Here is a 144,179-nt window from a genome sequence, read left to right on the forward strand (position 1 = left end):
TTTAGAGGAAAATATACAAAAGGTTAGATTAATTGTTTTACAGTGGCCTTCTTAAAATGAGAGCCCAAGGAGAGCTATGCATATTACTCCATTGACCAAGTGTAAAAGATTGGGTTGAAAGACTGTATTTACAAAAATTACCTAGAGTCGGTGGCACGGGCCCGTAATCCCAGCTACTTGGGAGGCTGAGGCTGGAGAATTGCTTGAACCCAGGAGGTGGAGGTTGCAGTGAGCTGAGATCGTGCCAGTGCACCCCAGCCTGGGTGACAGAGCAAGACTCTGTCTCAAAAAAACAAACAAACAAACAAAAAGGACTGTATTTAGTAGGTTAAATTAAAAAAAAAGTCTGTACAGGACCCCCACTTAGTTCTAGAATACATTACCTAAAGCTTTGTGCTCAGCTAGCTTATAATCTAGCAGAATGACAGACATATTAATTTAATTATAATTTAATATGACAAAGAATATAATAAATTTAGCCAGATAGTTGCTTGAGATGCAAAAGCTAGTAGTCACCAAGTTTTAGAACCAAAATGCAAGTGAGATTGCTCTACGTCTATAAATTACTTTCTTTCAGACATGGCCTTTATGTAAACAGAATTATAGGCAAAGTAAAACATAGCCAAAAGAAATCTTTTACCCACTTCCTCTCAATCAATGATTTCTCCTGCTACTTCCAATTCAAAGTTGTTGCCATGTCTCTTGAGGCAAACATAATCTGGCCCTGGCTATGGGCCCAGCTTCCCCTTCCTCCACTCTCGTTATGCTGTGTTCTGGCCACACTGGCCTCCGGCTGTTTCTCAGATATTCCGACACTTTGTTATGACAGGTATTTTCAGGTGCTGCTCCCCCTGCTTAGAATATTCCTCACCCAGCTGTGCGCATCACTTATTTCTTCACTGCAGCAGCTTCTTGCTCAAAGTTACCTCCTCAGAATGCCTTCCAGAAGCATCCTAAAGAATAGCAAGCTTCCCTTGCATTTCTCATTAGTCGTCTTCCCATGCTACACTTTTCTTTACACTTATAATTTGTTTTCGATTAAAAAAATTCTATTTATTATTACATCATTAGTGCAGAAATGTTAATAGAAAAATGGAAAAAATTATCAAACGTACACTTACATACACTTGATATATTATCTGTTTATATGCCTGTTTATTAATGATCTCCTCACTAAAATGCCAGTTCCTGTGTGCAAGAGCTTTTCACATTTTATTAAGTGTTTATTAATTAATATGGTTGCATTTAATATTTTATTTAAAATAGGGTCTGGACTTTAGTAGAAATGTAATAAATATATAATTAAGTAAAGATTGAGATGCATCACCTTGTCATCTTTCCTCATGGTAAATCATTAGGGGTTATCTTAGACTAGTGCCTCAAAAGACAAGAGTCAGAAAGACTTGTGTATATATCCCTCTTCTATGTCCCAGATATCTATTATAATTTAATGCTTCCACTGGGATACTGATTCGTTGTCAGCAGCCTTAGATATGTGAAGTTCTAAGTCTTGGTAGCACTGACATCATCTGGAATTACCAACTAATTTGGCTTTGTTTTGACATCATTTCTGGTAACGTATTCCATTTCCTTCTCATATAAAGTATTCTTCACTGTCTTCATGTCAAATCTTCCTACAAATTTAGGCCAAAAAAAGAAACTCTTAAATGCTAATTAAGAGATAAATTGACATAGTGCAGCAACATGTGGAAAATGTGAATGCTCAAGCCCAAGAATGTAACTTATGACAGTTAAGGACAAAAAGGAGGGAAAAAAAGGAGCACCTGAAGAGAACTGCCCAGTTCAGGATTAACTAGAAATGAACAGTGCACAAATCAACAATGTATAATTTTCCCTGTACTGAGAAAAGAAGTTAAATTACATCCACAGTAATAGGTTGAAGCAAAGATCTGGAACTGACCCTTAAAAGCAGACTACAAAATATTTCAATTAGTTTCTAATGTCACCAAAGCAATAAACATTTTGCACTGAATTATGCAAGATGACAACTCATTAACAGTTGACTGCTTGAATCATTGGCAATAATTTCCACTCTATTTTTGTATAAAATAATTGTGAGTGATTATAAAATCTATAATGAGTTTGAGAGTGAGGTTGGCTAAAACTTATTTCTCATTATGTTTAAAGTGATGGGGGAGAGTTGATCAACAAAGCTGGTTCCATTATATAGGGGATGTTTGTAAACTCACATTTAATCCTAATAGGCTGATCATAATATTTTTTAAATCATTCAGCTTCAAAATTAGGAATCTGCTTAGAGCACAGCATATATATATATATATATATATATTATATTTGTGTCATATATATAAATACGTCTATAAATCTCTCATATATATATGAGATATGTATATATATATAGGAGATATATATATATATATGTAGGCTGTGCTCTAAGCAGATATCTAAGCAGAGATATATATATATGAGATATATATGTAGGAAATATATATATAGGAGATATATATATAGAGATATATATATAGGAGATATATATAGGATATATCTATAGATATATATATAGGAGATATATATAGGATATATCTATAGATATATATAGGATATATCTATAGATATATATAGGATACATATATAGATATATATAGGATATATCTATAGATATATATAGGATACATATATAGATATATATAGGATATATATATATCTTCTACCTTTATAGATGTAGTACAATGATTCTATCAAGTCAAATTGAAAAGTTGATGAAGAAAAATAAACTCAAAATTATCGACAAGTTGTGTAACATCTAAAAAACTGAAAAGTTTTTTTTTACAGTAATATAAAACTAAATATTTACAAAGAGTTTCAATTGTCAATGTACTAGGCCATGACATATGTTAACACCATAGAAGCAGTGTGGTGTAACAAATATAATTTACATTTGATCTGGGATCAAATTAAGAAATCTTCTCTCTGGCATTTACTGTCTCTGGCAAGTTCAAATGCTTTTGGAAACTTAGTTTGCTTATATGTAAAACAGGGGTGTGTATATGTGTGTGTGTGTGTGTATGTGTATATATATATGATATACATATATCATATTTTTGCATATATATGGATATCAATCTACTATGATATATTTTTCGAGAATAGGATGTGGAAAGTACCTGGCAATGAGTAGAACCTGAATTAAAGAAAGCTAATATCACCACAGTACTAATAGTTCAAGTATTCTAAATGAAAGCAAAAAGATACTGGAGTATCCATCGAACTAGCTAGTTCCTGTGTTTCCCTTTTTTTTTTTTTTTTTTAAAGAAACAAAAGTGTAAATCTTTCTCCTTAAAAGAGATATCTTCATTATTTTCAAGGTATTTTTAAAAATAAAATGTACTGAGATATAGTTACATCCAAAATATGCATTCATTTTGAATGTACTTTTTGATGTGTTTTAACAAATTTATATACATTTATGTAGACAACTACCACAATCAAAATACAGAATATATGCATGACATAAAAAAGTTCTCTTGTACCCTCTCCAATCAATCTTTCTTCTATTTCCCCATCTCCCAGAACAGCTAACCACTGATCTACTATATCTACTATACATTAAATTCTTATTTTCTAGAATTTCATATAAATGAAATCATATAATATATACTCTTATGACTGGCTTCTTTCACTTAACATATTTTTGAGATTACTCAGAGTTCTTTTTCTTACCTTATCCCACTGGTTACAACCTCCAGCGAGGTGCTTAATTGAAGTGGCAAGAACCTGCCTTCCCTTATTTGCAATATTAGGAGTAAAGAATCCTGTCTTTAATCATTAAGTGATATTAAATGTAGGTTTTTGATAGATAGCTGTTTTCAAGTTGAGGAAGTTCCCTTCCTTTTCTCATTTATGGGCAGAATTTATTATAAGTGTGTTTTGAATTTTGTCAAGTTTTTTTTCAGCATCTATTAAGATAGTGAAATTGATTTTCCTTTTAGTTTGTTAATATGATGTAACACTGATTCTAATTCTTGGGAAACTCACAAGCAATGAATTAATGTTCTATCTTTAATTTATCAGTTTTTAGAAAAATAACTTTAGCTATTTGTGTGTGTGTGTGTATCTATGTACATAGTGTGTTTGTGTGTTTAGAGGTATCTCACTGTGATTTTAATTTACTTGTTTCTCGTTTGCTTAAAAAATAAGCAATTTTTTTGAGGAGTATACTGGCCATTCCTATATCTTCCTTTACGAGGTGACTGTTGAGTCTTTACCTTTTAAAAAATTGGGTTGCCTTTTTACTGCAGTTGTAGGAGTTAATTATTATCCTGAATGCTAGTCCACTGTTGAATACATATGTTACAAATATATTCTTCCAGTTCATGGCTTTTCTGTTAATGTTCTTTTTCTTTTTTCTTTTAAAGAGGTTTATTCTGAGTGACCACGGGCTGGGGAACAGTCTCAGGAGGTCCTGAGTAAGTAGTCCTGAAGTAGTTGGGTTAGTTTGGTTTTATACATTTTAGGGAGACAAGAGTTAAAGCAACGACATAAATCAATACATTGAAGGTGTACATTGGTTCAGCCAAAAAGGTGGGGCATCTCAAAGTGAAGGTGAGTTATAAGTCATAGGTGGATTTTAGGGATTCTTTACTTGATAGTTGGTTGAGATAGTTTGTTTAAAGATGTGAAGTCAAAAAAGCAGAAACGCTTGAGTCAAGATAAGGGGGCTGTGGGGGCCAAGGCCCTTATTACCTGTGGATGAAGCCTCATCTGCAGATGAGCAGGCAGCAGCCCTCAGAGGGAATGAATGGCAAATCTCTTTTCAGATCTTAAAGGTGTCAGACTCTCAGTTAAGCTCTCATAGATCTGGGTAAGGCCTAGAAAAGAAAAGCTCAGCTGCATTAATAGAGGTTCTCTACAGATGCAAATTTCCCCTGCAAAAGACAGTTTTGCAGGGCCATTTCAAAATATGTCAAAGAAATACATGAATATTTTGGGGTAAAATATGTTGGTTTCCTTCAGGGTCTACTATCGGTCATGTGATGCTATACCAGAGTCAGGTCAGAAAGTAGACCTTATTATACTGCATTTATTAAAAAACCCATTTCAGGAGATTTTACGGTTTGCAGGGAATGACTTAACCCTTTCCTTGCATGGCCTTGGGTCTTGTATATAATTTGATATCCGATAGCACAAAGTCTGTTTTGTCAGTCTTAGGATCTCTATTTTAACCTAATGCTGGTCAGTGATGCCTACACTCCAAAACGGAGAGGGTATAAATAGGTATATCTTCTTCCCTTCTGTCTTGGAGAGGAACTCAGTTTTTCAGGTTTCTCTAGGTTCCCTGTGGGGCCAAGAGGGGGTCTGTTCACTCAGCTGGGGAGGTTAGGTTTAGGATTTTATTTTTGGTTTGCAACAGCCAGAACTTCAGAAATAGTTTAGAACATTTACACTATCTTCAGCATTTTACTTTTATATGCCAAGGAAAAACATAACTTCAGATTTAATTTACCAAAAAGAGTGGTCCAGGTGGTAGACTAGGTATTAAAGACAGTTTTGCAGCAAAATCTTTTATAGGATTGTCAACTTCAAAATACAGAGCTTCAGACGAGTCAATAAACAGGAGAGGAAGTCATTGAGAGAATTATAATAGGGGAAACTGGAGACCACCACACTGCAAAGGGCACAATGCAGGCAGCGCGCTCAGGGACGGTTGGGATGACTCCCAGTGTGCTTTGCCATTGTAGAAACCGTACTTGTGCAGGGGCCCATAGTACTGCGCCACCATGTGGTAGGACCTGGTCCCACAGACATCGGTCAGCACCAGGGAATGGACATAATCCTTCAGGTCAGAGGCTGTGCACATGCCCCCAGGGAAGAACAGCTAGGGCAAAGCAAGGAGTTCCATGCCTCCTGGGACAGTGACATCTTCAGGATCTAGCACTCTGGGGACCCTGGGAAGGGCTTCTTCTGCTCTGGTTTTGGGCTTCTCTTTTTTCTTTCTGAAGGAGTGGCTTCTTGATTTTACCAAGAGTGGTGCCATTTGCACTGGCATTTGACTATGTGTGTGTCTTTATTTCTTCAGTTTTTGAGACAGGGTCTTTCTCTGTTCCCCAGACTGGAGTGCAGTGGCACAATCTCAGTTCACTGCTGCAGCCTCCACCTCCTGGGGTCAAGCAATCCTCCCGTCTCAGACGCTCAGCTAACTTTTAAATTTTTTGTAGAAACAGGGTCTTGCCAGATTACCGAGGCTCGTTTCAAACTCCTCAGTTCAAGCAATCCTTTCGCCTTGGCATCTCAAAATGTTGGGATCACCGGTGTGAGCCACAGCACCTTATCCTGTCCTCTTTACTGATAAAAGGGGCCACAAAAACAGACAGGACCTCTGGATCAAGGGGAGAAATAGTTTTGACTCTCTTTTTCTGAGAAACCTGCTGGAGGCCGTGGAGGCTGTTCCCAGGGTGTCCAGCAGCACCCAGGGCTCCAGCAGCCCCCAGGATAGCAATAGGTGCTGGGGTACAGTCTCTTCCTCAACTGCCCCATGGCCTACTGGGGTACCGCCCTTGGGTGCCTCGGGCCATGGCTCCAACTATTATTATTTTTTTGAGATGGAGTCTCACTCTGTCACCCAAGCTGGAGTGCAGTGGCGTGATCTTGGCTCACTGCAAACTCCTCCTTCCTGGTTCAAGCAATTCTCCTGCCTCAGCCTCCCTAAGTAGTTGGGATTACAGGCATGGCCATCACAACTGGCTAATTTTTGTATTTTTAGTAGAAATGGGGTTTCACCATGTTGGCTAGGTTGGTCTTGAACTCCTGACCTCAAGTGATCCACCCACCTTGGCCTCCCAAAGTGCTGGGATTACAGATGTGAGCCACTGCGCCTGGCCACATTATAGTAAGTCTTTGAATCAGGTAAGTCCTCCGATTTCGTTATTTTTCAAGATTGTTTTATCTATTGTAGCTCCTTTCATTTTCATATACAATTTAGAATCATCTTGTTAGTTTCTAAAAAAAGGCTTGTTCAAATTGTGATTGAGATTACATTCAATCCCAAATTTGGAGAGAATTCATATCTTAATATTTTGACTCTTTCAATCCTTGCACGTTATTCCCATTTTAAAAGTTTCATTTCCATTATTTCAATAATGTTTGTAATTTTCAGTGTAAAGACCATACACGTTTATTCCTAAGAATTATTTGTGTCCAATTGCAAACTTCTAAAATTGTATTTTATTGTGAATTGATGGTACATTGGAATATAATTAATTTTATTTATTAACTTTGAATCTTACAACATTGGGATTATTGACATGATTTCTATATTTGTTTTGTAGATTCCTTAAGGGTTTTGCACATACAAATTATGTCATCTGCAAACATTGTTTTATTTCTTTCTCTAATCTTTATGTCTATATTTTTTTTCCTGCTCAATCACCTGGGCTAGATTTTCTAATGCACAGATGAATAGAAATGATGATGACTGAAATCCTTGCCTTGCTCATGATTGTAGTAGGAAAGTGTTTATTATTTCATTATTGGGTGTATTGTTAGGTACTGTGGGGCATTGGGATTTGTTAACCTGCAGGATACAAGTAAGTTGTAGAAAATGTTTTAAAAATAACAATGCTGAATTAAAGTTACTTAGAGATTTTATTATCATAATACAAAAGAGATTCTAAACCAGGACAGTGTGATGGGCTGAACTGTGTCCCTCTGAAAAAAATATGTTGAATCTCCAACTTCAACTTCCATGGAATATGACCATATTTGGATATAGGGCCTTTAAAGAAATGATTAGAGTAGACTCTAACCCAATGTGCCTGGTGTTCCTATAAAGGACGAAATTTGGACGCAAACAGAGACATCGGGGGTGCACATGCACCTAGAAAAGGCCGTTGTGGGCACAAGCCAAGAATATGGCCTCAGAAGAAATCAAACCTGCCTACACATTGATCTTGAACTTTAGCTTCCAGAGCTGTGAGAAAATAAATTCCTGTTGTTTAAGCTATCTAGTCTGTGGTTGTTTGTAAAGGCAGCCCTTGCAAACATATACAGCCTGTGATAAAATTCTCTTTTTAGAATGAAAGTTTTTTGCTTGTTTAGTTGCTAAAGAATTTCTGTGGTTAAACAGTCAAATTAGCACATTTTTATTACTTATCCTTTAATAAACAGTCTAGCAAACTGTTAATTTAACGAACTCCTAGTTATAGAGGACGTCCCTAACGAACTAGACTCAGCTACACAGATTCACTTCAGTAATGAGCTTTAATGTTCAAGATTGTTTGAATTCACTTCAGCTATAATTAGTGTTTCCAAAGCCTGTGAGGTTACATATTTCTGGACTTCAACAGGGATTCAAAACAATGACAGCACAATTGTCGCAAAGTCAAACAAAATTTGAGTCACTTAAATGCCCTTATGTGAACTTTTATTTTATTTTGTCATGTTTAACCTTTTATTAGGACATTGAAAAAAAATTATTCATTCTCTATAGTCTCACCTTATCATGGAAAATGCTGCAGAATTATGTTTATATAAAAGTGAAAAGATTTTCCAGGTAAGATAGGGTGATCATTATATCATTATAGAGTAACTCCCTCATGAACATTAATATAACCATGCTTTAAATTAATAGTTTTTATTTTTATTTTGAAAGGACTTTTTTTGGTTATACAATTCTAGGTTGACGGTTTCACCCTTCAGTACTACAAAGAAATTGTCCATTTTTTTCGGGCCTCCATAATTTCTATTGACTTCAATAATCATTTTTATCTGTTTTATGACATGCAAAATTTTTTGTTCTCTGATTTTGAGATTTAATCTTTATTCTTGGATATCAGCAGTTTGACTACAATGTTTCTGACTGATTTGTTTATTCTGCTTAGTGTTTTACTGAATTTTAATATGTGGTTTGATATATTTTATCAATCTTGAAAACTTACTGGCCATTATCTCCTTGTGTATTTCCTTTGCCTCATTTTCTATCTCCTCTCTTTCTGAGTCCAATTATACATAAGGTAGTTTATTTGATATTGTTCCACAGATACAGCATGTTTTATTGTTTTTCTACCGTTTTTTCTCCTTGTATTTCAGTTTAGATAATTTCCATTGACCCAATAACAGTTATCTGCTTTTTTTCCGTAATGCGCCAGACTACTGATAAGCCTCTTGAAAGATTTTCTCATCTCTAAAATCCCATTTTCATTTCTATCATTTCCAGTGGATTCTATTATACAGTTTCCATTTCTCTACTGAAATTCTCCATGTATTCATGCATATTGTCCACATTCACAATATATCCTTTAACATATTTATCATAACTCTAAAGACTGAGTCTGGTTCTATAATTTATTTCATCTCCTTTTGATTGGCCATATTGTTTTGATTCTTTTCATGACTTATTTTTAATTGTATAATGCATTATGCATTAAAAATCAGAAAAGACTTAAGTAAATGATTATGCCCAGAAATATACATAAATGAGCCCTTTTTGTTGGAGTGCTTGTGTGGAAAGTGGAATCCATCTAATTTGTAGCTAAGATGGGTTTAAGTTTTCTTGGTGTTTCAGGTAGAGTTGTACACCGTTGTCTTTAAATAATATGAAGACATGCTGAAGACCTCTTCAGCAGAGTTTGAGATGAGAATGCCTGGTGGTTCTATGCCAGTCTTATTTCCCTACCCTCAAAACTTCTACAGATGTAGTGTCTATGCCTTGGAAGGGGTCTCTTAGTTCTCCTGCCAGACACATGTATCCTCTATTATTCAATGGAGTTGCTTCTAAGCTTTTCCATCATATTTTCTCTGTCTTCCATCTTTAGTAAATATATTTTAGAAATGTGTTTGTATTCTGAGCAATTCAATGAGTTTAAAATATGATCTTATAGGCCAGACACGGTGACTCACACCCGTAATGCCAGCACTATGGGAGGCCAAGGTGGGCGGATCACCAGGTCAGGAGCTCAAGACCAGCTTGGCTAACATGGTGAAACTCCACAGCTGGGCATGATGGCAGACGCCTGTACTCCCAGCTCCTCAGGAGGCTGAAGCTGGAGAATTGCTTGAACCCGGGAGGCGGAGGTTGCAGTGAGCTGAGATCACACCATTGCACTCTAGCCTGGCTGACAAAGTGAGACTCTGTCTCAAAAAAAAAAAAAATATATATATATATGTATGTGTGTTACTTGCCAGATTTGGCTCTCTCTCTCTCTCTCTCTCTCTCTCTATATATATATATATATATGAATTTACAGTTATCAAGCCTGATCTTAATGTTAGGCTAGGGACAAGTTTCTCTTGTGGCTTTCTGTGTTCTAAGTGGATATGAAAGTCTCAGTATAATTTTTTTTCATGAAAAGAAATCCTTGATTTTAAAAGGATTCATTTATCCTCATTTATCTTTTTAAATAACTACTTTATGATTAGTGTTTTGTGTTATGTTTAATAAATCTTTGTTTTGAGTACACAAAAATATTCATGTCTCTTTTTTTCTAAGAGCTTATTTACTAACAACGACTTTACTCAAATCTGAATTGCAGATGACCCTTGAACAATGTGGGGGTTAGGGGAGCTGACTCCCCCATGCAGTAAAAATTGGTGTAATTTTTGACTCCTCAAAAACTTAACTACTAATAGCTTACTGTTGACTAGAAGGCTTCTCAATAACATGAACAGTTGATTAACACATAATTTATATGTTACATGTATTATATGCTGTATTCTTGAACTAGAGAAAATATAATTAAAAATCATAAAAAATATATTTGCTACTTATTAAGTGGAAGTGGATCATCACAAATGTTTCATTTTCATTGTCTTCATGTTGAGTAGGCTGAGGAGGAGGGAGCAAAGGAGACAGCATTGAGGAAGGAGTAAAGGGAACAAAGGAGACAGCATTGTTTTGCTGTCTCAGGGATGGCAAAGGCAGAAGAAAACGTGCATATAAGTGGATCCATGCAGTTGAAACCCATGTTGCTCAAGGGTCAACTATATACTTAAAATTTGAGAAGAAATGTGTCAGTTTGATGGTTTAGATATTTTGTGTTTAATGGAGGATGGAGCATCTTCCCCATGTATGTATTTGTTGCTTTCATTGGATTTGTGGAAAGGAACAAGCAATGCTTTTACTTTCCTTCTTTTAATCAGGATCTCTCTTATTGCTAAATATTTTTAAATTGTAATAATTCTTTAATCACTTTAGAATTACATACAATCATCAGTATTAATGAAGATATTAGCATCACTATTCCATTTTTCAGCAGCAAAAGAATTTAAAATAGAATATTGAATCCCAGTATAAATGTAGTCAGAAAGGAATAAAGTTTGAAAACTTAATACAACTATACGGCTCAAGGGACTTTATTGATTTTCCCTCTCGAATCAGTCAAATTCCAATTACAGAGCTCAGTCTGAAATCATATAAAGCAATCCATCTAACTTTGGTGTTACTTGCCAGATCTGGCTATTAAAAGAAAAAATAAGTCATTAGGCTATTCAGAATATTAGTCCCAGTTAAAGACCAATTTCTCTTGGTGTATAGGCCTATGTAAAGCTATGTTTATAGGAGATTAATATTTTAGAGGGAAAATCTCTGTGGTAATTCATTTTAATCTTTTCCAGCATTTGGGAGATATAGTAAGTGGCATACACTAGATGTGATTTTTTATGCTGTTTAAAGGTGATTGGTTTAAATATTGTTTTCAGTAAATACACACACGGGAGTGAAGAAAAAATGTAAAGAACTAAATCCTTATAATTATAAAATAACTTAAAAATTTTTAGAAGTAATTTCTCCTTTGCTTCCTTGTTCTTATAATTAAAATACGGTGACTTTCAGCTAAAGTCACATAATCTTTTAATAGAAAACATTATATTGTGTCAGAAAGGAAGAGAATATAGGGCAGTTTGTTTCTGTACTAATAAAATTAAATGTAGCATTTTTATACACAAAGAAATGTTTTTCTCTTTGAGATTTGAATATCTGTCATGAGAGTATATTAATATTCTATCATCTAAATTGTTTATCTGTGAGAAATAATATTTACTCTTTCAACCAGCATTTATATAATGTGCCATCAGTACTAAGCTTTCCCAGAGAGATAGAACACATGGCAAGGTATAATATAGTTGAAAATAACACACACATGCAAACACACACACACACAATTTTATATTGTATCAAAAACTTTAAATCAAACTACTAATGCTTTCAGAATTCTAAGAGTACAAGACTAGTCAAAATTGAAAATTAGAAATTAATCTTTAATTTTCAAACTATTATCATAGAGGTTTATAGCAACTGAGTAGTCAGAGTGGTTTGAAAGTGACATGTTATGGTAGGCAGCTTCCAAAAATGATCCTCAATGGTCACCTCTGTTATTCCCATCCCCTTTTCTTGAGAGTGAGTTGGACCCACTGCTTTGCTTTTAAGAAGCAGAATAAGATAAAAAATGATAAAATGTCACTACCATAATTAGTTTACAAAGAACTGATTTGATCTGGTTGGCATTCTCTATTTCTTCTCAGTCTGCACACTTTGATTAAAAAAAAGAAGCATGCTCATGGTACCAAGGCACTGACAGTGGCATCTGGCCAAAAGCCAGCGTGCAATTAATGCTTTCACATCAACAGTTCATGAGGGACTGAATCCTATGAACAACCATGTGAGTGAGCCTGGAAGTAGAATCTTCTTCATTTGAGCCTTCAGCTAAGACTACAACCCTGGCAACATCTTGATTGTAGCACTATGAGAGACCCTGAGGCAGAGTATTCACTTAAACCATGCCCAAATTCTGGACCAACAGAAACTGAGATAATAAGTGTTTGTTTTTCAAAGTCTTGGGTTATTAATTCATTGTGTAACACTGGATCAGTAATACAGATTAAAAGAGCTGGGATTTAGACAAATGAGATAATGGGAATGGGCAGGATGAAGAAGAACATTTTAATCATGGAACAGTATGAACAAAGGCAAGGAAGTAGAATAATCATTAGGCTAAAATGAGAGAGTGTGCCATGGAATACTGAGGAAGACAAACACAGATATAACAGAATTTTGCAAGCCAAGACTATGAGGACATATTAGGAATAATATAAATAGCAATAATAGCTGACTTAGCTGATTGATATTATGTACTATATAATTTGTTAAGCATTTCATGAGCATTTCCTTATTTGCTCCTTACACTACCTCTATGAGAAAAAGATATTTATTATTTTACTTATAGATGAGCAAACGGGGGCTCAGTTCATTTATTATGAGCAGTTTTCATCTGGAAAGATCATGAACATGGTGCTATTTCTAGTACTGGTACAAATATCTTGGTTTTAATATCTGTTCAACTGTTTGAAAAACATTTTAATTATCTTAATACAGTTTTGTGGTCATGTAAATATCTCTTCTGTAAAATACTAGCTACTTATAATTATTAATGCTTTAGTAATTAAGACACGAGCATTTTAGAGATTTTAAACTGACTCAGTTAGGTGGAATCAATAGGAATTAAGTAGTTGCTCACATTAATTTTCCATTAAGTTGCTCTTTCTACTTCTATATATTTATCTCTAGGAAGCATACATAATTTTTAAAAAGATAATATGTGGGGGGCATCTTATCAATTGGTTGTTTATCCTTGAGTTTTCATCTTTCATTTGTCATAGTGACTCACTGACTGCCAAACAAAATTAATATTTTTTAATATGATAGAAACAAATGTTAAGAAGCAAATGTGTATGAAGTTTTATAAGAAAGCAGAGAGGAAAAGTGTCTCTAGGCTTCCAATTTAGGAATTCCATGTCACGCTGAGGGCAAAATTAAGGTTTTGAATTGTGGGAGAATTACAGACAGAAGAAACTTTTCTTTGCAAAATGTAAATTCAGAGTTTTGAGATTAGGGAAATAGAACTCTTCTAAGTGATAGAGTAAACAAATTGAGTTTATGGGTAGCTTAAATATAGGTAGATAAAAATAACTACTTGATTTGAATTGTAAATTTAGGAATTAAGGTGTTTAAAAATTTTATTTTTACTTTTTAAAAGCTGATAATAAAGTTGCTTTAAATTATGGCTAAACATGGATGTAGAGGAAGATTTTTTGAAAACTCAAATTCCAACAAGGGCATTCTCTGTTGAATTTATAAAACAAATCCTTGCTATCATCTTCTTATCAATGCATCTATAATGGTAACTTGACTCAAGAGAGTTGCTCAGAGTTTCAGAAATATAGAATACATCTTATTACTGTAGAATCTAGTTAGGATTAGCTTATGCATTATTCATGAAATGATAGGGACATTAAAAGGTAAGTAAGTTGGATTATTTATCTTAGAGGTATTGGAAGGTAATCTTTTAAGACTATGAAATACTCAGCAATATCTTATCATTTTACTATAAACTGTTGCAAATACATTTTGTCTTTGTTATGGAGATAGACTTGCATGAGAAAAAAGAAGCTATGGAAAAAAAGAATGTTAAGTTTTCAAAGTAAAATGTCAACATTTTATTCAATCTTTTCATCCTGAATATTGCACTTGTTTCCCAACGGTCACTCATTACTTTTCCATTCATGTAACTAATCAGTCAGTGTGAGAAATTGAAGAGATACATTTAAACCTTTCTTCACATGTGAAGAGAGCTGAAAGCAGCAGGAATATTAAATAAAATCATAGGATTTAGAATAAATATGTTTCATTGCTTTAAAAATGGCAGAGAGGTCCTGATTGTGCTCTGCCAAGTGAAAAATGCAAGTAAAATTTCTACTCTTGAGAGCAGATTTATCTTGTGCAAGGCCTATACCAATCTGTAGGAATGTTATTTTTGCCTATTTCTGATAAGCTCAGTGCTGCAGTTTTGAAATTTGATGACTAAGTTTTATTAGTGAAGATGTGTTGCATTGGCATTCTGTGAGAATTTTCTGTATACATACATATGCAGCACAGCATGATAAGGTTTGTCCTGTACACAGGAGATGGCTCTTTTAGATTGGGACACTGGGTGTATCCTCCCAATGACTACAATCTTTCTCTGGTAGTCAGCATTTAATACCAGGTGGTTTCCTAAGACACCTTTGGAAGAATCTCTAACTCTTTGCAAAATGGGGAGTGAGAATTGCTGAGTTGAGATTGTTTTCTCCAGGAACCTAAACTCCTGTCTACCATGCCTAGCCCCTTAGGCAGGATAAAGCTTGTATTATAAAATAACTTTTTGTAAACTACAAGTTGGACACTATACAGTCCCAAGGTAGCATTTGGGGATTCCTTTCCCTATAGCCTTCTTAAGGGGTGTCTGTTTTCCCACTGACAATCCTCCCTGAACTGTTCCTAAAGGTAGGACAGGTGCCATACTGCGTTTCCTTGCCACTTCCAGGGCATTCTTTCCCTCCTCTCCCAAACTCCCAGCACTGAGTATCTTGTCATTAGATTTTGCAATCTAGTGTCCTAATTATGATTACCATCTACTGATCCCAGGTTATTTTGCATTATTTTCTTACACTTTTAATTTCTGGATCATTGTCATTCTTTCCAGTACAACTTCAGGCTTAATTCTGGGTGACTTTGAAATACATGTAGAAGATTTTTCCAACAACCTTGCTGGTCAGTCTTTTCAATGCCTCTTCTCCAACTGTCCTTGTCTTGTCTTCTTCAGTCCTGCATTCCTATGATCATATAGCAGACCTATGTCATTACTAATAACTGCAATCCATTCACGGTCTAAATTTTATCCCTCCTCCTAAGTTTTCAATTTGTTCCCTCTATTATTCTGATCTTGATAATATTTTGACTCCACGAAGACCTCTAATTCATTGCTTCTACAAGCTTTCTATTGTTCTTCAGCCCCTTCATGTTCTCTCTTCTTACTGATCATACATCCCATGGGTAATCAATCTAACCACTCCCTTGCATTCTCCCACAAGCCCATTGTCTTATCATACTCAATTGGCAAAACCACAGTCCTTGGCTACTCTGTGGCATCACTCACGTTGCTGATGGTGGCTGAAGAAAAACATGCAGATATGTTGGGTATTCCCACTGTGAGACTCAAACAGGCTATGAATGCTGCCTGGCAGTCATAAGCCATTTCCCTAGGCTGTTTGTTTTCTTTCCTAGATTGATATTTTCTACCTTCCACCCCGACTTCAGACTCGAGTTCTCCTTCCTTTTATTTTCTCTCAACTGATTACTTTCTTCACATTTTCACTGAGAAAATTAAAGCAATGAGAAAAGAACTTACACAGATTGCCACCATCACATCTATTACTTCATAGCACCTGCAACCAGATGCTCTGCTTCCACACCTGGGATTGAAATGAATGGTTCCTATTGCCATCTAACAGGACTTTTCCAACTGTGGCAGTTTTTCTTTCTCTCTTTACTCGCTTCTGTTGTGCAACTATCACCTTTGAAATAATAACTACAGAAATGGTGCTCTTTAAAATTCTAAATTGCCTCCCCATGCTGGCAACTGATCTTATTTGCTCTATTTTCATAGTATTTGTCACCTTCTAACACACTATGTAACTCACTCATTTATTATAATTATTTTTATAAAATATGTTCTCCTGCTAGAAAGCAAGCTCTCTTGAAGGCAGGGAATTTTATGTTTTATTCGTTATTGCATCTCAAATGTCTCGAACTGTGCCTGTAGGAAGTAGGCAGTAAATACTTTCCACTGAGTCAATAAAGTATGGTTCCAAATGATGTAAGCCATTCAAGATGGGAATTATTGTAATATAAGAACATATCGGTCATGTTGCTGATTTTTTAAAAAATCCTTCCTATCTTGCAGTTTTTCACCTAGTTTGGAAAATTTTTTAAAGTTAGATTTTTATCTTTTACGGGGTTGTAAACAGGGTCTTGCTATATTTCTGGCTGTATATATTCTATGCAGTAGGCCTGCCTTGAACTCCTGGCCTCAAGTGATACTCCTGCTGTTGCCTCCCAAAGTGCTGAGATTCCAAGTGTAAACCAAGACTATTTCCAGCCAAAATTAGATTTCTTATGCATCCACTTTATATATAAAATACATAATTTACACTTATAAAAATTATTTGATCAGAGACCTCTCCTATGACACACTTAAAGCATCCTTCAACAACCACCTAAGAGCAAACCACTTAAGAGCGCCTGCATCCTTTGCTCCTGTACTTGACTCCCTCCATATTTTTTCTTTTAGAATGTATTGTGTTTTAGAACAGTCTCACTTTGTACTGGTCAGCATCTTATCCTTATCTATATTATTCTAGGTTATTTGATTCAGAAATTGATGAGATATTCTAGGCTGATATGAGATTGTGTTTTACATACACCTAGATGATAAACTAGACTGCTTACTCCAGTACTCCAGTACTTGGACACTAGAAAAACTGCTAGACTTCCCAAAGGTGTGATGTCCCCTTCACTCATTCAAAATTTATGATTCAACATCATTGAGGCTAGTGATGCTTTTTTCTTCTTGAACTAATGTGACTAAATTTAGGGGAAATTTTATCCTTCTCACCATTTCCTTGAGTTTATAAAAACCAAAAATATAAAAAAAACACATCATTATCTTGACTGACACAGAAAAGACCTTTGGTAAAATTTAACAATGCTTCATGTTAAAAACTCTCGATAAACTAGGTAATGATGGAACATACCTCAGTATAATAAGAGCAATTTATGACAAACCCACAGCCAATATCATACTGAATGGGCAAAAGCTGGAAGAATTCCTTGTGAAAACCAGCACAAGACAAGGATTCCCTCTCTCACCACTCCTATTCAACACACTATTGGAAGTTCTGGCCAGAGCAATAGGCAAGAGAAAGATATAAAGAGTATTCAAATAGGAAGAGAGGAAGTCAAGTTGTCTCTGTTTGCCAATGACATGATTCTATATCTAGAAAACCCCACTATATCAGCCGAAAAGCTTCTTAAGCTGATAAGCAACTTCAGCAAAGTCTCAGGATACAAAACCAATGTGAAAAAAATCAAAAGCATTCCTATTGACCAACAATAGACAAGCAGAGAGCTAAATCATGAATGAACTCCCATTCACAATTGCTACAAAGAAAATAAAATACCTAGGAATACAGCTAAGAAGAGAAGTGAAGGACCTCTTTAAGGAGAACTACAAACCACATCTCAAGGAAATCAGAGGACACAAACAAATGGAGAAACATTCCATGCTCATGGATAGGAAGAATCAACATTGTGAAAATGGCCATACTGCCCAAAGTAATTAATGGATTCAATGGTATTCCCATTAAACTACCATTGACATCCTTCACAGAATTAGAAAAAAAAAAAACTACTTTAAAATTCATATGGAAGCAAGAAAGAGCCCGTAAAGCCAAGACAATCCTAAGCAAAAAAGAACAAAGCTGGAGGTATCATGCTACCTGACTTTAAACTATACTACAAAGCTACAATAGGCAAAATAGCATGGTACTGGTACAAAAACAGACACATAGACCAATGGAGGAGAACAGAGACCTCAGAAAAAAGACCACACATCTACAACCATCTGATCTTCAACAAATCTGACAAAAGCAAGCAATGGGGAAAGGATTATCTATTTAATAAATGGTGCTGGGAGAACTGGCTGGCCATATTCAGAAAATTGAAACTAGACCCTTTCTTTACACCTTGTACAAAAATTACATCAAGATGAATTAAAGACTTAAATGTAAAATCCAAAACTATAGAAAGCCTAGAAGAAAATCTAGGCAATGCCATTCAGGACATAGTCACGGGGCAAAGATTTCATGACAAAAACATTAAAAACAATTGCAAAAAAAGCAAAAATTGACAAATAGGATCTAATTAAAATAAAGTTTCTGCACAGCGAAAGAAACTGTCATCAGAGTGAACAAACCACAGAATGTGAGAAAATTTTTTTTTGGAATCTAGACATCTGATAAAGGTCTAATATCCACAATCTACAAGGAACTTCAACAAATTTACAAGAAAAAAAAACAAGAACCCCATTAAAAAGTGGGCAAAGGACATGAACAGACACTTTTCAAAAGAAGACATTTATGTGGCCAACAAACATGAAAAAAAGCTCAACATCACTGATCACTAGATAAATGCAAATCAAAACCATAATGAGATACCATCTAATGCCAGTCAGAATGATTATTAAAAAGTTAAGAAACAACAGATGCTGGTGAGGCTGTGGAGAAATAGGAACATTTTTACACTGTTGGTGAGAGTGTAAATTAGTTCAACGATTGTGGAAGACAGTGAGGCAATTCCTCAAAGACCTAGAATCAGAAATGACATTTGACCCAGCAATCCCATCACTGGGTACATATCCAAAGGAATATAAATCATTCTTTTATAAAGATACCTGCATGTGTATGTTCATTGCAGCACTATTGAGCAAAGACTTGGAATTAACCCAAATGCCCATCAATGATAGACTGAATAAAGAAAATATGGTACATATACACCATGGAATACTATGCATCCATAAAGGGGAATGAGATCATATCTTTTGCAGGGACATGGATGGAGCTGGAAGCTATTATCCTCGGCAAACTAATGCAGAAACAGAAAACCAAACACTGCATGTTCTCACTTATAAGTGGGAGCTGAACAATGAGAACACATGGACACAGGGAGGGGAACAACACACACCGGAGCCTGTCAGAGGGTAGGGTTGGGGGAGGGAGAGCATCAGGAAGAATAGCTAATGGATGCTGGGCTTAATACCTAGGTGATGTGTTGGTAGGTACAGCAAAGTGCCATGGCACATGTTTACCTATGTAACAAAACCATCCTTCATTATCCCAGAACTTAAAAATATGTGTCTTAATAGAATAGAATAGGTCTGATTATTAAAAATATTTTTAAGTGTTGCCATCACTATCTTTTTAACTTTTAAGATTCAGGAAGTACATTTGCAGGTTTGTTACATGAATATATAGCATGACACTCAGATTTGGGGTATGATTGAACTCATCACCTAGGAAGTGGTCATAGCACCCAATAGGTAACTTCAACACTTGTCCCCCTCCCTTTCTCCTCTTGTATTATCCAGGGTCTGTTGTTCCATCATTATGTCCACGTGTGCCCAGTGTTTAGCTCCCACTTATAAGTAAAACATGTGGTACTTGGGTCTCCATTTCTGTTAGTTTGCTTAGGATAATGGCCTCAAACTGATTCCATGTTGCTGCAGATGACATGATTTCATTCTTTTTAATGGCTGCATAGTATTCCATGGTGTCTACATACCACATTTTTTTTTTTAGTCTATCCACCATTGATGGGCATTTGGGTTGATTCCATCTTTTTGTTATTGTGAATAGTCCCTTCACATTTTCTTTTAGGAGAAAAGAGTTGATCCTAAAAGGCGGATTTATTCTTTCATAGATAAAAATTGTGTGCTGTTAGCCATATTCTTTAGATGAACAATAACTTGTAGAATATATATCTTAAAATGTGTAGATGTTCTTGTTTTTAAACAAAGATTTGTTGATATACTTTAATTTCAGTCACTAAGTCCACGTTTTAGTTTAACCATAATTTTAAAAGAGCTATTTTATACTGCCATTTACAACACTTGCATATCACTTCTCTTATTCTTTCCTCATTCTCAGCTATGTAAAATGTTTTGCAAACAGTTTTAAAAAAAGTCTTTAATAATAACCAATATTACCTAATAAACACTTTATTATAATAATCAGAAAGATCATCTCTTAAAAAAATATTCCTTAAGTCTATCATTTCATTCACTCAAATCAGTTCAAAATGTTGCCCCCCCCCCCATGGGTACATTTACTACTTAATAGTGTTTTCCAAAGTACTATTAATATTTTCTGATTATGCAGCAGAAATCTACAATGTCCCTGGAGTCACCAAACCTGCCTTAATTGATGAGGGTGCAAGGTAAGCTAAAATCAGACATGCATTTATCACAGCTGAAGTATTTTCTTCTATTTTAGGCTGAAGTGTGCGGGAGAGGACAAGTGCCGCTCCAACTCCCTCACATTTGCAGGCAGTCTGCATGCGTGGGAGTCTCCATCACTCACAAGGTCACGGCATCAGGAGAAAAAGGGACCAGAGCTGTGTGTGCCCGCTCCAGCCTCCCTACCCTTGCTTCTCGTCAGTGTTCTTTCCTCTCTTCTGGTCACAGAGTGCCCCCAACTGTCCTCCTGATGGCTTCCTGGATTTCTGTGAACTGATCTAAGCCTCACTTTCACTTTGTTCTACGGAGGGCTTTTTCAGTCGATCTCCTCTGATTCTTCCCTGCTCACCTCCTCACCAGAAAAAAACATAAGTGACGGGTGAGAGAATGGTAACACAATATTATTTTCTGTCTTTTTCAAAGGCAAGGTAGTAGATTCACAAGGTCAGAGTTCTACATTTTTTTCCTAAAGGACTTCAATTCCAAGTTCCTTGAGGTGTCTGCAGTGAAATAAGTAACAGCTGAAAGCTTTGTTGTTTTTGAAACTTTACATTACTTTTTCTCCTACAGCAGCTTCATTAAGCCTGCTTGCTATTTACCTCTGACTTGCCACCCTATAGGGCTGTGGAAAGGAATTAAATTAGACCTAATTAGATACTGGAAGCTGCTTCATATTCCATTAATAAAAGGCTTCCTACTTGGAGAAAATGGGATTTAAAATGTGTGAAATAAGCATATTATAGAGCTGTTCACTCACTGGCTCAATGCCACATCAGCTTTTTAGTGCTACTGTTTCTAGATAGGAAATAGGGAACTGCACAAAAGTACAGGCAACTGCCTATATTGGTATAATATGAAACATGTTCCAAACTTCTTTGTCAATAAATCTCTTTCCCAAGGACTCTAAAATTCTCTCCTTTCTTAATTTGCATGATTGAGACAGTGAAGTCAACTCTTACTACAGTGATATTATTTGGGCACATTTAAAGTACATATGATCAGTCATTTAGCTTAAATGTGCTGATGAGAATAACCGGTCTTGAGGGAAAAAGACAAAATACCATAAATTTTATGAGATTAGACCAAGCATGGAATCAGAAAGTGTTAGTTTTGAAAAGACTCTGGAAAAGGGTAGCCTGGTAACAAAGAAGCTGACGACCTTGAATGTTTTTGAGAAGAGAATACTCAAAATGAGTTGGAGAGGAAGCAGCTGCTACCTCTACATATTCCACTGGGCAGTTATTCAATCTAGTTATTTTCATGTGCATTTAAAAAGTATCTTTATGGTCAATTTTGTCTGAGTTTTTTTTTTTTTGTTACCAATAATGGGGGTGAATTTGACACTGCTTCCAAAATTTGGGAAGTTACCCAGGAGAGGAACCTGGAAGTTGTTTGAGTTCAGAAAAAGATCAAGAAGGAAGAACAAAAACATTGCTTAGCATCAGGCATTCAATGAATGCTTGTTGAGGAAAAAACAGAAGAAAGGCAGAAAAAGGAAAGAAGGGAAGAAGGAAGGAAGAGAGGAAGGAAGGAAGGAAAGGAAGAAACAAGGAAGGAAAGAAAGGAGAGAAGAGAAAAGAGGAGAAGAAAAGAGAAGAGAAGAGAGAAGAGGGAAGAGAAGGGAAACAATTCAAACTCCAAGGGCAGTGTTAGTGGCCACAGCAGAAATGAAGGTGAATTCAGCGAGAGTTAGAGGCCAGATCATGTAAACCTAGTATAAAAAAGGCAAAGTAAGCCTTTTCTTTCCCAAATGAAATCTGGCAGTAAACCGTCCAAAGTGAGGCTCAGCTGGTGGAGGCTGAGGGGCTGTGTGGGGGACCTGGAACTATGACTTACTGCGTTCTCCTTGACAGCTCCCTGAGGCAGAACCCAGAAATCCCAGAGCTCTGTGAAACTCCATTAAAATTCATTGAATAAGTTTTTTTTCCCTAAGATTATTTGAGACCAGTCTTGCTTTCCTTTAGGATTCAGTAAACACTTGTTTCTATGGCAAAGAGTGCTGTGTCTCAAGTTCATAAACATATTTCTATCATTATTTGAAAGGGTTAGATCCCTAAAAGAGGGATTGTGATGGCATATAATTAACATTAGTTTATCCCTAATTGTTAGCTTATATTTAGACAACTAAAATCCCAAAGCCTTTTTATATACTGTACTGCCAAATCAGCTCTCCCTCAGTTGGTGTTTGCATAATGAATACTTTGATCATAAATGGAAGTTTTGCGACTAATGGAGCTACTGGACAATGTGGCTTGAGTATTTGAAAACAATAACCCTTCTAATAGTTTCCTCCCAAATCAGGCATAGTGTTACCCCAGATCAGGTAATGTGGAAAACTACATGACTTTCTGGTTAGGGTGGCCCCACATCACTCCCTGCAGAGAGCAGAGCTGTATACGTGTTCTCTGCAGGCACAGAAATCCTGAAGAGCAACAGGATAAGAAGGGTCAGGGCTATAGATGCCTCATTCTTCCTTCAGTTCCACCCGTCAGGTAAATCACTTCCTTTCCTTTCAGAACTGACTTAAGTGGAAAAGAGAGGCTGGAGTAGAATTCTGATGGGGTCTTTCCACACATAGAGACATAATGCCATGATAAAGGAAGTTCTCCCTGATAGATTGATCTTGAATAGGAGCTCAGACATGAGACTGGTGGTGGGGAGCGGAAGTGGAGTCAGCCCAGAGAAGGAGGCATTTTGTTACCTAGGGGGAGGAGAGACAGTACACTGACAAATATGAGGGTCTTTATTTAGGATTGTGTCACTCATGTACATCTCCAGAATAATATTCTACTAGCTGTAGTCTCACGTTGAGGTCCCCATAGTTGCCCAACTGTGTCCTTATCTGGGCCTGGCTTTCTAGGTATTGCCAGTCCTGTAGTTATCCAATCTTGAGTATAATGGATCTATTTCTTTTGAAATACCCCCAAGGTTACATACAATAACATATTCCTGAGTGCTTCTAGGGATGCAGACTTCACAAATCTTTATTTTTGGAAATTATCATATATGTTTTTTCCCTTGGATTTTTGACATTTCTGTTTTCCACTGTTGTTTTTTAGAGGCTGCTAAAGTATCACTTTCTTACTCCATTGCCTAAATGAATTTGATATAGAATGGAACACTTAAATGCTTTTAAGGCTGAACTTCCATAACGTTAATTGACTTTATATGGGCAATATTTACATGTTATTACTTTAAATCAAAATAATGTGAGCACTTGACAAAATATCCACTACTACAGCATGAATGGCTTTTGATAAAAGGACCACTCTCCTGCTTTATACCTCCTAATCTCCTTCCCACTCCCCAGAGGCAAGAACTTTTTATCATTTATGTTTTCAGCTTCTTTGTGGCTGCCTCCATAACTCTAGATAATGTTTACACCACTGTTTCTGAACTTAATCTCTTTAAACAGAATCCCATGCCTTAATGCCTTCCTACTTTGAAAGATGAAAATTTAGCTCATCTCTTCTTGGCCCACATTCTTCTCCATGTTCTTGCTACTTTTACTGTTACTTTCGTTTCTGGTTTACTTACGTAACTGCAACTAGCTGTATTTCTTGTTCCCATCATTTTAATCAACAAATGATGCCATTTTATAGGAGATGATGATGACTTCCTTCCCTATTGCCTATTTCCTATTACTTTTTACATTGTCAGGGATGTTAACACTTTCTATAAATCTGTAATTCTTTGTATTATGTTTATGAGTTGACTATGAATGTTAAAAATCAATAGCTTTTATATGATTTTTGCTTACACAAGATAATGTAGTTCATATTTTCAATATCTTTGGTTTTAGTTTTATAATCATAGGTTTTTGTAAAGTTTTTCATCTAGTTCATTTCATAAGCATATTTTTAACCTTTTAGTGTTTGTTCCCTGTTCTCTGCCTATTCCTTTTGATAGTATTTGATTCTTATTTTATGAATTAAATACATTCTTACATCTCTTGTGTACACTGATTAGATTTTTAAACTTTTCTCTTTCTTGAATTATCTCTACTTTCTCATAAATTTTTAAAAAATGATTACTTATCTAGTTATTTCTTCTTCATGGTTTTTGTTCCATTTGTGTTCATCTTTGGTTATTCACGCATTTTGAAAAATGAAGGCTTGCATAAACCACATACATTTGTTTACGTATCTCCTTGAGTATAATCCTTTATTAGCTAGGTCATTTGGCTGTAAGAATTAATAGGTTGCTGGCTTCTAAAATGTAAGGATCGGTAGGATTTTGTCCCGTTATTCCACCCTCCTCACAAGAAATCCTAGGTCTTCTCAGCTTATTTGTTCCTTTCCTTAGAGATGAGTCCTCGATGTCTTGCTTGTAGTTAAACCTCGTTGCTTGCATTTGAATTGGGAATAAGAAAGAGCAATGAAGTATTCACATTCAAATCTTCTATTACGCCCCCTGTTTTAAGCTTTCCCTTTCCCTCCCAGCCTCCGGCATGCTCACTGAGTCTCAGCCCAGAGTTTCTCTGTAATCAAGGAGTGGGCTGCTCCTGCCTGGTCTGCTGCTCTCTCAACCTATGTGCTGGTCTATGACTTCCTCAGGCCTGTTTCTTTTGGTCAGAGCTATCCCACCACCTTCCTAGCTCTCAGCAGTTTATGAAACAGGCTTAACACTGATGGGGGGTCTTTGCCTCTCTTCCCTCTTTCATTCTTATTCCAAATTTATATTTTTTCCATCATCTCAATCACATTTGGGAAGGGGAAGAAGGGGGAAAATATGTGCTCATTCTGCCATCTTGAAATGACTGTTAATTTGTTCTAAATGTTATCAGAAGCTTGGAAGCACAATCATTTTAAATGCGTGTGTGTGTGTTTAAATTCTCATTTTATTGTGGGTAAGTCTAGACATGTCTATTTCTGATATGGACAGTGGGAATTATTATTTATAGCTTGTTTTACTGACAACTTGTGCATTTGGAAGGTGGGAGGCAGGAGAAGTGTTTTTTTTTTAATCACAAATTACACTGTGGTTAAGCTTCTCTTATGGGGAGAACTTGCTTAAACCTCTTGGTTTACCAACTTGTCTGTATATCTCGTTCTCTAACCAGAGATGTTAGAAATATTATTTTCCCAGAGGTTATTCATACCAGGCCAAATTGAATCCTGGTTTAAATTAAACACAAGAAATATCACCATTTTTATATTAAATCCAATAAAGATCACCATTTTAAAAAACCTGGAACCCGTAACAAATTGCTCTCAGTTGTAGCAAGCTATTAATGTGAGTTTGAGGGGTGCAAGGTACATGCCTATATCCGTGTGGGTATATTTCATATATATTCATATTTCAGCCTGCCTGAAAGGGTACAGCTGATCTTCAAACATGAGGAGGTTCTAGTAGTGTTTATATTCCTGGTTCTAGTGGTTCTAGTTGTCTGTGAGGTTGATCTTCACCCACAATATTCTCTCTATACTTTAGCTTCCTAGCCAAGAACATCTCACTAGAGATATGTTTCTGTCACATGTATCCAAAAGTTTTCTAATTTTAACTCACAGCCCCAACCACCATCTCAGCCTCTCAGAAACATGCAAACTGACTCAGATTATTTATTTATAAAGAATTTCAACTCTGCCTTCCATATCCATTCGTTTAAGTCCTGGGTATAGAGGAAATTTCACGAAATCACTGAGTGGTTGTAGTCTTATGAGTGACATACAGGCATGGGAATATATGGTTCTTCTTTATTTATTTATTTATTTTTTTTGGAGACAGAGTCTCACCCTGTTATCCAGGCTGAAGTGCAGTGGGGCTATCTTGGCTCACTACAATCTCCACCTCCCAGGTTCAAGCGATTCTTCTGCCTCAGCCTCCTGAGTAGCTGAGATTACAGCCATGTGCCACCATGCCTGGATAATTTTTGTATTTTTAGTAGAGACAGGGTTTTGCCATGTTGGCCAGGCTAGTCTCGAACACCTGACTTCAGGTGATACGCCTGCCTTGGCCTCCCAAAGTGCTGGGATTACAGGCATGAGTCTCTGCTCCCAGCTGGTTCTTCTCTTAAATTATCTTTTTATTAAGGTGATAACAATTTTCAAGTTATTCAGAATAGTTGGGATGTAGTTACTAAAGATGGTATATTGGTCTGTTCTCATGCTGCTAATAATGACATACCTGAGACTGGGTAATTTATAAAGAGAAAGAGGTTTAATGGACTCACAGTTCCACATGGCTGAGGAGGCCTCACAATCATGGCAGAAGACAAATGAGGAACAAAGAGACTTCTTAAACGGCAGCAGGGAAAAGAGAGAAGACTTATGCAGGGGAACTCCTCTTTATAAACCTATCAGATCTCGTGAGACTTTTTCACTATCACAAGAACAGCACCAGAAAGACCTGCCCCCTTGATCCAATTACCTCCCACCAGGTTTCTCCCACAACAGGTGAGAATTGTGGGAGCTACAATTGAAGGTGAGATTTGGGTGAGGATACAGCCAAATCATATCAGATGGTAAATAGATAATAATTACCAAAAAAAACCCTATTCTTGCACATAGTTAATAGACTAGTATTTTCTGTGATTTTTCTGGACTTTTAATGGAGAAGGTGGTTGCAATTGTTTGCACTTTTCTTCAAAACTGAGCTACTCTGTTAAATCTCCTCTAAAATAATGGAATCAATTAGCTGGGTTGTCGCGTAGGTTTTAAGCCTGTATTCTCTAAAAATAAATTATGTCAGGCTAATCTAAATTTTTTGATGAAGTAACTAAGTTAATTTGTGAAAAGGCATAATTTATCTTGATTTTTGCAATGCTTTTGATAAAGCATCTTTCAAAAAGCTTGTGAATAAGTCCCAATATATTGGCATTAGCATAGGATTGCTAAAATAGATGAGTAACTGGCAAACTAGAGAAGGTAATAATACACAGACAATAATTCTTTAGGGCAGAGTTGACAAGCAGGGTTCCCAGCGGCTCAGAATTCGGGAATACTTTAAATAAGATTTATATCACTAATTTAGCAATAGGCTTACAGTTCGCCAGCAATGCAATCGGCTGATGACTTGTAGATAGTAGTCTGAGATTCAGAGGAAGATGGGGCAACAGGCATGAGTAAACAAGAAGGTCCTCAAAACAAAATCATAATCTGAATTTGGAGTTTCAGGCTAAAGGAGCAGCTCAGTGGTAATGATAGAACTGAGTCAGAGGCAGGTGGACTTTATGTAGTGTTTGATTAGCATTTATGTCTCTGTTATTTAATGGGTTGTGCTCTGCAAGTGAAAACCCAAAGGCTGGGGATTTTTTCAGATTTTCTAATATTGGTTTGAGTACTCCTCACCCCATGACAAATTTTTGGACTTCCAACCCTATCAGGCATTTGCTAGAAAATTCTGATCTCCTCTTATTAAGCCCTCTAATAAAAAACTAGCATTCCCCGGTCTACTTTGAGATACACAGAAATAAACTCTTTGTGCTTGAAGGTAAGATAATATATGATAGGAAGAAGTCAATATTTCTGATAAATTAGGCCTCCTCAAACAATACCCTATGTGCTCTTCCTAGCAACTGATCTTTTTGGTGGCTTCCCATATATGATTCCCCAAAGCTTCCCCTATCAAGGGATATTCTCAGTAGCAGTGACAACTTTTCTGTTGGCAGTGGTTTGAAGATTATTTTTCTTTTCATTTTATTTTATTTATTTTATTTTATTATATGTTAAGTTCTAGGGTACATGTGCACAACGTACAGGTTTGTTACATATGTATACATGTGCCATGTTGTTGTGCTGCACCCGTTAACTAGTCATTTACATTAGGTGTATCTCCTAAAGCTATCCCTCCCCCCTTCTCCCACCCCACGACAGGCCCCCGTGTGTGATGTTCCCCACCCTGTGTCCAAGTGTTCTCATTGTTCAATTCCCACCTATGAGTGAGAACATGCGGTGTTTGGTTTTCTGTCCCTGTGATAGTTTGCTCAGAATGATGGTTTCCAGCTTCATCTATGTCCCTACAAAGGACATGAACTCATCCTTTTTTATGGCTGCATAGTATTCCATGGTGTATATGTGCCACATTTTCTTAATCCAGTCTATCATTGATGGACATTTGGGTTGGTTCCAAGTCTTTGCTATTGTGAATAGTGCCGCAATAAATATACGTGTGCATGTGTCTTTATAGTAGTACGATTTATATTCCTTTGGGTGTATACCCAGTAGTGGGATGGCTGGGTCAAATGGTAATTCTAGTTCTAGATCCCTGAAGAATTGCCACACTGTCTTCCACAATGGTTGAACTAGTTTACAGTCCCACCAACAGTGTAAAATGTTCCTATTTCTCCACATCCTCTCCAGCACCTGTTGTTTCCTGATTTTTTAATGATCACCATTCTACCTGGTGTGAGATGGTATCTCATTGTGGTTTTGATTTGCATTTCTCTGATGGCCAGTGATGATGAGCATTTTTTCATGTGTCTGTTGGTCGAATAAATGTCTTCTTTTGGGAAGTGTCTGTTCGTATACTTTGTCCACTTTTTGATGGGGTTGTTTGATTTTTTCTTGTAAATTTGCTTAAGTTCTTTGTAGACTCTGGATATTAGCCCTTTGTCAGATGGGTAGATTGTAAAAATTTTCTCCCAATCTGTATGTTGCCTATTCGTTCTGATGGTAGTTTCTTTTGCTGTGCAGAAGCTCTTGAGTTTAATTAGATCCCATTTGCCAATTTTGGCTTTTGTTGCCATTGCTTTTGGTGTTTTAGACATGAAGTCCTTGCCCATGCCTATGTCCTGAATGGTATTGCCTAGGTTTTCTTCTAGGGTTTTTATGGTTTTAGGTCTAACGTGTAAGTCTTTAATCCATCTTGAATTAATTTTTGTATAAGGTGTAAGGAAGGGATCCAGTTTCAGCATTCTACATATGGCTAGCCAGTTTTTCCAGCACCATTTATGAAATAGGGAATCCTTTCCCCATTTCTTGTTTTTGTCATGTTTGTCAAAGATCAGATGGTTGTAGATGTGTGGTATTATTTCTGCGGACTCTGTTCTGTTCCCTTGGTCTATATCTCTGTTTTGGTACCAGTGCCATGCTGTTTTGATTACTGTAGCCTTGTAGTATAATTTGAAGTCAGGTAGCGTGATGCCTCCAGCTTTGTTCTTTTGGCTTAGGATTGTCTTGTGTGATGAGGGCTCTTTTTTGGTTCCATGTGAACTTTAAAGTAGTTTTTTCCAATTCTGTGAAGAAAGTCATTGGTAGCTTGATGGGGATGGCATTGAATCTATAAATTACCTGGCAGTATGGCCATTTTCATGATATTGATTCTTCCTATCCGTGAGCATGGAATGTTCTTCCATTTGTTTGTGTCTTCTTTTATTTCATTGAGCAGTGGTTCGTAGTTGTCCTTGAAGAGGTCCTTCACATCCCTTGCAAGTTGGATTCCTAGGTATTTTATTCTCTTTGAAGCAATTGTGAATGGGAGTTCACTCATGATTTGACTCTCCATTTGTCTGTTATTCGTGTATAAGAATGCTTGTGATTTTTGCACATTGATTTTGTATCCTGAGACTTTGCTGATGTTGCTTATCAGCTTAAGGAGATTTTGGCCTGAGATGATGGGGTTTTCTACATATACGATAATGTCATCTGCAAACAGGGACAATTTGACTTCTTGTTTTCCTAACTGAATACCCTTTATTTCTTTCTCCTGCCTGATTGCCCTGGCAGAACTTCCAACACTATGTGGAATAGGAGTGGTGAGAGAGGGCATCCCTTTCTTGTGCCAGTTTTCAAAGGGAATGCTTCCAGTTTTTGCCCATTCAGTATGATATTGGCTGTGGGTTTGTCATAAATAGCTCTTAGTATTTTGAGTTACATCCCATCAATACCCAGTTTATTGAGAGTTTTTAGCATGAAGGGCTGTTGAACTTTGTTGAAGCCCTTTTCTGCATCTATTGAGATAATCATGTGGTTTTTGTCTTTGGTTCTGTTTATATGATGGATTACGTTAATTGATTTGCATATGTTGAAACAGCCTTGCATCCCAGGGATGAAGCCCACTTGATCATGGTGGATAAGCTTTTTGATGTGCTGCTGGATTTGGTTTGCCAGTATTTTATTGAGTATTTTTGCATCAATGTTCATCAGGGATATTGGTCCAAAATTCTCTTTTTTTGTTGTGTCTCTGCTAGGCTTTGGTATCAGGATGATGCTGGCCTCATAAAATGAATTAGGGAGGATTCCCTCTTTTTCTATTGATTAGAATAGTTTCAGATGGAATGGTACCAGCTCCTCCTTGTACATCTGGTAGAATTCAGCTGTGAATCCATCTGGTCCTGGACTTTTTTTGGTTGGTAAGCTATGAATTATTGCCTCAATTTCAGAACCTGTTATTGGTTTATTCAGGGATTCAACTTCTTCCTGGTTTAGTCTTGGGAGGGTGTATGTGTCCAGGAATTTATCCATTTCTTCTAGATTTTCTAGTTTATTTGTGTAGAGGTGTTTATAGTATTCTCTGATGGTAGTTTGTGTTTCTGTGGGATTGGTGGTCATATACCCTTTGTCATTTTTTATTGTGTCTATTTGATTCTGCTCTCTTTTCTTCTTTATTAGTCTTGCTAGCGGTCTATCAATTTTGTCGATCTTTTCAAAAAACCAGCTCCTGGATTCATTGATTTTTTTTGAAGGGTTTTGTGTGTCTCTGTCTCCTTCAGTTCTCCTCTGATCTTAGTTATTTCTTGCCTTCTGCTAGCTTTTGAATGTGTTTGCTCTTTCTTCTCTAGTTCTTTTAATTGTGATGTTAGGGTGTCAATTTTAGATCTTTCCTGCTTTCTCTTGTGGGCATTTAGTGCTATAAATTTCCCTCCACACACTGCTTTAAATGTGTCCCAGGGATTCTGGTATGTTGTGTCTTTGTTCTCATTGGTTTCAAAGAACATCTTTATTTCTGCCTTCATTTCGTTATTTACCCAGCAGTCATTCAGGAGCAGGTTGTTCAGTTTCCATGTAGTTGAGTGGTTTTGAGTGAGTTTCTTAATGCTGAGTTCTAGTTTGATTGCACTGTGGTCTGAGAGACAGTTTGTTATAATTTCTGTTCTTTTACCTTTGCTGAGGAGTGCTTTACTTCCAACTATGTGGTCAATTTTGGAATAAGTGCGATGTGGTGCTGGAAAAATTTATATTCTGTTGATTTTGGATGGAGAGTTCTGCAGATGTCTATTAGGTCCGCTTGGTGCAGAGCTGAGTTCAAGTCCTGCATATCCTTGTTAACTTTCTGTCTTGTTGATCTGTCTAATGTTGACAGTGGGGTGTTAAATTCTCCCATTATTATTGTGTGGGAGTCTAAGTCTCTTTGTAGGTCTCTAAGGACTTGCTTTATGAATCTGGGTGCTCCTGTATTGGGTGCATATATATTTAGGATAGTTAGCTCTTCTTGTTGAATTGATCCCTTTACCATTATGTAATGGCCTTCTTTGTCTCTTTTGATCTTTGTTGGTTTAAAGTCTGTTTTATCAGAGACTAGGATTGCAACTGCTGTTTTTTTTCCTTTTCCATTTGCTTGGTAGATCTTCCTCCATCCCTTCATTTTGAGCCTATGTGTGTCTCTGTACATGAGATGGGTTTCCTGAATACAGCACACTGATGGGTCTTGACTTTATACAATTTGCCAGTCTGTGTCTTTTAATTAGAGCATTTAGCCCATTTACATTTAATGGTAATACTGTTATGCATGAATTTGATCCTGTCATTATGATGTTAGCTGGTTATTTTGCCCATTAGTTGATGCAGTTTCTTCCTAGCATTGATGGCCTTTACAATTTGGCATGTTTTTGCAGTGGTTGGTACCGGTTGTTCCTTTCCATGTTTAGTGCTTCCTTCAGGAGCTCTTGTAAGGCAGGCCTGGTGTTGACAAAATCTGTCAGCATTTGCTTGTCTGTAAAGGATTTTATTTGTCCTTCACTTATGAAGCTTAGTTTGGCTGGATATGAAATTCTGGGTTGAAAATTCTTTTCTTTAAGAATGTTGACTATTGGACCCCACTCTCTTCTGGCTCGTAGAGTTTCTGCCAAGAGATCCGCTGTTAGTCTGATGGGCTTCCCTTTGTGGGTAACATGACATTTCTCTCTGGGTACCCTTAACATTTTTTCCTTCACTTCAACTTTGGTGAATCTGACATTATGTGTCTTGGAGTTGCTCTTCTTGAGGAGTATCTTTGTGGCATTCTCTGTATTTCCTGAATTTGAATGTTGGCCTTCCTTTCTAGGTTGGGGAAGTTCTCCTGTATAATATCCTGCAGAGTGTTTTCCAACTTGGTTCCATTCTCCCCATCACTTTCAGGTACACCAATCAGACTTAGATTTGGTCTTTTCACATAGTCCCATATTTCTTGGAGACTTTGTTCATTTCTTTTTACTCTTTTTTTTTTCTCTAAACTTCTCACTTCATTTCATTCATTTGATCTTTAATCACTGATAACCTTTCTTCCACTGATCAAATTGGCTACTGAAGCTTGTATGTGTGTCACGTAGTTCTTGTGCCATGGTTTTTAGCTCCATCAGGTCATTTAAGGTCTTCTCTACACTGCTTATTCTAGTTAGCCATTCGTCTAATCTTTTTTCAGGGTTTTTAGCTTCTTTGCAATGGGTTTGAACATCCTCCTTTAGCTCGGAGGAGTTTGTTATTACCGATTGTCTGAAGCCTTCTTCTCTCAACTTGTCAAAGTCTTTCTCCGCCCAGCTTTGTTCTGTTGCTGGTGAGGAGCTGCATTCCTTTGGAGGAGAAGAGGCACTCTGATTTTTAGAATTTTCAGCTTTTCTGCTCTGTTTTCTCCCTATCTTTGTGGTTTTATCTACCTTTGGTCTTTGATGATGGTGACGTACAGATGGGGTTTTGGTGTGGATGTCCTTTCTGTTTGTTAGTTTTCCTTCTAACAGTCAGGACCCTCAGCTGCAGGTCTGTTGGAGTTTACTGGAGGTCCACTCCAGACCCTGTTTGCCTGGGTATCACCAGCAGAGGCTGCAGAACAGCAGATATTGCAGAATGGTAAATGTTGCTGCCTGATCCTTCCTCTGGAAGCTTCATCTCAGGGGGGCACCCGGCTGTATGTGGTGTCAGTCAGTCCCTACTGGGAGGTGTCTTGCAGTTAGGCTACTTGGGGGTCAGGGACCAACTTGAGGAGGCATTCTGTCCATTCTCAGATCTCAAACTGCATGCTAGGAGAACCACTACTCTCTTCAAAGCTGTCAGATAGGGGCATTTAAGTCTGCAGAAGTTTCTGCTGCCTTTTGTTCAGCTATGCCCTGCCCCCAGAGGTGGAGTCTACAGAGGCAGGTAGGTCTCTTTGGGCTGCGGTCTGCTCCCCCTGTTTCGAGCTTCCAGGCCACTTTGTTTACCTACTCAAGCCTCAGCAGTGGTGGACGCCCCTCCCCCAGCTTTGATGCTGCCTTGCAGTTCGATCTCAGACTGCTGTGCCAGCAGTGAGCGAGGCTCCATGGGCGTGGGACCCTCCAAGCCAGGCGCAGGATATAATCTCCTGGTGTGTTGTTTGCTAAGACTGTTGGAAAAGCGTAGTATTAGGGTGGGAGTGTCCCAATTTTCCAGGCACCATCTGTCATGGCTTCCCTTGGCTAAGAAGGGGAATTCCCCAACCCCTTGCACTTCCCAGGTGAGGTGATGCCCTGCCTGCTCTGTGGGCTGCCCCTACTGTCCGGCAAGCCCCAGTAAGATGAACCTGGTACCTCAGTTGGAAATGCGGAAATCACCTGTCTTCTGCGTCACTCACACTGGGAGCTGTACCTATTCGGCCATCTTGGAACCTTGAAGATTATTTTTCAGTGGTGATTATTCTGTAATAAAAACCCAGTCAATTGTTTTCAATATGTCATTAGCATAATCTCTCACTGATTACATCAGATCTCAAAGGTTACTCACAACCCTTTATGGTCCAAGATCCTTTGGCTGTTAAATTGCTCAACATCAATTTTTCCATTGACTCACCTCCAAGGGTAACTTACAGTAACATCTGAAATGTACCTTCTGGATTCCATTTCATGAGATTTCACAGCTTTTTGAAAGAACTTAAGATTGTTCACAACGAGCCTTTTGTACTTTGTTACTCAGAGTGTGGCTTCAGACCAGCAGCACTGGTACCACTTACCACTTGAGAGTTTGCTAAAATACAGAATACTGGTTTCCTTAGCCATTGAAATAGAATATGGATCCAACATGATTTCCAGATGATTTTATTTTTATTTTTATTTTTTATTATTATTTTTTGAGATGGAGTCTCGCTCTGTCGCCCAGGCTGGAGTGCAGTGTCGCGATCTTGGCTCACTGCAAGCTCCACCTCCTGGGTTCACGCCATTCTCCTGCCTCAGCCTCCCGAGTAGCTGGGACTACATGTGCCTGCCACCATGCCCAGCTAATTTTTTGTAATTTTAGTAGAGACAGGGTTTCACCATGTTAGCCAGGATGGTCTCGATCTCCCGACCTTGTGATCTGCCCGCCTCAGCCTCCAAAAGTGCTGGGATGATAGGCGTGAACCACCATGCCCAGTCATGATTTCTAGATGATTTCTATCTATGCACACTAAAGTTTGAGAAGACAGGCATAGCAATGATCTAGAAACAGGCTTAGAGAGAATACTGAACTTTGGTGGCACATAGTTAGGGATTGACAGAGCTTGTATGAGTTTCGTTACAACTATTTTCCTCTACATGATATTCTACGGATATATGTACAATGAAACTCTAGGATGTTTCAGATGACTACGTTCTCTGAGTCTTAAAAATACCTCCCCAAGTGGCATATCTAACAACAGAAGGATGTGATTTTGCAGCCTAAGAAATATCTAGTAGGGAAGGGGAAACTTCTAGAAATCACAGCAGAGCACTGTGGAAAGTCTTGCAGAATTGTCACGATACCTGAGGGACACAGCTAAGGTGATAGTTTTGTATTAACAAAGATGAGGTTGCTTGTCTATGTGAGTGTCGTGAACTGCCCAACCCTCATTGCTACAGTAATTGAATACATGCTGGCTGAACAAAATTGTCTCGTTTTTTAATGGTTGTTTTGTTTCCTTACGGTCACAGCCTGGAGATTTGGAAGGGCAAAAATTTATAGAATGAAATCAAGGTATTTCTTCATGAACTTTGTTCTGAATCAAAGAAAATCATGCATCTGTTTTACAAATCTTCATACGCAATGCTATATTTGGTTCTAAATATTGAGTGTAATGAAAATGTTACAAATTGGTGAACGATGCTGAAAATGACTGTAAAATTTATTCAGAAATCAGAATAACTATTTTTGTAAGGAAGGATTCAAAAATGAATACATTTATGTCTATAAAATGCATTTTAAAACAGGCTAAAGAGATATGACTGCACCTAACAATTATAAAGGGGTAGTAAATAAAAACTGAATATAAAGAGGAAGGAAGAGCTATTGTGAAAACCTGAGCTGAGCGAAAGTGCCAATTTCAACTGTTTAATTGTGTAGCTGGAGTAAAGCTGAGGTAAACATGGTCAGGTCCAAAATATAAACACGTAAATTAGAAAAATCTTTAAAAACTAATATGAGTTTCTCATCCTAAAAGGAAGAAGCTGAAGCATAAAATATGATTTAAAGAGTTTATTTGAGCCAAACTGAGGACAGCTGCCCAGAAGAATCAGCCTAAGTCCCCTTGGATATGAGCTTTCTTTGACCTTTGTTACAGAGAAGTTTTTAAAGGCAAAAAAAAGGGGCAAAGGGAATGGGCTGATACAAAGATTTTTGTCAGGGATTCTTACTGGTTTATAGAAATAACATTGATTACTGATTGGCTATAAATTATTAAGCTATATTGTGTGGTTATGGTTTCAGTGTGGCATTATTTGGTTAATTATACCAACTTGTGACAACAGCCTGTAGTTTCAAAAGATGAAAACATAGCTCAAAAAGGGGGAGGTATGCGGTGATTGCTGTCTTATTTTAATGCCTTTCTGGGCCTGATAATTTGAAAGAGCTCATATTTCTGAGATAAAAGTTGTTTTCTTTCCTCAAGACCATATATAAATTCCTTAAGGAGCTGTCAGCGTGAAAATTGCATCATTGGGTATTTCAAATTGTCCCAAATTTGCTATTGATCCATTGACAGTTTTCTTTACTCACCTATTTTTTTCTAGAGGTTTTCTCCTAAGGTAACAGTTGCTCCACCAGAATTCTAGGATCTCTTTTTGCCTACTGCCCTCCTGTTAAAAATCTTTAATTTTCATTGTGTGGCATAATTCTTTTTCCCACTTACCTGTACACTTTGAAAAAGTTCTCTAGTGTGTAAATTAATGTAGTTATGGGGTTCAGGACATGCTACCCTGATTTATAACTGCAGGAGACTAGAATATGCCACCCCAAAATATGTCTCTGTAACCAAAATGTAGGTTCAGTCATTCACCACTTACAGAGTCCAATTAACAAGAGCAAAGTCTGGTATGAAGAAAGTGACTTTGATTCCAAAGTTAGCTTAAGGGAAGGATTACAGGCTCCTGCCTTAAGGGTACTGCTTTAGTTTTGGAGCAGAAACTAGGCACTTTAAAAAGGACACTTGGCATGAATCGCACACAAGGAGAAAAATTCAGGTGGGAGTCTGTGTGATGCACTTTAGTGCTTTATCTCCTGGGCAGTAAAGGTGGCACCAATGTGGGCAGAACTATGTTATACTTTTGGTTGTAAACTGATTATCATCTCTTGAGACAATCTCCTAGTAAGACAGCATTCTGCTCTGGAGCTTTTAAGTAAGCACACAGTTAGATAAGCTTGCCTTGTAGGGAGTGTCTCGTGAAGGGAAGGTAAAAGGTTATAATTGCATATCTAAAGAGCTAATTAGGAAGTTGGGATCTGAGAAAGAGAAGATAAGAGAGAAAAAGGCTAAACTATTGCTTGGAAAAATGGGGTACTCCGTTATAATTCCCCACTGTCAAGTTTTATGCCATTTCTATGAGATTTGGGTACCATATTTATTCTGGCTACTTCCTGCTGAAAGGGGGCATAGTTATTGGATATCAGTATGAAACTGATCTATTTGGAGTTGGAAATATTCATAAGTACGAGGACTTAAAAATGATATTTGTTGGACAATGATAGTATGAGGTCTGGAAAGTTTCTGGGAAAGCCTGTTTTGCGTTCCCATATAGAGGGTGCAACAGCAGTAAAATCTACAGCAGGGAAATATGCCTGTTCTTGCAACCAGAGCCAAAGTTACAAGTAGCATTCACCACCAGGATGATCCCGACCCAAACCAGGATTCTAATGATTGATCTAGTGACAATGTGGGGTGAAGACAAAGCTTTGATTTGTTGGCATATGTCTCACAGCGGTATCAAGACATTTCCCAAATTACCTAGGAAGTATACATTGCAGTTAGTCTTAATTATCACGCAGGTTCCCCAATGCCAGTTGTAGCTGGACCTCTTGTGAAGATTTAATGACAGGTTGATTAAATATATATTTAATAGGTTACAGGAGGAGCTATGAATGTTCATGAAGGTGGTCATAACCTCTGTCCACTTCTTAAGTATGAATCAATTTAATTAAATAGCTGTTTCTAATCTAGGAGGTTGTGTTACAGATGGGGTGGGCCTCTGTATGTCATAAACATAAACAGATTTTTAATAGAGGTATTTTTATGGAAATAGAAGAAAAACAAAGTTAATGTTTGGCACAATTTATCTAAATGTTGGACTCAAAGCATCATAGTGCTTTGAGGAAGGCAGTGGTAGTCTGACATGTTTTTCTCACCTGTATTACAAGAAATAAGGCAGTAATAATTTCATTGATTCCAAATTAGAAAAATGGAAGAAAGATTCAAATGCATTAGAGACTTGTACCAAAGAAAGAATTAAAGATTTAGTCCAAATTGCAGAAAATAATAAAAATTTAAATATAATGAACAAGACTAGAATCTAACAACAGGTATATTGTAGTATTTTTCAGAAACATAGGTTTTCTTTCTGTGGCCTGTTTTTACTAAAAACAACTCATAGTAGAACAAATTTATTTGCAAAATAAGTTTTAGTCTTGTGATGCTTAGCCTGATTATTTTCATGAAGTGCAGAAAAAAATAGTTATCTACCATATAGGATCCTTTTAAAATTGGCTTTGCTGGAATTCTTATTTATAAGGAATTATGGATTAGACTTTTTAAAACCTCAAGCCCAGCCATGAATATTTGTGCCTACCAATACCTGTGTGGATTAAGTGAATTCCTCTCCTCTCAAGGTCCCAAGATAACTTGTGGCTCCTAGGTTTGTTGGAAAGTGACATTCTTTACTTACCACAGGTCATGAACCCTGTATAGGGACTGTGTAGATAAGATACAAGGCCAGTTTTTCCAAGGGGCTTTTATTGATCTTGATCCCTTCGAGCAGTCTGTTTGTATCTGAAAGCATGCTATTCCAGTCAAAGCATTGGTAAAAAAAATCCAGTGTTTCTAATTATGTCCTGTTATGAAAAAGAACAGACTAAATTAAGTATATTTACAAATAGTTTTCAAATTTTCGATAAATCAGGTAGAAAGAAAGTAATATGCTCAAAATTTTGCTCACAGAAGTGTACTTTATCCAACTGTTAAAAGCTGTAAATAGGTCAAAACAGAAAAGGTTTCTGGACTCTGAAAAACAAAAAAATTAGCAATGCTAATTATAAAATGGGCTGATTGGCTTTGGGTTGCCCACCAGCCTCAGGAGAATGTCCTTGCTGTAAAATATATGGTAAAAACATTATACTCTCTGGTCCCATGGTCTTCACCTCTTTTGAGAGGTGTAAATATGGGATCCTTAATTTGGGGGATCTGTTTCGCCTTTCAGCTATACCTGCTTATTAGGCCCTAGAAACTGCATACTTTCCTAGTTTTGTTCCTTAAAAGGCTCCACCAGTAATTTAATGCCAGTAATTTAATTAACTTACATCTTTAAGACAATCTGCCTGTGTAAGAGTGTCTGCTTTTTCTGGCCATCTTAACTGAAATGTTATTCACACTATTTTTGCTTGGTTTGGGTAAAATATGAATTCTCTATCTTGTTTCACCTAAGAGTTGGCCTTTTAGTAATAAAAATTTAGAGCTCCCTAGCTGACAATCAGGACAGAGAACAGGTAATTAAGAGACTGATAATCAAAAATGAGAAAGGGAAACTTAAAAACCGACACATGAAAAATCTTAAAACTACCAAATCTGCTTTTGTTTGTATATGTGTGTGTGTGTGTATATATATATATATGGTGTATGATGTTTATATAAAAGAGCTCTAATTATTTGGCTTAAAAATAATAAGCATTTAAATCAAATATATTATCAGAAAATTAGAAACTTTAAAGCCTTTAGCTCACGTGACACCAATAATCTTTGAAAAATAAAGGCAATTAAAGATTATCAGTAAAGTAAAATGAAAATACCATCTCCAAAATTTAGACATTTGGTCTAAATTAGGCAGGACTGATACTGTTTGCTAGATGCTTTAAGGTCATAAACTGCCTTTATGACTTATAATAATTATGTGACTTGCCTGTTTTACAGCCATTAGATTCTAGGTAACTCCTAGTGACATATGAAGTTAGCCAGGTCCCCTGGGTAGGCTGGGAAGAGTCAGATATTGTCCGCAGTTCTGTCTTTGTCATGTGCTCTACAATCAGATACAGGTTAAAATTGCTTACTTACCAGGTTTTCCACCAAAAATAAAAGTTGCTGAGAGTTAACCTTGTAAATGTGTAATTGCTGAAAGTTAACATTGTAAATGTATAATTATAAATGTGTAACATGTTAAATATGTAACTTAGTTAACATTGTAAATGTGTAATTTGTGTATAAGGAAAGTTGAGTGTGTTTTTGGTAAAAGGTTACAAGAAGATATGAAAATATCGTTTTTATTAAAGGCAATGCAATTTTGTCTAGTTCAGAGGTTTTTAAGGATTGTGGTAAGCTAAAAGAATAATAAGACAAAATTAGCAGCATGCTTCCAAATTAGCAGCATGCTTCCAATCAAGGGGCTGGGTGGAGTCCTGAATCCCCTGCCACAGTTTCAAATGGCTCCATATACAGCTGAGTCTGAGCTGAGCAAAGCTCCTATAGTGCCACACATACAAAAAATACAAATGAATAAAATGCTCAAATAGTGTTACTAGTGGCCAAGTCTAAATAGAGCAGGGCCCCAGTGACACCTGAAAAGGAGCACAGGGTGGTCAGATTCACTCCAACCTGTTTATTCAGTACCAAAGGTTGCTGGCTTCTTCAGAGGTCACTTTCTTTGTACCAGTGAAATGCTGGAGGTAGCAGACATTGTGCCAGGAGGGGAAAAGGAGGTTCCCCAAAACAAAAGTGTTTTTGGAAGCTGCTTGGGAGTTCTCTAATGTTCATTTTACAGGGTCCATTAGCCACCAGCAGTTGGTGCTCACAGGTGACCCCACGACTCACCCAATAGTGAAAATTGGCTGTCAGGCTTGGATTCACCCAGAGTGGCCACCAAAACTGTGACCATAATGCAGGTTCAGTTGCTCATCACTTGAAGAGTTCAACTAACAAGAGTGAGGTCTGGTCTAAAGAAAGTGATGTTTTATGTCAAAGTTAGCTTAGGGGAAGAAATATAGGCTCCTGCTTTAAGGGTATCTCTTTGCTTTTGGAGAGAAAGCAGGTGCTTTAAAAGAGGACTTGGCATGAATGGCATGCAGGGGCGGGGGGAAACACAGGTGGGAGTCCCTGTGACTCGCTTTGGTGCCTTATTTACCTGGTGGTTGAGTTGGCACCATTGCAGGCAGAACTAAGTTGTACTTTTGGTTGTACATTGACTATTGTCTCTTGAGGCAATCTCCTGAGAGAGAATTCTGCTCTGGGGCTTTCAAGTAAGCACTCAGTTAGATAAGCTTGCCCTATAGGGAGTGTCTGGTGAAGGGAAGGTAAAATGTTATAATTATATTTCTAAAAAGCTAAGCAGAAGGTGGGGAACAGGCAAAAAGGCAGAAAAAAGAAGAGTGAAAAAAATATATCTTACAAAAATGGGGGTACTCAGTTACATCTCTTTGGCATAAGGATTATTTTGAGCTATTTTGAGAGACTGCAATCCCAGGAGAAGTTTGCGTAGAACAACAGTAGAAGTTATCATTTGGTAAGGGAAATTTACATCTATAAATGAAATCACCACTTGTAAATGTCTCTCTCTCTCTCTTTCTGTACCAGGAAGAAAATAAGATTCTAAATCACTGGAACATCTTATTAATGCAGAAGGCACAGACTTAAATCTGCATAACAAACCTTACCTTTGTTTGTCCTTTTCCTGGTCATCTCAACATCCTTTTTTTCTTTGCTTCAATTGAAGATGGTATTTAGGCCTGAATTCAAAGCCATTACTTTCAGATTTATTCATTTGCCAAGTATCTCCCATACATATATATGATATATGTGTTATTAAACTTGTTTTCTTTAATTTTGTTAATCTGTCTTTTGTTTCAAAGACTTGTTGCAACTAAGAACTATAAAGGGTAGAGAGAAAATTATTTTTCCTCCCCTACAGTTTCTTCTCTCAGTCTAGTTTCAACTTTTCTCTTTCCTTACTGTTCTGATCACCTGCTGCTAGGCAGATCTAGAAAATTCATAAATTTTCTTAAAGCAAGATAAGAAGGGTCAGGGTTGAATAATAAAATAAACTGTGCACGGTGGCTCACTCCTTTAATCCCAGCATTTTGGGATGCCAAAGTGGGTGGATTGCCTGAGGTCAGGAGTTCAAGACCAGCCTGGCCAACATGGTGAAACCCTATCTCTACTAAAAATACAAAAAAAAAAAAAAAAAATTAGCTAGGTGTGGTGGTGTGCACCACCAGCTGTAATCCCTGATATTCAGGAGGCTGAGGCAGGGGAATTGCTTGAACCAGGGAGGTGAGGATGCAGTGAGCCAAGATCATGCCACTGCACTTCAGCCTGGGCGACCGAATGAGACTCCATCTCCAAAAAAAAAAAAACACTTTTGGATCTTGTTGCAATGGTACTTTAATATAGTTATTTGTTTGTACTTCAGGTTTCCTTACTGGGCTCTTATTTCCTCAATAAGTTGGGTGGAATTCTCATTTTTATTTTCTCCACAGTCTGGCAGGGTATACAGATCATGGAAAGTGATTTTAATATTCTATTGAATATATATATTTGGAGAAGAGGCTAGCATGTGATAATATAAAATTATGGCCATGTTTAATATTGGCTGTCAGTCTTAGCAAAAGATATAAAATGCTGTAGACTACAGCTTTCCAACCAGAAGCAAGGCTCAGGGACCAGCAGTCTCCATATCACCAAGCTCATTAGATGTACAATCTCTGTCCTACCATAGAATGAACTAGAATCTAAATTTCAACAGAGAGCACATGGAATTGGTAAGCACATTAAACTTTGCAAAGCATTGTTCTAAACTGAACAAACACAATTTCTCCTTTAGTCAACAATATAAATGGGCCCATCATTTCACCAGGTCATATTTTCTTACAGCACTTTTATTACTGCTCCTTAAGATTCTGTTGTACAAAATCTGCTGTAATATAGAACAAATGCCAGTTGGACAGTGGAAAAAAAAATGAAAATTTGAGGATACATAGGAAAAATTCGAGATACATAGATAGACTCATTAAGAATGAGAACTATATTTCCAATGAATGTCCAGTGCCTAGCAGTGAACTTGGAATCTGGAATGCAATTAGAATTCAGTAAACATTGGTTAACTGAATGAATGGAGAAAGTCCATTGACTCATTATGGTGCTTTTCCTAAAAGAAGTGTGCATTTAAAAAAAATTATTATTTCCCAAATATTATTTATCTGTCATAACGGAGCTTCACTAACGATGGATAGTTGAGTGTCTTCTTTATATCCATCATATTTTGATGGTTTCCTCAATTACGTTTATTAACATGCAGAAAATTGCTCTTGCTTCTTGACTAGAACTTAATGAATTATGTAGGTTCATATGATATCTACCTATTCACTATTCAATAGCAGTGATCTTTTAGACAGAAGTGTACTTGCTTCTATAAACCAAAAATCATAAAGCTTTAGCTTTGTGTTCTAAATTTGGAAAAAAACATTCTTTTTCAGGTTATCTAAGTTTGCCCTGCTACTTTCACTTGAGAATTTTGCCTTTGATACTAGAATGGGGTCTGATAATTGTGGACCCAAAATAGTAGCTGAAATATGAGGTAGAGCTAGGATTGGAGTGGTTAGTGTAATACAGGAGGAGAGCTAGCAGGGACTCTCATTGCATTAATTACTATTCTGCTTGTTTAGATGGGAAATTGTCTACAAGCAGGGGTTGGACATACACAAATATGTGTTGCAGGCTGATTTTTAACTTTTAACTAGTTTAGTCTTTCCATACTCAGATCACTTATTGAAACGTCCTCATCATGTACCGGTCCTCTGATTTCTTCATTTCAACACATGATTTATTTCTTCATATGGGTGTTGCCCAAACTAGCTTCAAGCTTAGAAAGTGTCTGATAGAGCTATTCATAATTCCACGCTGGGAGCTGTAAAGGATTAACTGAAGCAAATAATTACCAGAAATGTTTACATTTTAATTAAGTTCTTAATAATCCAAAGTCAAATATTCTTAATGAAGCTGGTGAGTTAATATAAGAAATTTGAATGTAGGGTCAGGGATGAGAGGAAATAAGATTTCCCTTAGAATTCAAAATGATCCCAGGTGATGGACATCTGGTTGGATGATGTAATGTGAATATATTAAATAAACTGTTTTTTAAACTTAATTCCTCAGTCCAAATATTAAAGAGTAACATCGGTTCAACAGATCTTACCTCTAAATGACTGCTCACTTATAAAACACCATCTAGACAAATATTTCAAACATTAAGTTTTAAAATGAAAATATAAGTTAGGACGTTTTGAAAGTTATGGGAGAGAAAGAAAACTCTAAAACATAATGATGCTTTCAACCTATAATGTTATCTTTCTTTGTGCCTTTAGTGTCCTCTCTCATTTTCTTTTTTACACTAAAACTTATACAAGTGGGATAGTTTATGTTATTAATATTATCTTCTTTCTTCAATTTGTAATAATAGCTCAATGCCATTCAAACACTTTGACTGTTAGCCTAGGAATTTTGTGTTCTCAGGTGGTGACTTTTTATTGATCTACAATAAGCCATTTATAACTTTAGTAAGGCAAACTTGGATCATGTAGGAAGCTTCCTTTATAAAACGGTAGCCTCAAAGTACATCAACAGGCAAGCTACCTGTGAGAATGCAAAACAGGAAGTTCATATATAGCATATATAACCTGTGAGATCACAAAACAACAAGTTTATATATAACGTTGCTTGAATCACATAGTTTATTAAATATTAAAATTTCTTCAACTGTGATGATTAATTTTGTGTGTCAACTTGAGTGGGCCATAGGTGCCCAGATTAAGTGTTGCTTCTGGGTGTGTCTATGAGGGTGTTTTGGAATAAGATTGGCAATTGAATCAGTGGACTAAGTGAAGCAAATTTCCCATTCCAATGTGGTTAGCATCATACAATCGGTTGAGGATCTTAAGAGAATAAAATGTGGAGAAAGGAGAACTTCAGCGTCACTTCCCTTCTTTTTCTACTTCAGTATTGAATTGAGACATTTTATCTCATCGTCTTTTGCCCTTGGTCTAGGATATACATCATCAGCATCCTTGGTTCTCAGGCCTTTCAACTTGGACTAAATTACATCACTGGCTTTCCTGAGTCTCCAGTGTCCAGACAGCAATTTATGGGACTTCTCAGCATATATATACACACGCATATATATACACACACTCATAGAACCAATAGAAAATTATATATATGCACATATACGTATATATGTGTGTGTATATAAGTATATATATAATTTTCTATTGGTTCCATTTCTTTGGAGAACTGTGACAGAACATAAACTTTTATACTATTTTAGTGCTTTTGTTACAAGAACAGAAATCATACAAAACGCTGAAAAAATAAAAGCAAGGAAAAAGAATTGGATAATATAATATATACAGAATAGAGTGCAAGCTGGTAGAAAGCTGAATACCGGAGTATGCAATGTTCACGTATCTCTGCTCCATCAGCCTTCCTTGCTGATGGTGTGGTTAGAAGAACTAGTGTAGACGTTGGAGCAAGTGAGTCCACATATGAAAAATGCCTTGGGCCGATGACCTACATTTGCTTATCAGAGAAAAGCAGAGGCATGAATGCTTGGCAAAGCTTGGCCTGCCAATTAGCCTGCTGAACAGCCACGAGTTTTATTTATGGATCTAGAGTAGGGCACACATACAACTGGAATGTGTCCCTGTTCAGAATAACTAATGTATGACTGTTTTAGAGGAAATTGTCCTCAGCCTAGAGGTCACGTGATCATAGCTCGGTCTTACCATTTCTTCCTGTACGTTAACATTCTTCTTTGTTCCATTCTACTACTTATTCATCCTACCTTTAACATGTTTTATAGGTTACTAACTTACCATGCACATTTAACATAAATGATGAATTTTGCCAGCTACTTTGTTACTCATTCTTTATATTTGACCTATCCTATGAGCTTTATTTGTATTTAATAAGCTTCTAGCTTCTTTACTGTATATTTTTACTATTTCTTATGAATTTTGTTTATCCCATTTCCTTTAATTCCTTAGCAGAAATACATTTTCTTTAAAAATCCAGCAAAGGAAACAATACAATTTGAATATGGCATTTCATCATTAATAAACTAATTTTTTTTAATCTTTGGAGGATATTTATTTAAGAAGACACTGCACAAACTTTTCTACAAAATTAATTATGTTAGTAAATGGTGTCAATATTAACACAATGTTAGTGTTAATGCTATCAGTATTAACATAATGTAAGCATTAATGTGGATGAAAACACGAAGAGAGTTAGGATCGAGAGTGCAAATGCTGTATTGGAATCCCAGTCACTGTTGGATGTGTGCTGAAGAGCAGGAGAAACCATGAAAATCAATTCACACGTGTTTTTCTTTTCACTATGATAGTTTGTTTTAAAAACTTTTCTGTGATTAGCAGCTTTTGTTTGTTACAAAAAATACCAGAACTTTAACAGGATAGTTAAGGGAATTTCAAGAAACAACCATCTCTTGAGCATGTCAGTTGGGAAAACATTTTGTTGTCAAATCCTTCCTTCATGCTGCCTGCTAAAATGTCTCCCTGACGCTGTATGTCTGTTCACAGAAACATTCAGCATGCAAAAATTGGTTCACACGTTTTCAGCTCATCAAGCTAAAGATTGGTGATTAGGTCTTCAATCCATACTCAGTGTAGTGTAGTGCTTGTGAGTGAAGATGCTGGAGTCAAACATCGTCACTTCAAACCTCAGCTCTTCCTCTCACTAGTTGAGTCTGCTTAATTCCTTCTTGGCTCAATTTCCTCACCTCCACAATGTCTTTCCAAGGAAGAGTATAGGTTACATAGAGCAAGATTCCAAAGGGAATTATGAGGGCTAAATTAAATAATGCCTATCTTCATATAAATGTATTTAATTTGTGAGGCTTCAGTAAACCACCCATGCTGAAACTAAGGACTTTAAGACTTCATGTTGACATTTTCTTGGTCAGTATATATGATTTTATATATATTATAGGTAGAAATGAGAAGATAAGTTTTTTCTTTTCCTTATCATTGAAAAATTCACTGAACATTTACATTTTCAGAACTCCTCAGCTCCTAATACTTTCATTTTCTTGATTTATGTAGCTAAATGAGGAAATGGAAGGATTTTGAGTCTATATTTTCTAGAATAATGAAAGACCCTTTTCAGGTCATTTTAAACTTTTTTACTTCATTTTAATTTTGTACTCTTGATATTAAAGTGTCCTTGTGACCATTCATTTAAATAATATTTCAGTCTTCTCTAATCAGTGTAATTATATCCTAATGTTTTATATTACATTTTCCTAAGTATCATTTTTATGTTGCTATTAAAATTTTATTGGTATACTATGTCACTATATTTTTCATTTTCAACCTTATCTAACCAGGTATCATAAAGAAATATTTTAAAATTATACTAACATTTAATTTTTTAACTGTGTAATATTTTTAAACTGTATCATTTGCTTATAATAAACATTGCTAAAAGCAAGTTGATCAACTTGCTGATCACAATAAAACTTAATCATCTTTCTAAGTAAACAGCTCTCATCTAGTGTTAGTTTATCTGATAAAGGGAGATATACCTAATGTGAATGACGATGAGTTAATGGGTGCAGCACACCAACATGGCACATGTACACACATGTAACAAACTTGCACATTGTGCACATGTACCCTAGAACTTAAAGTATAATAAAAAAAATAAATAAATAAATTAGGAGTCAGGTTAAAAAAAAAAAGAAAACTTTCTCCGCAGTATCAGGAATATTTCATAACATGATCTTGTGTATAGAATACTTTAAGGAATATGTAAAATTACTGTTAGAACTAATAAACAATTCAGCAAGTTTGCAGGATGCAAGATCAAGACACGAAAGTCGATCACATATTAATGCACAAATTCTTCTTTCAATACATTAGGAAAAAAATGAAATTCGAATTAAAATGTTCCATTTGTAATAGCATTAAAAAAGAACAAAACGAGCTGGGCATGGTGGCTCGTGCCTATAATCCCAGCACTTTGGGAGGTCGAGGTAGGCAGATCACGAGGTCAAGAAATCGAGACCATCCTGGCCAACATGATGAAACCCCATCTGTACAAAAAATACAAAAATTAGCTGGGCGCAGTGGCACGTGCCTGCAGTCTCAGCTACTTGGGAGGCTGAGGCGGGGAATCACTTAAACCCAGGAGGCAGAGGTTGCAGTGAGCCGAGATCGTGCCACTGCACTCCAGCCTGGCGACAGAGAAAGACTACATCTCAAAAAAAAAAAAAAAAAAAGAAAAAAGAAAAAAAAAAGAAGAAAATGCCTTGGAACAAATTTAACAAAAAAAAAAAAAAAAATAAGACTTTTGTGCTGAAAACTGTGAAACACTGTAGAAAAAAATTAAAGACCAAAACAAATGAAAAGACATTCCATGTTTTTGGAATGGAAGACTTAAGTACATTAATATGGCAGTACTCCTCAAAATGACCTATAGATTGAGCACAATCCCTTCCAAATCACAACTTCATTTTTAAATTTTTTTTGTGGATATTGACAAGCTGAGTCTATAATTCTATAACTCATATAGAAGTGCAAGGAATCTAAAATAGCCAAAACAATTTAAAAAGAAGAACAATATTGGAAGCTCCACACTTCCTGATTTCAAGGAAAAGGTAAAGTAATCAAAACAGTGTGGTACTGGCATAAGGATAGACATATATATCAATGTAATAGACTTGAGAGTCAAGAAATAATCCCATACCTTTATGGCCAATTGATTTTCAACGGGGGTGCCAAGCCCATTCAATTGTGTGAGCAGAGTATCTTCAACAAATAGCACTGAGACTAATTTATATTTACATGAAAAAGAAGGAAGTCAGACCCTTATCTCATACCATAAGCGCACAAAAAACCTCAAAATCAACAAAGGCCTGAGTGTAAGAGTTAAAACTATAAAATTCTTAGAAAGAAACATAGGAATAAATCTTCATGACCTTAGCTTAGGCAGTGATTTCTTAGTTGTATCAAAAGCAAAAACAATGAAATAAGAAATAGATAAATTGGACTCATTCAAAATTAAGACATTTGTGCTTCAAAGGAAGCTATCAAAAAGTTGAAAGACAAACCACAGAAGAATAGAAAATATTTGTAAGTCTTATAATTAATGTGACTTATATTGAGAGTATGGAAAGAACCCTTAAAACTCAACAGTATATAGATGAATAAGCCAATTTAAAGATGGGTGAGGATTTGGATAGATATTTGTTCAAAGATATACAAATGACTACATTAGGGAAATGCAAATTAAACCCACAATGAGATAACACTTCTTACCTATTAGGATTGCTATTAAATAAAATACAGATAATAACAGTTGTTGGCAAGGATATTGAGAAATTGGAGGCCTCATGCATTGCTTGTGAGAATGTAAATTGGTGCAGCTACTTTGAAAAACAGTCTGGAAGTTCCTCTAATGATTAAATATAGGGCTGCCACATGACCCAATAATTCCACCCTTAGTTATATCCCCAATAGAACTAAAAGGATAAGCCCACACAAGCACTTGAACATGAATGTTCGTAGCCGAATTATTCATAATAGTCAAAAAGTGGAAACAACCCAAATGTCTATCAAGTGATGGATGAGTAAAGAAATGTGGTATATTTATACAATGAGATATTATCCAGTTATGAAAATACTGAAGTACTGTAGCATGCTATAATATTGATGAACTTGAAAACATTATGCTAAATAAAATTCCATTTATATAAAATATCCAGCCAAGAAAATCCAGACAGGATGTAGGTTAGGGGTTGCCATGAGCTGGGAGGAGGGGGAAGGGCATGACTAATAATAGATAAGTGGTTTATTTGGGGTTATAAAAATATTCTGGAATTTGATAGTGGTGATAGTTATACAACATTCTGAATATAATAAAGCCCGCTGAATTGTATACTTTAAAATAGTGTAACATGAACCTATCATATGGTCCAACCACTCATAGTACCCAAGAGAAGTTAAGGCACACATTCATACAAAGCTGTTTTGTGCAAATGTTCATAAGAGCTCTAATTGTGATAGATAAATATCAGTAACAACCTAAATATCTATTCCCTTGCCTGTGGTCAATATCCAGTTGCTTAGCCTCTAAAGTGATGGAAGAGATTCTGTAGTTTTCTGGAGACAGTGTGGAGGAACAAGAGGGAGGATCACAAAGCAGCAAGAGCAAACATTTGGGGTGATTAATACGTTCTTTATCTTGATAATGCTGATAGTTTTATGGGTACGCACGTATGATGAAACTTATTAAATTGTATACTTTAAATATGTTTGGTGTATTGTATGCCATTTAAACTCATTGCAGTGTTTTTGAAAGAGAAAATAAAGTGAAAGAACAAAGAAATCTGAGCTCTTAGCTCTCAAATAAGAATGTCACATGCTTGTTTTGAATTTAAATATTCTAACTTGAAATCTTGCTTGATATAAAACCTTAGCTTGAGGTTCACCAAGATGTGTTTTCATTGACTGGCATTGAAACTCCTCCGTGTTTCATCCTTATAGTTACTCAAGTATCCATTGCTGGATGAGTAATTCTCCTCAGCCTTTCATCCACCTGTAATTTTTCACTGGTGGTAATTGGATGCAAATTGGCTAGTGTTAATCATCAGATGTCTCTAATTAAAAACAGAAACTGGAAATGTTGTTATGAATATTGGAAGAAATGAATAAAGCAGATCAGGAAATACTTCTCTACAGGGCCTCATGACTTACTCCTGAGTGTCATTAAACTGTAGCAGGTGAAGGTGCCCTGCTTGTATTGATGGCAGAAAAGAGACAGAAATAACCTAGAAGTCACATATGAAGTCAGTGTTTTCTAAAAATTGGGAAAGTATCCCTATAACTCAAGCACTTTTTTAAATTGAATAAATTAAGAACTTTGAAAAAGAAATTTAATTAGTCAAAAATTGGATTGGTATAATGAAATGCAGGTCAAATGGACAGTTAAAGCCTTTTAAAAAACTTGATTTCTAAAGTAAAATGAAAACATGATGGATTAAAAATTTAATGGATATTTTCTGGAACTAAAGTCTCAAATTTCACAGCTTTTGGGATATAATAGAAAGTACTTGGTAGATTGAATACGATTTCATGCTCTAGGAGGATAATTAATCATAAATATCTTTCTGATTTAATTAAAATTTTTACTTTTTAGGTTGCCTGTGATTGCTGTCATTGATTCGGGCTTCTTTACAAAGGCTTTTTATAAATAGTCTTTAAAAGAAAGGAAAGCAGTTCTTTTATTACTAATCCAAATAAATAGCTGTGTTATTAATGTGATTGATTGATGATACATTTATTTATTGGTTATCAGGTAATCACTTTTAATTAAGATTATAATCTCCCAATATTTGAAAGTTATTTGACATAAGTACTTAATTTTTACTTGTACATTGTCTGCATTTAATGTTTCTATATGGAATATTTTGTGTTAGGATTAATATTTTTAAAGGTTTAAAGATAGTGGCTGGTTTATATATGAACCGTTCTATAATGAGCAACAGCTTCATAAGAGCCTTTCTAGCCAGCGTCCTGCAGCAACATCTTCCTTCTTCCTTGCTACACAGGAGCTGCTACATAGGAGCAATATTTGGTTCCCACTATGCACTTTGGTCCGATATTTGTCTTGGGTAGTATCTAAGTGAGAATGGGACATTGAAAGCAAAACTAGAGTCTTCTTGGTTGCTTTCCTCTTGTCTGCTATGCCTATCTTCCTTATGTTGCCTCTCTTTGCGCCCTATTCTCTTCTGCCTAACTTCCTAGTTAACTAACTTCTATCTATCTTCCTAGCTCTGTGGATCCCAGACTCATTTCCCACTTCTGTGAAGGGTTGTTCAGGATATCTCGGGAGGTAGGGGGCTAAGTTCCTGAGTTAGCTTCCCTGGGTACCCCGGTTCTGTTTCTTGGGAAAACCTCCCTCTCCATTACCTTCCCATGGCCTCTGATGATGCTCTCTGGAAGTTTCTTCCTTGTGACTTTCTCACCATGGAAATACCTGGAATGGACATGAGGGGACTTTTTCAGTCTACTTTTTCCCTGAGAAGGTTTAGGGTCTGAGGAATTGTTTTGAAGTTTGAATAAACACAGGTTTTTGAAAATCACACTTGAGATGGTTTTGTCTGTACAATTTCCTCAAAAAAAAATGTAGGGCCTTTCTGGTCTATTTATTTTGGGCACTTCCATATATGATAACATGGCCAAATTATTGGGAAAATGATTTTTAAGCCTTAGGACTGGTCTCTTGATTATTGGTCGGTTCTCTTGTTATCCAGAGACTGAAACAACAGACTTCTATAGGAAGGCAACATACTTAAGAAAGTGCAAGCAACTATCACAGAAGCCCCAGTGATTTTGAGATTTCCCTACTTGCTTATTTTTAGTCCACGCTACTTATTTTGTAGCTTAAAATGGGTGAAAGCACTTGAGTGAGAAAATGAGGCTGACTTTTAAACAAAGCTTACTTAAATAGATATGACTACTTAAATGTCTCCACAAATTTGCCAAGAGTGTTTTTGCAGCCTTATGAATTATTGTAATGTACTAAAATTTAATGAAATTACCCATTAGATGTTAATTAATATGGTAAGCATATTCCTCAACTCAATATTTGGTTAATCATCTAAGAATGTTTTTGTTTTTGCCACTTCTGAGTTATAATCATACTAGGAAAATAATTTTGGGTGCTAAAATGTTGTATTTTGGAAAGTTTGGATAGTCTTTGAGGGCAATCAAAGAACTGTCAACAAATCTCAGCATATGTGGTATTTTTCCTATAGTATATTATGCAACTAATACTAATGTTTTAAAAGCTAGTCATTGTTATAGAAATATTTTTTCTATCCTATACAAAATAGCTTCCCTTATTGTCTTGGTGAATCATCTGCACATTTGACAGCAAATATTACTCAAGGCAGTAGGAAGAATGTGAATATGATATGGCTGTCTAATAACCTATGTTAAAATACTAGAAATTATGTTAGGGGCCAAAATCACTAGTATCTTCCAAGAAAATAAGTTACTGATAAGCAGATCAGAGAACATGCACAACAGAATCTTTTACTGATAATATGAATGCTGATAAAGTGAAAGTGAAATGGGAGCTAATGTCTTAATTTGTAGACTATCCTTGAGATGACACTGGAGCTGAGTTTTATTCTAATGAAGCATTGACCCTTGGAATGTGTCTAGTACTAACAATTGAATCATTCTATTAACAAGGAAACGGAATACAAGAGAACTGATAGTCATCCACTTCCTCATAAATAACTCTTAAAAATGCCTGAGCAGCAGGGAGTCTGCTTTAATTTGTTTTCACTTCTATCTTATAAAATTGGTACCTCATCACATTTGCATATTAAGTTAGTGCTGCAAATTCTAGGCCAGAAGGGTACTTACTGAATGCAATGCAATGATGATATTTGTGTACTCATTAATGTTGGGGAGCAGTTAGAGCAGCTAGCTGCAGATTTGTGATCAAAACTGTAACAACAGCAGCAGGAGAGTACCCAGGTCATTACTGAATAATAGTTGTTTCTATTCTACAGGGGACCATGGAGAAGACAGGTCAATTAGGACCTGATTTATTTTTTCTCTTTTTTTGTCAAGCATACAAATCAAATAATTTCCGTGTTATTGATGAAGGAATTTTTAACCAAATAATTCTGTGGTCTTCGTAATTATCAGAGATACTAATAACAATCCCACGTTTTTTTCCTGTGTGTCTGAATGGCCTCCACAATCCTGATCTGCTTCATTCATTTCTTCCAATATTCATAACATAATTTACAGTTTTTGTTTTTAATTAGAGACTTCTAATGATTAACACTAGCCAATTTGCATCCAATTACCACCAGTGAAAAATTACAGGTGGATGAAAGGCTGAGTAGAATTACTCACCCAGCAATGGATACCTGAGTAACTATAAGGATGAAACACTGAGTAGCCTCCAGAATCCAAGACAGTTTCTCTTTTTGCCAAAATGAGAGCTTCGTCTTGGAAAATGGCAAAGGATACGTTATTTAAATAAAGTTACCCAAATTTCCTAGGTTGTTAATGAAAAGGAAAGATGTGATTTGGTTTTCCTGTTTTAGTAATGAATTTTTTCTGTTGTAACTGAATGTTACTTGAACTGTTTAACCTTCATCAGATTGTTGAATTTCTCAGGACTGTCTCCCTGTTGAAGAAAGCCAACTATTATTAGATTTAACCTTGTTTATATTTCAAGAAAGATCAGGGGTATATGGCTATTATTAATGACTTTTAAGTTTTCTTAGAGTTGTCTGATATTTTTGGTACTATTTACATTACACCATAGTTACTAGCAATGAAAGTGTGTAGGAAAAAAGACCACCTGAGATGCTAGGGAACATGGTATAAAGGAAGGATTTAAACTATTCTGTAGTAACTCCGGAATGAGAGAATCTTGGATTTTAGTATAGTTCTGAAAATAAAGAAGGGAAGTTCTTCCAAAGTTTGAAGTCCTTGGAAGAAAAATAAAAGATATGAGTTAAGAAACGGTTTTCTGTTCTAGAACTGATGGTAGGATATGTGGACCTAGAGTAGGCCTTCACTGATCCTCAATCATAAATTGCTCTGAGGTTTCTTCTTATATTTCCTCTTTCAATTTTTTCTTCCATAGGAATGATGCAAGATAGCACTAGTTATTTTACAGGGAAGATTTTTTGAACACCTTGAGTATTCTGATAGATATTGTTTAGATATTCTTAGAAATTCAGCCATAAAAGTTATTGCTCTATATTTTACCTTTCTGTGTGTTACATAGGAACATATATATAAAAGAAGGAGTCAATACTATGTAGAAAGGTTTCCCATATTCCTGTCAGGAGCTATAGAGTAGCACATCTTTAGGATTCTCTGTGCAAACCAGCTAGTTAAAAGACAAAACAAAGCAAAACACAATCCTCCTAAATATAGCCACAAATTTATGACCCGCTCTGTGCCAGACACAATACTATTTGATCCTTACGATAATACTATGGGGGAAGATATTATCCCTATCTTGTGGGTGAAGATAAGATATCAAAAATTTAGAGATATGTGTCAAAACTGTAACTGTTGGATCTACCTCTCAAGCATGTTCTTTTTCCATCGCTTTGTACCACCTCTTACAAAATTCTCCCTCAGCATAGAAAAAAGAAAGTATCTTGATTTTCTCTGTGTTTTCTCACTGATGCTGTCTGTATGGTCACTGAATAATATTGGAGTAAATGTAGCTCTTTATCAAGTTCAAAGATTTACCATCATATCACATGAAGTATATGTTTTTGAGCTGTCTGCAAATTGAGACAATATTTTTTTTTCCTGGCACACATCTACAACACCTTCTTCTTTTCTTAACAACAATAGGTTTGGCTTTAATTGCCTCTTAAATACAAAGTTTAATTATAGTTGCAAAACTATTTTAAGCCATCAAACTTTCTACTACATTATAGCGAAATGATCTTAAAAGAAGAAAAAATAATTTAACTTTAGGGAAACTTTAATAGTGATAGTAATATGATAGCATCTGAAACATATACATTATATATAAACATATATTATATATATATTATGTTTAATATATGGTGATAACTGGCATTTAATAAAATATTTTAGGTATATCAAAAGATCGAACTACAGGACTAAAATCTATGATTAAAAACAAACAACAGAGATACCCTAAAGATTAACCAGATACTAAAATTGACAAATACTTTAAAATTTATATGGTAAATGGGATTGTTTGTAACACAAAGGATAAATGCTTGAGGTTATGGATATCCCACTTACCCTGATATGATGATTATACATTGTATACCTGTACCAAAATATTTCATATACCTAATAAATATATATATACCTACCATGTACCCATAAACATTAAAAATCAAAACAATAAAATGTATATGCTAAGTATATTCAAAAATAGAGAAAAATACAGAAATATAGAAAATAGGTAAAAAAGTTTTCACAAGAAAATTGGAAACTATAAAAAGTAGTAAACAGAAGTTCTAAATAAGAAAAACATAATAACTGAAATAACCATTTCAAAGCTGTACAGATGCAGCAGAAGAGGAGATCAGTGAATTGGAAAACAGGTCAATGGAAAACTCCAAACAGAATTTCAGAGAGAACAACTTTGAAAACAGAGAAAATACAAAAGAGATTTGTAAGGCACATTCAAAATGTTCAACATGTTTGCAATGGAAGTCAGGAAGGGAAGAGAGAATATGAAAGAAGCAATAATTGAAAGAATAGTGGCTGATAATTTTCTAAAACTGAGAAAATACAACAACTCACAGATTCAAGAAGCTATGTGAACCCCAATCAAGGTAAGCAGAAAGAGAATAATATCTAGACAGATCATAATAAAAGCACTGGAAATTCAGGACGAAAAACTCTTGAAAGAAGCAAGGACTGGGCTGGGAGAAGTTGGGTGGACATCATATCTTCAAAGGAGTAACAGTAAAGAAAAAAGACTGACAATGGACCTTTCAATAAATATAATAAAAACTAGGTGGCAATGGAATGATGTATTTGAAGTGCTAGAAAGCATAGAGTTGCCAAAGTTGAATCCTATACCTAATGAGAACTTTCTTCAAAAATAGAAGGTGAAATGGAGGCATTTTCAGAAAAAAAAGTTAAAGAATATGTCACCAACTTACCTGAATTGAAATAAAAACTAAAAGGTATAAGGAAAATGATTCCAGATGCAAAAAATTAGAAAATGCAGAAACAATGAAGAACAATAGAAATAATGAATATATAGGTAAATATCAATGAGCAGTGATTGCTCAGAACAACAATAATAATATTTGTGAGATTTAAATGTATTTGAATGTATTACAAATGTATTAAATGTGTTACAAATGTATTACAATCCACAAAAGATGTGATTGGGGCTAATAAAGTTAAAATCTTTTAAAGCTGAAGAAATATTAGCAGTGTGTTTAAGATAATCATTTGCTGTTGGCTGGGTGTGGTGGTTCACACCTATAATCCCAGCACTTTGGGAAACCAAGACTGTAGGGTTGCTTGAGGCCAGGAGCATGAGACCATCCTGGGCAACTTAATGAGACCCTGCCTCTACAAAAAAATTAGCCAGGCATGGTGGTGCATACCTGTAATTCCTGCTACTTGGTGGGGACGCTGAGGTGGAAGGATCACTTAAGCCTGGGATTTCAATGCTGCAGTAAGCTGTTATTGTGCCACTGCACTCCAGCCTGGGTAACAAAGTGAGATCCTGTCTCAAAAAAAGACAATAATGTGCTGTCTACTATAATAAACCAAGGATGTATGTTGTTATATCTTGGATAAAGTAATAGTAAACAAATGAATAACAAATAATTTAAGAGTACTAATTGGATTAACAAAAAATACATGACAAATCCAACATATGTTTAGAAAGAAAATAGAAATATAAATAGGTATATCAAATTGAAAACAAATAACAATATAGTATATGTTACCAGAAATATATCAGTGATTATATAAAATGCAAATGCTGTAAAATCCGCATGTAAAAGTCCAAAATTGCCAGACTGAATACAACACCAAAATCCCACTTCATGCTGCTTAAGAGAGACATGATTTAAATAGTAATGGGATGGTCAAGGTAAGCCTCCTTGAGAAATTATATTTGAGCAAATACTGATTGGATTGAGCAAGTGGATCTCAGGAGAAAGAATGTTTGGGCAGAAGTAACAACCAGAGCCATGACTCTAAGGAGAGAGTATGGCTGGAATGGATAAGGAACAGGAAAGAAGCCAGTAGAGAAGGAGAGTAAAGTGAAAGAGTCAAAGACCAGTTGCAGAGGCAATCAGAACAGTAAGAAGAGTCAGATGAGAAAGAGCCTGGTTGGCTAATGTAGAATTTTGGATTCTAAGTAAATTGGAGAATGGTTGTGGGATTTTGAGTAGGCAAGTGATACAATCCTACTTAAAATGTACAAAGATCATTGTGACTGCTGTGGTGAGAAGTGGAAGCGTGAAGATGTTTTTGGAAATTATTGCCACAACCCAATAAGAGTTAAGGGTGGCTTGAACCAGGATGGTAACAATGAAGGTATTGAGAAGTGGTTGGATTTTGGATATAGTTGAATCCCCAATAAACAGGAAGCAGAGTGGTGCAACTACCTGTCATTAACTGCAGCTAGAAAACGTGTATGAACAACAAACCTGATTTAGGAGACCTTCAAACAGAGACAAGATAGAACATTTAAGAAGTGAAATTTAGCTCATAGCTGACTGAATGGTTGTATTAGTGGACATAAAAAGATCAGATGCGGAAAGTGAAGTGTCGGAGAGTCAAGGATAAACCAGTAAGACAGGAAGCAAAATGTCCACAAATGAGTAATGCTTGCACTTCTATTGCATTTGTTAAGCATCCTTCCTTTTGAAGCTAGGTTTCGAGTTGAGAGTCCTACTGCAAGAAGCTAACATTTCAAGGGTGAACACATTATGAGTGAAATACATTTAAAAAAATAAGAAAAATAAAGAATGTTCTCTTTTCCCAAACTAATAGATTTGTAAATAAATATTAGTTCCCTCCCTCTCTGCTATACATCTTAGCAGCATATTGAGTGACTGTTTAAACATATTTTTAAAAATTATATTGTATAATCAGTATCATCAATGATAAATTGGAAAAGAGCACTTAAAAACACATAAATCACTCTTTTTTCCCCAGGTACATCTGTAACAGAAGATAATTCCTTGTATAATACATAATGGGCTTTCTATTTTTTGGAAAGCAATAATTTATACTTATTTTTTCCTTGTAAAGGGGAGTATCCAATTCTTGCGGGCATCAATTAATGAATCTGATCAGGAGGATTCAATGACACCATAAAGATTAATGGTCCTGTGATTTCTGAGACAAGATGTATTTTAAAGTCTTATTGAGTGAATTGCTCTCAGCATCTTGTCAAGTGATGCAAATATCTACTGTAGGGTATTCCGCACTGGCAAAGGACTAGGATTATGCTTTTTCATTAGTAGATGATTATATACTCTCAGGGTACCCTAAGTAGCTTGCTTTATAAAAAATTAATGCTGAATTATAAAATATTGACTTTTGCAAATTTTAAAATCATATTTTATTTTAGGAATCTCAGATAAAACCATGAAGCAATGACAGGGCTAGTGGGTCTTGTTCATCTTGATATCCAGGAGGCTTGTACATTGACAGGCTTATTAGTTGATGCTGATATCTCTTCATTTAATTCAAAATACAGAGTGCTTGTCACCTTGTTAAAATGCAGAAGGCTTTTTCTTTCTTCTTGCATTTGTTTACAGAATATTATGAAATATGAGGTTAGAAACAAAAGCACTTCCAGATAGAAAGCTCCTGGTCCTTTCCAGTGTAACCATGAAGATGGATATTTTATAGAACTAGTAAGATTGGAGCAATAGTTGTAACACTTCTCATGTTATTGAGATTAAAGAGAAATTCACAGAGTTCAAAACTTTGCATAAAACATTTTGAAAATAAGTTAAGTAAAAATAATAGGCAATTTATTAAATAATGAGAATTTTGAGAGAATAAAGTAAAACTCTATTTGTATAGTAAGATTCTGATATTTAATGAAGCAAATCCTACTGTTCTAAAAATGAGAGGATTTTTACTTGCCTAACTCCTTCCTAACAATTATGATTTTTAAAATAGTTTAAAGGCAGTTTCTTTCTTTATAAAACAAATCTAAAATAAAGAAACTTATACAAATTGCTTTTGTTAATTAATATCAAGTACATCATGCTGAGAAAACTTGTTCTAAAAATCATAGGTCATGAAAAACTTTGGTGTTTGAAATAAGATTTGGGAGAATGCAACATATCATTCTTGTCTGAAGGATCTGAGCCACGTAGGTCACTTTGACATAAAAAAAGCAGCATCAATTTTCAATCCAGCTAAGCTTCAGATAAAGGTTTTTGGACACAGTATTCCACATAAATCGTAGCTTTGCCTTTTTCAAAGGTAATAAGACCCCGAGTACTCTTGTAGCCTGGGTGATAGATTATGATGTTCTTAACATAGTCTAAAGAGAAAAATCCTCACAGCCCATGGCCCAAGTCATGTAAACAATGTTTTCCACATTGTTGAATTGACTTACAATTCGGATTACCATTTTCTTATCAATGATTTCTCAAGCTCCACTTCATTCTTTCTGTCTCCCGAACAAAATTGCTGATGTACCCAGTTTTTAAACAATGGCCACATCCTGAGCTGGTCTCCTATTACCCCTAGTCACTCCTTACGCTTCAGCACCATCCATCCCCTTCAGCCTCCAAACTTCCTGTTTCAGAAACATTCCAGGGTTCCTTTTGTGCCCACTCTCCCTTGCTGCGGCAAGTTAATAAACCATAAACATGGCTTGGTTTGACTATAATGTGTTCCTGGCATTTCTTTTCTTATGCTGTTTTATGACAGCTTTCACTGTTGCATCAAACTGAAAGACAGCAAAAATCATATTCTTCTCTGAGAAATAAACTCAAGAACAGCAATCCTTTTAACTTTAGATATTTATATAAAAATATCATTGCAATCCTTGAAAAAAAAAAGCTAGATAGTTCTGATGGGTCATTAATTCATCAGATTAATTGGTATTGTAATTTTCAAGGTAATATTTAGAACATACACTTATAGAACATCTAGGGTACATCTTTTTAGAAGCAATGGAGAATGTAGAATAGGCCAGAAAGGTGGATATGGGTTAATAGTTAGATTTTCAGAGAAGAGAAAATAAGCTTGTTCTCAGAAGGAAATCTGGGGAACTTGATGTTGATTATTGTGTGTGTGAAGCTGATGAATCGACAGACTTCTGAACATCTACAAGAAAAGCTAAGCAGGTCCTCAAAAGACTACACTAGAGAGTAGGATAAATGAATAAACCAGTAAGTTGGTTACTAGAAGTCCACAGAACAAGGGGACAGACTCAATCCTGTTGTAGAAGTGTTTGTATTAGTGCAGCATGCCAGGGTTTTGCTAGGGCTCCTGGCTCCTCTCTCATGCCCAGCTGCCACGTGGGGAAGGGATGAGGCTGATCTCCAGGCACCGAATGGAAGGAGGAGATCCCCTCAGCAGTGGACATCCACTGCTTACGTTCTGTGGGTGATAGAGCTGATATGGAGACTCATGTCTTCAGATGTTAATGAAAATAAACAAGAAAAATTCCTAACTGTATAAAAGACTTAAAATCTTGATACATAATAAAGGCAAAATTATTCAATTCACAGGCATTCACCTTTATTGGATACAAGATGAACAAGTAAGGAAGACAAGATAAAACTTTTGGTAGATGATAGTTTTTTTTGGGATATTTATTTCTTAACATAAATGTGCCCCAATTTCTTGCTACATTTTACTTGTGTATGTTCACGCATGTGTGTACTTTAACGAGTTCTTTTATAAAGGGCAATTTAGAGCCCAGAGCTAGCTTCTCTGATGATCCTATGCGGTATTGAGTATAAGAATTAAATGGCAAGAAACAAAAAATTTAGAGTGAAATAAACATTTAAAGTGCCTTTTTGAGTCTTTTGACCTTGGTTTTTATAATTTAGCCAAGAGTGTGCTTGCATGAGTCAAACTAACTCCCATCCGTCCCCTGTCTTTCTGTAACTAAAGTTCTTTTCATCTTTATTTTCTTTGCAGTCATTCATTTTCTTCTCTTCCATAGTTTTCTTTTTAAGTAATATTTGATATTTTAACATTAAATTCCCAGACACCTTTCCTCCAGGCGGAAAACACTGTGAAAGGGAATGCAAATTATTTCCAATAAAAATGGTGTGAGTGTGAAAACTTACAGAGAATGACATTTTCTACCTTTCGTCAGGGGGAGTTTTAACTATGTTTGATATTAAGGTGTTAAAAAAACACATTTCCCCAAATTCTGTGACTTCTCAAACCAAATGGCCTTGTTCTGGCTTAGTAGTAGGCAGCTTGCAGTCCCCACAGAAAAACTTGATTAAGAGCAGGAAATGCAAACAAGTGAACAAACAAAACAAACCAAAGCCAAGAACAGCCATGCTCATTTATTCAGCAAATATTCTTTTATATACTTACTGTGTGACAGACACTTTCCTACATTCTGGAGATCAAAAAAAAAAAATGCTCAGCCCTGGCCCATGGACTCAGTTTATAGACATCGGGAGGATAGATATTATAAACATGTTTTTTTTTTCTGTGCTATTGTAGGCACACATGGTTGTATCACAGTGAGTTTTTATCTGAGCAGGAAGGTGGGTCAGGGCTGCTTTCTGAGGTAAATTACATTTAGGATGAGAGGATCTAGAGATGAAGCAAACACCTTTTGAGTCCTTAGTAAATGACCAACATTGTGCTAAGACTTTAGAGATATCATATAATTGAATTATATCAAAATCTAAAGTGGGAAACAGCACAATTAACCCCTTTTTTCGGTGAGGAAATTGAGCCTTGCAGAAATTAAGTGACTTACCCAAGATCACAGAGCCCATTCAGAGCCAACTTGGGTTTGAGTTTATGTTGATTTCGTTGAGGTGCCCAAAGCCACCTTCTTTTACCTTCTCAAGCATTGGAGGCAGTATGCTGAATGTCTTAAAAAATACAGTTAATTTTTTTCCTTCATGGCAGTTCTGGTGGATATGTTGATATAAATATCCTATTATCTATAAAACTCTGAGGCTTATGTTCACAATGTGAATTTAATATTTAATTTAATATTTAAAAAGGCAAAATGTGAATCTTTGATATAGCAGGATAAATGCCTCTTCCAAGTTACTCTTTATCATAACATGTCTCAATATGCATAGATTAAAAAGTACTTTAAACTGAAAATTAAAGTTCTGAGTCTGTTCCACTCTATACATGGACAATGGGGATATTCTGATTGTCCCAAATTAATTCCTGCAATGATATCCACCCACCATCAAAGCATCTGGCACTTTAGTCAGCAACAATATTAAAGATTAATGTGATAAGAAAGAATAAAGCCATTTACGGATAATCACATATGCAAACCAACTAGCTTTATTGACTAGGCAACTATCATTCGAATGAGTCTTTTTGATATTTTCAGCCTGGTATCTTATGCCTTGTGCAGACTTCACACACTCTTCCAGTACATTGGACTATCTGTTCTGACTTACACAATTTATTTACTTTGGTTTCGTTATTTCGCTTCAGGTTTCACTCCTTTTTATTGCATTAACTATTAGTATACTGTGAAAGTTCTACTTGAGGCATTTGGCAAGAATTTCTGTGCTTGAAGACAGCCTATCATTTAGGATGCTTTTGGCTTTAGGAAACAAGCAAACAAACAAAATCAACTCCAAATGGCATAGATAACAAGTAACATAATCTACAAACAGAAAGTTTTAAAGTAGAATAGATTAAGCCATCATTAATTCGTTGGCTAAATAATATTATTAAGGATATGGGTTCCCCAGCCCACTTCTGTGCTATCTTCTGTGTCTTCACTGGCTTTCCAGTGGTGCCAAGTTGTGTGTAGACTTTCTAGGCTCCATATGCAGAATAACAGTGCTCCACAGAAGAAGAAGCCATCTCTTTCTGTGTGCTTCTTTTCTTTTTTTTTTTGACAAAGAAAATATGTTGTAAAAGCTTCTTGGTAGACTTTCTTTCAGACTTTTATTGGCTAGAAGAGGGTCACACATGTCAACTCCAGGCTTATTTGCTCTCAGATTGATTCCTTAATTCTCCCTGACTCAACTCTGCATTCCAGGAGGCCTCAATCTCTGACAGCTGTTTCTCTGGCTCCTGGAACAACTGGTTTCTGGGTGAATTTGGTCACAGGGTGGCACTGCTGGGAGATTAAAGGATAGGTGGGAGAGAGAAGCCAGGGTATTTCTTCTTCTTCCTCTCCCTCGGCTGCTACATCTCCAGCAGCTTCTGTCTTTTCTGTTTTCTAACACCTGCCAAGCTAGTGGACAGTGGGTCCAGATTCTGCAGATAATCCGGGGTTATGGTCTAAATGTGTGTGCCTCTCACAAATGTATGTGTTGAAATCCTAACTCCCAAAGTGACGGTTTAGAAGGTGGAGCCTTGGGGAAGTGATCAGGTCATGGTGGGTGGAAGCCTTCATGAACGGGATTAGTGTCTTTATAAAGGAGGCCTGGAGTGACCCCTTCACCCTTTCTGTCATGTGAAGATGGAATGAAAAGATGGCCATCGATGCAGTGGGCCCTCACCAGATATCCAACCTATCAGGGCCTTGATCTTTGACTTCTCAGCTTCCAGAACTGTAAACAACAAATTTCTATTGTCTGTAAGTTCCCCAGTCTATGGTATGTTGTTATAACAGCACTAGTGGATCGAGACACCAGGCCACTGAGCTTTGGTTCGACTTCCTGTTTGCTTTGCCTTTCCAGCTTATGAATGGTTGTGGCTTGGTATCATTCCTCAACTATTTCATTGCTTATGTAAAAAAATTCCTTGCATTGAATTCTCCTTGCTTCAAACACTTGTAGTGATTATGTTTTCCTGATGAAATCCCAAATAAGATGTATGCCCACTTGTAAACCAGTTACTAGCAAGGAGAATGGGGTCTCCAGATTTTGTTTCTGTTGCAAGGTTGAAGGTAGGCAGTTTGTGTTATACAGATAATGGAGTCACTCTTCTATTTTTCTCTTTAAGATTCTTTGTATGTAACGGACGAAAAGAATACCTTACATATGCCTGGCAGCAGATTGGTGTAAAGATACACGAGGGGTAATTATTGCAAAGTAAGAGGTGATTTAAAAAGGAATTTAAAAGTATGTATTTGGCCTCTGTATTATTTTTTCTTGGGCTGCTGTAATACAACACCATAGACCAGGTGGTTTAAAACACAGAAATTTATGTTCTAACAGTTTGGGAGGATGAGAGTCCAAGATCAAGGTTTTAACTAACCTGGTTCCAGTGAGGGCTCTGTTCCTGGCTTGCATCTGGCTGCTGTCTCCCTACATCCTCATATGACCTTTCCTCAGTGTGTGTGTGTGTGTGTGTGTGTGTGTGTGTGTGTGTGGAGAATGAGAAGGAGAGTGGAAGTCAGCACTCTGGTGTCTCTTCTTATAAAGACACTAATCTTACTGGATTGTGGCCCCACCTTTATGAATTCATTAACCTTCATTACCCTGTTTTAGGCCTTATTTCCAAATACAATCACATTGGGATTTAAGGTCTCTACATGTTATTTTTGTTGGGGGAATACCATTCTGTCCATAGCATTCCCAGTTGGTTTTGCCATATGTGATGATACCTGGTAATTTTCTTTAATCACATTGCATGCCAGCTTTCTGTTCTCTGCAGTAGGGTTGTTGACACATCGGCATTGGGATGAACGGGGCTGTGTAAGGGAAGAATTGTGTACCATTAGGCTATATTGATATGGGTGATTAGATCTTATATACCTTGACTCTAGGAAAAAGGCCTTTTCTTTTATTTTGTCTGGTTCTGTTTTGAAGGGTGTGTTACCTGTGTGAACCTGCCTCCCATCTTGCTTTTGTTATCTTCATTGTATTTGTTGTTTTGCAAAGACATAGTGAGGGTGAGTTTAAGATTTAAAATATAGGTGATTAAATAATACTTAATCTCTGGGATAAAGTTAGGGGAGGAGGGACACTGCTTTTTCCTTTGTGACTAAATCAAAACATGAATTTGATGTAAAACCCAAAACTATAAAAACTGTGAACATAGACATGGACAAAGATTTCATGATGAGGACATTAAAAGTAATGCCACAAAAGCAAAAATTGACAAATGGGAACTAATTAAACTAAAGGGTTTCTGCACAAGAAAAGAAACTATTAACAGAGTAAACAGACAACCTACAGAATGGGGGGAAATGTTTACAAATTATGCATCCTACAAAGGTCTACTATCTAGCCTCTATAAAGAACTTAAATTTACAAGAAAAAACCAAACAACTCCACTAAAAAGTGGGAAAAGGACATAAAAGGACACTTTTCAAGAGAAGACATACATGTGGCCAACAATAATTTGAACAAAAGTTCATCACTTCTCATTAGAGAAATGTAGATCAAAACCACAGTGAGATACTATCTCACATCAGTCAGATACGATCTCATATCAGTCAGAATCGCTATTAGTAAAAAGTAAAAAAAAATAGATGCTGGCAATGTTGCTGAGAAAAAGGAATGCTTATACATTGTTGGTGACAGTGTAAATTAGATCAACTGTTGTGGAAGACAGTGTGGCAGTTCCTCAAAGAACTAAAGACAGAAATACCATTTGACCCAGCAATCCCATCACTGGGTATATACCCAAAGGAATCTAAATCCTTCTGTTATAAAGACACATGAACGCATGTGTTCATTGCAGCACTACTCACAGTAGCAAAGACATGGAATCAACCAAAATGCTCATCAATGATAGATTAGGTAAAGAAAATGTGGTACATGTACACCATGGAATACTATATAGCCATAAAAAATAACAAGATCTTGTCCTTTCCTGGGACATGGACAGAGCTGGAGGCCATTATCATTAGCAAACTAATGCAGGAACAGGAAACCAAACACTACATATTCTCACTTATAACTCACTTATGATGAAAACACATGAACACAGACTGGGGTCTGCTGGGGGGAAGAGGGGGGAGGAGGGAGAGGAGCAGGAAAAATAACTAATGGGTACTAGGCTTAATACCTGGGTGACTAAGTAATCTGTACAACAAACTCCAACAAAAGTTGACCTATGTAACAAACCTACACATATATCCCTCAACTTAAAATAAAAGTTAAAAAAAGAACTGTAAAAAAGGTGGATTTGAAAGATTTAAAAATCAAATTAATTAGTAAGAATAATTAACCCCTTTTTCCCACATGTGAATAATATTCTAATTCCTTAGTCCATGCTCCAGACCAAAAGTATCAGATGGAAAAGAGAGGTATATAAATACTATTTTTATTTTTTGATGTAAGTTAACGTTTATTAATAAAACAACTAGAGATATGAACATATAGACTCAATAAGAAGTAAAAGCAAGATGCAGAAATAAAAGTTAAATGTTCAGAAAGCAGCAGAATTTGATTGAGGGACCAGCATATGCGGGGGAAGTTGGAAATTAGAGTGTGTTCGTTCAAAAGTGTTGCTGAGAATTTTCCAGGAAGACAGAAAGAGATTTTAAAAGATGGGAAATCTTCAAGTTTCAGAAGATACAAAGAAAAAATTATGCTCAGCTTCATGTCCCAGGGATAATGTGTGTGAAGGTGTGTGTGCCGGGACAAGATACATTTAAGAAAGTTCCTGAGGGGAGGTGTAGTGAAAGAGCCCTATCAGGGGGTTAAAGGCACATGCCTTGCTGTGATCTAGAAACAAGACTTTGTATCTGGAACTAAGCCAAAGAATGAGAATCGTCTCTAAGGAGAAAGCTAAGGGATTATGAATGGAGTTCATGAATGGAACACAAGAAACTATAAAAACACACAACATTGATAAGAGCAAATGTAACTAAGTTAATAGTGTTTGTATTTAATTATAATGTCTTTTACCAAAATAACATATTTTTTGGTAGAGTTTTGACCTAGAATATACAGCAGAGGGGGACTCTTGACTTTCCTATCTTCCAAAAGATAACAAAAACTCTGGGGTAGATATAGTCTTTTTTTTGAAGATGAGAAAATTGCCAGGTAATTTATAGGACTCACTCAAAATCACATGATGTGAGCTTTGTAAGACTAGAATTGAATTCTGCATTTTGGGGGCCTCCCCTCTTCCTTTTCCTAGTGGCAAAGGAACATCACAAGCAGTACATTGAGCCCCTGCAGTTAGACACAAACAATGCTGATGCATACATACCACACATTTCTGTTGTTTCAACCCACTGATAATGGGACAATTCCTTTCTTTGCCAATAAAATAAAAATGTGGAAAAGAGAAATCCCTTTCCGTGGTTTACTATATACAGAAACATCTCTATGTAGAAAATGTCTCAATGTAGAGAGACTGTGATAGCATAAACATTTTTATTTTGTAGTAGGTTCATATTTCTCAATCCATAAATCTTCAATATACAAACAAAACCTAATTTCATTGTTTTTTATGTCATCACAAACTCTCATTTAGTCAGACGCCAGAAAACTTAGAGAGGCCATGAGGAAGAGGGGATCTCCTTTAGTCTTCTCGCAGGCTCTAGCAGGTATTCTATCCCATTTCGTCCTTGGGCATGGACATTCTCCATGGGCTTTAACTGGGGCTTCTGTCTTTCCCTCTGTACTGTGGCCTCTTGGACCATGCTACTTTTCCCAGTGTCAGGGCCACTAGACACACCCTGCATTCTCTATCCTTTCTCTGTCTCTCTTTCCCTAATCTTTCTTGATGGACAGGGATGGTTTGGCTGCCACGACATACTTCTCTGGGCTCTGAGAACACTTGGTGGGGCAGCCACAGGTTCTCTCTTGATCAGTTACCATCTATTTCCTACTGTTCCCTCCAAGCTCTGATGATGTGGGACATTTTCAAGTATTTCAGTGAAACCAGCACCAACTACCTTCTACTTTTGTTTTTCAAATGTAACTGGGGGCCTTTTCTTACCGCCAACCCTAGAATCAGTCTTGAGCAGTGAACGACAGGATGTGTGGTGCTTTCAGGGGATTTTTATCTAGTCTGAAGGACAGGGAAGTTGGTACAGGGCAGGACAATTCTGTCTATTCATTTCTTAAAATTCCAGAATTTGATGCTTTTGTTCTCAGGATGCAGAATAGCTTCTCCCTTTAGGACAAGACCAGTATCATATATGGCACCCAAATATAGGAGAATCACAGAGATAAAAAGAGTTTAATCTCACTGCAATTATTTTTATTTCATTTTAAACAAAAACTTTACTTTTTCTCTATATTTCACAACATGCAGCTCTTCTGATCTACACATTTCTGGATAAATTTGTATAACATAAGGCAATGACTGGCTGACCTTTATTTCATATCTTTGGGAATTTTTTTTCCCCAACGTTGTCACTGACCACCTGCAATAAAAAATCATCTGGGATAGTAGTTTAAAATTAAAATGCAGGCCTAACCCAGATTTATTAAATAATGCTCTCTGGGGCTGGGCCTAGGTATCCACATGTTAACAGTTACACCTGAGGGATTCTTATACTAATCAATTTTGTGAAACACTCATGCAGGATTACATTAGGTTGAATTATTTCACTTGCTAGGACGGTTCAAACAGGAATATGTGTAATTGGAGATGTTTCTTTAACAAAATAAGAAAAGATATCTCATATGTAATCATCTGATTAGAATGTCTTAATTGTGTGTCCTACATGTTCCTAAAGAAAACTGTATTACTCCTAATGGTGATTTAATTTAAATGGAGAGTACCCTAGACTTATATCACTTGAATCATACTTAAGGGGATGAAATTTTGACTTGTGATAGTAACTAACACGACAAAGTTGAGCATATTTTGGAAAAATTGTTGCTCATCTACGCTTGTGGAAGGGCCATTTAAAATGCACGTGTACATGCATGTGCACACCCATAAATACACACACACACCCCACCCCACACCACACACCCCACACCACACACCCCACATACGCACACCCCACACCACACACCCCACATACGCACACCCCACACCACACACCCCACATACGCACACCCCACACCACACACCCCACATACGCACACCCCACACCACACACCCCACACCACGCACCCCACACCACACACCCCACACCACGCACCCCACATACACACACCCCACACCACACACCCCACATACGCACACCCCACACCACACACCCCACATACGCACACCCCACACCACACACCCCACATACGCACACCCCACACCACACACCCCACACCACACACCCCACACCACACACCCCACATACGCACACCCCACACCACACACCCCACACCACACACCCCACACCGCACACCCCACATACGCACACCCCACACCACACACCCCACATATGCACACCCCACACTACACACCCCACACCACACACCCCACATACGCACACCCCACACCACACACACAACCTAAAATACTCATCTACTTTCTGTCAGGAAGAAGATTAGTATAAGCATCAAAATCTTTATTTTGTGCCTTGATTTGATGACTCCAAAGTGAAATATACTGTATTACTTTCCTAGGGCTGCCATGAAAAATGACCACAAAGTCAATGACTTAAAATACAGAAATGTACTATCTCAGGGCTCTGGAGGCCAGAGATCCAATCATGGTGCTCACAAGGCTGCACTCTGAAAACTTTAGGAGAGCCTTGGTCCTTGTCTCTTCTAGTTTCTGGTGGCTCCAGGTGTGACTTGGCTTGTGGCTACATGATGCTCATCTCTGCTCCCACCTTAACATCTCCTGCTCTGGCTCCTTTTCTGTCTGTGTCTCCTCCTCTGCTGTCTCTTATAAGGACATTCATCATTAGACTTAAGGCTCATGCAGATAATCCAGGGTAAGCTTATTTTGAGATCCTTAATTTATATGTCTGACAAGACAATCTTTCCAAATAAGTTCTGATGCATGGGAGCCTGGGGTTAGGATGTGAACATGTCTTTTAGGAGCCACCATTGAACCCACTACAAACATTGTGGCCATATTTCAATTTTTATATTTGTAAATTTCTTCAGAATGGTGGTGGATACCAATTTTATGCCTCCCCTCCTGGCTTGAGGCAGAATGCCTAATGAGGAACTAATGGCCCAAAAAAGAGAGCAAGTCGCAGAAGAAGGAGGAATTAGATCATCCTGTCTGCAACCATAAGGGCTGCCTTTCATCTTTTTCCTAAACCTCTTTCAAAACTTGGCATCTGGGGAATGAAAATCTATTTCTTTAACTTAGAATGTGGAGTAAACTTAGCTTGAGCCTAGGGGAATAAATTTTGTTCAGTTTGTGGAAATCCGACTTATGTCGGATTTTAAATGAATTTTTTGCCTTCTTCCTTAATGAAGGCGTCACGAGTGAATAACCATTCATCTGCCAGCCTGCAGGAGCCATTGCAATGTTGCATCTGTAGACTGCCTGTCACATAGTTAACTTTAATCATTTCTTAGTATTTAAAGGAGAAAAATGAAAGGGAAAGAAAAACTAATTAATTTAAAAGATAGATGGTACATTCTTTTGAGTAGAATTTAATTTAAAATAAAAGTGTGAAATAGCTTTTACGAAAAAAGCCAGCACAGGAGGAAAAGAAAAAGAAATGTGGAAGAAATATAGATGAAGATCTTGAATGCTGGCTGATGGTGTCAGACATATTTTCCATACTTGAGCATCAGTTGTTAGTATGGGCTAAAGATTGATTAAAATGGTTTAATAACACACACATTCTAAAAAATCTGCCAGAAACATATCGTTCACCGTAAGAGTGTAATGACAAGAACTTTAGGTCTTAAACTCTTAAATGATTTCTAAAGGGTCTTGTTGAATATTATGTCATAGGGTCCACAGTGAATATGTGTGGAGAAAACAGACTGAGCAATCTAGAAAGCTAAATCTATAAGATCATGAGGCATGTCAAAGGACTTAACTTACCTCGCTTTCAAGAAAAAATACACCACAACAGAGAGGAAGTAAATCATGCATTTTTTCACTCTCTCTAGGTTTCAATATTCTTACTTTACTAGCTTTTGAACTCTAAAATTTGAGCTTTGATGTCTAACGTTAGTGACCATGGTTAAAAAATTCACTGAAAGCTGCCTTATTAGTCTGGCCAGATAAATGTAAAATGTGCATACAACAGGTTAGATATTGAGAAAGACATATCTGGGATGTTTTGATATCATTTTTAAGGGGTGTAGTCAAACCTCAATTTAGAAAAGTTTTGGTCTTTACATAAAAGCATGATGCTGGAACAGTTTTTAAAGAGCTTCAATATCAAAGAAAAGGAAAGCTGTACATAAGCTTTATACTTTAGAATGATACCTTAGAAGAATTATCTTGTGAAATATGGTATTACTTTTTAGGTGCAATATTGAGATATTTTTAACCTCTAAGTATTAATTACAAATCCCTAAAATAGCTCCTGTATCTCCAAAATGCTTCCATTAGAATGAAGTGGCATTGTTAGAATTAGGACAACCTACAACTTGGCCCAAATTTTCTTTGTGTAGTTGTTTTTCTATAGGAAGATGGAACCAAAAGCATCCTAACTGATTAGTTTGCATACAATTCTGAATTCTACCCTGTAATTCGTATGAAAAGATTATGAAACTGAACTGAGTGACCTAAGAGGACAGTATCAACTTTATATCATTTATTATCTTTGTAGTTTCTGACTGAACAAAAGTGCCATTTATAATTATCTCCTTCTAATTGTTATAGTTCAAAAACCAAAAACGGAAAATCTATATATGACAAATGGAAACTATCCTATAGGCATGAGTCTATCTAATAATTTATGTGTTCATTTTTCAATCATCTTTGCTGCCTCTTTACAAAAAAAAACATTTCATACCTCCATAATGAATATTTCATCTTGAATATTTACCATGGAATGTGTTCTTTTAAGTTTTTAACATCACACTTTTTATTGGAGCTCTTAAATGTGGATGTAGTGTATCAAGTACTCCAGGAAAGCAATGTATTGTTTTCTGTCCTTAATTTTCATACATTATTATCTGAAAGACTGAATTATTTCATTAGTTTTGAATAATCTGAAAAAAATAGTTCATAGACTTCTAAAATTTAAACCTTTTAATTTTTCATAAATAGTTTTCTCCTGGCAAGCATGTCTGATCAGAAACCTTAATCTGTAGGAAACCTGCAGGGAATGTTTCTTCCTCAAGAGAAGCATCATATCTTTTGGTCATCAAAATATAACAGTTTTGCAAAGAAATTTATGTAGGGGCAACAGAAAGAGAGCAAAAATCCATTTTGATAAGCGTATAGTATGAAAACTATCATCAATATTCTAAATACCTCAGATTTGATGATAATATTGGTTAGATATTTTGAAATTGGTTTATTAGTTGAGATAGTATTGGACAACTCTCTCAAGACATTCTTTCCTGTTTTCAGATCTCTTTAGCTCAGGTGTTTTAAATGATTCTTTTTCTTTTTAACTCATGGTTAAAGAGACAACATCTGCAAAAAGAAAAAGAGAAAATTAGAATATGGAAAAAAAGCCTTAAGTTCAAGGCAAAAAGATGGAGATGGTTCATTGAAGAAAAATGAATACTGTGAAGTTCCTTATTTCTTTCTTTATCTCCTGTGCTTTATTTTTGCAAACCAATGCCAGTAATTCCAAATCAACAAATCGAGGTATGGTTCCTTACGGATGCAAACTGTCATATTTCACTTATCATTCTTAGATTTCACTTTGTCCCCAAAAACTCTTTCAGAGTAAGAGGCTGGGCATAGTGGCTCATACACTTTGGTAGGCTGAAGTGGGAGGATCACTTGAGGCCAGGAGTTTGAGACAACCCTTAGCAACATAGCAAGACCCCATCTCTACAAAAAATTTAAAAATTAGCTGGGCATGGTGGCTTATGCTTGTGGTTCCAACAACTCAGGAGGCTGAGACAGGAGAATAGCTTGAGCTCAGGAAGTCAAGGCTGCAGGGAACCCTGATCGTGCCACCACACTTCAGCCTAGGTGACAGAACAAGACCTGGTCTCTAAAAATAAATAAATAAATAAACTATAAAAGCTATAATAGATTGGGAAGGGTTGGTATTTTTGTTGTTATTTATAAACAATGTATTCTATATTCTTATGCATCTGGTCACAGATTGGATTGTCTGGTATAGAAGTTATTTGGGTTTTTATTCACCAGTAGACTCCATTGAAACAATAAAAACGTCCATTGTATCTTACTACAGTATTTCATTTACCTGTTGAAGATCATTAGTACAACATACAGACAGGCTATTTTACCTAAATCCCAATCTCTACAAATTCTCTTGTGAATGATATCTCACTATTATTAGTACTCAAAGTCTCAGACTTAAACACTATTTCTTACCTTATCTAAGAGTCAACTTGCACTGGTGTTAAATTTAAAAATACAATTACTTTATCCAGGAGATTGCCTACCATTAAAATGTCCCAAAGCATTTCTGACAGTAACCCATAGAACCTGGTGCCAAAGTGATTATGCACAGTACTGAAATAAGCTAATGACCCTGCCTGTGGCTATGAAACTCTCTGTAGACGAAATTAGCCCAACATGTTATGTAGATATATTAAGACAAGGAGAGCAACAGAAGCTTAAAACTTTGATCCTTCTGGGCAGACTGAAATTTTTGGCTGATGAGGTTAACCCAATGATTTGGGAAAGAAGGAGATGCCAAGTTGTTAAGGCAGTACAATCATACGTCTTAAATGTTGGCTTTGTGGAGCATCTAATTCTCATTTCATTAACACAGCAAGCAAGTTCCAGAGACACTGAAACTCCAAATATGTTACATGTAAGTATGTGTATTTATGTGTACCGCAGAGTCATAAATAGGAGACTTTATCTGAAGGACTGAGATTTAATTGATATCATCGACTAAGGAGAGCTATGGTCTTTCATTGTAATCATGAAAAGCTAGTTATATTATTCTTAAGTCCCTTACCCATGTAAGAAAGATGGGTTGAGTAGATTGCAGAAATTAGTTCTGGAAGGGATTTTGGGGAGTGCAGTGTTATATCTCTGATACAGGGGAGAAGAATGGAGGTATCTACCCTTTCTTCAAGCATAAGAGAAAGAAGCTTCAATAGTATCATTTTTAAAGTTTGATGTGTATCACTTGAAGCTGAAGCAAACACAACAAACTTGTGTTTCATTCCTGCCTGAGAACGATGGAGCATAAGAGAAAAAGCCAGTTAGGTTCCTCTTGTAATGAGTGTGAAATGAAAGTTTCTGCTTTTGGACCATTGTGTATTTCCAGATTGGTCAGAAGAAAGGATGCAGTGGTGTTTCTCGTGCATGAGATATAGGCCACATATGTGATACATCATAGGGCTCAAAATAAGTTATCTTTAATAGAGCCAGTAAGATGGCCCACAAAACCACAGCAGGTAAAAAATGGAAGTAGCATTAGATCTCTTGGATCTAAAGTACCATTAGTTCTCATACAGAATTTAAGTGAACCTACTGGATGTTCTTGCCCTACTTAGGGAAACAACAACAATAACAACAACAAAAACAAAAAACAAAACACTCCCAGTAATTGGGCAGAGCTTCAAAGAATTTATGAAAATATCCACAAGAGATCTGCCAGCCCCAAAAGCATTAAGCTGTGTTATAACAATGATGCAGGGTATTTTCTTGACCCCTTCACAGGACCCATGACCAGGGTGCCTTGTTTACTCAGACTGCCCACTCGACCCCTTGCAGGAGGGAGCATACTAGCAAATGAGTGCAGGTGCTGGCTGCCCTGGTGCTGGCAGGAGTGAATTCTGTGCGTGTCCCTCAGCACCGTCCAGGTGGGGGTGCCTGCCACCCGCAAGGCCCCAGAGGGCATGTTACAGTGCTGTCTTATTTCTGCCGTCCGCAGACAGCAGTGTGTTAACAGCTCAGTGGGCACTTCGCCTGATTGTGTGGGGCAGCTGCCCTCTGCCAGTGAGGGCAAAGGGTCAGTTTGACACTTTTTGGGCACCCACACCTGGTGCAGCCCAAATTCTTGTCTGGTGCCCAAGAGGAATGAGGTCACACAAATGAATTGAAGGATGCTGAATATGGAGAATTTTATTGAATGATGAAAGTGGCTCTCAGCAGAGAGGGGACTGGAAAGGGGATGGGAAGGGCAGCTTGCTGTCCCTTGAAGTCAAGTGGCCTCTCTGCCTTCTCCAGCCATGTCGCTGAAGTCAAGCTGCCCCTCTCCAACGTCTAGGTGCTTCTTACTCACATCCAGCCACTTCTTCTCTCTTACGGCTGAGTCTGGGATCTTTATAAGCACAGGATATGGGTTGAGGTGGGCCATAGGTAGCTTTGGAAAAGGCAACATTTGATTGGTAAAAAGACATTATTCAGAAAGAACCAATCTGGAGAGAGCGGGCACACAGGAATGGAAGTTCTCACTTTGAGCCACGGTTTCAGGTTTTTTGGCTCGAAGGTGGGGTTTTGCCAGGGACCTGCCCCTTTCTGCCTAGAATTTCTCTGCTTCTTGTCACTATCAACAACTCCACTTGACTAGAAGCTTTCTTGCTCCCCATCTTTTTTTTCTCTGCTCCAACACTGAAGGGGTCTAAGAGAATAGGTGGCAACTGTGAGAAAGTGAAAAAGAAAGAGCCAACTACATCCCTCTTTCAACATAATAAGCAATCTAGTAAACACATGCTTTCCCAGGAGAGGAGAAGCAATTACACCTGATTTAGGTTGAAAGCTTTATTACCTGAGACTACATGCTAATTTCTGAGTCTGTGTTTAGTGATTTTGAAAAGAATACTGAGTTAAGAGTTATCCAAAATGTCTAAGAACAACTGCCCATGTTTTCATCTAGTGACAGGGAAAGTTCTCTACCTAATGAATACATTTGAAGTAAGCACTGGGCAAAGGATTAAGCTATTTTCTTATTACATCTCATAAAATATATGAGTCTTTTTTTCTCTTTTAACTTTTTTATTTGGGCATAATTTTATAGAGAGTTGAAAGAATAAGACAAATAAATTCCATATATTCTTCATCCAGATTCCCAAATGGTAACAGTTTCCTACCTCAGCTTTACCAAATAGCTTCCCCAACCCCTGAAAACTACACACAAGCACACACACACACACACACACACACACACGCAGAAATAATACTGTTTTATTCTTCTATGTGCATTTTCTAAAATGAGGACATTGTTTCATAGAACCTGAATACACCTACAAAATAAGGAAATTAACATTGATAACAGAGTATTTTCTAATCTATAGAGCTTATGTAGATTTTGCTAATTGTTCCAGTAACTCCTTTCACAGAAAAAGAAAATCCCAGATCATATGTTGCATTTAGTGGTCTCATCCTTTTAACCCCTTTTTGTATGAAAAAATTGCTTAGACTTTCTTTGTATTTAATGATGTTTGTATCTTTCAAGAAAATAGGCAGGATATTTTGTAGAGTTCACTCAATTTTTATTTTCCTGATATTATGTTACAATTAAATTTGGATTATAAACTTAGAACAAAAATACCACCCAGGAAATGTTGTGTTCTTCTCAGTGCATACGATCAGGGAATACAAGATGCCTTGCCCTATTTTTGGTGGCAAATTTGTCATATGGTTAAGGTGTTTTTCAAATTTCTCCATTATCATTTTACATTTTTCCCTTTATAGTTAATAACATTTTCTGGAGAGATACTTTGAAACTGTAAAAATATCTTACTACTCCCTGAATTTTTGCTCACTAACTTTAGCATCCATTGAGGATTCTTTTCTCAATCAATTTTATTATAATTTTTTTTCTTATTCCTTGTATGTTTATCAGGTGGCTGTATACTATAAAGAATCAATTTCTCCTATCATTAATTAATTAATTAATTAATTAATTAATTAGTATGTCTAGACTGAAAGATTCTTATTTTATTCCTGGAATTGCCCATATTTGGTTACTAGGAGCCTCAAGTCCAGATGACTCTTGATTTCTTTTGATACTTTTACGCTATAATAAGATGTTCTAGGTTTATCTTATACTTTCCTTAATTCAGCCCTGGAATTAGGCCTTTCTCCAATGATATTTAGTGGAGAATGCTATTTAGAAACCAAGATATGCTACTAGAGTGTCATTTCTTCTAGGCCTTCTCAGCCTTCAAAAATAGGATATGTTTATGTAGATCCATGCACATTTATAAGTATTTCTAGATCTACTCATGTGTATTTAAAAAGCATGAATTTATACTGATACTGTTTATTTCAGGTCAACACCACACAGTTTCCTTCTCTATATCCATATTTGCAACTTCTCCAATAGTGAGAAACTACCTCCCATTATGCAGTATATATTTACTTTATTTTCCAAAACTGGAATACACAAAACAGAAGAATGGAGTATTAATTTTCAAACTGCCTTCGTAGAAGAATGGATTAGTAATTTGAAAATTCAGTAGTCATTCTTTTATGAAAAGTTAGCCTTCTAACTTGAGTTTAAAATTTGTTTAGAATTATATTGCTTTCCTATCTTGAGGATACATAGCTTAAATACTATATTCAAAAGCTGTCAGAAATACTTCTCTCTCTTCCCCTGTGTACTGCTCTTTAGTGTGGTCAGATTAGGAATTTGAAATACAGTTCCAGTTTATTTTTATTTTAGAATCTCACCCTTTAAATTGTACTCATTGTCTTTGAAGGGTCTTGAGCATTTACATGATTTTGAAAGTTATACCTGTACAAAAAGCTGTAGTTGGAGATATGTTATTCCCCACAGATTCCATCTATACTCTACCCTATCCCCATCTACCCTGGAAGGTAATCAATATCATTAGTTTCTGATTTGTTCTCTTTTGTGTCCAAATGAGCAGATACATAAATTTTCTGATTTTTCTACTTTTCTTTTTCTTTTTTTTTTTGAGACAGGGTTTTGCTCTGTCACCCAGGCTGGTATGCAGTGGCACAATCACAGCTCATTGCAGCCTCAACCTCCCAGGGTCAAGTGATCCTCCCACCTCAGCCTCCTGTATAGCTGGGACAATAGGCGTGTGACACCATGCCCAACTAATTTTTGTATTTTTGGTGGAGACAGGGTTTCTCCATATTTCCCAGGCTGGTCTCGAACTCCTGTGCTTAAGTGATCTATCTGCCTCAGCCTCTTAAAGTGCTGGGATTTCAGGTACGGGCCACTTTGTCTGGCCTGATTTTTGTATTTTGCTTACATGAAAATGACATATGATAGGATCAAAGGCTAGTGATTAATATATCAACTTTACTGACATTAAAGCTGAGTTGAATAATAACTCAGATTAAGCTTGTGATATGGCTTGGATCTGTGTCCCCACCCAAATTTCATGTTGAAATGTAATCCCCAATGTTGGAGGTAGGACCTGGTGGGAGGTGATTTGATCGTGGGGGTGATCCTTCATGAATAGTTTAGCACTGTCCCTTTGGTGCTGTTCTTGTGATAGTGAGTGAGTTCTTGGGAGATCTGATTATTTAAAAGTGTGTAGCACCTCCCGGCTCTCTGTCTTGCTCCTGGCTCCTACCATGTAAGATGACTGCTCCTTCTTTGCCTTCCACCATGATTGGAAACTCACTGAGGCCTCCCCCAAAGCAGAAGTCACAATGCTTCCTGTACAGCCTGTGGAACTCTGAGCTAATTAAACTTCTTTTTAAATAAATTACCCAGTCTCAGGTATTTCTTCATAGCAATGTGAGAATGGCCTAATACAGTTTATGACTATAATTATGTTTCTTAGCGCCATCTCAGTTCAGAATTTGGAACAACCCACCTGAGTGAGTGTTAGAGACTAAAGAGAGAAAAAACCCCACCCAGAATCATTGTCTTGCACATACTGAAGATAAAGTTAATATGTATCCTTAAACTTGTTCGAATTGTGAAATATTTTATTCTTAAATATTTAAAGCTTCCAGAAAAAAATATGAGAAAGATGAATTTTAAAATACTTTGAAAATATCTTTATTTGTAGACATTTATTTGATATGCAAGTTTTTGAAGTACTGAAACAGAAATATCCTGTGTATGTACTTTAATAACTAATCTGTTGCCTATGTAAATAGTGTGCTTTCAATATTGCTGATCGAATTTAGGATTAGATATGTGATTATAGAATTAAAAACAAATTGATACATAAATTTATAGAGAAAAGTAGAAATTAAGTAAAAATTGTCTGCCATTAAAAATACTGTCACTAGCCTACAATATTCACTAGACTCTATCTGTAAGTATTTTAGGACATACATTAAATCAATATGTATTTTTTATTCCTGACCCAACCTTTGTTTAGCCAAGCAAATGTGCAAGGAAAAAGTTACAAGATAAATTATATGTCTTTGCTTTGTTATAGGCTGTTTGTCACTATAACACATTGAAATTAAAAGAGCCATCTTTGATATCATTCTTCAACAATGTATCCCCTTTTGTCATTACTCTGTACATTGTATTTCTTTTTAAAAAAACACACTTTATTGATTTCTATTTGTGAAACATTTAAAATGGTCTTTCATGGCATTTGGTTATACGTTAGGTAGAGTGTCTTAAATTCAAAAATAATAGTTGAATAGATTTCTTTGGCAAAAGAGATTGTGGTTTTTCCTCGCCTTTTAAATCTCTTCTTAAGAAGCAAATTTCTTGCACACGTGCAATAATTTGAATCCATGTGATTTTGGGGACAGAGACATTAAAAAACATAAATGATTCAGAAATTTCTAGTTCTATATTTTTAATGTACAGCTGACTGTCATGGTGATATAGTTCAGATACTTGTCCCTCCAATCTTACGTTGAAATATAATCCCCAATGATAGATGTGAGGCCTGATGGGAGGCTATCGGATCATGGGGACAGAATTTCTCCTTAATGGTTTAGCACCATCCCCGTGGTCCTGTCCCCGTGGTCCCATCCTCATGACAGTGAGTGAGCTCTTATGCGAGTTCATTGTTTAAACGTGAGTTGCATCTTCCCACTTCTCTCTCTTGCTCCTGCTTTCACCATGTGACCTGCCTGCTCCTGCTTCTCCTCCCAAGAGTAAAAGCCCCCTGAGGCCTCCCCAGAAGCCATGCAGATGCCGGCACCATGTTTGTACAGCCTGCAGAAACATGAGCCAATTTCAATTTCTTTTCTTTATAAATTATCCAGTCTCAAGTATTCCTTTATAACAATGCAAGAGTGGGCTAACACACAAGGTGAAAATATATATTTAGTAGCATGTCATATTTGCCCATGGCAAACAGATTTATTGTAGGTAAGCAAAGATAATAAACACTTGGCTTCACCTGGAAGGTTCCCTATAATCTGCCAGCGGAGGTGGGTGATGACTGGCATAGGAGACCAGGTGGCCATAGTGAAATAGGTAGGGCTGTCTGAAGGCTGCATTCACAAATTAAATGTATCCCACCACACATGCGATGATGTCTTAGCAAAATCCAGCAAATGTAGTCACTGAAGAGTTTTCTCCATTACTTCTGAGAGTTTACTAACAATAAGAGTAACTCCTAAAGACTGAAGAAGAGCAAATACAGAATCTGCTTGAGGAAAAAGGAGGCTGGACTAAAGGAAAAGTAGCCTTTTAAACTTGGCAACATATTACATATTACAGTAATAATTCATCCAAGCTGACAAATTCAGTCAACTTCAACTGGCTTTCTTTCATAGGGGAGTGATTGCTCTAGAAGATAAGGGACAAAGTATAAAAAGTAATGTGATTCCACCTTATTGAGGCTAAAGGTTTTGTCTCACAGAATGTTTATCTGAACATTGCAGAAATATGATTTAGCTCAAAGAGCTCTTCGGTTAAAGCAGAAGTGAGTGACAGGAAAACTAAATACAAAAGACTTTTCTAAATAATGTAAGTAATAAGGGAGTAACTAAATTTAGTATGTATGTTTGGTGGTGGCATTGTGAGAGAGTATATATGATGTTCATTAAATATAAGAATACCACAAGTTGGTGACTAATTTAATGAAATAGAGTTATAAACATAATGCAGATGCTAGCATAGGAGAATCTGCTTGAGGAAAAAACAAGTGGGGCAAATATAAGGTCAGTAAAACTAGATTTCTAGAAGTGGGGCAGAAAATGATGGAATAGCAAATATAGATGAGATAATGAAAATTATTAATCACAATCTAAAAAATGTAGAAACTCTTTGTTCTCAGCATGGATCAAACAACTCCCTCTCCTACCAGCAAGCCTTCCAAAAATTATATGTCAGAAAGAACTCTAATTAGAAAAAAAAGAAACCCAACAGAAGACATTTTGCAAGAGGCAGAATGAATTCATTTTACTAGGTGTTCCAATTTAGCTTGGGGATTTACTGGAATCCCCAAGCTAAAGGAGTGTGAAAAACTTGAAAAGGGCTCACCTAGAAGTACAAATAAATGGAAAATGAGTCAATAGGGAAAGGGGATTTTATTTGGAACAAAATATAAAATAGAATGAAATCAGTGGAACTAAATGAATATATAAAGTAATACAGCACTAACATTTTTAGCAACTCTTCTTGGTCTCTAAAAGAGACCAATGAGATTTTCAAAGTAGAACAAATGGCTGTGGGATTGTTTGGGATGGATGGTTTCTAAATTGCCAGAATGAAATCTAGGGCCTCCAGTATGAAGCATATCCCAACTTGGTGTTCTTGGTTATTTTTTCAAAATATGTGGCTGCTTCAGGACAGATAATGAAGTTACTCCATGTTTCTTGGAGACTGAACTGGAAAGCCAGTGATCCAGATTCTATTCTACATCCTTCTGAAGACACACAGTCTTCTTCTTTTCTACTTTTCTTGACTTGTCTCTGGTTTATCTGTTTCCTTCTCTCCCACTTCCTACAAGCTTCCTCAGTTTCCTTTACTCATAGCCTATGTGGATGGCTCCTCTCTGGCCCCGCTTTCTGCATCCTTACATTTTGGGTGTAGGGTCCTCCACTCTGTTAATACCTTCGATGTCTCCTAATTAAATTTTTTTTTTTTATATATATAAAGGGGAGTTTATTAAGGAATATTAACTCACACAATCACAAGATCTCACAATAGGCCATCTGCAAGCAAAGGAGCAAGGAAGCCAGTCCGAATCTCAAAGCTGAAGAACCTGGAGTCCAATGTTCAAGGGCAGGAAGCATCCAGCATAGGAAAAAGATGCAGGTTGGGAAGCTAAGCCAGTCTAGTCTGTTCATGTTCTTCTGTCTGCTTTTTATTCTGGCCATGCTGGCAGCTGATTAGATTGTGCCCACCCAGATTAAGGGTGGATCTGCCTTTCCTGGTCAACTGACTCAAATGTTAATCTCCTTTGGCAACAACCTCACAACACCCAGGAACGATATTTTGCATCCTTCAGTCCAATAAAGTTGACACTCAGTATTAACCATCAAGTCAAGGATTGGTGCCTAATTAAATTTTTTAAAGCATAGAATCTCCTTAGTGTTTGGCTCAAATTGGCTGGCCCGGGGTCAGTTTCCTTCCTGGTTTCAATCAGTAGTTGCCAGAGTTGGAAGGTGGAATTGGATGCCAGAACTGTCTTTTTCAGGTACTGCAGTCAGTAAACCCTGGTTAAAAGGCAAAAGATCAATCTAGAAGTACAAAGAAATGAACAGTGCAGTAATGAGTGCTCATTTATTTATTAAAAACAGTTCAGGCCACACACGGTGGCTGCCTGTAATCCCAGCACTTTGGGAGGCTGAAGCGAGGGGATTGCTTGAGCTCAGGAGTTTGAGACCACTCTCGGCAACACGGCCAAACATTGTCCCTGCAAAAATACAAAAATTAGCAGGGCATGGTGGCATGTGTTTGAAGTCCCAGCTACTTGGAAGGCTGAGGTGGGAGGATCACTTGAGCCTGGGAGGATGAACCTGAAGTAAGTCATGTTTGTGCTACTGCACTCCAGCTTAAATGACAGGTGAGACCCTGTCTCAAACAAAACAAAACAAAAAACCAAAAAAAGAAAAAAAAAAAAAAGACAAACAGCTCGGGAGTTCGAGACCAGCCTGGGTAACATAGTGAGACCCTGTCTCCCTAAAAAATGAAAAATGAAATGAGTGGATTGGTGCTCCCCTGCAGTTTCAGCTAGACTGAGGCGGAAGAGTTGCTTGAGCCCGGGAGGTAAAGCCTGCAGTGAGCTGAGATGGTGCCGCTGCACTCCAGCCTGGGTGACAGAGTGAGACTCTGCTTCAAAAATCAAACAAACAAACAAAAACCCTGATACTGAACTCAGATAATATTCAGACATTGAATTGAACGTTGGGAATAAAGTGGTGGACAAGAAAGATATTCTCTGTGCAATGAAACCGAGTCATTCAGAGTTTTACGGGGGAAGACTCATCCTATAGGGCTACTGCTGACATTTTAGAATAGTCCTTTAGAAATTATGAGAGACTAAGAATGTTGTGAATAATTTTGTTATAATAATGTGTCAATTACAGAACTCATGTCATAGAATTTTCTTTCCCTTAATGTATTAATTTTAATAGATTGTGCTCTGTATGCTTAAAAGAGAAGTGTTTGTTTCACCTGGAGTTTTAAATAGAAAAGTAAGCCAAGAGGAGTGTGACAAGATTCTTGGAAGATAACATGGGCATTTGAATTGCAGCTATCATTTATTTAAAAGGTAAAATTACATATCTGGAAAAATTTTCAGAAGTTGTAACTGAAACTTGGACACTGAATGTATAAAACGGGATTGTATCAAATTATAGAAACTCAAATCAAAGTTTGGCTCATTAGATACATGAGTTTGGAAAAGCAGTCTTTTTCATTTATAGAAACCTAATTGCAATAATAACAATAATAACGTGGTAATGATACTGGCAATAAATCGCATGACATTTATTGGCTCTTAGGATATACCAAAGACTCTTGTGGGCAGACACTGACATGGATCAGTTACTTTAATTTTCACAACAGCTCTTATGTGTATTATGATCATTTCATAATTTACAATTAAAGAACTGAAGAAGAGAGATTAAGTAAACTGCCAAACCTCACACAACTATTACATGGTGGAGCCAGGGTTTCAGCCCAGCAGTCTGTCTATAGATCCATCAATATTTTTTAGTTTTACATAAACACACATAATCATACATTATCAAGTAACTTTCAACACAGTACTACAAGTAATACTTTGCATTTCCAGATATTGATGGTCTTGGTAATAACCTATGGAATGCGATAGTAATGAAGAATAAAATGTAGCATTTTCCACTAATATTGTGCAATGAAGACAGTACTTCCTGTGGATATAATTTACTTAATATTCTTTGTAAGAAGTGCCTTTAAAATTGTCTATAAGCATTTTACATTCGTGCTGTGTTATACAGCATTGTTTTTACCTGCAAATTTATTATATAAATGGTTTACTCGAGAGTACAGACTTGATATTTAAACATGATGGCAAAGAAAACATTCTAAAAATTGAGTGATTATATCTGAGTTTCAGAATACTCTTTAGTTTTCTTTTTTTTTTTTGCCAAAATGAGACTGTTAGACATTGTGTCTTTAAAACTTCCATGATGTGATAAACGCAATACTCACCAGTCAAAACTTGTTTTTAGAAAACCTACCTGCCTTTTTCAATATGCTCTTGCTATAAAATCCTCATTATTTGAAATAAATTCTTCTCCAATTCAGCCATAATATTAATTACTCAGTTGCTCAGATATCAACATAAATTGAGAATGAAAACTACAGAAGGAAACACATCAGACTATTAATGATTATTTTCATAGATATGAAAAAGAAGAGGTCAAGATTGAGGATGATGAGCAGAGATGACCGCAGTATTATACGTATTTTTTACAGAAGAATGTATTCAAGTATTACATGTGCATTTAAAAGATAATTCAAAAAACACACAATGTCTTCATTTCATTCAGATGGTCATGACTGGAAGAGAGACAGCTATTTTGTCCTAAAAATATAGTACTATAAAAAAGTAGTCAATTTCAAGTCCCTTAATTTGAAAATGTAGTCAATATCTACTAAAGGGATAATTTAGTGCTGTGTAATTTTGAAAAAAAATTTTTTAGGCTAGATCTTTGGAAATTATTATTATTATTATTATTTTATCCTGCACCTGTGTGATTTTATCAATTAGCTTAGGCATGTGACTTAGGTTCTACCAATAAGAAGATAAGTTGGATATGGAGAAATGCGAGGAGGGAACTAAGCTTGGGAGAACTGATCTTCTGACAAGTGGAATGGCACACCAACTTGTTTGTTGAGAATGACAGAGGTGGAGGTTCTTGTGGTTGGGACTGCACCTGGCAGGCACTGGACAGCAGAGGCAGGGGAGTGTTCAGCAGCACAGTTCTCTTGGAGTGGTTGTGCCTTGTTGCAACTGCAGAACACTCGTGCCTGGATCACTGGCACTATGAACCAAGTGACTTCACTTAGTAAATTTTTCTTCTGTATCAACTCAAGAGACTAGATTTTGTCTTTTACAACTAAGAATCCTGAGTGATATAATAGCTTTTTTTTCCTAGTTTATCTACCTACATCATACTCTTCTCATTGGAAGAAGCTATTGTGGTTCTTTGTTCCCATATCATCCTTTCTGTAGAAGTATACATTGAAAATTAATTCATAGATGAAATAGATTACATAGAATACATGCAAAACAAGTCTTCACTTTTGTAAAGCAGGCATAACTCAGGTTTTATAGGTGGGATTTGGGAGCTATTGGAAACCACAAAATCTAGATGTGTTTAAGTTTCTCTATTGGTTTATCAAGTTTATCTTGATAGTCTTTGGGCAGAAAGCAAAGGCCAGACATTTGCAAATTATTTCCAAAATGAGAATGTAGAAAGGAAAAAAAAATTGAGAACAAATGTTCCTAAATTCATAAACCCTTTTATTTTATAAATAAAAAAGTTAAGGCCAAAGTAAGTAGTGTTTGTCACATTGTTAAGGACTGTCAAAGATGAATCTGAAAACTTCTAGAGCTGTTATTCCATGCTCTTTCCATTTCACCATGTTTTGCCCTTCATGAAAATACTTATGTTCTTATCTGCATGACTGTTGCTGTGTCCTTTAAGAGCAAATTTGGGAAAATTCAGCTTCAAGCTTTTTATATTTTCTCTTACTGCCTCTATCACAGCTCCTGAAACCCAGACTTGTGAATTAATTAGTCCATTTCCCTTTGTCTCTCCTAGTTCCTCTATCAGGAGAAAGATAACTGCAACAATTTGCCTAATGGAGTTGTAAGGTATTTTAAGGTATGTCCACCTATGATATTGATTAATTTTAACATCTGTCATAATTTATTCTCCTTCATTCTGGTCATCACCACCCACAGTCCTTCTCCTGAGTGAGATGTTTGTTATTCTGCCCTTCGTTGGCCTTTGGCCCAACCTCTCCTAATTGCTGAGGAAACAGGACTTTTCTGCTTGATTTTCCAGTTCTGTGTCCATTTGAAAGCAGAATGTCCTTTCTGCATTGGCTTATTCATTCAACAAATAGTCACTGAAAGTGCCCAAGAAGAGCCTGACAGTGTTCTAGGCCCTAAAGATACATCCCATAAAAAAAGTGGACAAAATTTCTGTAATTGAGGATTTCATATTCTACTAGGGAAGACAAACAATACACCTACTAAGTAAGCCCATTAATATGATGAGTCGGAAGGAGACTAGTGCCAGGGAAATACTGAGCAAGGCAAAGGGGCTGGGGTACTGGCAATAATGTCCATTAGCATCAGAGAATCGTCACTGGGAAACTGACATTTGACCAAAGATCTGAAGAAGCGTGAAGATGGAGAGGATGTATTGAAGATTTTCAGAGAGAGAAAGGAGGCTGCAAAATTGTTGTCTGGTTGAATGGGAGTGAAGTGACTTGGAAAGTGTATTAAGAAATGTAACAGGATTCCTACTTAGGGCCTGCTTAAAATTTGTGGGCATTAATTTAAAGCGAGACAAGTCAGAATACTTATGGTGTGTGTGTGTGTTTGTGTGTGTTCATCCACATTCAGCTACACAGGTGCAGACGCGCATGGAGAAGGCAGGAAGCTGGATTTAACAAGAATTGTGGGTATGAAGAAACAAGAGAGGGTCAAAATATTGAGATGTGACACTATTGATTAACCAGGAAATTTATATTGAAGATAGAGGGAAGCAAGGCATATTACGGAGATGAGGGCAGTTAGAAGGTGGAAGAAACAACTAATCATATGTCCTGGTGGAATCAAAAGTTTCTTGAAATTTTATCGGTAATATTGACAACCACACTAACATTTATTAAACACTTACTGGCTGGGCGCGGTGGCTCACGCCTGTAATCCCAGCACTTTGGGAGGCCGAGGCGGGCAGATCATGAGGTCAGGAGATCGAGACCATCCTGGCTAATACGGTGAAACCCTGTCTCTACTAAAAATACAAAATATTAGCCAGGCGTGGTTGCGGGCACCTGTAGTCCCAGCTACTTGGGAGGCTGAGGCAGGAGAATGGTGTGAACCCGGGAGGTGGAGCTTGCAGTGAGCCGAGATAGTGCCACTGCACTCCAGCCTGGGCAAAAGAGCAAGACTCCATCTCAAAAAAAAAAAAAAAGAAAAAAAAAACACCTACCATATTCTGGACATGATGCCAAGTGTTCTAGATGGACTCTCTCTGTTAAGCTTCGTGATAGCCATGTGAGGTCAATACTATATTATAATCACCCTCATTTTGCAAAGGAATTTGAAAGTGAAGTTAAATTGGGGGTAATAAAAATGCTGGCCCTCTCTACCTCACTGGATCAATTACATTGAGATAAAGGGCTTTTTACACCTTTGAAACCTGTAAACTGCCATACAAATATAACTACTATTCAACGGATAGGGGACTTGAACGTAGGCAGAATGTAATCTAATTAAATGGCTAAAGATAGCAACAGTGACAAGTCTCCAGTATCTTCAGACATAAAGCTAAAAATATCCTGTGGGTTCAGGAATATGTTTTTATTTCTATGTTCAGTAATTTGACCTTTATATACATTAAAGGAAGCACAGTATGAGAATCTAAGGAAAATTAATCTATTAAGATGTTTTAATTTCTAGTGGCTTACTATTTTTTCTTTAAGATAATGGACTTCCATTTCTTATTTATCGGACTTCAAGACACAAACCAGCCTTTAACTAAAATTTTGCTATATTTGTGTTCAATTCCAGAAATAAGCATGGTCCCTTCCGTAAAAATGTCAAATGGTGGAATACATATTTGATAGTGGATACAGAAAGCCTAATACAATTATCAAAGGCCTATATGAATCAAGTAGTTTTTCTAGATAAGACTCTGAAAAGAGGAAATTAAAGCTCATCAAATGGGCTCATAAAACTAAACTGTAAGCTGATAAAGAGCTACCTGCACCTAGGATGTCCTTTCTATCATTTGTAATCTCTCTGTTCAACTTAAGAAAAATGACTCAGCACCCCATGTGCAATGCATCTTGCTGAGAAGAAGCCATTACCAGAGGATAAATAATTTAAGTGTTGCCTCTGGGATTCAAAGCCCCTGGGCCCCAGATATCCCAGTTGTCACTGCAGGGAATATAATAACCAGAGCTGCACTTTCTTGATAATTATTTTCTCGCATCCTCTCTCCTTTGAGTTAGCAGACATTGTATAGCCACTAGTTTAGGTAACTTTTCTAACTTACCCACGTAATTGGTGGCTTTAAAAAGGAGTTTATAAAATAACTGGACATGGCAGCCAAACTAACCTCTACCCATGAGTATTTTTTTTTTTTTTAAGATGGAGTCTCACTCTGTCACTCAGGTTGGAGTACAGTGGTGTGATCTCGGCTCACTGCAACCTCCGCCTCCCGGGTTCAATCGATTTTCCTGCCTCAGCCTCCCGAGTAGCTGGGACTACAGGCACCCGCTACCACGCCCATCTAATTTTTTGTATTTTTAGTAGAGACGAGCTTTCACCGTGTTAGCCAGGATGGTCTCAATCTCCTGACCTCGTGATCCACCTGCTTTGGCGTTCCAAAGTGCTGGGATTACAGGTGTGAGCCACCAAGCCTGGCCTATCCACGAGTATTTAAAAGATGACAGTGGGAAAGAAAGAATAGTTTTATTCAGCTATCATGTGTGCCACATTCAATCAGGGCAAAAAAGCAGAAAGCATCATCTGAGGTATCTAATTCATTCCCATAGTAACGAAGGGCCATCAGTTGTACTCTATTTCTCAGTGCTTCTTCCAGTAGAGGCTGCCACTTTTAATTGATGTAAGTGATGGAGGCTTCCTGAATTCTGCTAGGAAGTTAGTTCTGGGCTAATATACTTCATAGTTTTTCTCTCAACCTCATTTCATCCCAAATATGCTTAGAAAAGACAGCAACTTTATCTTTATGTCTTTCTTTCCCTTCCTTAATATATCTCTCCAGAGTCTCTATGCAACAACACAGAGGATTTGACTTTAAGCTATTTATGGTTTTCTCTCGGTGAAGAGAAACAATGTATTGATATATGAAGGACTACTACCTCTGAAAACTCTACAGCATATAAGCCATGGTATTCTTAGAAATACCCTGGCTTTATCCTATCCCTCTTTTCATTTTTCTGTACCCAAGTTGCTTTGTCTTGCTTCCAAACTTCACCGAACAACAAACAGGAACCACAGTGAAAAAATGGGTAGATGACATGAACATGTAATTTTCAGAAAAGGAATCTTAAAAATTAATTAGTAATCAAACAATGCAGATTAAAATGACTGTGAGTTACCAAGTGACTTCTTTTTAGACAGCTTGGATGATGTCAAGTGTTAGAAGGGATGTGCTGATAGAGTTTTCATCCACTACAAGTGGAAATGGAGAAATGATATGGTTTGGATTTGTGTCCCCACCCAAATCTCATATTGAATTGGAGGAGGGGCTTGTTGGGAGGTAATTGAATCATGGGAGTGGATTTCCACCTTGTTCTTGTGATAGTGAGTTCTCATGAGATCTGATTGTTTAAAAGTGTGTGGCACTTCCCCCTCGCTCTCTCTCTCCTGCCACCACATAAATAAAGTGCTTGCTTCCCCTTCGCCTTCCACCATGATTGTAAGTTTCCTGAGACCTCCCAGTCATGCTTCCCGCTAATCCTGCAGAACTGTAAGTCAGTTAAACCTTTTTGCTTCATAAATTACTCAGTCTCAGGTAATTTTTTATAGCAGTGTGAGCACAGACTAATACAAGAAGTCTCCACCTATCCTAGAGATCAATCTGGTAGAACTTAACTATGTGTGCTCTGTAAGATTCAGCAAGTCTTCTCCTGGACATATATCGTGGATGAATTATTTTACAGATTCATAAAGCAATGTACAAGAGGATAATCATCAAAGAAGATTTGTGGTGGCAGTACTAAAGGCAGGCAGGGTGTCCATCAGTGGGCATACTGGTTAGAGTAAATGTGGTGGACTCCCACCACAGACTACTCTGCAGAAGTTAGAAGGAACCAACTAGATAAGCCCACAGCAACATGAAATGATCCTAAAAATAAGTTTTTGAATGAAAAAAGTAAGAGTAAAGTAGATAACACTATTTGAATAAATTGATTCTGCACTCATATAAAATAAAATTATACATTTTGCAAGAACACATAAAAAGAAAAACATAGACATTGAGCACTTCAGCATGGTAGCATATGTCAATGGAGAGGAATGTGTATGGAGAAAGGGGATAACAGAGAAAATAATGTAGAGATAAACAAATAAATGAAACAATAGGATTGTTTTATGTGTAGTTTTGCCTACTCTAGTTTAGACCCCCCAAAATAAAATAAACTTTCCTGTCAACCTACCCAGCTCTTCTCAGCCACTTCTCTTTGCATGGACACTGAATTTTCTTTCCTGCTATATCAGCTAAAATATTGTTCATTCATTTTTTAGCATTTTATTTTAGACCCTGATATCTAGGCATTCTTTGGGTTTCAAAAATCTTCCCATGTTAGTGTCATAATTAGGCTTGGGATTTCACCTGAGATATTCCCTTTTTGATTGAGGAAATGGACCATTTGATTTTCCTGTCCAAAACCTTTACCCTCTATTTTCAAGATAAAAAAAAAGAAACAGATGTCCTTGAGGTTGGGCAAGAAGGCGCAGCGGCCTTTGCAGAGGCATTTTGATACCATGGAGTGGATTGCCTCGAGAGGGCCTCTGTTCTCTTTGATGTTTCATTTGAGCCATTTCTAAGGTAATGGTGCTCCAATGTCACACCTTGGGAATGAAGGACCCTGACCCTAAGCCCAGGCTGTACTTCCACCCCTAACTTTGTCCAAATGCATTCATATTACATTTTTTTCTTCTTGACACTTTGCTTCCTCAGTCCTGTTTCTATTTTTAGCCCAGCCCCTTAATGCCTGGCCTTACTTCTCGTTCCTCTCAATATTTCTCTCAATCAGCACCTCAGAATCATTATTCAGCTCTTTTGAGAGTCTTTTTCAAATTCTTCCCTAGAACATGGGCTGGATTCTACCAGTGCTTCCTGACTTGGAGTTTCTCAGTAATAAAGGTCAATCTATTCTTAGCTGAATTTCAATAGGAACTTACAGGCTATCTGAAATATTTATACACTTTCAAGATATGTATTGGAGTTGTTTAACTCACAATAGTGGGTTGAATAGTGTCCCCCAAAATTCATGCCTACCCAGAACCTCAGAATGTGATCTTATTTGGAAATAGATGTAATCATGATCAAAATGAGATTACACTGGATTAGAGCAGGCCCCAAATTCAGTGAAAGTATCCTTATAAGACACAGGCAAGGACCCACACACACAGAGATATGAAGGCAGATATTGGAGAGATGCTACCACAAGGGAGATAATAAATACTTCGTTGTTTTAAGCTGCCAAATTGGGGGCATTTTGTTTTGGCAGCCCTCGGTAACTAATCATATTTAATATGATGCACAGCTAGTTATTTCATGAGAATCAGAGTCTCAGATAGGTTTTACATATATATCATTTATTAATAAAAAATAAAATAGTTCCTATGTTACTGTGATTACGTATGATGCTTAGTAACTTGTCATCCAATAGGACTGAGGAGTACAATATCTCACAGTAGCTAAGAGCCCAGAGGCTATAGCCAGACTGTACGGATTCAAAATACAGTTCTTAATCCTGGGCAATTTGTTTTAACACCTCTGTGCCTCAGTTTTCTTACCTGCTAATGGACAATAATAGTACTTACCTTGTAGGTTGTTGTAAAGATTAAAAACTATTTAAAATATGGTAAGCACTTAGAACTGTGCCTAGCATATAGTAAATGTTTGATACTATTATGATTTCATGAAGATATCTATCTTCAATGCTTCCTTATTATTAGATTTATTATATATTACTCAACATGTAAATCGGGTAATAGCTATTGTGTGTAAAGTGCACAGATAACATGGGTTGGTGAGCAGGGACCTGCCTACCCCAGGTAATTTTGTTTTACTGTAATACACGATAAACTAAGAGATTAAAATTTTCATCAAATATATAGATTGTTAATAACCTAATATTATTAATATTGAGCCTAAAATAATATTATTTGCATTATTCTACCATTTATAGATTAAACAGCACTGTTAAATTTTCCATGATATTCTAGAATGGCAGATGTCAGGTAATCAAATAAAATGTTTCCAATTCATTTTGTATTTCACTACAGTGTACAATGGGATTTATTTTGGAAAAAGTATAATTTTGAGGGTAAGAAGAAAGTCTTCTCCTTGAGATCATATAAGACTGTTCTGAAATATTACACTTATATATGTAATAAACTTGTAGCTTTGTGTGTTTTTTGTTTTAACTGATACATTTAGTATTCTTCTCTACTGTGATATTGATGCCTAATATTCAATCTCACTTCAGTCTAGTTCACTTTTGAGCTTTCTAAATATATTTTTCCTTTCCTTCTATTTAGTTCTGATTCACTTCGCTCACATAATTAAGCTTCTGTGCGATCTTTACTACCCAGAAACCCATTAGGTAGTAATATTAGTGAGCCTGTACTTCAAATATTTCAGTGCTTGGAAACTACACACAATATTTGATAATCTGCTGAACACTTACCATAGTTAACCCATTTATGCCAGAAATCGCAATTTTTTGTGAAAAATCAGACCTTGGTGATGACCTTGCACAGTAGGATATAAATAACTCCCTTAAGCTTAGCGTTCCAATAATGGAACACTAGGCATAAGTGGGTTTTTAGCACATTACTAGTTTCTTTATACAGTTGATCTTTAAACAACATGGGTTTGAACTGCTTGGGTTCACTTATATGCAGATTTCTTTCAACAGAACTTTGTAAATAGTGTTCACAGGATGTGAACATATGGATGTCTGGCTTTTTACCTAGGCAGATTCTACAGGGCCAACTATAGGATTTGAATATGTACAGATTTGGGCATATGTAGGGCATCTTGGAACCAATTCTCCATATATACTGATTGATGACTGTGTGTGTGTGTATTTTTTTGTTTGTTTGTTTGTTTGTATTTGTGATGGCTGGTTTTATGTGTCAACCTGACTGGGCCATGGGTGCCAGGCACTTGTTTAACCATTATTCTGGGTGTTTCTGTGAGAGTGTTTATGGAGGAGATTAACGTTTGAATCAGTAGACTGAGCAAAGCAGATTGCCCTCACAGATGTGGGTGGGCCTTATCCAATCAATTAAAGACCTCAACAGAACAAAAAGGCTGAGTAAACTTGGCCTGACTGACTGTTGAGCAAGGACATCAGTCTTCTCTTCCCTCAGACTTGAACTGGAATGATATCATTGGCTCTTCTGGGTCTCCAGCTGGCCAACTGCAGATGTTGGGACTTCTCAGCCTCTATAATTGCATGAGCCAATTCCTTATAACATCTCTGTGTGTATATGTGTGTGTGTATATATATGTACATAAATGTGCACATGTACACATATGTGTACATATACGTATATGTACATACATGTACAGAAATGTATATATAATACATGTACAGAAATGTATATATACATGTATGTATATGTACAGAAATGTATATATACATGTATGTATATATACATGTATGTATATATGTATATATGTATATATGTATATGCACATATATACATAGACTCATATATGTACATATATGTACATATATACACGTACATATATGTACATATATACACATACATATGTATGTATATATACATATATACATACGTGTGTGTGTATATATACATATATACATACGTGTGTGTGTATATATACATATATACATACGTGTGTGTGTATATATAAAATGCATGTGTGTGTGTTCTGTTTCTGTAGAGAACCCTCATTAATACAGCAATGCAATGCTTTTGCGTGTTTGGCATGTGTGTTAGTCCATTTTCATACTGCTATAAAGAACTACACAAGACCAGGTAATTTATACAGAAAAGATGTTTAATTGACTTAGTTCTGCATGACCGGGAGGCCTCAGGAAACTTACAATCATGGCAGAGGGTGAAAGAGAAGCAAGGTATGTCTTACATGGTGGCAGGAGTAGAGAGAGCGAAGGGGGAACTGCGAAACGCTTTTAAACCATCAGATCTCATGAGAACTCACCATCATGAGGACAGCATGGGGAGACTGACCTCATGATCCAATCACCTCCCACCAGGTCTCTCCCTCAATATCCCCACAAATTGTAATTGGGGAATACAATTCAAAATGAGATTTCGGTGGGGACACAGACCCAAACCTTATCAGCATGGTAATCTTTATTTTACAGATTAGAAAACTGAAGCTTCTTCAAAAAAGTTGTAATCCTAAATTCACATAACAAATAGATAGTGGGTCTGGAGTTTCAACCTAATTCTGCATGATTCCAAAGCCGCTACAGTCTCCACCTCAGCAATAACACCTCAGGTGTTGACTTCACAACACCTGCTCAAGTGAGCGAGAACTTGGAGCTAGTCTTGAATTTACTCCAAATCATATTAGCTCATGAAACATTTCCCCACAGAAGACTAATTGTCTTTGAGAAGTCACACATCTTTCTACACTCATATTACACAGCTCCTTAATTCCATTCTTAGTTCATGTGGCCTGCATTCTCTGGAAGTGTACTCCAGTTCAAGGATGAAGGGACAAAGTCAATTTATCATTTACTGTGTTTTATTCATGCAGTCTGCTTTCACCCCCAGAAATAGATAAAAATTGGTACTGTTTATTATTCTTAAAAATTCCATATATTCTCATTGAATCTACAGTATTCAAATTCATAAATAATTCCACTGCTTGATCTGAACAACTGTAAGGGAGACTTTCAATGACAACTTTTTATGAAAAATAATTAATCAAGATCACCACACATAAACAGAGCTAAAGACAAAAACCACATGATTATCTCAATAGACACAGAAAAGGCCTTTGATAAATTCATCATCCTTTCATGTTAAAAACTCTCAATAAACTAGGTATTGATGGAACATACCTCAAAATAATAAGACCGGTTTATGACAAACTCATAGCCAATTTCATACTGAATGGGCAAAAGCTGGAAGCATTCCCTTTGAAAACCAGCACGAGACATGATGCCCTCTCTAACCACTCCTATTCAGTATAGTAATGGAAGTTCTGGCCAGGGCTATCAGGCAAGATAAATTAGTAAAGCGCATTAAATTAGAAGGAGAGGAAGTCAAACTGTCTCTGTTTGCAGATTAAATGATCCTATATCTAGAAAACCCCATCATTTCAGCGCAAAGGCTTCTCAAGCTGAGAAGCAACTTCAGCAAAGCCTCAGAATACAAAATCAGTGTGCAAAAATCACAAGCACTCCTATACACCAACAATAGACAAGCAGAGAATCAAATCAAGAATGAACTCCCATTCACAATTGCTACAAAGTAAATGAAATACCTAGTAGTACAGCTAACAAGGGAAGTGAAGGACCTCTTCAAGGAGAACTACAAACCAGTGTTCAAGGAAATCAGAGAGAACATAAACAAATAGAAAAACATTCCACGCTCGTGGATAGGACGAATCAATATCATGAAAATGGCCATACTGTGCAGTGTAAATGATAGATTCAATGCTATTCCCATCAAACTACCATTGGCATTCTTTATAGAATTAGGAAAACAACTACTTTAAAATTCATATGGAACCAAGAAAGAGCCTTTATATTCAAGACAATCTTAAGCAAAAAAAAAAACAAAGCTGGAGGCATCACACTACCTGATTCAAACTACACTACAAGGCTATAGTAACCAAAACAGCATGGTACTGGTACAAAAACCAGACACATAGACTGATGGAAGAGAATAGAGAACTCACAAATAAGACTGCACATCTACAACCATCTGATCTTTGACAAACCTGACAAAAACAAGCAATGGGGAATAGATTTCCTTTTTTTCCTTACATCTTATGCAAAAATAAACTCAGGATGGATTAAAGACTTCAATGTAAAACCCCAAACTATAAAAAAACTTAGAAGAAAATCTAGGCCATACTATTCAGGACATAGGCATGGGCAAAGATTTCATGACGAAAACATGAAAAGCAATTGCAACAAAAGCAAAAATTGACAAATGGCATCTAATTAAACTAAAGTGCTTCTGCACAGCAAAATAAACTATCATCAGCATGAACAGACAATCTACAGAATGAGAGAAAATTTTTGCAATCTATGCATTTGACAAAGGTCTAATATCCAGAATCTATAAGGAACATCAACAAATTTCCATGAAAAGAACAAACATCCCTATTAAAAAGTGAGAAAAAGGCATGCACAGACACTTCTCAAAAGAAGACACTTACGTGGCCAACAAACATATGAAAAAAAGCTCAACATCACTGGTCATTAGATAAATGCAAATCAAAACCACAATGAGATACCATCTCACTCCAGTCAGAAAGGTGATTATTAAAAAGTGAAGAAACAACAGATGCTGGCAAGACTGTGGAGAAATGGGAATGCTTTTACACTGTTTGTGAAAATGCAAATTAGTTCAACCATTGTAGAAGACAGTGTGGTGATTCTTCAAAGACCTCCAGACAGAAATATCATTTGATCCAGCAATCCTATTACTGAGTAAATACCCAAAGAAATGTAGATCATTATATTACAAAGATACATGCATGTGTATGTTCATTGCAGCACTATTCACAATAGCAAAGACATGGAGTCAACCCAAATACCCATCAATGACAGACTGGATAAAGAAAATGTGGTACATATACACCATGGAATATTATGCAGCCATAAAAAGGAATGAGATCATGTCTTTTACAGGGACATGGATGGAGCTGGAAGCCACTGTCCTCAGCAAACTAATGCAGGAGCAGAAAACCAAACACCACATTTTCTCACTTATAAGTGGGAGCTGAACAATAGGAACACATGGACACAGGGAGAGGAACAACACACATTAGGGCCTCTCGGTGTGATGGAGGGAGGGAGAGCATCAGAAAAAAATAGCTAAAGCATGTTGGGCTTCATACATAAGTGATGGATTGATAGGTGCAGCAAACCACTATCACACACATTTACCTATGTAACAAATCTACCCATCCTGCACATATATCCCAGAATTTAAAATGAAATAAAAAAGATCACCTCACTTGCAACTGACTTATAGTATACAGGACGCTTGTGAGTCTAAATATTATTTCAAGATCTATGAATCTTCTTTGTGCTTCTGTTCTTACAATTCCAAAATTGACCCATTTCTTTGTTTCTTTTAGTTAATAGAACTTGTATTTTTTTCATGAAGATGAAATTATTGCTACTTGTTTTCTATCTGTTTTGCCAGTCATTTAACATCTTCAAACAGTTTTCATGCCCTTGCATGTTGTATCTTTTATTATTCAGTTTTCATTTCCAATGGACTAGGTTTGAGCTCTGCCTTGAAATAATCTTGCAATTGTTATTGACTCCCTTTTGCAAAGTTAATCTAATCTGTTTTTGGCTGACTTCCAGGACAGCTATTTAAGCAGCTATTGGCCAGGTTTTATTGCCTCCTGGCTTTAATTCATTTTCATACAGGTGTACTCCATTTCTGTTTAAAAGGGATCAAGAGTATCTTCAAACTAAGAGCTCCCCTCTTTTGGAATCCTGTCACTGACTATTATATATATGGCACTGTTTCATCTTCAAAAGTAAAAATAACCCAAAAAGCCACCTTAAAATGCTTCTTTTTTGTCAGCAAAAACTCACTCCAAGAACTATTTCGGTTCTATAAAGCTCTTATTCTCTTCAATTACTGCTTTTTCTTCTTCTTCTTCTTCTTTTTCTTTTGGTGTACTCTCTTGCTGTGTCCTGATCCCACTCTTAGGGATATTCTGTGAGGTCACCTGCTTTCCAGTCTCACTCTTTCAATCCTTTATGAGCTAGCAGGGCTTAACAAAAGGAAACCATTTAATAGTTTTGCTACCTAATCTTAACACCTTATTTTTCAAAGGGGTTTCTTACAAATGCTCCCACTTCTTATCAGATCTGAAGGAAAGAGTATCTCAAAGAGCAGCCCTTAAGCACTTGCCAATTAAATCTGGGCTATCTCCTATAATGTTTTTGAGCTCTTTTTGAAGAAAGATTTCTCAATGCCTCAGATCTGTTAAATTGCACTCTTTATATTACCATTAATGCCACAAGGGGTTTGTGACCTCTGAATAAGTTTTTTGAGATGAATTTTCATAGCATATATGACTTCAGTTTTAAATTCGTCAGTCTTTTCTCCTGCACAAGAAAAAGGAAGGAAAGAGTATTCCATTTTCTGAAACAAAAGCCTATATATAACATATACTTTAGTTTTACAACCACTCAAAGCTTATGGAAAATACAGGAAACCTCATGTAACATTTTTGCTAAGGATCTCAGAATAGCAAAAGAATATACAGAAGGTGTCACTGAAAACAGCACTTACATCCTAAAATTATTAGTCCATTTTCATACTGCTATGAAGAAATACATGAGACTGTGTAATTTATAAGGAAGAAGAGGTTTAGTGGACTCAAAGTTTCACATGGCTGGGGAAGCCTCACAATCATGGTGGAAGGTGAAGGAGGAGCAAAGGCATGTCTTACATGGCAGCAGGCAAGAGAGCATGTGCAGTGGAACTTCCTTTTATAAAGCCATCACATCTCATGAGACTTATTCATTATCATGAGAACAGCATGGGAAAAACCCATCCCCATGATTCAGTTACCCTCCACTGGGTCCCTCCCACAACACATGGGAATTATGGGAGCTAAAATTCAAGATGAATATGGGGTGGGGACACAGCTAAACCATATCAGACCCCTAAACCACAGAGCATGTCATATAATGTCTGTTTAACATACTGTATTATAAGTGCTCACTCTTTGTTAGCTGAATAAAGAGGTGACATGGATTCAAAATTTTAAATCCAAGAACAGTATGTGACTATTCCCCATTCTTATGAGCAAGAGGCATCTATCTGTTTTAACACAGTAATCTTAGTGAAATAAATACTAAAAGACAATGAAGAGAAGACCTTTACTTCTGGAAAGATAAAGTAGATACATATTTTTCTTTATTCCACCTGCTAAATACACCTAAAAATTTTCAGTAGTGTACATAAAACAAACATAAGAAGATTGAGAGGTAGAACAAATGAAACAAACCATTCAGGGACCATAGGACCCAAGGAAGGACTGGTTTTCTTTTTGCCTCATGTATCCTAGAGAGCTGGTGTATTAGTCCGTTTTCATACTGCTATAAAGAACTGACTGAGACTGGATAATTTATAAAGAAAGCAAGTTTAATTGACTCACAGTTCCACATGGCTCAGGAGGCCTCAGGAAATTTATAATCATGGTGGAAGAAGAAGCAGGCACGTCTTACATGGCGGCAGGTGAGAGAGATCATGCAAGAGCAGGGAAAACTGCCTTATAAACCATCAGTCTCATGAGAATTCACTCACTATCATGAGAACAGCATGAAGGAAACTGCCCCCATGATTCAGTTACCTCCCACTAGGTCTTTCCCTCAACACCAGGTGATTATGATTCAATATGAGATTTGGGTGGGGACACAAAACCTAACCATATCAGCTGGCAACCTGTGAAAGCCTCAGCATAAACCTGCTCCCTCTAGCCAAAGGACCAGAAAAGGGGCAGTCTTGCAAGACAAAAGTCTTTTAGACAATAATGACTCTACTCCAGCTAAACATTACAGAAAAAACTGTGACCCTACCCTGACCCATGCCAGAAAAGGCTGAATGGATATCCGAGACAGCCATCCATCCCAGGCTGTAATGAAGTGCCCCAACTCACCTGCTGATATGGTGTCAGAGAAGGCTGAGTAGGGAGTGGGGACTTTCTTCTTCATAGAGCAGTAACAGGCACATTCTTCCTCACAGGGCAGTAACAGCCCCCATCCCACAGGAGTCAGGAGAGATCATCTGTGGAAACTGGACCTCCCCCAACACTTTCTTTCTCCTTCTCTCTGGGGTGTTGTCATAAGAGGTGTAGTGGAAAGTCAGGGCTTCCACCACCAACCAGCAATAATGAAGCAACTTCCTTATCCCTTGTGTTATCAATGAAGATTGTTTGGAGACGTAGTAAGACACTCCTAACCCTCCCCAGCCGGGGAGGTCTCAGTGGAGGTCTAGTGAGTAACTAAAATTTCCACCTCTGGCTAGGAGCAATGAGGGGGAGCCCCCGTCTTAATTATCAATGAAGGCCAAGTTGAGAACCCGAGCGTCTACCTTTGCCTGGAAGTAATGTAGTAAGATCCCCTTTCCACCTGTCAGAGTGGTATTAGAGAAAGCCAGCTAAAATAGAAGGTTTAAATAAGATCAAGAATTGATAATATGGTACCCAGAATGTCTAGGTTTAATTAAAAAATTGCTCATTATTCAAAGAATCAGAAAGATCCCAAATGAATGGAAAATAAAGATAATAAATAGATACAACATTGAGAAGACAGAGATGCTAGAGTTATTTGATAAATGTTTTAAGGCAGCTATTTACTTTTTGACTCTCCCTTCTCCTCCCTAAAGTAGTTGTTTTTAAAGAGCTTCAAGGAGCGATTATGAACATACTTAAAACAAATGAAAAAACAGAGTCATAGCAAAGCAATTGAAAGTATCAGCAAATAAGTAGAAGATATAAAGAAGAACAAAAGAGAAATTTTAGAACTAAAAAATACATTGAAAAAACTGAAAAGATTAGCAGAATAGAGAAAACAGATGAAGGAATTATGGAACTATAGATAGAACAATATAAATTACCCAATTTGAACAACAGAGAGAAAGACTGAAAAAAAATGGATAGTTTCAGGCACTTTGGAACTGTAACAAAAGATCTAACTTTTGTGTGATAGGAATCCCAGAAGGAGAAGCAAGAGAGGGCAGGGCTGAAAGAACAGTTGAGTATAAAATAATGGTTTAACGGTTCCCAAATTTGGCAAAAGTTATAAACCTAAAGTTTTAAGAAGTAGAGCAATCCCCGAACAGTGTAAACCTAAGCCAATCCACACCAAGATATCTAGTAAAACTTCTGAAAACTAAAGATTAAAAAAAATGAGTGAGAGAGAAAAAACACCTTATCTGCAGTGGGAAAACATTTTGAGTAACAAGGGATTTCTCACTAGAAACCATAAAGACCAGAAGAAGTGGCACAACATTTTTTATGCCCAGTGAAAATATCTGTCAGGAGTCAAGGGGAGAAGTTAAGACATTAGAGATTGGAAAAAAAAAATAACTAAGAGAACTTGTGGTCAGCAGAACTAATCTAAAGTAATGACTAAAGATGTTCTCTGAACAGAAAAGAAATGATGCAGGCAGAATCATTGGAAAATCAGGAAAAGAGATAAAACATGGTAAACAAAATATGAGCAAAAACAACTGATTTTCTTTGTGTTTTTTAGTTTTTGAAAAGGGGGTTGATGCAAAATTTATGACACTATTTGGTGTGGTTCTAAGACTGTATTAGAAAAAATCTTAATGATTTTATAAGTGGAAGAATTTAATGATTTTATAAATGGAAGAACATAAACGAAGGCAAGTTTTTTACACCTCGCTTGGGCTGATAAAATGATGACACCAGTAGATTGAGATGTTATGTATATATAATGCAATACCTATGGCAACCACCACAAAGGTTTACAAAGAGGTGCATTAAAAAAATAAGTTAAAATGAAATTCTAAAAAATGTTGAAGTAATCCACAGGCAAGAAAAGGAAAACAGAAAAATATAAAACAGAGAACAAACATTAAACAACAACAACAAAAAAATGTAAGCCCTAAAATATTAATTATTACATTAAGTGTGAATGGCCTAAATCAGCAGTCCCCAACATTTTTGGCACCAGGGACCACTTTTTTTTTTTTTGAGAAGGAGTCTCACTCCGTTGCCCAGGCTGGAGTGAAGTGGCACCATCTCAGCTCACTGCAACCTCTGCCTCCTGGGTTCAAACGATTCTCTTGCCTCAGCCTCCTTAGTATCTGGGCTTACAGGCATGTGCCACCACGTCAGGCAAATTTTTGTATTTTTAGTAGAGACGGGGTTTTGCCATGTTGGCCAGGCTGGTCTTGAACCCCTGACCTCAGGTGATCTGCTTGCCTTGGCTTCCCGAAGTGCTAGGATTACAGGCGTGAGTCAGGGCACCCAGCCCAGTTTTGTGGAAGACAATTTTTCCACCGAAGAGGCCAGGGGTTGGGGGCGGGGAATGGGTTTGGGATGAAACTGTTCCACCTCAGATAATCAGGCATTAATTAGTTAGATTCTCATGAGGAGCAGGCAACTTAGATCCCTCACGTGCACAGTTCACAGTAGGTTCCACAATAGGTTTGTGCTCCTATGATAATCTAATCCTGGCGGCTGATCTGACAGGAGGCGGAGCTCAGGCAGAAATGCTGGCTCATTTCCTCCCGTGCCTTCCAGTTTCGAAGAGGCTATAGACCAATATCAGTCTGTGGCCCAGGGGTTGGGGACTCCTGGTAAATTCACCAATTAAAGACAAAGATTAGCAGCGTGAATTAAAAAACATGGCCCAACTCCACGCTTCCTGTAAGAAACTGACTCCGTTTATAATGGCATAGGTTGAAAGTAAAATGTTGGAAAGGGATATGTCATGCTAGAACAACTAAGCAGAAAATCAGCAGGCTATAAAAGAACTCAAAAACATCGTCAACTAACAGAATCAAACTGACATTTAAAGAACACCTTATCCAACATCAGAAGAACACACATTAAAGTAGCTACCTCCCCTTATCTGCCATTTCATTTTTCACAGTTTCAGTTACCTGCAGTCAACCACATAGTCTGAAAATATTAAATGGAAAATTACAGAAATAAACAGTTCGTAAGTTTTAAATTGTGTGCCATTCTGAGCAATGTGATGAGACCTCATGCTGTCTTACTTCATCATACCTGGGACATGAATCAGCCCTTGGACCAGCATAGCCATGCTACCTATTTGTTATGTTACCTGTTTGTTAGTCACTGATTAGGTGTCTCCTGTATCAGATCAACTGTAGCACTGTTGCAGTGCTTGTGTTCAAGTAACCCCTATTTTTACTTAATCATGGCCCCAAAGCTCAAGAGTGGTGATGTTGGCAATTCAGATATGCCAAAGAGAAGCTGTAAAGTGCTCCCTTTAAGTAAAAAGGTCTGTAAAGTAAAAATTGACTTAAGTCAATGTGACTGTAAGTAAAAATTGACTTAATAAGGAAAAAAATTTATATGCCGAGATTGCTGAGATCTACGGTAAAAACAAATCTTCTATTCATGAAATTGTAAAGAAAGAAAAACAATTTGTGCTAGTTTAGCTGTTGCATTTAAACTGCAAAAGTTACAGCTAAAGCAATAATAAGTGCTTGATAAGTGCTTAATTAAGATGGAATAACCATTAAATTTGTGAATGAAAGACATGAAGACAAACATGTTCTGATTGAAGGCAATCAGGGTCAGTACTATGTGCAGTTTCAGTCATCAACTGGGGGTCTTGGAATGTATTCCTCATAGATAAGAGGGGACTACTGTATTTTCAAGTCCTGAAGAATATATGTCAAGATATACCATATCCTGGGTTATAAACCAAAACTCAGAAAATTGGAAAAACTGGATATCATAAAAATTGTGTTCAACTACCATAAAATTACGCTAGCAATCAGTAACAGTAAAATCTTTTTCCAAACACTTGGAAATAAAACAATACACTTTTAAATAATCCATGGGTAAAAGAGAAAGTGTCAAGTAAAGAAAATAAAAATACAACATATAAACATTTGTGGGGCACATTTAAAGCAGTATGAAGAAGGAAATCTATAGCACTAAATGTATACACTAAAGAAGAAAGTCTTAATACTTTAAGCTCCCACCTCAAAAAACATAGAAAAAGAAGAGCAAAATGTACCCATACCAAAATAAAGGAGGAATTCATAATGATAATAACAAAACCCAATAAAATTGAAAACAAAAAATAGGAAAAGTCAATTAAAAAGCTTGGTTTCTGACATCAATAAAATTAATAAGTCTCAAATAAGACTGACAGAGAAAAAGAAAAAAATCCAAATTACAAATATCAGGAATAAAACAGGATATCACCACAAGCCCTGAATACATTAAAAGGATAATAAGGGAATACTAGAGACCACTGTACACACAAAAATTTGACAACTTTGGTGAAATAATAAACTAATTCTTCAGAAAACAGAAGTACCACTACTCACCCAATATAAAAATGATAATTTGTATAACCCTGTAACTCTTAATATTAAAGAAACTAGGTTTATAATTTAAAACTTCCCCAAAAAAGAAATATTCAGGCTCAGATGGCTTCATTGAAGAATTCTCTTATATTAAATGTTTTAAGAATTAACAATTTTACATAAGCTGTCTTGGGATAAGTAGCTTTGTGATCTAAGAAAAGGAGAAGGTTACTAGATGATCCCTAAGGATTCTTCCTAAAGGTAGTCTATCTTGAAGCAAGAAAAACTCTCTGAAACCTATGTTAAATGCATTACTAAATATATATCAGTGGAGATGGTTGCAAATAAGCTATATTGGCCAAGGTGCTGGGCTTTATCCACAGTATAGAATAATGGAGGGGCAGAGAAAATTCTCATGTTAATCCAAATTGCTTCAAATTCTCACAAATTATGAAGTTTTATTATAACAGCAGCTGTATTAAATATACTCTCATTATATGAATTTTTTACTAAAATTAAGCTGATGATATAAACACAATATGAATAAATAGAACTTGTGATTTCTCAATAACATATCTTCCTGAATACATTCCTAACTCATCTTTTTTCAGGGTAAGGTGATTCCAAACTGGCATTTCCCAAAGGACATGCATAACACATGTGTTAGATGAGATTTCTTACGTTTTCACCTAATAATGGATAATCATTTAAATTACTTTGTCTATATCATCATGAGCCAATGTTTTTAAGAGCCTTGGTTTTTTCGAAACTTTAAGTTATTGACATAACATAAAGTTATTGACATATTGTTTAATACCACATTTTATTTTTTGCAATGATAGTCACACTTCTTATTACCCTTATGACTAAGACTGCTATTTTCTAATTGAGAATAACCTTGAAGGGTAGATCATCAGTTGTGTTTAATTTGTTTTTGTATATACAATTTTTGTATTTTAAAAAATTCATCTTCAGAGGTACCCAGAATTGTTATTTAAATTTTAGCTTCCTGAGTACTGAGCAAATGGTGTCCATTCTGGGGCATGTGTATCAAAGAATTTAATTACAATTTTTAAATTACAGTTTTTAATTCAGCTGATCAAATTGTTTTAATATGTGAGTGATAAGCTTCAAAATTTAAACTGTGATACCCTATAGTCTACAGACTGTATGGGTTTTGGCAAAATGTAACCTTTATGTACTGGTGGGACTCTGTTTGGAGCAACGCATAGCATTTTATTAGTTTAAAGGCTCTGAAGGGGCATTGTGAATAACACTATTTCCTCATTTAACTTACTCAATATATTTCGATGAAGTACACCAGTGGGACAAAATGTTGAAGAAACACAAATAAACTTTTAAAGTTACCAGTGATTTAATTTAACACAAGTTTCTTTGGTATTTGCATACACAGATTGTATTATTTATAATTAACTTCCCTAGTCATGTATTTTCAGCTTTCCAAATCCCTCAGTAAGTATCCTTCTGCCTTGTTGAAAAGTTCTGTTACATATGACAGCACCAATGTGGCATTTAAATGTGACACTCATTTTAATGTGACACTCATTCTTCAAATAATACACACAAAGTGACGTACAAGAAGACCATCTACTTTGTGTCCCCTGTCACCTCTGCCTGTGGCTCCCATAGATTAGAGACTCTAGGGCTGAACTTTCCACTCTATCACACTGAGAACATGTTCTTTTTTCCAATTAATTTTCATGTAAAAAATGAGATAAATGATCTCTTTTTAAATGTTTTTTTTTTGGTTGTTGCTGTTCCTAGAAAACAATTTACTGTTTGTTTTGATTATATTCAATGAACCTGTATGGGATTGAAATTTGCTCGAAACGCTACTTTGAAAACAAAAGAAAAAAAGGAGATTTCAATACCTCAACTCAGAGTAGATTTTAGTGGATACTGTCTCAGTGTATTGTGACTCTCCATTCCATCATAAAGCTATTAATTTGCTCTATTAAAAAAAACTGTTAAAATACAAAATATAGCCAGTTTCTCTTTCTCCTTAATTATGTGCCTACACATAGCTCCAACATCATGTTGAATCAAGCTTGAAATTTTGTTTCTTTTTTTTACTATATTGATGAGAAAATATGGTCACTATTTTTATCTCATGTCTTATTTCAGTGCATTTCTGTTATTACTGCTTTTCATTTCAGCAACCACTGTAGACTCTGAGAGTCACCTATATCAATACATTTTATATTTCCAAACATATTGTTCCCAAGTCGTTTGAGAAGATATGAAAATATGCTTCTTTAGCTTGTTCCATGATAAGATATCTTCCCGTTGTCAACTACTAAGACACAAATCCAGGCCAAATTGAAAATTTGTCTGACAAGAGGTAAATGTATTAATCACATTCTCTTAAAACTTGTTTGATGCAAATGAATGATTTTGAAGTACTCCAACTATTTCAATGACTATTAGTAAATATTAGAAAAGAAAATGTGAGTAATTCAAGTAATCTGGCTGAAACTTTGTTCCAAACTGGAATTTGAGCAAATTACAGTCTCAAAGGATAAGTAGTGTTAATTTTTCATGTTTACCCTGGAAGTTCCCAATTAAATAAATAGACCATTACAATAAAGACAATAGAAGACTCTTAATTAAACATAAAGGACAATTGACCCTTATAGGTTACATATGACAATATTTTAGTAATCAATGTCCCAGTTTGTCTGGGACTTTTCCAATTTTAGCAGTGATAGTCACAATTCTTGGAAACTACTCAGACCTAAGCAGATTGGAATGCTTGGTATTTCTGTAATGAGGTCATTAAATTTAATTAAAGCTATCTAGTCTATTATATTTGAAAAGATGCAACTATGTTTTAAGATAAGTAAGAATATTAAATTCATATTAATTTAAAAATATTGACTGCACAGTCAATCAAGTTTACTTCAAATCATCTGTTTTAAGAAGTAATTTTGGCCAGGCACGGTGGCTCACACCTGTAATCCAAGCACTTTGGGAGGCCAAAGTGGGCGGATCACGAAGTCAGCAGATCGAGACCATCCTGGCCAACATGGTGAAACCCTGTCTCTACTAAAATACAAAAAAAAAAGTTAGCTGGGCGTGGTGTTGGGTGCCTGTAGTCCTAGCTACTCAGGAGGCTGAGGCAGGGGAATCACTTGAACCCAGGAGGCAGAGGTTGCAGTGAGCCGAGATCACGCCACTGCACTCCAGCCTGGTGAGAGAGTGAGACTCTATCTCAAAAATAAAAAACAAAAACAAAAAGTGATTTTGTTAATGAAAAACTATGCTTTGGGTATTAAACAAATAAATCTGAAGTTGTAACTAAAATAGATTTGAAAACACTTATGTAGTAAAATAACAAACATTAATTGATTCGACTGTGTTCTAAACCCCTTGTTAGGCTCTAAAATAGTAACGTAAATAAAAATGTAATCCTTTCTCTCTAGGAGATTGTAGCTCCAAGTTTCTATGGAAACAATTTTCAATGTTAATATTCAGAGTATATAATTAATTTTATACTTATGTGTTCATAATGTTCATAACTAGTTATAGTCAGCAAAGACTGATGGTTTTCTTTTTGTTAGAAATATAGTGAAACTATATATTTTCATCATCTACATTTTAGACAAAATAAGCTTATTCTTTTGGAAGCAAGAGTTATTTGGGCCAATTAAATATCATCGTACCAATTAAATACCAGTTTTCAGAAAGTAATACATAATTGTATGCTTGTGTGCATGAATCAGAAACATCCCCTTAAAGTAAAAAAGTAAAAAAAATACGAGGAATATGCAAATATCTGAGAAATAGCCTAAGGAACTAGCAGGTGCACCTGTAAGATGGTTATTTTTCTAGTCTTTTTATAAGATATTTGATATTTGGATGGCACTTTGTCTTGCAATAATGCTAAAAACCTTTGTTTGATTTCCAGATCAACCAAAGAAACCAATTTTGCACATAACACAGACAAAAATTTTACATTGGCAGTCAAGAGAACATATTTTGTAATTCTAGTGGTAAAGAAGGACACATTAATAAAAACATGTTTAGGGTTTCTCTACTTGCAATCAGTGTGATATTTTGACAATGTAGATTTGATCATGTCACTTCTCTACACATACACATCACACATGTACATACTCTCACACATGTTCAAAGTTGAAACTCAATATTGGATTCTCATTGCTTTAAAGATTAAGACCAAAATCTTCCCCATATCCTAAAAGCTCCTGAATAGTGTGCCATGAGCTTTATCCCATGAGATTCTCAATAGCATCTTCTAACTTCAGCTACACTGGCCTTCTTCCTCCATGTTACACATTCTTTTCACTCTTTCTAGAAAGTTCAGAGCCCTCTCTTTCCTAGATTATAGTTAGTTATCCCTCAGGTCTCAATTTAAGCTTTGCTTACCTGAGCCCCAAATCCAGGTTAGATTTATTTGCGTATATTGTTTCCTAGAACCCTGCCTCATGACTTTATAGCATTTGCCTCAGATTGTTTTTGTGAATTCATTAGTAGCAATATTTGATTAATATCTCTTTTCTGCACTGGTCGGTATGCTCCATGAGGTCAGAGGCCATGTCTGGTTTTGTTCACCACTGTATACCCCTAGCCTAGTACAGTGCCCTCATTATTTGATAAATAAATATTTAAATCAAAGATTTGTTTTATATACTGGCATTTGAGACAAAGTGTATTAATTATTAAAGGATGGCAAAGAAGATGAAAATAACTTCAAAAAGAACAACAGGAGAGTGTTAGGGTTTTAAAAGTTAATATAATTTGCTTCTTGTTACGTATGATTTTGCTTCAAAACTCATGACTTTCCTTTTTATTGCTACAGGTAGGTACCCACCACCCCACTAACATTTGTGAGTCATAATTGAGATGATTATTTTTCTCAAAAATGTCTAACGAGAGGGAGGTGAGAAACATTTTCAAGTAATTGGATAATAATCAGAAGTGGGAGGAGTTGATTTAGCAGGATGTGTATTTGTATCTCATAAGAATTTGGGTAAATCAATATTTGCTAATCTGAGAGTGGTTGGAGATCAAAGAAAGTTGCATGGAGGTGGAGGTGAGAAGAGTGACACAAAGTCAGGTGATTCCCTGAGTCAGTTAACACACAACTTCATAATACTCCCCTGAGCTGGAAGGAGCAAATTGTGAGTTAGGACGGGAAGCAGTGAATAGGTTGCCCCTCATTTGTACAGATCTTAGGGAAATCAACTAGGATTAAAGTTTGTTTTGATAATCAGGTGTGTGTGTGTGTATGTATATATATACATGTATATAATAAATCTGTATGTTTTATAAGTTGATTAAATTAACGATTGACCAAATGAATTGCTATGTGTTTTGTTCATAAAAACATAACACCATGTTCCATATAAATCCTTGGCACATAAACTGCACTAACACTAAATTAAAAAATTGATACATTTCTGTATTAAAATTGATTAAGTAACTTAGAATTCAGTATGCCTACTTGAATTCCACATAGTGTAGTTTGACTTAATACACAAATAAATGAATAAAATAGAAAGATACTTAAGTGACAGCCCTATTCCCCAAGAAAAATGGATGTCGATGATATTTTTAATGATCGTCACAGATGGAAATTAATGGCTTTCCATAGAATATCATTTCAGGGTTAAATTATAGTGTAATCAAAAATTATTTTGGGCTTATCTAAACTCTCTTGGGGGCATTTTAAGCTCCTATGACTTTATTGGTCATTAGTAAGGATGAAATATAATTGTTATGTGTTCTGTTTATGGTTAATTCTATGTATATTTGGAAGAGGCTTTTGCAATCTTTGGTTTTATATTTTACAGTCCAGGTAAGCTTATGTGTCCAATTTATATTCATGAAATAGCTTCCCTCCTCTTGAATACTTTTGTCACCTTTTTTACAACTCCATTAAGTGTCCACAGAGCCCTTTTAAAATGTGAAAGAAACATAATGCTCATCAGCTTAGACTGGCCTTAAGATTATAATTATTAAAGCTAGGTAATGAGTATGTGCTTCCTCATTTTACTACTGTTGTTTTTGTATACGTATGAAATTTTCCATGGTAAATGTTTGAAAATTTATCAGCAGAGCCTATTAGGTAAAGGCCGAGCATGAATGCATGTACATGTGTGAGGTGGTCGTGGGAGGGGGTGAGTAGCTGGTTCTTCAGGTTGTGGATTCAGAGTTAGTGACTGCTTCTTGGAACTCCCATAACTCTGCTTCATTGATTCTGGATGGTGTTAGTGAAAGTAAATTTTGCCCAACTAAGTTTTGCTCCAGAAGAACGTGTTGCTTAAAATCTCCTGGTCTCATTATTTTTTATCTGTAACTACTTATTTGATTCCAGTAAGTACCTGAAGAGGGCAGCTTATCACCTAACAATTTTTCTAGGCATTTGCAAGTCATATGCCTAGTAATACTACTTGCATACACTATGTCATCCACCAGGGCACAACATTAGTCAAGCCTCTTTTACACACTCTTTCTCTAGCCAAGGTTGTACAGACATGCTCCACATGATATTTTGATCAACAATGGGTCACTTAGATGCCAATGGTTCCATAAGATTATAATGAAACTGACGAGTTCCTATTGCTTAGTGACACTAGCCATTGTAATGTTGTGGCTGAATTGCTTTTTTTTAAATAAATGTAGTATAGTTTTAGTGTACAGTATTTGTAAAGTCTACAGTAGTGTACAGTAATGTCCTAGGCCTGCACGTTCATTTATCCCTCATTCACAGGCTCACCCAGTGCAACTTCCAGTCCTGCAAGCTCCATTCACAGTAAGTGTACTATACAGGTATATCATTTAAAAAATCTTTTGTAGCATATTTTTATTGTTTCTGTTCTGTTTAGATATCTTTAGATACACAAATACTTGCTATTGTATTACCGTTGTCTACATTAGGAGTAATAGGTTGTACTGTATAGCCTAGGCGTGTAGCATGGTGTACTATCTAGGCTTGTGTTGTGTACACTCTATGATGTTTGCACAGTGGCAAAATCACCTAACAAAGCATTTCCCAGAACATGTACTCATCATAATATGATGCATAAACTGTAGTTTAATGGAGAAAACATTCACTAGGAGTCAGGAAACCTGGGTTTTTAAGATTTTGTTGGCCAGGCGCTGTGGCTCACTCTTGTAATCCCAGCACTTTGGTAGGCCAAGGCAGGTGGATCACGAGGTCAGGAGTTCAAGACCAGCCTGGCCAAGATGGTGAAGCCCCGTCTCTAATAAAAATACAAACAAAATTAGCCGGGCATGGTGGCGGCACCTGTAATCTTCAGGAGGCTGAGGCAGAGAATTGCTTAAACCCAGGAGGTGGAGGTTGTAGTGAGTCGAGATCACGCCACTGCACTCCAACCTGGGAGACAGAGTGAGACTCTATCTTAAAGATATATATAAATAAATAAAAATAAATAAAAAAATAAAATTATTTGTTAGCCCTAGATGATTAAGAAAAATTCACATACCCATGTTTCTTGGCTCACTAAAAATTCGTGAGGCCTAAACTCATATCTACAGGTCACACCTCTCGTTTATTTCTTATTAACCCTTTCCCATTCCTAGATGTTCTCACACTTCAGACCTCCTTTTATTTGGGCTCTCACCAATACAGACATTCTTCTTTAATGAGAACGCCAGGTCCTGGATTGCAAATTCTTTCAATTGTCATTGTCTTCCCCTTTATGAATCAATGTCTTCAGTGTGTCTGCATCATTCTCCTTTCCCTTTTTCCCCACTTGTCTGTGACTTTGCTCACATTTTCTCTGCCTGAATTTCTCTACCACAATTTGGTTACTTGGCAGAATCCTGGTTTTTACTTTAGTCACAAGCAGAGGTCAGTGGTTACAAAATGTATTCATCTGTTCCTACGGATGGAATCAATGACTCAGCCATCTCTGTTCCCATAGCACTAGCTTCAGAGCTCTATCAGAGTGGAGTTTTGTAAAGTGATTGTTTTCATTTGCTTCATTGATTAGGCTGCTCCTCCTCCTAAATGATGGGTTCCTTGAGGGAAGCACATCTTTTCTAATTTGTATCCCTAATTCCAGTGCACAGAACGTGGGCCATTGTAATAGGCACTTAGTAAATTTTAATGAGAATTGAAATATTTTTCACCTCTGCCTGAGGAAAAACTAAAAACATAGTGCCTCTTATCCAAAATAATAATAATAATAATCTCTCTATTTATGTTCTTGATTCCATTTCTTTCCACATTTTAAAACACATTGCTTTTATAGATTATCCTTTATTTTGTTTGCATTTTCTCTTTTCTACTGGCTTTTGTTTCTTGTTCAAGAAATCCTCACATCCTGCCATTCAGGGGCTTCTCACTTCCCAAACCTGAAACCCCTAGTTCCAGTTGTGCGTTGACTCACTCATGTTTTTTCTCTCCCTTCTGCCATTCTCCGTAGGTTCTCATAATGCTTCCTGACAAATGCCTGAGTGCTGGGCCAGCAGAGGCATGTCTGGGAAGAGGAAAGGAGGGGGAAACAGGCAATTTCCACCACTCACTCCTCCAAACACCTCCCAGATTTCTGAGATTCTCTTTCTCCATTTTTTCAAGCACAGTGTTTTTGTCTTCTTCTGAATGCTCTTCTTCTTACTATAAAAAGAGTTTTTTTCAGAAAATAAAAAAATCCCAAACACTTTGTCTTCAGCTGTCCTCTCTCTTTTTTTTACACCAAAAAAAAAGTTTTGGTGATATTACCTGCTCTGAAGATGTTTTTCAGTCCATATGGATCATTCCAAAATCTAGCTTTCTAACCACTGTCTATTTTGTATGTCCTCTATCTGCTTTTCCAACCTCTTATTATATAAATGGATCTCCACTTGAATGAATAGACTACATTGTCAATACATCAGACTTCAGGCCAAGAATTAAACAAGTCATCTTTTCTCCCCAAACTGTTTTTTTCCTGCTATTGGTGTTATCTACTTCTGTTAAAGACTCTACCTTTTTCTTTTATCTTTGACTCTAGATTTCTACTCTCTTAATCCTAAATTCAGTATGTTGCTAAATGTAATCAACTCTACTGCGTCTATATCTTTTGTTTCTAGCCTCTTCTTTCCATGGTGGTTGTCAAATGCTAAAGTATGCCCTATGTTACCACAAAGTAAAATCATCTACCCAGTTCTAGTTTCTCCGTGATACAAAACATTCCTCATAGCTTTTACAGATCGTTCTTCCCAAACCACAGTTTATAGAAAGCAATTCTCCTGATAAAGAGCCAGCAGTGTCCCCTCAACTTGCTGAATTAAGTTTAAACTCCTCTAGCTGGTGTTCATGGCCAGCCACAGGGCAATCTGAGTCTCTTTATAGATTCTTATCGAGTTTTTGCCATTTCTGTGCTCAATGCACTAATCGCATTGGAAAGCTCCATAGACCCTGAAATTGCCCTAAAAGTTCTCTTCCTATCTTTGCTGCTTTTAATTCTTCTACCTGGAAAGATAACCATTTCTTTCAGCCCAGCATAGTGAAAGCCAATCCAGTATTCAAAGCTCATCTACAAGCTTTTTTTTTTTTTAATCCTTTGCTATTTTGCATCTAAGCAGAAGCGATCTCTTTTCTGATCCATCAGAACATCTTGTTTGCTCTTTTTTTGTGACAATCTATGTCATGTTTTCTGTTGTTTACTGATACTTGTGTTTCATCCTCTCCTATTATTATAAACTACTTAGAAGCAGAACTTATGCCTTACTTATGTTTTATTTCTTGCACATAGTAAGTGCTCAGTGAACATCATTGGATTGACGTAAAGTAGCTGTAGGACTCTTGGTCAACGGCTTAACCTCTGAGATGCACTTTCTTCATCTGTAAAACCAGGAGGTCTCAGTCTAAAGTCTCTTTTAGCTGTTTAATCACTCCAAGGGTTTTTTGGAATTCTGGACTGTAGGTTAGAAAGAAGAATTTTCACAGACATTATAAACTTTTTAACCGATTTCTCCTCCTGAAGTTATTACTTTAAGAGAGGTTGAAAATGGAGAGGGCTAGTGTTTAATGACATGACACTTGATCGACATTTCTTACCCAGTTTTTGGGTATGAAGACTTCTGGAACATTCTTGGAATAATAAGATTATAAAGTCCTAGAGCTATTGGAGCTGAACTTTGTATCTGTTTTTTAATTGCTGAAATGGTTAATAACAATATAGCAATATTTATTGAGTACTACATTGCCAGACAGTGTGTGGTAAATTATTCACAATTATCTTATTATTTCTTACAACGAAGTGTACAGTAGGTACTATTATCCTCGTTTCATAAAGAAATTTCAGAAGAGAGTTTAGTATTTTATAAGCATCTAGTAAATTCTGTGACTATGTTCCTTATATGTAGTTTGATCTTATTCTCATAAACCTTGCTGGACATTCTGTTTTTATTGCTTGCCTTTTCCTTACTGGTTTTTTAACTTAATCTTACTAATTTTAAAATTTTTACTTATCTTTCATATGAAAAAATAATGCAAATTTATTTACTTTGAAAGCCTGTAAATTTTGACAAGTGAAAATTTGGACCTTAATTAACCTGAAGTCATACATTGCTCTACAAAAGCATTCAAATGTCAATATGTGATCCATGGCCCACTGGTAGGTCTTGGTGAGAGTGGAAAATGTCTCGAACTGATCAGAACTTATCAAGTCTCTCAGCTTCTGTCAAACAATGGCAGGAGGCCACTGATGCTTTTGCACCAACCATTTTTAGGCAAATTTCAGTTATCTGTCCATCTGGCAAACTCATTGAACTTCTCCTAGGATGGGAACAAAATAACATTTTCCTAAGTGTCTAAGTCATGCTGTTGCTAATGGCACGTAGGCGACTAAAACTAGGGAGATAGCCTTCGGAGTTGTGCTCTTCAGATCAAAAGCAAGCACATATCATATTCTATATTTAATACCTATTATGTGCCAAACTTTAATCTAGGTACTAGGGATACAATAATGAAGAAAACTCTGCTTTCAGAGAGCATATTATTTTTCCTTTCTTTCTTCTTTTTGGGACAGAGCCTCACTCTATTGCCAGGCTGGAGAGCAGTGGTGATCTTGGCTCAGTGCAGCCTTGACCTCCAGGGTTCAAGCAATCCTCCCACCTCGGCCTCCCTAGTACCTGGGACTACAGGCATGCACCACCACACCTGGCTATTTTTGTATTTTTTGTAGAGATGAGGTTTCACCATGTTGCCCTGGGCTAAAACTTCTGAGATGAAGTGATCCACCTACCTCAGCCTCCCAAATTGCTGAGATTACAGGTGTGAGCCACCATGCCTGGCCGTATCCTCTTATCAGGAGGAGGCAAACAACAGCCAAGTCAAGATTAATTTCAGATAGTGATAATGCTCTAAAGAGAATAGAAGAGCTTGATATTATCAGGGAAGATGCTCAGCAATTATGCACCAAGACAGCCATACCTGTTTGTATAGCCTGTGTCCCTTCTGATTGATGCTTATGCTTTACAGATTATTAAATGGTTTTTAATACCGCTTCTGCATGTGACAGTGAGTGACCAGGGGTGTGGTCACATTGATTGAGAAGACAGATCTCACTGAGGAGAGACTTTTAATTGACATCTGGCTAACAAGAAGGAAGTGACTGAGGGAAATAGACAACAGCTGGCTCTATTCATGTGAAGATAGTGGGACAAGTTCATGAAAAGTCTCTTTGGAAAGCAAAAGCTTGGCCTTTCTGGGCAAGAAAAAGAAGACCCGACTGGAACATCTTGTGTAGAGGACAGTGGAAGGAGCTAAAATCAGATAAGTATTAAAAGTGTACATTACGGAAGAACAATTATCTGTGCTTATGGTCAATATTTTGCTGAAGCAGTAAGGAATGTTCTGATGTGAATCTATTGTTAATGTATCAGCAGTTGGCATATGGGGAAGTATGCAAAAATGTTTTAAAAAACATTGTTCTAGTCCTTTTATGAATAAGTTAGTGTTTTTTTTTTAAACCTATGATTGGATAAAGATGTTTGGGATCAATAACAAGTAGCAATCATTCTATTTGTCACAAGTAGTATTTTGATGTGCAAATAAAAAGGATGCATGTAAATATCACACAAATACTGTTTTCATAAGTCAATAGTTGGCAATATGCCCAATCTTGATTTAATGTTCAATAAATAGAAAACATTGTGAATGTGGGTATTCATGACGATTAAATATCTGACTTTTCAGATTGCTATGCAAAGATATGTTAGAATTGAAGACAAGACTCAATTTTTCCCTCTGAACTACAGTAGTTGTCAAGGGGAAATTACTTCTGGGAGCTTTACAAATGAGGGCTAAGATTGTTTTTTAATTAAAGATTCACAGCACCAATAAAAGATTAAGTTCTGTTGGTCTCATTTCAGGCACTTTTGCTCTGTAACATATCTCAGAAATACTTTCAATAAGATTAAGGTTTATTGCTCTGATTTTGGTCACTTTTGCTTTAAGACACATCTTAGAGATACATTTAATAACTTGATGTGATGGTTAATACTGAGTGTCAACTTGATTGAATTGAAGGATGCAAAATATTGATCCTGGGTGTGTCTGTGAGGGTGTTGCCAAAGGAGATTAACATTTGAGTGAGTGGACTGGGAATGGCAGAGCCACCCTTAATCTGGGTGGGCACCATCTAATCAGCTACCAATGCAGCTAGAATATAAAGCAGGCAGAAAAATATGAAAAGACTAGACTGGCCTAGCCTCCCAGCTTACATCTTTCTCCCATGCTGGATGTTCCCTGCCCTTGAACATCAGACTCTGAGCTCTTCAGTTTTGGCATTCGGACTGGCTTTCCTTGCTTCTCAGCTTGCAGAGGGCCTGTTGTGAGACCTTGTGATCGTGTGAGTAAATACTTAATAAATTCCCCTTTATATTCTTATACCTATCCTTATCCTATTAGTTCTGTCTCTCTAGAGAATCCTGACTAATATACTTGAATAGTCTATACACATTATTTTAGTGGCAATGTGATGTTAATATTGATGACAAGAAGATTTCTTAAGAAGTCTAAATTAGTTCATACAGCTAGATTTCCAAGAATGTGATTTTTTTCAGCTTTCAAATTTCTTCTTTGCTTGTCAGTTAAATAAATGAATGATATATTCTTTGATAGATTATAAAAGCCATATTTAAATGCTGTAATAAACATGAAGAAATACACACACACAAAAAAACAACTAGAAATGTACTTCCTACCATGTTCCTACATCACCATACCATTGCTTTTAAATGTGCTGCACTAATCAGTTGAGCATCTTTTAGCACACAGGACATTGTATTCAATATGAAATCTCCCAATAATTTCTAGGCCTATGTTTAATCCAAATATCAAGAACTGTAAGGCAGAGGCATGAAACATTAAAACTGTTTGCTAGTTAAGAACTTCTCATTTGGTAGTAATAAAGAAGGCTACAGTAACCAAAACAGCATGGTACTGGTACCAAAAGAGAGATATAGACCAATGGAACAGAACAGAGCCCTCAGAAATAATGCTACGTATCTACAACTATCTGATCTTTGACAAACCTGACAAAAACAAGAAATGGGGAAAGGATTCCCTATTTAATAAATGGTGCTGGGAAAACTGGCTAGCCATATGTAGAAAGCTGAAACTGGATCCCTTCCTTACACCTTATATAAAAATTAATTCAAGATGGATTAAAGACTTAAATGTTATACCTAAAACCATAAAAACCCTAGAAGAAAACCTAGGCAATACCATTCAGGACATAGACATGGGCAAGGACTTCATGTCTAAAACACCAAAAGCAATGGCAACAAAAGCCAAAATTGACAAATGGGATCTAATTAAACTCAAGAGCTTCTGCACAGCAAAAGAAACTACCATCAGAGTGAACAGACAACCTACAGAATGGGAGAAAATTTTTGCAGTCTACTCATCTGACAAAGGGCTAATATCCAGAATGTACAATGAACTCAAACAAATTTACAAGAAAAAAACAAACAACCCCATCAAAAAGTGGGCGAAGGATATGAACAGACACTTCTCAAAAGAAGATATTTATGCAGCCAACAGACACATGAAAAAATGCTCATCACTGGCCATCAGAGAAATGCAAATCAAAACCACAATGCGATACCATCTCACACGTGTTAGAATGGCAATCATTAAAAAGTCAGGAAACAACAGGAGGTGGAGAGGATGTGGAGAAATAGGAACACTTTTACACTGTTGGTGGGACCGTAAACTAGTTCAACCATTGTGGAAGACAGTGTGGCGATTCCTCAGGGATCTAGAACTAGAAATACCATTTGACCCAGCCATCCCATTACTGGGTATATACCCAAAGGATTATAAATCATGCTGCTATAAAGACACAAGCATACATACGTTTATTGCGGCACTATTCACAATAGCAAAGACTTGGAACCAACTTAAATATCCAAGAATGATAGACTGGATTAAGAAAATGTGGCACATATACACCATGGAATACTATGCAGCCATACAAAACGATGAGTTCATGTCCTTTGTAGGGACATGGATGAAGCTGGAAACCATCATTCTCAGCAAACTATCACAAGGACAAAAAACCAAACACTGCATGTTCTCACTCATAGGTGGGAATTGAACAATGAGAACACATGGACACAGGAAAGGGAACATCACTCACAAGGTCCTGTTGTGGGGTGGGTGGAGGGGGGAGGGATAGCATTAGGAGATATACCTAATGTAAATGACGATTTAATGGGTGCAGCACACCAGCATGGCACATGTATACATATGTAACAAACCTGCACGTTGTTCACAGGTACCCTAAAACTTAAAGTATAATTAAAAAAAAAGAGTAAATGAAGTAGTCAGCTGGATATGGGACCAGTCCATAACTCACAATGTTTATCATTAGTCCTCTGATAAATAAGTTAGTGAAAATTTTCAAACTCTCTCACTGATATAAAATTTTATTATTTAAAAACTTGTGGTAATACTGTTTCTCAATTTATTTAAAATGGGTATCCCAGTTATGCAGTAAAGACGCATTAATTTGTCCACAAATGAGAAACTCTGCTCTATAAAATATGATTTTTTGCTGCAAATGAGATTTTTCTGAGTGCACAGAGAAGACTGACTTAAAGTTTAGAAATGATAGTTAATTGGAAAGAGTTTATTACCTTAAAAATAATGAGTTAAGAGTCCATTAATTTTTAAGTCTTTTCTATAATTAGATTTAGATTTATGGTAAAGCAATTATTATTGCATCAAATAGATGGTTTGAGCCTTGCTATTGTCAATTGAATGAATGTTTTTAAAAGTAAACTTTTTTATCTTTTTTAATATTAATTGAGTTTTCACGTGTACTCTGCAGGTTGATGCTGCCATACAAAAGCACTGCTTTCTGCATATAGACACTATTACATGAAGATTAGAAGTTAATATTTGAATACTTCCAAAAATATAAAATTCAGTTAAAGAAAAAAAAATTATCAACACTCCAAGGAAGAAATCAGTGAAATCTGTCATGTAAGGCATTCTACAGGGCAAATGACCTTGTTTCTTCAATAAATCAATGATAGTAAATAAATAAATAAATAAATAGATAAAGAAGGCTGCTAAGGAACAAAGAAGACTTAAAAGAATTCATGATCAAATGCAATGTGTAGATCTTATTTAGATCCTGGTTCAAAGAGAACAACTATAATAATGATTATTGACATAATCAAGAACATTTGGGCATATAGTGATGATATTAAAAAATTAGGACTACTTTTATTTTGTATGAAAATAGCATGATGGTGATGTTAAAAATTAGTTTCTATTTTTTAAAGTAGAATATAGATGTATTCATAGGTAAAATGACAAGATATATAGGCTTTATTTTAAAATCTCCAGGAAAAGAATTAGAGGAGAGTGAGTAAGCCTAGACATGAAAAATATTGATAGATGTTGCAGCTGAGTGAGTGGTACATGAGCTTTTGTTATATTATTATCTTAATAGGTTTGGGCTAGTGTAACAAAATTCCATAGATTAGGTGGCTTATATGCAGCAGACATTATCATTCACAATTATGAAGTCTGGGAAGTCCAAGATCAAGCCCTTCATCTTGTTTCTTTTGTACACATTATTTTGTTTTTTGAGATTCACTCACATGTTTATCTGTAATTCCATCATTTTTATAGTTATATAACATAAATTTTGTTGCTATAGACATTCTTACGCATGTGACTTGGAACATACAGGCCCAATTTTCTGAAGGTTTTATACTCTATAATACAATAGCTACTTTATTGAATATGCTGTTCTTTAACATAGATGCTTAGCTCACTTTTATTTGTCTTTCTACTTTTAAAATGTATGCATTAAAACATTGTCTTAGCTTCAGCCCACTTATTTTGTAAATGCGGCTTTTATTATTTTTGAGTTCAAAATGTTTCTAATTTTTATTACTATTTATTCTTTGTCCTGATTTTGAAAAGCATTTCTTTAAAAAATTGAAATCTAACACATTAACACATGTACACAAAAACGTGCACAAATCATAAGTATTATAGCAAAAATGAAAAGACTTATAAATTTACCACTTTGAAGTTCCTCTCATCTCCCTTCCAAGGCCAAGAGTAGCATAGGGCAGAAAGGTGTGTAAGGCATTAATTTTAAGAAGACAGTTACTCACAGGGTTGTGCATGTACAAAGTTGGCACTTGCAGGCACTTGTATGAATGTGAGAGTGAGTATCTCCTTAAATTTTGCCTCCTGGCTATCTCACTCTCCTGATCCCAGTTCAGGATATGGAAGCCATAAGCAGGACATAAATGAATGAGCATTGCTCTGTTCCAATAAAGCTTTACTTGCAAAACCAAGCAGTGGGCCAGATTTTGACTGCAGACTCTAGATCGCTGATGTCTGACCTAAATTCCTTTACTGACCTACATAGCAGCTTACTAATTCTCTCTTCAGCTTCATCTAATCTGTTGTTAATCCCATTGGTTTAATTAGTATATTTTTAATTTCTAGATGTCTATTTGATATTTTTTTCAAATCTGCTGTCATTGTTTTTTACAATTTCTATTTTCTAAAGATTTTTTTAAGATTGCCTTTAATTTTTTTAACTGTGGTGGTTAAAATCAGCATAATGGTTTTATCATCTGTGACCGATGATTCTGAAATCGTTGCAGCTCTATGTTTGACATTTTTGCCATGATACCTGTGTTCTTGTGTGCTTATTTTTCCTTTATCATATGATCCTCAATATCCTTGCAATTTTTTGCAAGGATAAAGATATGTTCATTAACAGCCACGGTTCTCAAAGTGTGGTCCCTGGACCAGCAACATCAACATCACCCGAGAATTTGTTAGAAATATAAATTCTTAGGACTCATCCTAGACTAAATAATTAGAAAGTCTGGGGTTGAGGTCCAGCAATCTGTTTTAATACATGCTCCACATAAGTCTGATTTACGTTCCAGTTTGAGAACTGCTGCTTTAAAGAAGATGCTCAAAGTTTACTAAGTGTCTAGAGTATCTGGGATGTGGTTAAATTCACATCTTGAGTTTTTTGGGCCTCTCAGATGATGTCAATGTGGGTGGCTAATGTTGACTTGAGTGGCAAACTTGTCTTGAGGGTGCAGCCCCTATGGCCTCAGATTAATGTGAGGAGAATGTCCTATCAGATGCCTGTATCCTGAGTGGACTCTGAAATTTGATTGTTCCTCCTCTCATTTCATATACCCCCTCTAACCGAAGTTCAAATTTCAAAGAGTGACAACAACTTCAAATAAAAAGAGCTTTTGTGCCACTTTTTCCTCTGGATTCAAACTTGCCCTTCAGTTCTGGTAATTCAGTTCTTCCCTTCTGACTAGTAATACCTTATTTTGTTAGCTTCTTAATGTCTTTAAGGTGATTTTTTTTTTGTATTTTATCCAACAATTTCAGTTTGCTTTCAAGGAGTTAGTTCCAATTTCCTAGCCTGCCATTATAGAAAATGATCTCATGCAGGCATTTCTAGGATTAGCTTGTTTTCTTCTAAAACATGATAGAAAACAAAAAATTTACCTTAGTGGGGACATGGCACTGATTTGAAACATTCTTAAAATGCTTACCTTCTGACTTATGCCTCAACTAAGTACAGATTTACTTTCCAGTAAAGCCTGTTGGCCTTGTTGAAACTGCTCTCTGTGGATGTTGAAAGTTCTTTTGCTTCACACATTTATCATAAGTGTTTGAATGTGATGCAGCAATTGCCTGAGACTTAACATTAATCTTTGAGAGTTCATTCATATACTTATTATAAGAAATATTCATATTGGCAGAAAGTGGATCAATCTGAGGTGGAATGTTGCTATAAGGAAGTGAATTTATTGACTGTTGGATGAAAATAACATATTTATGCAAAATGATTCTGTAAAGCAACATATGCTGTTTGCTTTAAGAGATGTATTCACACAAGAGTGTAGACAGAGAAATAAGTGAAGTTAATTTAAGATTCCAAACCTTCTCACCAGGACTTTTTTAATGATAATGTGAAAATATTGTTTTTTGCATGGACAGATATTGAAACTGCATAAAGCCACCACAATCTGCAGCTGACCTGATGGTATTTAAACTAACTGATGGATTCTGGTGAGGGGCATGTAGATTCTACTGAAAGGAAACCAAATATAATTCTCTGGAGAAATTTGGATTAAAATGAAATCTTCTCTGCTTCTCTGTGTTTTTTTAAAGATTGTTTTGTACTTTGAACATACTGCGTTCAGACAACTAAAATAAATGCAAAGGAGCCTGGAAAACTCACTAGCAGTTACACTAGAAGCAGAATGTGGCAATTATACTACAGGAGGAGAGAATTTAAAATATTACCTCAGAAAATTTACCAGGATATTGTGATTAGCAATCAAACTGTGACTTCTTTTTTTAATCTAATTATAATCTGCATCTTCAAGATATTGTTTTATTAGTTATTACAGTGCAGGAAAGCATGGCAAAAGACTGATCTTGTCTGCAACATATTTGTGGTAATTTCTATAAAATGAATCTGAGAGTGAGTTTGTTTATAACCTCAGGTGATATGATTTCCAGGTCTTCCAAAATTGTTTCTTCAGTTTTTTCTTAATTCCATAGTCAAATTTGGATATCTGTGATATAAGTTGTAAGACAACTCAAGAGCCTAAAATTCCCATAAGTTTCTACTGGTTTAGTGAGCAACGTGTCTGAGAGAAATTGGCTCTCTTAAAAAGCTCAAAAACGTGTATGCTCGACTACAACAGCATTACAAAATTCTTTATATTAGAACATATTTTAAGACCTCAACATGTCATTGGGCCCCTTGAGATATTTATGTGCTCTTGTGCTGCTCACTAAAAATATACAAGTTGATCTATAGGATAAATTGTTCAAAAGCTTGCAGCTACATTTACTGCTTAATATCACCACACAGAACTGCCTTTCTTTCATTTCTTATATCCCAAAGTAAATGTGGGTAAAGTAGAAAACAGGGAATAAAATCATTTTTTCCTTGTTCAATCTACGTACCTAGACTGTTTTTAGCCAGTTGCTTCCTTATCTCCTTCTGCTTTGAATGTCTTACCTTGTTGTTCCCTTCAAAAATCACCTACTATGTATCTAATCCTATGCAAAAAATCTAAAGACCCTCATTCTTCCTTTGAGGAGCTCGATCTAATAGCTACTTAGAAGACAAATGAGTATGTAGTATTGCTTCACAATAGAAATATGGGCAATGATTTGTAGGAATTTATATAATTGGAGTGAGGATTCGTACTATACAAAGGTGCAATTTTTAATTTGAAGAATATTGTTTTCTTATAAATACCGGGGCCCATCAATAGGATTTATAACGTATATATAATGAAATTAAGGTAAAAGTAGACATAGAATCACATAGCAGATTAACTGGGGACCTGGAAAAAAATTTGATGAGCAATACATCAATATAACTCCCAATCCACCAACCAATGTTCCCAGGTGAGCCCTGAAGCTCTTGGTATGATGGGGCCTGCGGATAAGCAGCTAATTGAGCAAGGCCAAATCTTCCCTCTTCTTGTATCATAATATCTGCCTGTATTTGTCCCAGTACTGGCTATCACAGAATGAAAGTATGGTGAACATGAAGTGATACTTTTAATAGAATTATAATAACAATTGTCATAACCCTATATGTTATAAAGGTATTTAAAAGACCTAGATATTGGAAGGCACTTTCAGAATATGAGTACTGAAAACCTCCTTAACAATTATTCCACCATTCTTAAACTTATACCTTTGTTTACATAAGAGCCTTGAAGAGCGAAAATGGTCCTGAGAAGGCTGGAAAATAATACTTTGTGCAAACCTGAGTTATTTGTCAATGACTTTTATAAGCAATTATATTAAATCAGCCCTGTTTTTACTATATGTCTAAATTTCAGTTGCACATTTATGTATGAGTTTTGTTTCGTTGTTGGAATAAAACTGCTATGTTATTTAACTTTTCAAAGAAAAATTTGAAGCTGAAATGTATGTAAGGGAAGATTAAAGTTTGAATCTATAGGCTTATTATGCCTAACCGAATGTATTTAGGCATTTGTACTCTGTGGGCAATATTTTTGAGGAATATACTTGTAGGCCTAGAAAATCTCAAGCAAGTGCGTGAAAAATTAACAGTCACAAAAATGTGAGTAACTCAGTTGAAAATTATTTAAAATCAATAGCTTTCCTATCTGCCAGCAATAACTTCTTAGAAAATGTATTAAAAAAGATTCTTAGTAATAAACATAGAAAATAGTTTAAACGACCTATAAATACCTTAACAAGAAATGTATAGGACTTGTATGAGGAAAGCTATATGCTATCACTAAGATACATAAAAGAAATTTAGTAAGAAGTATTTTTTCCTAAAAGGCAAACTGAATATAATAAAAACTTTATTCCTTCTAAAATTAAGTATAAATATAAATACAATACAATTGCAATAAAAATTCCAGCTGAACTACTCCAAAATCTACTGCTAGAAATAATAGGTAAAAATAGCTAAGACATTTTTAAAAGAAGAAACATGATATGAGATTTGCATTAACAGATAATAAAATATCATACTGGCAATATTCAATCAAACTATATGTGGGTAAAATTCATTAAAGGTAAAGACAATTTTCTAATAATAATAGATTATTCAGTATACTCTGTTGGAATGACTGGTTGTATATAAGAAAAAATAAAATTGAAATGGAATGCAAAAATGACTTCACATTAGTTTCTGATAGAGACAATTCACTTTATTAAGAAAATAAGGAGCAGTCCTGTCAATAATATGTCAGTCTTCACTTCTGATAAGACAACTTTAAGATTCATTTCTGGTTTTCCTTCATTCTGGTGCAGTAGCCCTTGAGAGAAACCATCTCATCACCAGAGGCAGATGTGTAGTACATTAACAGCTCTGAAAGCTTCTTCTGATTTTGAGAGTCTTCGTGTATTCCGAGCTTTATGTTTTTAGAGAACTGCTCATCGAACTTCTTGTAGTTCTTTTTATCTTCTGCCAGTTCAGTAAAGAGTTCTAAGCATTTTTTGACCAAATTCTTCCTGATAACTTTCAAAATTTTGCTTTGTTGCAACATCTTACGGGAAATATTTAGAGGGAGATCCTCCGAGTCTACCGCCACTCTAATGAAGTTCAGATATTCAGAGATTAGCTCCTCACAGTTATCCATGATGAAAACTCTGCGTACATACAATTTGATGTTGTTCTTTTTCTTTCTGTTTTCAAACAGGTCAAAAGGAGCACATCATGGGAAAATAGAAGGACTCTGTATTCCAACTGTCCTTCAACTGAAAAATGCTTCACTGACAAGTGATCTTCCCAGTCATTAGTCAAGCTGTTGTAGAATTCTCTGTACTCCTCATTAGTAATATCATCTGGATTTCTGGTCCAGATGGGCTTTGTTTTGTTGAGTTCTTCTTGATCAATGTACTTTTCCTTAATCTTCTTCTTCTTCTTGTCACCATCCTTCTTTTCTTCTTCTTCCTCATCAGAACCAACATCTTCAATTTCAGGTTTGTCTTCGGATTCTTTCTCTCCTTTTGATGTTTAGAAAATTATTTATTACATCTTGTAGGATCTACTTTTTGAAATTTTCATCCCCTGTAGTTGCCAATTCTGCATGTACTAGTCCTCTAGAAATAGGTTAAACTGAAGCAACTTGATGGAAGGAATTCTCCACAGGGCTTGTTTTCCAAAGAAAGTATTGTTTGGAGGAGCAAAGTTATAAGCCTACCTAAGCATATCATAAAGCTGTTCAAAAATAACTCAGACCCAGTCTTGTGGATGGAAATGTAGTGCTCAAGTCACATTCTGCTTAAAGTTGTAACAAATACAGATGAGTTAAAAGAAAAAAAAAGATCCATTTCTGATACAGTGACCTTGGAGAAGATGAAATGCCTCAGTGTGTTTGTTATTAACAAAAATAACAAAGATGAACAAGGACCCAAACTTCTAATAGGGCACTGGGCTTGTCAAAAAGCATGGCCTTAATTTCAGCCTCCACACTCTTCTGTCCCCCAAGACCCTTTTTAGCCAGGGAAATTTGTGTGGTACACGTGAGCCCTGAGAGGGGTGTAGTATATAAGCAAACTATTATTAATAGGATGTTGGCATATCTAAGAAATATTGCAGGTTTGGTTCTAAACCACTACAATAAAGTGACCATTGCAGTAAAGCAAGTCACACACACATTTTTTTTTCCAGTACATATAAAAGTTACATCATGCTATATTGTAGTTTATTAAGACATAATGCTATTATGTCTAAAAAACAATGTACATACCTTAATTAAAAATATATTTTTCCTAAAGAATGTTAACAATTGTCTGAGCCTTCAGGGAGTCATAATCTTTTTGCTGGCGGAGGATCTTGCCTTGATGTTGATGGCTGCTTACAAATCTGGTTGGTGACTGCTGAAGATTGGGGTGGCTGTGGCAATTTATTAAAATAAGACAACAATGAAGCTTGACACATTGACTCCTCCTTTTGAAAAGATTTTTCTGTAGCATGCAGTGCTCTTTGACAGCATTTTATGCACTGTAAAACCTCTCTGAAAATTGGAGTCAGTTCTCTCAAAACTTGCTGCTGCTTTGTCAACTAAATTTATGTAATATTCTAAACCTTTGCTGTCATTTTAATAATGTTCACAGCATCTTCACCAAAAGTGGATTCCATCTCAAGAAACCACTTTCTTTGCTCATCCATAAGAAGTAACTCCTCATCTATTCAGGTTTAATCATGAGATTGCAATGATTCAGTCACATCCTCAGTCTCTCCTAATTCTAGTTCTCTTGATGTTTCCATCACATCTGCAGTTACTTCTTCCACTAAAGTCTTGAACATGTCAAGGTCATCAATGAGGGTTAGAATCAATTTCTTCAGTTAATATTTATGTTTTGACCTTCTCCTATGAATCTCAAATATTCTTCATGGCATCTAGAATCATAAATCCTTTCCAGAAGATTTTCAATTTACTTTACCCAGGTCCATCAGAGGAATCACTATCTTTGGGAGCTACAGCCATATGAATTGTATTTATTATATAATAAGACTTGAAATTCAAAATGATGCCTTGATCCATGGGCTGCAGATTAGATGTTGTGTTAGCAGGCATAAAAACAACAATCACCTACTTGTACATCTTCATCAGAGCTCTTGGTGACCAGGTACATTGTCAATGAACAGTAATATTTTGAAAGGAATCAAATTTTTCCTTCTGAGTAGTAGAACTCAAAAATGGGTATAAAATATTCAGTAAACCATTCTGTTAATAGATGTGCTATCATCCAGGCTTTATTGTTCAATTTATAGAGCACAGGCAGAGTAGATTTAGTATAATTTTTAACCTTAGGATCTTTGAAATAGAAATGGGGCATTAGTTTCACCTTAAAGTTACCAATTGCATCAGCCTCCAGCGAAGGAGTCAGACTATTCTTTGAAGCTTTGAAGCCAGGCATTGACTACTCCTCTCTAGCTATGAAAGTCCTAGGTGGTATCTTTATTTTTTTTTTAACTTTTATTTTAAGTTCAGGGATACATGTGCAGGTTTGTTATATATGTAAACTTGTGTCATGAGAGTTTGTGGTACAGATTATTTCATCACCCAGGTATTGAGCTAGTACCTATCAGTTATTTTTCTGGATCCTCCACCTCCTCCCACCCTCCATGCTCAGGTAGGTCCAAGCGTTTGTTGTTCCGCTCTATGTGTCCATGTGTTCTCATCATTTAGCTCCCACTTATAAGTGAGAACAGGCAATATTTGATTTTCTGATTCTACATTAGTATGCTAAGGATAATGGCCTCTAGCTCCATCCATATTCCTGTAAAGACATGATCTTGTTCTTTTTTATGGCTGCATAGTATTCCATGGAGTACCACATTCTTTCAATAAAGGGTATTTCATCTATATTGAAAATCTGTTGTTTAGTATGGCCACCTTCATCGATGATCTTAGCTAGATCTTCTGGATCACTTGCTACAGCTTCTCTATCAGCACTTGGTGCTTTACCTTATACTTTTTTGTTATGGAGTCAGCTTCTTTTCTTAAGTCTCATGCACTGATCTCTGCTAGCTCTCAACTTTTCTTTTTCAGCTTCTTCACCTCTCTCAGCCTTCATAGAATGGAACAGAGTTAGGGCCTTACTCTGGATTAGGTTTTGGCTTAAGGGAATACTGCAGTTGTTTTGATCTTTTATCCAGACCACTAAACTTTCTCCAACTCAGCAAAAAGGCTATTTCACTTTCTTATCATTTCTGTATTCACTTAAGCAGCACTTTTAATTTTCTTCAAGAACTTTTCTTTTACATTCATAACTTGGCTAAGTATTTGCTGCAAGAGCTTAGCTTTCGGCCTATTTTGCTTTTGAAATATCTTCCTCATTAAACTTAATCATTTCTAGCTTTTGATTTCAAGTGAGAGATCTGTAACGCTTCCTTTTATTTGAAAACCTAGAAGCCACTTTAGGGTTATTAACTGGCCTGTTTACGATATTGTTGTATCTCAGGGAATAGGGAGGATCAAGGAGAAAGAAAGAGACGGGGAAATGGGCAGTTGGTGGAGCAGTCAGAACACACACAACATTTATCGATTAGTTCACTGTCTTATATGAGTGTCGTTCATAGTGCACCAAAACAGTTATGATAGTAACATCACAGATCACCATTCTAGATAAAATATAATGAAAAAGTTTGAAATATTGTGAGAATTACGAAAATTTGACTCAGAAACACAAAATGAGCACATGCTGTTGGAAAAGTGGTGCCAATCATCTTGCTTGATACAGGATTGCCACAAAACTTTAATATGTAAAAAACATAGTATCTGCAAAGTGCAATAAAGCAAAGTGCAATAAAATAACGTATGCCCGCATGTACACATATAAAATAACTAATCAAAATTCTTTTTAAAAGTTTAGCTAATGTGATAGGCTAAAAAGCAGCATGTTTTTGGAATTATAATTTACATTTCTTCTACAAGCAATATTTAGCATTTATCTCTCAATGTTTATTGGCAGTTTGTACTTCTCTGATTTAACTATTTATGTCCTTAGAACTTTATTTGTTCAGTTTTGTCATTTACTACATGTTTAAAATTTTTATACTGGGGACATTTTATACTCAGAGAAAAGGCACCATTTTTTTAAGTCTACAAAGACTAAGAAAAAGTCATGAGATTGGTTTATTTTTGGATATTTTCTCTGTAATTAAATAATGAAAGTCAAGGCTGGAGACGTTAATTAAGAATAAATTTGCAATGTGCCTTAAATCCCAAGCAGAGTAAATTGTACTTTATCACAAGGGCAATAGACAGCAATTGAAAATTTTGAGTAGGAAGGTAGTGAGATGAACACAGTGTTTATTATTATTTATTTGATAAAGGAAAAATATGTAGAAAAGGTTTATAACTATCCTCTGCCCTTTGTTATCATATGGTGACCTGCTGTTTTCTCCCAAATTTCTCTATTAAATTTATTTTTCCCTGGTGTGAAAAAGACTTTCAGGTATAATAAAGAGTAATGGCCTAACACCAAGAAAATGGAAATTTGAGCTCCAGATTAGAAATTTTGCTGCAGGTAAGGGCATGAAAATGAGAAACAATTTTTAAAAAGTGATGAGATGAGGTGCTTGAATAATTTAAAATGAGATGGTTCAAGTCCTGCTAAAAATAAAGTTTGCAGAATAATTGGGATGAGCAGCTGAAATTAGATTTTTCAAAATTTTTCCATGTCTGTAATTTGTGATTAACCTGCCATTAAAAAAGAACTATATCCTTTCTTGTTAAAAATAATATAAATTTGAAATAACCATAAACAGCTTTTAGTCTCTGCTCTTGATTTTTTTTTGATCCAAAAATAAATAGAGCATAAAATAAAGCTTTTATAGGCTATTGTCCACTTTGTTTTTTCTGCTTGCATCCTGAAAGTTGGAGGTGTAAGACAGTTCAGTTCACTTCATTAGCCAACTCTTCCAGGAGGGCACTGTCTGGGCTGCTGCAATTTCTGGTCTCATTTCTCAGATCATGACTGCCTATGTGTATTCCTGACAGTCTAGCCACCTCTGGGACAGTAACTGTAAATCATCAAAGACACACCATTAAGGGGTATGTAGTACCAGCTTGAGAAAGAGGAACACATTGAAAAATGGTGAAAGAAATAAACCCATCAATGCCCAGAAAATTTTTGGAGAAAGTAGTTCATTTTTTTTTCTCTTCCTCAAGTACAAAGGGCTTCAAAGTCTGGAGGACGGGACTATTTGGAATAGAAACATACAAACTCTAAAACCAAGGATGCTAAGGAATCATGACCTTAGTCTTGGGGAAAGGTTACCTTTTGGGGTTTTGGATGATGGAGGCTTTCTTGACTTTGAGATAGGTGTGAAGAAGCTTTGTGTAAGAAACACTTTTATTACTGATGCAAAAAAATGTGGGGAACTCACTGCCTTAGACTTGCTCTAGGAGGAAAGTTAAGGGGCCTATGATCTCATTTGAATTCTTTTGGTCTGGTAATGGGCATAGAAAAAGCATTTGGATTCTACGGGCAGTTTCTTGGTGATCCCTGATGAAAACTAGTGGCTGGCTGTGTTTTTGGCCCTTGAGGACAGCAGACAGTGGAAAGAGGGAAACGGACTCTTATACGTTTTAAAAAATTTATGTCTTTTCTGGATTCAAATGACTTGCTTCGTGAGGTAATACACTATTACTAAGAAATTACTCAGACAATACTGAACACATTTAAATTATCATTATTATTAAATATGACACAGCAAAGTTTCTAAAGACTCCAGAAATACTTTCTTCTTGAGTAACATTTATTTCTAGACCAAAAATATGATTGAGTACTCATAAATTCCCAGGTGTGTCAAAGTAAAAACAAAACTGCTCAAACAAGGTAACATGACTCCAGCAGAAAGCAAATTAAAAATGCATTTATTGAGCTTTGCTTATATGACCACATTTTAAAAATTTACTGCTGACAATAATTCTGTCAGTAAAGGACTAATATTCTCATTTCACAAATAAAAACCAGGAGACTCGCAGAGGTCAAGTGGCATCTAGGATACTGTAGGATGTGGGATTTCCATTTCTGACAATGATCCAGTGGTGTTTCCATTGTACTAGAAACTTATGTGTGAAATACACAAAGAATCTACAATATAGTCCACTGATTTTCATCTCAAACCTAAATTTTGGTGGGGTCAGAAGAATCAAAAGATCCTTTAATGCTAGTTCATAGCTGGGTGAGCAGCTCCATTTTTATATATTTAACTTTAAATTTGTAACATTTTGTCAAAATATTTTAATTTTTATATCTAAAAACAATATTTGTACTTGTGGTTATTAATTGAACATCAGTAATTATATGTCAAAGTTGAGCTTTAACTAAGAATTTTGATTTGTTTACTTTGGGTAGATGGCATACTTGTACATGAATTGCATTTTATTCAATCACCATCTTACGTGATAATTTTCTTTTTCTTTTCTTTTTGAGATGGAGTCTTGCTCTGTCTCCCAGGCTGGAGTGCAGTGGCAAGATCTCAGCTCACTGCAAGCTCCACCTCCTGGGTTCACGCCATTCTCCTGCCTCAGCCTCCCAAGTAGCTGGGACTACAGGTGCCCGCCACCACGCCTGGCTAATTTTTTTTTTTTTGTATTTTTAGTAGAGACGGGGTTTCACTGTTTTCGCCAGAATGGTCTCGATCTCCTGACCTCATGATCCACCTGCCTCGGCCTCCCAAGTGCTGGGATTACAGGCGTGAGCCACCGCGCCCGGCCTAATGCGATAATTTTCAGTAGGGCCAATGATACTCATTTTCCCTGTAACAACACTCTAAGGCAGATTTGATTATTATAATTTCACATAGTAAGAAATGAAGCACAAAATAGTTAAATGACTAGATTCATACTACTGGTGACACAGTTCAAGCTGAAAGATGGTTTTATCGTAAATCAGATATTACTCACCTGGATGTCTTCAAGCTTCTCCTGAATTCCCAGGCTACATTTTGCTTTAATAACTAAACAGAACGGCTTGACTCCTATTTCATCTATTATGAGGAAGCTATATTCTTCTCAAATAATCCAGGTATTCTTTGGGTGTTTATGATTCTATGGTTACATCTTGCTTTGAACTCCTGATAACTCCAAATTCTTATCTCAATTGCCAGCTTCTGTCTAGCACAGGCATTATTGAATATGAGGCATTAGTGTCTCACTGTGATGTGTTGTGATGTAGTGTCTCACTGTGATGTGTTGTGATGAACTATACTGGGTGTAGTTCTCCACCAAACCCATCACAGAGAATATACTACTGGGCAACTTTTGCTTCAGAGGCATGGCATCTATCTTAAGCTTCTCTGTCCTGAGAACCTTTTCCTACATCCAACCTTTCCTTTTCTCTCTGTCCCAAAACCTGTCTCCCACACACAGAAAATAAATAATTACTCTTCTTATTCATTATGTAAATCAAGTGTTTGAGTGGTCTCCTATTTAGCCTATATATACAATTATTTATTTTAAGTAAATGTATTAAGTTGTTTTTTCCTAAACCTACAGGAGGTTCTCCCCTTATGAGGGATTCTGCCTACACAGTAGACATAGATTCAAATTTTATCTTTTTGTCATGTTGATACTTTATTTGGGCAGCTAGAGATTCCCTGATGGTCTTCTGGCTTGATTACACTCTTCGTGGCTTACAAGTTTTCTTTCTAAACCAATGTCTATCCTTTTTGTCCTTAATAACAGAACTGTGATTTTGTGGAGGGGTAGAGGGTGAAGGGCTAGTAATACACTTTCTTGAAATATTGTTCTCCTTGTGTGTCTTTAGCTGGTGGTAGGCATGTGGAATACTCCTGGTCAAAATGCTCTCAGATCCAAGCATAGGGACCTCTGCTCTGGGTTCCACATTTCAGAGAGCCCAATGTATCACAAACAGATAAAAAATAAATGTATTAAAGAGCACAAGTGCCTCTGTCACTCAGGATCTGTCACTGAGCATGGACACATCCTAGACACCTGTTGTCATGACCGATAACTCTTCAGGCCTCAGGAAGTGTGATATCCTTGTCCACATCTCATAGCATCTGTAGACAAAATAAAAACCAATTGTACTCAAATACTAGGAAGTATTGTGGGTTATGCTGCTGCTGACTTTGGAGATGAACTTTGTGGTGAAGCCAGGGAGTTAGAACAGCAGGAGTGCTTAGATAAGAAAAAAATGAATTTCAGTTAAATTGTTAAATCTTTCTCATATGGCATAAATGAAATCAATTCTTCCATGATAAAGTTTTTTTTGAGTTTCTACTGTCTTGCTTCTTATTGTTCCTCTTATTGTGATTCCAGAAGTAATTACTAATTAGTTCAGTATTTACAAAAGTTGCAGTTTTATGTATTAAAGAATGGACACTAAATTTATAGTTGAGTATCTAGATCTAGTAGTAATATGTGAGGCAAATTACAATTAATAGCACCACTGTGTTAAAATTCCTTTTGTCAGTAACTTTCATGATAAAAATTTGCAAAATTTTTGCATTTAAAAAATTTGAACTATTAGTAGCATCCCACACAAATAAATGCTCCTTTCTTCTTGAAACATTTATTTTTCTCTTTTGGATTTCCTCTCAGTTTTCTTCCTATCTCATTATTTATTTTCAGTATTATTTTTCTTCTATTACTAATTTCTGAATTTTGGCTACTGTTAGAGTTATTTTATGTTGTTGATTTTATCTAGTCTGTTGATTTTATCTAGTCTCATTACTTTAAGAATAATTGAGATAATACAGAGATCAGATTGTAAAATCAGGTTTAAAAGAATCAAATACCTTACTATCAAAACATACTAATAATTTCATAGATACATGTCATTCCAGTTTAGCTTGCCCTAAGAAATCCAAGAATGAATATATTGTGATAAAAGCATTTTTTAGATAAGCACTCTCTTACTAGCAATTTTGTACATTTATCAGAAGTGCAATTGTACATGTGTACAAGGAGATTTCCCCGTTAATGCCTTCTTTCTTTTCCCAAAGAGTGTGCTCTGATGAAAGGAAAGAATGGATTGCAAACCTGCTGCTAACCCCTCTCTCCCAAACTAATGTTTGTATGTTGATATTGATGTCGGTATATTGATGTTAATTCCTCCCACATTAAATTTAGCTCTTTATGCTCAACACCACATTTATTTGGTCTAGGATATGGTAGGCACTGTCCTAGGTGCTGGATTGTCAAAGTAGATTAAGACACAGTCTAAATCCTCATTTCTTCCTCATGAAGGTGGTGTCTGAGAGATGGCAGTAGAAAATAAGGCATTAAGCCACAATCCTGAATATGCATATTTAATTAACATTGATGGTGCTTTGGGTTGAGGGGCATAGAAGCCACTCAGTCTGTGGCACAAAATTACTTTGTATAAAAGACCAAATGGATTTACACTTTATATTTATCCTTGACTCATGTTTAAATTAGGTAAATGATTTTGCAGTCTGTATTTTTGTTACTGATTTATCTCATTATTTTAAAGTTAATAAACTTGAATGTTTCTTCATAGTTAATTATTTCATAGTTCATTACATCTAGAACCAGGTAGTACAAAAGACATTCAATAGATTTATCATAAAGTCCAGAGTCTAATCTAGTTTAGATATGGGAGGGACTCAAGGCACGATTCATCCTAAAGCAAATTCCTCCTTAGCCACGAGCCTGTGAAATCAAACAAGAATCTACTTCCAAAAACTAACTGTGGCACAGCCACAGGATAGACATTCGTATGCCAAATGAAAGAAATAGGCAAGAACAAAGGAGTAACTGGTCCCAAGTGTGTCCAAAAGCCAGCAGGACAAATGACATTAAATCTTAAGACTTCAGAATAATCTTTTACTCTATTCCCTGCCCTCTGGCCATACTAGGGCAGGGGTTGGGCCCCCCAAAGCCTCAGGCAGCCCTGTCCTCATGGCTTTGGTGGGCTCATTTCGTGCATCAGCTCTCATGGGTTGGAGTCTCATGCATGCAGCTCTCACACGGTAGTGCTGCATGTGGGTAGCTCTACGGTTCTGGTTTTTCAAGGGCAGCATCACCCCTGTGACTCCACTAGGCATTGCCCTAATGGAGATTCCCTTAGGTAGTTTTTCCCTGTGCAGATTTCTTCCTGGGCTCTCAGGCTATCAGATATAACCTTCAAAATATAGGTAGAGGTACCCATGCCTTCACAGCTCGTGAACTCTATGCACCTGTAAAATTAGCACCTTATGGATACCACCAAATCTTACTTCTTGTGAGCTCTAGTGCAGTGGACTGAGTTACACCTGGACCTGCTTGATACATGACTGGGGCAGGCAGCTGAGGGGTCCTGTGCTGGGCTGCAAGGAATAAAGACTTGAAGTGGCCCTGGGCAACAAGCCCTCCAGTACTAATTTTTGTTATAGTGCATTTTGTGCTGCCATAACATAATACCACAGACTGGGTAATTTATAATAAAAAGAAATTTATTGGCCCACAGTTATGGAAGCTGGGGTGCTGGTATCTGGCAGGAGGCTTCTTGCTGTGTCATAAAAGGCAGAAGAGCAAATAGGGAGGGAGAAAGAGAAAGAAAAAGGGAGAGAGAGAGTAAAAAGAAACCAAACTTCCCCTTTTATAAGAATCCTACTCTGTGACAGTGGCATTAATCCATTCGTAAGGACAGCCCTGATGGCCCAAGTACCTCTTATTAGGCCACAGCTGCCAAGACTGTTGCACTGGGGATTAAGTTTCCAACACACGTTTTTTGGCGGGACCCATTTAAACCATAGCAATCATGTTTTCATTTTCTTTATTTTATAATACTTTGACTTAGGGGAACCATGCAGACTCAAGAAGAAAATGCTCCTTCTAGGGCTAGGTAATTTCTAGAGATAGCAAATAACTTCCCTGCAAGCCCACCTTTCATATACAAACCAAGAAATTCAAAGTCCACGTTTCCAAACTCTTTTTTTTTTTGTCAAACTTTCACACATCAATAGCTCCCCCACCCTAAATCACCCCAGGACCAGGTATTGGGCAACTAGAGAACACTCCTGCAGCTCAGAGCCCACAAAAAGTTTTCAAACTATCCAATCTTAACCTTACTCAATATACCTGCCCTGCTTTGCCTGCTCCTCATGAAGACTCCACTAAAGGCTCTGGTCTATGTTCCACTGATACTTGTTCTGTATCCCGACTGACCTTGCTAGTTGCCCATGTGGCCCTGTGTAATGTAGTGTGCCCTCTTCTCTTGGGACCTGTGAGTAATGAAACTTCCTTCCATTTAAACTCTCTGTGTCCTCACTCAATCACCTTTATAAATTAAACCTCAAGCACAATCACAACAGACTCTCACACATATCCCTCTATTAAAATAATTTTTAAAAGATAACTAGACATCATCTTGCAAGAGTTTCCAATAAAAAATGTTCAGCTCTCATAAATCATCGTGTTTCTTCAAAGGCCACTTTAGAAATATGGATTCTGGACCACAGCCTCGCATACCCTCTTGATCTTCCTCTAGGCCGCTTGTACCCACCTCCTTTGCTGGTTCTTACCGAGCACCTTGACCTCTAAACTTTGAAATTTGAAAATTTGAAGTTTTCGGCACTTGGATGTCTTATCTTTTCCACTTACACTCTTTCTAGTTGATTTTTATACTTTCAAGGCTTTAAAGTTCATCTCTACACTGATAAATTTATATCTCCGGGTCAGATCCCTCTCCTGAACGTCAGGCTTGTATATCAAATACTTCACTCAGCATCACTTTGTAGTCTAAAAGACATTTCAAAGTAATATGTCCCAAAGTTAGCTTCTTAGAATTAATCATGTAATTATCTTCAATTATTTTCCCCTGCCTCACTTTCACACCATCCATTAGTGAATTCTGGCTCTTCTTAACAGAATAGCTAGAGTGATCACTTTAATACTGAAATCATGTCACTCCTCACCCTTGGATATTTCCATGATTTCCCATTATACTCAGGGCACAAACACAGTTCTCTGCCATAGTTTTGTAAGGCCTCCCAGGACTGTTCTGACCACATTCTTCCAGTTTCCTCTCTCCCTCCTATCCATTGCTCTGGCCTTTTCGCAGTTCTTTGAAACATGCCACACACTTTCCTACCTTAGCACCTTGCTTTTGCATTGCCTAGAAAACTCTTCTCCTATACCCATGAGGCTCACTCTCTTCTATGCTTCAGACCTCTATTTTAATGTCAACAGTTAGTGAGGGCTTCCCTGGCCACTGTATATACAAGAACATGCCACCCTGACCCCAAAAGTCCCTGTTCAACTTGTTTCATATTTGTACATTTCATTTTGTTTCATTTATTACACTAAAATAAATGAAAATTATGTATTCATGAATGCATATGCATTTCTTTTATTATACTTAAATAAATAAAATTAATTTCATTTATTATACTTTTTTAACCTTTTAATTTGTTGAGTATATGTCTTTCCTCCTATAGATCAATCTTTGCTGTCTAAATCATAAGCTCTGTGAAGTCAGGACATTTTGTTAGGTTTGTTTACATTATCCTTCTACCTAAGACAGTGCCTGATACATGATTAGTGATATAGTTTGGCTCTGTGTTCTCACCCAAATCTCATCTTGAATTGTATCCCCACATGTTGATGAAGGGACCTGATGGGACGTAGTTGGATCATGCATGCGGTTTTCCCTTTGAGGTTCTCATGATAGTGAGGGAGTTCTCATGAAATATGATGGTTTAAAAGCGGCAGTTTCCCCTGCCTCTCTCTCTTTCTCTCCTACTGCCATGTGAAACCTGCCTTGCTTCCCCTCCCTCTTTTGCCATAGTTGTAAGTTTCCTGGGGCTTCCCCAGCCATGCCAAACTGTGATTAAACTTCTTTTTCTTTATAAATTAATGAGTCTCAGGTAGTATCTTTATAGCAGTGTGAGAATGGACTAGTACAATTGGCATTCACAATGCATGTTTGCTGAATAAACGAGTGCATTAATTTTTAATTTAGTGAAATGCTATCATATAAAAATTTTGTGAGCGAAAGATGGTGAAAAAATAAATTATTTGAAATCTGACAGTACAACTAATTTAGTTTTGGTGAGAGGAATTTCATCCAGCTATAATTTTTTCTGTCTGAATCCAGATTTCTGATTTACTTCATATCCTTGTTTCCTATGGTGGTCTGATTGTAAGTAAAAAATCATATCTTAGAGGCTATGAATAATAAAATGTAAATATGAGTCTTGCATATTTTAAATACATTTATTTTTCATTTTTTAATGTAAATAAAACACCTGTAGATTTCATTAGTGATCTTAAATGCAAGGTTGTCTTGCAAAGGTTAAAAAAGCTAATGATTCCAGTGTATTAAATATCTAAAGACAACAGTTGAGCTCAAATACCATAGAATAGCTTTTAACTCAATGCTTGTAACTTGAAATATATTACTGTGCTAACTTCAATGTAAAATAAATTATTCCTTACTTCTAAAATTTAAAAAAATAAGTTTTGAATCAAAATTGTGGTTAGATTTTTTTAAACTAAGCAGTTGAATTGCATTCAACATGACTATTTTTAATTATATGACCATCTTTTACAATTAGCTTTGGATGTATATGCAAGCTAGGGAACAGATTACTGCCTTGTAGCCCACCTTCCCAATGGATCTGAGTAGCTTAATATGTTACACATTTTATCCTTTCAGGAAAACGTTTCTAACTTTCAAGCTATAATTAACTTATTCTCTAATGATTGTTTGCTGCATAAAACTTCCAAATCCTCACATCCACTGGTGAGGACAGAGAAAGATGAATTTTGAATTTGACAGTGAGTTACAGCATTAACTTCAAAATTGCATTTTACTGTTTTCCATTCATAATTTAATTATTGCAACTGTACTTATTTTGCCACAGGTTTATTTGTTTTTCAAGAGAATAGAAAGAGTATCTATGCCCAAGGATTTGATGAAAGTGAGAAGCTCATTACATGGCCAATTATTGTTCATAACCTGACAGCTTTGCAACAGTCTCCAAAAATCTGTCATTTTCTCACCACAGAGAAGTTCTGTTCAACAAGCCCCTATAGCACAGGTTAAACTACTCGATTATTCTTAAAAAGTGTTTGACCTCATTCCTTGTACCCTGCAGGGAAAAAAATTTAACATTTAACCAACAGTGAGGAATCCTTGCTGAGGGTGAAAAATATTCTTTTTTCCCTAGCTAGGTGTCTGCTCAGTTGAAACATGGTTGAAATATTCTAGTTTGGATTTAATAGCTATGAGGAAGTTTTGATTTTTTTTCTTGATCCTGTACTTTCCTGTGCTTCATAAATTCCTTGTAAGGGCTATTTTGATATTTTCTCTGAAGACTAAAAATATACTCAGTGTAGTCTAATAAGCAAAATATCCTCAACTACAATTACTTCAGTGGTTTATTGTTTTTCCAATATGCCAAAGACAGTATATGTACACAGGAGTATATGAAAATGTATATTATGGCTAAAAAAATAAAATTATCTACCATATACAAATGACATGTACCCACCACCTTGGCCAAGAAGCAAAACTTTACCCTTTAAATTTTATCCAAGTAGGCTTCTTGTATCTCTCTTGCTCTTCCCAGAGGTAATCACTTCTTGAAATTTGTAGCAGGTATTTCTTTGCTTTCTATTATAGTCTTTGCCATCTTTATGAATCCCTATCCAATTCTAATCAATACATTATTTAACTCTGTATATTTCAGGCATTATATAGAAGAAATCATAGCATATTTATTCTTCTATAACTTGCTTTTTGACCATTATTCTTTTAGGTCAACCATGCTACTACTTATGGCTACTCTTCAAATTTATTCATGGCTGCATAGTATTCCATTGAATACATGGACTATACATCATTAATCCACAACAATTTGCATGGCTTTTTCTGTTTCCAGTTTTTGCCATTCTGACTGATGCTATTATAGAAATGCCTCTAATGTCTCCCGTACATGTGCAACATTTTCACTGGGGACGTCTTCCTAGGACAGGAACTGCTGAATAGTAAAGTGTATACATGCCCACTTATACCATATAGTGTAAATTATTTTCAAAGTGGTTTATCTACACACTCATCAGCATATGAAAGTTCTAGGTGCTCCGCATAATATTATCTGAAATTTTTTACAGTCAGTTTAAAATGATAGCTTGTTGCTTAATTTGCATTTTTACTTCAATTCTACTTAAATATATTCTCATGCATATATTATTTCTTCTATGAAATTCCTTTTAATGTATTTTGTTCACTTTTAAAAGCATTTTAAATATATAATCTTCTATGTTTGTAATGATTTTTATCTGCTTGCTCTTAGAGAGATGTGTTAAAATCTTTTATTGTGACTTTGGATCTGTATGTTTCTGTGGTTCTTCCAATCTTTGTTTTGCCTATTTAGAGACATTTTAGTACACCCACACTTCATATCATTTTACTTCATGATGAATTATCAGCATTATGCAGAGACCTTAAATATTTATAATAATGTTTTTACATTATGTAGTATACTTGTTTCTTCTTGGAAACCAATTTTAGTTAATCATCATTGTTTGACATTATTATAGCTATACTTGTCTTCTTGGATTAATATTTGCCCCATATGTATATCTACACATCAAATCTTTACTTTCAACTCTTATCAACATATGCTTTTTATGTGTCTCTAAAACACAGTAAAACCCAATTTCATTTACATCTTTTAATCTTACCTGAAAATATCTGTTCGTAATGTTTAGTCCATTTACTTTTAATGATTAAAATATTTTGATTTATTCTTGTCTACTTAGTTTATAATTTCTTTCTTCCAATTTTTACCAGTGTTTTTTTCTCTTATTTTCTTCATTATTTGAAATTAATGAGTTTTTTCCTCATTCCATTTTGAAATTTGTCTGTACTTTGCCTACATTCTGTAAACATATTTCTGCTATATATGGGATTCTTGACTGATTGATAGCTTTTTTATTGTTGGTGGTGTTTCAAAGAAGACAGCTGTCGGTTCCTTGTCACCCTTTTGAAAGTAATATTTTCTCTCTGGATGCTTTTAAGATCTTTTGTTCATGGCTTTTCTATACTTTCACTATGATATAGCTGCATGAGAATTTTATTTATTCTTATTTGGATTTCTTGGGCTTATTAAATATGTTAATTGTATTCCTACACCAATTCTAAAATGTTCCTAGCTGCTCTTTTTAAATGTATTGCCTCTGCAACCTTTACTGTATTCTCACATTCTGAGATTTTTGAATGGGAACGTATTAAACTCTTTTATTCTACCTTTCATAACTCTTAATTTCATTTTTCCATGGTTACCTTGTTGTTCTCTATATGCATAATCATTTCTTTAGTTCCATATTTCAATTAATAATTTTCTATTTACGTGGCTCTTTAACAGTGATAAGTAGTTTAATTTCAATTACACATTTCCATTTCTAGAAAAGATTTTATTTTATTTTTTCAAATTTACTTGCTATTGACTTATTTTTCAAATCTCTCTTTTATGTCTTGAAACATAATAAACAGTCTTATTTTACATTATGTATCTGATGATTCTGGTATCTGATGATTCTCATATCTGATGTTTTTTTGAATCTAGATTTGCTCATTGTCACTTCTGCTGGCTTTGGCTGGCATTGCAGTGTCCTTCCATGTTTGATTTTTGGGGGCAGTAAGGGATGTAGTTTCTTTGGAACTTGATCTGTAAAAATTATTTGAAAACTGTTGCAAAGCTGAGTTCATCCAGAAAGCATATGCTCTACCAAGCCAGAAATACTAGGAAAATAACTCTTAAGTTAACCTTTTGATTGCAACTCAGACAATGTGAATCAGTTCGCAAGCCCATGTGTAGAAAAACTTAAGGTTTCAAACTTTTGAGAGAAATTTTTTTTCTCCTCTATTGAGCATAAGCTTCAAGGCTGACAGTTTACCATGTAGACCTTTTGGGACAGGGATTTAATAATAGATGTATCAGTAGATAGATAGATGATAGATAGATAGATAGATAGATAGATAGATAGATAGATAATTTGTTATAGGAACTGGCTCACGTGATTATGGAGGCTGAGAAGTCCCACCAACTATCTGCTATCTGGAA

The 144,179-nt window shown here is 36.2% G+C and overlaps 1 pseudogene; it reads right to left on the reverse strand.

Moving 5' to 3' along the window:
* Window positions 1-126,894: 126,894 nt before the first annotated feature.
* On the reverse strand, window positions 126,895-129,541 carry LOC129034630 (heat shock protein HSP 90-alpha-like; annotated as a pseudogene).
* Between the last annotated feature and the right edge of the window lie 14,638 nt (window positions 129,542-144,179).

The sequence above is a fragment of the Pongo pygmaeus genome, chromosome 3, assembly GCF_028885625.2.
Source record: "Pongo pygmaeus isolate AG05252 chromosome 3, NHGRI_mPonPyg2-v2.0_pri, whole genome shotgun sequence".
In the NCBI taxonomy this organism is placed as follows: domain Eukaryota; kingdom Metazoa; phylum Chordata; class Mammalia; order Primates; family Hominidae; genus Pongo; species Pongo pygmaeus.